At 44.7% G+C, this 144,179-nt stretch overlaps 1 protein-coding gene, 2 long non-coding RNA genes and 1 other non-coding gene across 5 annotated transcripts; 2 read left to right on the plus strand and 2 right to left on the minus strand.

Annotated features, from left to right (window-relative positions):
• The first annotated feature begins 1,586 nt into the window (after positions 1–1,586).
• Positions 1,587–99,485, plus strand: CACNG3 (calcium voltage-gated channel auxiliary subunit gamma 3). Its single transcript, XM_055561599.1, has 4 exons — positions 1,587–1,797; positions 85,995–86,078; positions 92,512–92,652; positions 98,442–99,485. Exons 1-4 carry the CDS (start codon positions 1,587–1,589, stop codon positions 98,951–98,953), a joined length of 948 nt encoding a protein of 315 aa, XP_055417574.1. The 3' UTR covers positions 98,954–99,485.
• On the plus strand, positions 84,073–84,145 carry TRNAG-CCC (transfer RNA glycine (anticodon CCC)). The gene has a single exon. It is a non-coding gene; the product is annotated as a tRNA-Gly (tRNA).
• LOC129637443 (uncharacterized) lies at positions 92,518–112,448 on the minus strand. Its single transcript, XR_008707469.1, has 3 exons — positions 112,328–112,448; positions 110,276–110,342; positions 92,518–92,771 (listed from the first exon to the last, which is right to left on the minus strand). It is a non-coding gene; the product is annotated as an uncharacterized LOC129637443 (long non-coding RNA).
• Positions 112,449–129,284: 16,836 nt separating this feature from the next.
• LOC129637211 (uncharacterized) lies at positions 129,285–133,894 on the minus strand. 2 transcript variants are annotated; one of them, XR_008707379.1, is made up of 3 exons: positions 133,880–133,894; positions 133,101–133,303; positions 129,285–131,476 (listed from the first exon to the last, which is right to left on the minus strand). It is a non-coding gene; the product is annotated as an uncharacterized LOC129637211 (long non-coding RNA). The 2 variants fall into 2 exon arrangements; XR_008707378.1 differs by lacking the exon at positions 133,880–133,894 and adding an exon at positions 133,525–133,540.
• Between the last annotated feature and the right edge of the window lie 10,285 nt (positions 133,895–144,179).

The following is a 144,179-nucleotide window of genomic DNA, read 5'->3' on the forward strand; positions in this document are numbered from 1 at the left end:
AAGCAGACCTAACTTCACTTGCTTCCTGTCTAACTTGTGTGGATGTTAACAAATGATCATCCAAGGGGCCTTTGAAGAGAATCTGACATTTTCAGCGACTCTCCCACCTTGACTCCATCACCACCACCATCCGCAAAATGTATGGTTGTTAAAATATATGTGTGTTCGGAGATCAATATCTCACACTCCATGGGCCCAAATCCCTAATATGTGCATAATAGAATCTGCATACTTCTGGCTCCTTCTGTCTTTTAGGAATATATGATCATATGTATATGAACAGTTCCGGGTCTGATCTGAGCACGTTGTCTCCGTTGTAAACCAGAGCTCCAGAGAAAGGAGGGTAGACATATTGGTTTCTTTTCTGGGGAACCAAATTGAGACAGACTATACACAGATGTTCCTGTGACAACACTTTTTGCCTGCCCAAGTGAGCCATAGAACCGTTGCCCCGAGTCGCCGGTCCCTTTAAGAAGACTCGGTCTTCCCCAATGGGCTCCAGCGGTGCCCGCAGCAAAAGGCAAACTTGCCTGGCTCATTGGTGGTGGGGGAAATGCCGCGTCGGGTGGGAGCTGAGAGAGCGCCAGAGTGCGCTGCAGGCTCCTTTCCCCTTCCCCTTTCCTTAACCCTTCCGGGAGCGGGGAGCGGGGGAACCGGGTCGTGCTGCAGCGCGCCTGAGGAGCTGGGGCGCTGACTGCCCTGGGCTCCCGAAACTTTGCGCGGAGCGTGGGTTGACTAGGTTGAGAAGAGCAGGTGGGCTGGCCTCGGAGGGGCGGGAGGAAGACCCACCCGTCGGTATCCCAGGTCTCTCGCCAGGGCGTTAGGAAGGCGGGGTTGCAGCAGCAGCAGAGGAGCTGTCCCTTCAGCACCACGGACCTAAAGCCTGGTCGTTAGGAAGGCGGAGGCGGGGCAACAGGCGGGGAGCTGTCCCTTCAGCACCGCGGACCTTTGCCCTCCGATGAAACCTCTCGGCCCCCGCCCCAGGACTGTCTTTTCTCCAGTTTGAGCGGGGGTGTCGGGAGCAGGCGGTGAGCTTTCCTGGGAGGCTGGGGAAGCAATGAACACTCTTCTCAGCGACTCGCCTCCCAGCAGTGCTATTTTTTGCCATCCGCCCTCACCCCCAGCACACGCGCTCGCACACACACGCACGCACGCACACACACACACACACACACATAGTCCTCTCTCGATTTCTTTGCCTTGAGTCTCCCAGGGCTGTGAGGAGCCAGGCGCATCTCAGATTGAGCTGGCAGCTCCAGGCTCCAGAGCCATGCCCTGCACGGACCCTCATCCTTACCAAGCTCCCGAGGAATGAAAGGAAACCAGGGACCCTCAGAAGGCAGCAGTGATGTGGACCAACCCCCTGGAGCCTGCACCCTTCCGAGGGCCATAGGCGACCCAGGGAACTGGAGAGAGCTCCAGACAGGAAAACCCAGCTTTCCCAAAGTCCCTGTGGATGCCGACAAAAGGAGACCCGAATTTTTGGAATAGCCTGTCCTAGGTTACCCAGCTGCAGAGTGATTTTCCCCCTCTGGCATTGAATCTCCCTCTCCAACGCCCAGCCGTCCAGAGTACCATGAAGAATTATGAGGATGTGTGACAGAGGAGTCCAGATGTTGATCACTACTGTGGGAGCCTTCGCAGCTTTTAGTTTAATGACCATTGCAGTGGGCACGGACTACTGGTTATATTCCAGAGGTGTGTGCAGGACTAAATCTACAAGTGATAATGAAACCAGCAGGAAGAATGAAGAAGTAATGACCCATTCCGGGCTGTGGAGGACCTGCTGCCTAGAAGGTATTTACTAATTCCTCTCAATGGCCCCAAACAATCCAGTTTCTGATTTTTTGCTATTCCAGTGTGTGGTTGGGGAGACAGAGGCAGTGATGGGGAAAGAGGATAGTTCGAATTATTGCCAAGAATTTGCAGATGTCCAGACTGTTCCAAGAAAGACTAATGCAGTGTGGGATGAAGGGTTGGGTCTTGTTCGTTGTTTTTGGTATGAGCTTCATGAGATGAGATTTTGTGGCTCTCCGGGAAGCTTCTGCAGTTGAGAAAAGTCTTCAAATCTAAGATCCCCAGGCATATTGTGAACTACTTTGCTTTGATCTCTGGCTTCAGATGGGGTCTCTGGCTCTGCTTAAATTGCATTTCAGTGGGGGAAGAGGTGACAAGAGAGGAAGGGAAGGAAGGGAAAGCGGCAGGGGGAGAGATAGATTGATTATGACCTAGCCTGGCATACTCTCAGCTATTTCCTGATTTCACAACATAGTCTTATCAGTTTAACTTCTGAGTTTGGTCTAACTAGATATTTTCATGAACTTCCATTGCCAATCAGTTCCAGACTAACCTATATGAACCTCTACATGCACACACACACACACACACACATTTTATGAAAACATTAATACATATTTCTCCATTTGGGATCAAAACAAAACTGAGGTCTAGGTATTTAGTGTCCACCTGTCTTCTTCCCTAAAGCATTTGCAAAGCCAACATATATTTCTATGACATTTGCATAAGACTGATTCTCAAGAATCACAGCATACCACTTCTCATTCAAAAAATCGAAGATTCATTCTAAATTACAATGAAGAGGACAAACTAATTTTAGAATGTCAAGCCTGTCTCGCTATAAACTTGCCTTCAGAACACCAGAAGTCACTCTCAGCATCATTGGGCAATGCCTGGATGTCAGTAGGAATAAATCAAAAAATAGAGAAGGAAATCAAAGCTCTTTAGAGACTGTGTGCCTGAGGGGAAGGAACTGGATTAGAGGGGCAGAAGGGAGTTTTTTCAGGCTTCTGAGGAATCTGTGAAGCTTGTCATAGTGATGAGCAAGGAAATCTGTGTTTCCTGTGTGCTTTCCTTCCCTACCTGCCATTGGTTCTCCATGCCTGCATTCCCACTGGTTGGCATTTGTCAGGGCTTCTTGAGAAGTTGCATTTACGTAAATTGCTTAGGAAATCGTGCTATGACATCACTTGCTAGTATAATATTGCATCATTCCCTGGCCTTCCTCCCATGATCTGACACTCTGAACAACTGCTCTCCTGATTGTAGCACTACTAGAGTTGATTCTGTCTCCACCACAAATTTGCAACTGGTGGGAAGCCCAGGTAGGAAAGGATGACTTTAAATGCAACAGGATTACTGCACTTGCTGGCTGAAGACCTTGGTAATGCTGCAAACTATCTATGTGACCTTGGCTAAGACATTTACCTATCCAACCCTGAGCATATTAATCTGGTAGATGATTAATTTGGGATAGGTGTTCATGAATTAGCACTATCCAGGGTCTTATTATAGCCAATGTACTGACAGAAATTCTTTCCTAAACTTTAACAAAAATCTGATATCTGTGATTATTTGTGGTCAGATATGGTGAAGTCATTTACCTTAGGGAAATGCCATAATTCTCTTTTCGATGTTAACAATAAGGAATTGAGCCATCTTTATAAAGCTGAAATTTGGTGGATGTTTTGGTGTCTATGTGATTCTAAGGATGACATAAAAAAATCTGAGGTGGCTTCCAAGCCAAAAATGGCATGTAGGTGGACCATGTTTCATTTATTTCCAAATTTTCTGCCTCTTTGATGTAAATCTGGGAATACACAATTAAACCCCAGTTTGGGCCTCCCTCATTAGGTCCTAAAATTCCTGAAGCCTTGTTAAGAATTTCTCAACTGATGGTTTCACTTTTCTCCAACATCATGTCCTACACCCACAGTTTGTACAAGGAATTGGAACCCCACCCAGGCATTCTGTGGGCTTAGTGGGAGAAGTGAGGATTTGAATCAAGAAGAAATTGGATTATTCTAAGATATGTTCTTGGTCAGGTGAATTCTTCTAAGAAAATTTTCTTGCAGTCTCCTTGCAATGTGACCCAGGTATTTTATTTTTTACATTTTTGAAGTATTAATACAGTGAGCTGCACAAACTTTAATGAATCACAATGAAATTTTAGCTATGTGCTCACCCATATAATCAACACCAAAATAGGCCTAGCTGAAATCTGAAGCTAAGGTTTTCCTTCATGCAATGAACATATCAAGTGTTCAAGGAATTTGCAGGAGCATCTGCTTTATGCACGGATGCAGTAGGCAGCATCCATCTTCTGCTGGAATGAAGGTGTACAGCCATCTCCTGCTCCATAATCTCTTCTCTTCCAAAGCCTCAGCATCTTCATTTTACTGGCCCTTTAAGTGTCAAAAGATAACTAGGTGGGAGAGGGCATCCATACTTTTTTAAGAGTCATGAGAGAATGTGGCTATTTCGTACAAGGAGAGAATGCTCCAGAGGGACATGACAGCTGTCTGCAAATATCTGAAGGGCTGTCATATGGAAAAGAGACTCAAAATGTTCTATGTGGTCTCAAGAGGATAGAATTAGGAGCTAGAGGAAAACAAGTTTTACCTCAGTATAAGTAACTCTCCAATATGTCATAAGAAGCTTTCAGAGGTTATGAGTTGTCTACTACCAAAAATATTCAAGTATAAGATAACTACATTAATTGTTTCCCGATTTAACTAGTCATCAGAATCACATAGAGAGCTTTAAAAAGTAGATAATAAGGCCCCACAACTAGGTTCTTGGCCTCCATGTGTCTGCGGTAGGTCACTTGGAATCTTAATTTTCTGAAAGTCTTCCAAGCAATATATGTTAATGCCAAACCACATTGAGTATTTACAATGGGTCTGGGAATAACCATGTGTGTTAAGAAGGATCACATCTCTCAAGTGAGAGAAGAGATGTTTCCAGTTTTCCTTTCTGTAACTCAGCAGAACATCATACATATTTAGCACTTATTATGTGCTAGGATTGTGCTAAGAACTTTGAAAAATTAACTCTTTCATCTTCAAAGGCTGTCAGGGTGGTGGGTATAAGTATTAGCCTCATTTTACAGATGAGAAAACTGAGGCCTGGAGAAGTTATAGAACTTGCCCAAGGTCTCATACCTAAACTCAGCAGACACTATTGCACCTAAGCCATGTGGCTCCACCTAGCCCTTGCTAGAGAACATTAATTCATGCTCCAGAGGATAAGTTGCTACTGGTACAAATATAAGCCTGTGAGAGAACCCAAACACATGGGTTTTTCCATTCAGAAGCCCCAGATCCCACCATGCTTGTGCAGCATCTGCAGGGGTGTAGGAGCCACCAGACAGGCAAAAACTCAGAGGCAGTAAAGGACACTGTTTGAATGAAAAACCAATCGACCTATGTAGAGACACCCACACTGAGAAGCCAGAACAAATGCCTGACTCATTAGCTGGAAAGCACGCTAGGCATTCACAAGGCAGTCAGTGCCCCGACCTGCTGTGCGCTTTCAATGGCGACATGTGAATTTGAATGAGAACATGTTCAGTATGTGATTCTCTCATTACGAAACCTCTTGAAGTTGTAGATATAATCAAAGGGATGTGTTTAGATAACAGAAAGACCACTGGCCTAGTAGGAAGGATGCTACCAGGTGCTAATCACATTCCTATCTCTAGCAGTTGTGTATGTTAGTACACGCAGCAATTGTATATGTAAATTGTGTATGTTATTTCCTCCTTTGGAACTTAGTTCACCCAGTTCTAAAGAGAGAGCTTCAGGTAAGATTAGTAAGTAAGTAAAGTAGCTCAGTCGTGTCCAACTCTTTGCGACCCCATGGACTCTAGCCTACCAGGCTCCTCTGTCCATGGGACTTTCCAGGCAAGAGTACTGGAGTGGGTTGCCATTTCCTTCTCCATCAGGTAAGATTAGGAAGAAACAAATCCAAACATCCCTGTGGACTAGGCAAGTAATGTAAAGTGTGAAGCAAGTATTTCACAGTCCTCTTAGCTCAGTTATCTTGTTGTGAGAAGAGGAGTAACAGTGCATACGAGCCGTCCATGGGATTCTCCAGGCAAGAATACTGCAGCAGGTTGCCATTTCCTTCTCCAGGGGATCTTCCCGACCCAGGGATTGAACCCGTGTCTCTTATGTCTCCTGCACTGGGAGTCGGGTTCTTTACCACTAGTGCCACCTGGGAAGCCCATGAGAAGATATCCAGTAACTGAAACTTGGTTTCAGTGTGGTGGCAACAGAGAGTGGTGGGGACTGTGGCCAACTGGGAACAATTGCTATGTGGCTTGAGTTGATTTTCACTCTGGGAAAATGGATCCCAAACTTGGCCCAATGCTCCAAATTTTAAAAAGCCAGATGTTGAATCGTCTGACTTTTAAAATGTGGGCAACTGGCTTAACTTTTTAAACACACAGTGCCAGCCAAACCAAGCTCACTTTATGGCTGAATTTGACCTGTGGGTTGCCTTTTGAGCCCTGAAAATGATCTAAAAGGCCCTTTAAATCCTAATTTCTGATATTTTCCTTAATGAAGTTGTCCTTCATTAAGTGAATTATCACTTTTTCAACTCATTAAAAAGTTGCTACTAAGAAAAAAAAAAAACACTTCGGATTTTAGAAGGGGGAACTTAAAATTATGAAAAAGAAGTTCAAGAAACTGATGTTTCTGCTACAGATGGGCCTGGATGATATCAAACATCTGGCTGAAAAACTGGAAAAAAAATTAGCCGGTCATTAGAAGTTCCCCCATATTTCCAAATCTCCAGATGGTTGACTTTTTCAGCCAGATGGGGTTCCAGCTTTATTTATGTGTTCAGAAGCCTTCGGGGAAGCTTCAAAGATGTGGTTGAGGACAGACATGGGAGAAGGACATGAGTACTTCCTATGTACCAAGCCCAATTCTAGGTGCTTTAACCTATACTAATTTACAATTTTCACATCTCCTATCTGCTCCCCAGTAGAATATAAACTCCATAAGGTGGAGATTCTTGTCTACGGGGGGCACTACTATATCCCTAGAACTTAGGAACAGTACCAAGTAGTCCCTTCTTCTCCTCTGCCCTAGATTAATGCTGCACCTCCCCTTAAATGTGGGTGCAGAATGCGTCCGAACTCTCTTTCCCACTCCTGACCTTCCTGTTCCTTTCTTTCCACTTTTCTTCCTTGATCTCAAAATCCAAGAGGCAGACAAAAGAGAAATGGGATGGAGGCTTAAGGCAGGATGGGAGATACTGACCATGACTGTGTTTGGGGGCAGGTTAGGATTTGGGGAAGTGGCAGAGGCTGAGGTGTGAGCATGACTGACATTCAGCCAGAAGATGTTTATATAGCCATACTAGATGTTAAAACATGGAAATACTTCCTTATCTGTTGATAAATAGTATCTGTTGGTTCCCCTTACTGATGAATTCAATAAAATTTTACATGAGCTCTCTGTGTATTTTAAGAGAATTATGTTTTTGACAATTTGAACAGTATACTCCAACATGTGAAAGTATCCCCAATAAAACCAGTCCTCACCAAAGCCCCACCACTAGCCCTTCCTCGAACCTCTCAAACATCCGTTAGATCCACCAAGTAAAAAGTAAAAACCTGGCCCAGCAGGGCCATCAGGATCGTGTTCCAGGCCTACAGAAGCATCAATTCTAATTGGCTCATCTTATGTCCTACTGAGTGTTAAATATTTTTGGATTTCACTCTTAGCTATGCCATTCTCGATGGAAAGAATTGCTCTTTTTTCTACCTCAAATCCAGACTTCTACCTTCTGACTGTAGCATTCTACCCATCTGAGAAAGTTGATAGCCCAGATATACTTTTTGCTTCATCATTTGAGATGTTATCTCTGGATTGGAATAAAGGCAAGTGACCTGCAATCCGAGGCTGGGTGATCAATGTGGGCTAGTAGCGTGGATGATTAGTGTGAGTTACCAGCACATATGGAGAAAAGCAACAACAACAAGAAATCAGGCAAAAAGATGGGTATGCCCTTTTAATGTTTAATATCACAGGGTAGTGTCTGACAAGCTTACTTAAGTGGTCATCTAATTCTCTGGAAATGTACCTTTGTTTGACTTAGCTTTCATTATAGATTCAGGCCTAGCTGTATAGTTAAATGTTTACTTGTAGAAAACTTAGGAAGAAGAACATTTATCTTTTTATTCAGTGGAGGTACAAATAGTTTCTGTTCATTAGAGGAGATAACTCCAAATGTTGTGGACAATTTGCCCATTCCCTAGGACATTAGTCAGTTTTATATATAACTTAACAATATTATTTCAGTTTTTTTCATCTAAAAAAAAAACATAACATCTTCCTTTGAGCCAGCTTTGTCATTCTGCTGGTTCCCTTCACTGATGAATTAAATAAAATTTGACATAAGCTCACTGTGTATTTTAGGAGAATTATGTTTTTAACAATTGAACATTCTACCCTAACATGTGAAAGTATTCCCAATAAAACCAATGTTTCTGAGATTGAAAAGAAGCCTACGAAAATTCCAAGATTGATTTTTCCCCCCTCATTCTATGACCCTGCCGAGAGCCCATTTTTCAATATAGAAACAAATGGGCCTTTAATAATTTATGGAAGATCCCAAAGAATATTAGATAATAGCAGGGGCTTTGGGGTCAGGTAGACCTGGTTTCTTACCTGAATCCTGCCATTTTCTGGCTATACAACTTCAGAGATTTCCAACCCTCTGAGCATGAGTTTCTTTATCTGTACAACAAGGAAGCGAAAGTAGCAAGCACTTTCACCTGTTTCTTTCTTAGTTCTTAATTTATGTCTTATGTCCTTCATGCCTCTAAATAATATGTTGACTAGTAGTCCTTGATTCATGCGTTTTAGACAAGATGCATTTTCTAAGACAAATGATTTTGCTTTCTTACACTACTACCCTTCCTTCAATACTTTTAGTTCCCCGATGAGTTACCTGTGGCTTCCAAGAAGAATCATTCATAAAGCCTGAGGGCAGCTGGCATCTCATTCCTGGATTGGATACTAGCTGAGGCAGCACGACTGCGCATCTGTTCATGTGCATATTTTAGCAAGGAAGTCAGAAGACAAGAGCAGGGCTGAGAGAGAGAATGGCAGTGGGGTGGCCTGTTCGGAAGGGAGAGGTCTTATGAGTTGAGTGGATCTATGGTGGATACCTGAGAGCTTATGCCATTTTGTCCACATCCCACCCAAGAGAATAGCCAGTTAGGCAAGTAGACCCTAGACAGGGCTACATGATATTCAGGAAGATTGCCCTGCAGTCCGTGGCCCTGCACAGGGCTGCCTGGCCAAGGGGTCAAGCAGAGATTAAGAGTCAGTCCATGCGCCACTCCCCAAACCACACCTGTTGATCCAGAACTGAGTCTATCCAAAGGGAGGCGGACCTTTAAAAGCATAAGGGTTCTGTATGGGGCAACTGCAGGTCCAGCAGCACAGGGCTATGCACTGCCAGTGATGGGAGCCAAGGTGGGATGGCAAAGACTGACCAGACTCAGGTATCTCACATCAGGGAAGGAAGTTGCAGTGGAAGGTCCACAGGGCCTCCAGTAACCAATGCACATGCTTCTGATGGGAAGTCACTGTGTTGACTCCTGCGTGCGGAGAATCTGACCATCAGTGTTAGCTGGAGGAACAGTAGAAATGAACAGTAATGCTTTGCAAATCCACCCACTAAATGAAGTGGCATTTTGGCCTTTTTTCCTTCCTGTTCTTGGCCACAGCATACCGAATTTACTCCCAAATGAAAGAGGGAAGAGTAGGGAAATAGCTTGCAACCAGGTATGCAGTTGCAAGTTTTAACAACCAACAGTGGCTGGAAAGGTATGAAATCTGCCCAAAATATCACTAAGAAAATGAGGGATTGGACATAACACAGTTGAAAGCCAAAATAAAACAGTTGCCTCATTATATGCCACTTAGTTGAGACTTATCAATAAATAGGAAATATGTCATCACGCTTTGTCTCTAAAATTCTAAAAGTTGAAAACTCAGTGATGTACTATGTAGGTACTATGATACATAATTATATTTCAGGAGTTGGGAAACTGCAGCCAGTGGGTCAGATTTGGCCCATGGTTTATTTTTGTGCAATCCAAAAGCTAAGACTATTTTGTACATTTTCAAATGGCAGAAAAAATTAAACAATATCCCCAAATATTTCACAATACATAAAAATGATAAGAAATTCAAATTTCAGCTTTATATAACTCTTAGTGTTGTATATTTTTAAATTATGGAAATTTGTTTTCTTTCCTGTTATGTTAATACCTATATAGTATCCTCAATTTTGCTGCTTGGCCTGCAGAGCCTAAAATATTTACTGTCCGGCCCCTTAAGAAAAAGTAGTTTGCCAATCCCTGCTACACCTCACTGCAGAGATATGTAGGAATCTACAATAACAATTTATTTCGAGAAGTACCCTTTGTATTCCCAAGAGTGTCAAATTTCTTTCTTTTTTCCTGGTACTACATTGCCTTTATCATAGACTGTTCATCTGATCAGGTATTCAGGTATTCTGTCCTCTCTTCTTTCCTGAAGAACTCTCATTTAGTTCTTTGCCCAGGCAGTCCTTGTCCTCTTTCTGAGCCATGAAAAGTTTGAAAGAAAGTCAATGAGATCTTCCCCTCTCTAATGGTATCTAAGGAAGACAGCCCCTGCCAAGGTATGTAAGGAAAAACATCTGTTGGAGCTGGCAAGAGAAGAAAACTTTGGTAACCTGTGTTCTGGCGGCTATGAAGAAATTTTAAAAAAAGATCCTAGAGGCAGACTGAAGTAGACTCAATCAGACATGGCTACTGGGTGAGTGAGGGTGAAGAAATTAAGTCCACAAGAGGCAGCTGGTATTGAAAATCTAGACAGAGCTACTCATCTGTATAGTTCCAAGAATAATGTTCATATGATTATGAAACTCCATGAAAAATATTATATGAATGGGCACTTTTTTAGAAGTAGTTTCATTCTCCCAAAGTGTTAAGAATCACTAATACAGAGTTTAGGGCAGAGAAGAAACCTGGGTTGATACTTAGGATCATCTAGGCATCGGTGGTAATTGAAGACACAAGAGTAAACAAGAAATGGCAGAGAAACCCCAGATGACTACAAAGAGGGAAACTGACAGAACCCCTCTAAGTAACATTAATACTATGGGGCAAGGATTAGGGAAAAAAAAAAGTGAAAGTGTTCATTGCTCAGTCGTCTGACTCTTTCTGATCCCATGAACTATAGCCCATCAGGCTCCTCTGTCTATGGGATTCTTCAGGAAAGAATACTAGGGTAGGTAGCCATTCCCTTCTCTAGGGGATCTTCCTAATCCAGGGATCAAACCCGGGTCTCCTGCATTGCAGGCAGATTATTTACCATCTGAGCCATCAGGGAAGCCCCATGGATCAGAGGAACTTGTGAAAATTTAAAAACAACAAGACCAACAACAACCAGAAAAAAAGAGAACTGAAGAGGAGAAAGAATTCAGGATTTAAATACCATTTTGAAGTCTACTAAGGCTTGCTCCAAAACGATGCAAATGAACAGAAACGTCTGGTGCTAGAAGCTATCTGGCTTAGATAGCTCCTAGCAAGATGGAGAGTCAACATCAGTAGGCTACTTCCTGGGTTTGTGGGTCCCACAAAAGGGCCTGCTTCCAGGATAGGTCTGCCCTTCCTTCTGGGATTGGTAAGCAGGTGAGATATCAAGGTGGACCCTGGAGGATGCTTCTAAGGAAGTTGCTGAAGGAGAGAATGGGTCATGAGAATCCCAGAAAGAAGTGCCAAGGAAATAGTAAAATAATAATTAGCTAACACTTAATGAACACCTTCTGTGCACGAAGCTATGATTACTGGAGCAGATTGAGCATTCATTTAGGGGCTAACTCCTGAGCATTTATTTATTTATTTAACAGACACATGCTTTACGCCAAGCACTGTTGTAAGTGAGCACTTGACAAACATTATTTAATCCTTATGCATTCTTCAGAAGGTAGCCATTACTATTCTCCCCATTTTACAAATGAAGGGATGTGGACCCAGAAGGGACATGGTTAATAAGAGGCAGAACTGGAATTCCAATCCCACCCTGTGTTGCCTTTCGTTACTGTACTCTACCTGCTTGACAGAGGATGAGATGATGGGATGGCATCATCGACTCAATGGACATGAGCTTAAGTAAGCTCTGGGAGTTGGTGATGGACAGGGATGCTGGCACACTGCAGTCCATGGGATCTCAAAGAGTCGGACATGACTGAGCAACTGAACTGAACTGCTTGGCTAAGCACTTAGTGTAAACAGAAGGGACTGATTCTCGTAATAGCCCTGGGGACAACCAGCAGGCCTCTCCCGCCAATGACGACACTGAGGCTTGGACAATTGAAGATCACCAGCGAGGTGGTGGCAGGGCTGGGACTTGAACCAGAAAATTCACCCTAATCTCCACACTGCACTGTCTTAATATAAGATTCAAGGCCTGGTGGGCTGGGCTTCTCTAACCTTCCCACTCCTGTATCCAGGAGAGTTTGATGTTCGTCATGGCTCTGAACCATTCAACAGATGGAACTGTGGTGAAAAATAATTAACCCAGCCTTTGCCAACTTTTATTACAAAGCCAGAAGCAAGATCAAGGGAAAGATGTGGCAGAGTTAGTGAGACTGAGATATGGTAGCAATAGGTTCTGAAGAAACACCACCTCTGAATCAAAGGTAAGTTGAAAAAAATAAAAAGGCAACACCAAGCATTTGGAATAAGAGCAATGTTTCTTTTCCAGAGTTTGACTAGAGGCAGATGAGCAAACTATTGGAGACTCTTGCATCCTCTACCTTGAATTTGTGGTGTTTGCAAACTTAAGAGAGCCATTAGATTCATGGGTGTCCCACTTCCTGAGGACTAGACTTGGGCACATCATTTATTTGACTTCTTTGAGCTTTACATTCTGTGTCAGGCAGGAGGAGTCAAGGTGTCTGACTTAGGTAACTCTGGTACTTAGGGTCTGCAGCCTGATTCTCACACAGTACCCAAGGCTAAAGACATCTTTGAAGAGCACCTGAGTCACATCAGACACGCCAAAGACTATTGTACCACCAGCTCTAGTTCTTAGTGACCTTGGGCGTGAGTGGGCTCACAATAGGCTGCTCAGGTGAGCCTGGGGCAGCAAGACTTAACACCGTCGATCCACCTTTTAATTTTCATGTTGTAAGAAATACTATCACATGTTATCTATCACATATGCTTTTTGGAGAATATGTAACATATAGCATATATGTAGCATATAACACATGGAGTATGTGTAACATATAACATATGTCTCCTCCTTTTAAAATATTTGCTAATTTATTTTTGGCTTCATCAAACCTTACTTGCAGCATGCAAGATCTGTGTTGTGGGAGGTAGGCTTCTCTCTAGCTGTGGCACACAGGCTCAGTAGTTGTGACTCATGGGTTTAGTTGGCATATGGGTTCTCAGTTCTCCAACCAGGGATCGAACCTGCATACCCTGCATTGCAAGGCAGATTCTTAACCACTGGACCATTAGGGAAGTCTCTCGGACACTTTATCCACCACATTTCCCTGAACCAGTGCCTAGAACAAAAGCCTGGCACACAGTTGATGCTTAATAAATATACATTGAATTTATTGCTTGTGAGTAAGTAATTTCATTACCTTGAGTTTCTCTGAGTGAATCCATGCTAATCCCTGACAATCATTGTTCTGCCATTAAGTGCTTACAAACTACTTTTAAAATAATGTATCCTATAATCCCTGCCACAATGAATGATAATTCAACAGTCTGTATTTTGAGCAAGTCTGACTTGAAGATCTCAATATTGTTTGTCCATAGCTCACTTTTCATTTTTTTTCCCCTCAAAGATGATCCATAATATTTTAACTGTCTCATTTAAAATTTCCCTCCATATCCTGGGTGCAAACTTGGGGAAGGGAAAAAGAAAATACATGTTGTGTGAGACATATTGTGTACAGATCCGGCAGGCACTGTTTCTACTCCTTGTGCTTCAGATTCTGTATATATTTGGTTACCTGCATATTTAGGAAATGGAATTTCCACCACTCTATATTCTGCAGCGTATGCTATTCAGCATCATGCATAGCTGCCTTGGAATACAATAATGCCTACCTGTTAAATTAAGGTGACTCTGAACCTCATGGGTAACAGCTGAAGTGTCTTCCATCACCTCATCTATTACAAAATTCTACTGTCACCTGTGGAAATTGATTTTGGCATTGAGCCATTAATACAGATGCATATTTACAACAAATCATTCTGACCCTTTGCAAATCACAGGACGGCAGAACCAATTAGCTGTTTATCAACTTAAAATGTCTTAAAATATGTACTACCAAGTAAGTCCCGGCTTTTCAAAATATTGCTTTTCACCAAAGATGAATCTGGCTTGCAATCAAAATGCCTTAAGTGTTTAGAGAAAAAGAAAAAGATCAAATCAACAGGCAATGATGTTAATCTGAGTCAAAGGCCTGCTGCACAGCATCATAATTGCTCTTTTCTGCTTTTTCACTCTGTGCTGAGTGATGGCTTAGCTCTGAGCAGTGGGGAAATGGCAGGGGTTGGGTTCTAAGAGATAATAAGGTCTGAACCAAGGAAAATTCATTCTGGGCCACCCCCAAAGATGATTTTCCAGTTGGAGTCCCTGGGGCTGAGCATAGGAAATGGAGAGTCTTAGCCCAAGACCGTGGACTTTCTCCAAACTCTCTTAAAGCAAGCAGAAGAATGGGGTGGGGGAGGAGGGTGAAATTGTAAACAGCATGGTCAAGGTCAGCTTCCCTGAGAAGGTGACATTTAGCCCCAAATTTGAAAAAGGTAAGGAACCAAGTCAGGTGGGAAGAACGTTCCTGCCAGGCAGAAGGAACAGCAGGTGCAAAGGCCCTGAGAGGGGAGGTGCCTTGGGTGTTTAAGGAGCAAGGAAGTCAGTGTGACTGGACAGGATGGGTGAGGAGGAAGAGAGAACAGGTGAGAGAGATGGAGGTCGGAAGGAAGTAGTAAGAACTTGGACTTTGAGTGAACTGGAAGCCTTTGGAAGAGTTTTTAATTAATTTACTTCTTTGGCTGTGTGGGGTCTTAGTTGTGGCACACAGGATCTTCCATTACAGCACATGGATTCTCTGGCTGTGGTCCTTGGGCTCAGTAGTTACACTGGGCAGGCTTAGTTGCTTCAAGGCATGTGGAATCTTAGTTCCCTGACCAGGGATCGAACCCACATCCCCTGCATTACAAAGCGGATTCTTAACCACTGGACCACCAGGGAAGTCCCTGAAAGAGTTGAATCCCAGGAATGATGTAGTCTTGGATTTGCCGTGTCTGGGTCTTCTCACCTGCATTATTTGCTGCTTGACAGAAGGAGAACTTTGAACTGTGACCTTTCTTGCTTCCACCAGGCAAGAACTTCAGCTCTAACCTTTAAAACTTTCACCCCACCCGGTCCTCATGCTTCTCTAAGACTGGGCACAGTGGAATAACATCTCTTCAGCCTCCTTTTCCTTCTTCTGAAAACAAGCTACGGTCCCTCACTGTTTTCAGCATTGTATTTCTCACTGTGAGGAAATGGGGTTTAAACTAAATGACAATGATGCGGAAGTTTCTAATGCTTTCCGGATCTTACAAAGCTCTTGGAGTCATCATTCCTGTTGGGTAACCCCTTCCTGACTCACAGATTATCCCCGTCAGGCTGGCATCTTCTCCTGTGCTCTGGTCCCTCTTCTCAGCCTGGAGAGACAATAAGACACTTCGAAGTAGGTGGTTTGCATTTGAGGGAACCTCCAGTCTGCCTCCTGCTCTGTGAGGGCTTATTTAACACCTACTATGTGCCAGACACTGTTCTGGGTGCCCAGGATTCAGCAGAAAATAGACAAGTTCACAATTGTGTAGGAAAGATGCTGAGTGCACCTAGATGAACAGTTCAGGATGCTCCCGGGACATAGACCAGGGGATCCTGGATTAGGCAGGGGGACTATTCACTGTCACGGCAATGTTCTCTTAGGGCTTGTGTGTCCCCAAGGTGCCTGGCCTACAATATGTGCTCAGAACACATTTGTCTAACGCACGAAGAAACTTGTGGAGGGCACACAGAGGAGAACTGACCTCTGCCAGGTGCTGGGGGCTGGAGTAGAAATGAATTCAGAGCCCATGGCTTTTTATTCTTCAGCAGAGAGGAAAGAGAACAGAAAAACAGTCTACCTAAAGGTCTATGGAGACTAATTGATGACACATCTGTCTCTTTTTCGAAATTCTTTGAACTTTTTAAAAAACAAATAATCTTGGATATTTGATTTTTGTCACGTTCTTTTGAGTGGCATATTTTTCCTATTGTATTTTCCTAATTAAAACACCTTGAATATAAAGGTCATAGAAAAACATATCCTCAATATCAACTTTTAAAATAAAATAGACAAGGTAAGTTTTCCCCTGGGCTCTTACAGCAATCTCATCCCCTTACCCCCAAACTATTGCTACTTCAGTTTGATGAATCTCTAATAAATATTATTTCCCTTTTTTTCTGGTCTACCATGTCAAGGAGATTAGAAAGCATATATTTTTCTCTTCCAGTTCAAATTATTCATAATTTACTCAAAAGCTTTAAAATGGTATCTTACAATCTATTAAGATATTTAATCATGCACACTATTTTTAAAAATCAAATCATACAGAAGGGCTTTTAATGACAAGCATGTACTTCAAGGGGCTTCACCCCTCCCCACTTCAAGTACTACTCCTTAGAGCAAGCTTTTTTTAAAAAAAAAACAAACATTTCTGATTCAGTTCCTCTGATGGTTACATCCACATCTCTAAATAGTATGTTTCTTCTTTGATAAACATATTATAAACATTTTTTGATTTATAATCTATTGACTTCCTGCCATAATAGGCAAGGATTTAGCTAACTCACTCTACCCTCTGTATTGATTATCTTTCTAATTTCTAAAAATAATATTAATCTTCATTTCTTTTTCCAGCCACCTTGGGAAGAACATCTTTGCTTCCCACTTTGCAGAATGAGGATGTACATATACCCTCCTTCCTACCCACCCATGTCTGTCAGTTATATTTGGACTTTTTCATGGTCAAGATTCACTCCATTTGCATTCTATTCTATAAATATGCTAATGTCTTCCATGCTGGGGCTATAGATTGATTCTGGAGTTTGAAAAACAAATGAACATTATTATGATTATGTAGACAATGTTTGATACAAAGCTAAGTTGTTTTCTAGGATTACATGTTTTTTTTTATGGTTTCAATGTCATTGCAGTCTGAGTCATTCAAAGATAAATGTCCTTATGGAGTCTCCTTTCTACAACTCAACTAGTTGTTCAAAATCATGCCATGTATTATTTGCTACAGTTTTTATTTTTCCTGGAGTTTCTGATTGACTCAAAGAGTTTTCTAACAGGTCATTTAAGAGCAAAATTAGGCTTTTTAAACAGAAGCCCTGTGGCAGGGAAAGGAACGTTTTGGAAAAATCACTCAGCCTTCTTTTTTTTTTTTTTTTTTTCCTGTTTCCTCAGTACAGGGTAGTGGTTAAGAACTCAGCTCCTACAGTTAGACTACTTGGGTTCAAATCCCAGGTCAACCGCATAGAGTTATATAACTTTGGATGTGTCCACTAATCTCTCTTTGTGTTTCCTCATCTGTAAAGTGGTGATTATTACTCATAAAGTTGTTTCAGGGATTTAATGAGCTAGTCCTTGTATAGCACTTAGAGCAGTGCCTGGCACACGGGAGTACTAACTTGGTGTTGGTTGTTACCACCCTCCTGTGATAAACAGATCAGACAAAATCTGCCCATTGGCACTGTTCTGCCAACAGCAAGGACTCACCCAGGTTATAGTTACCACTGTACTGTTAGTCCCCAAGAATTTTCAGTCTTGGCTTTCCTGAGGCAAAGCCAATGATATAGCTGATGCAGACCCTATCAAGAAACAAAATTCATGATTTTTGGTGATACATCATGGACCTGATTCCTTTCATACTTGTTGATGTACGTGGTCAAAATGTCAGGGAATATGTATTCTAGAATATCCCCCCACTGAGCCACAGTGAGGAACCATTAGCACTTAATACATAACAGTAGCAAGGGCATACTGAGTACCTGTATGCATTATCTCCCTTAGTCCTCTCAAGAGCACTGTGGGGTATTTATACCCACTTTACCAATGAGCAAATGGGCTCAGATGGCAAAGAAGCTGCCTGCAATGCAGGAGGCCCAGGTTCAATCCCTGGGTTGGGCAGATACCCTGGAGAAGGGAATGGCAACCCACTCCAGTATTCTTGCCTGGAGAATCCCATGGACAGAGGAGCCTGGCAGGCTACAGTCTGTGGCGTTGCAAAGAATTGGACACGATTGAAGCAATTCAGCACACACATGCCAATGAACAAATGGAACTCAGAGAAGTAATTGTTCAGATTCTCACAACTAGTGAGTGGTCGTAGAAGTGAGATTGAACTCCGGGTCTTTTAAATCTGAAAACTGATATCCTTAAGGCTGCTGCTGTCAAGAGTTCTCAAAATGTCTTTTGTTAACTACGGAGCCTCCCAACATCATTTCATGGGGTCTGCAAAGTCAAAACTATTTCATAGTGATAATAAAATGTGATTTGCCTTTTTCACTGTATTGACTTTTGCACAGATGATGCAGAAACAAAGGTGGAGAACACTCCTGGAGTCTGGAATAATGGCAATACGCCAAGTAGCTCCGGGTGTCACTGTGTTCACTACCACCACCCACTCACAGTGAAAGGAAGTGCTAGTTTCACTTTGTATGTAACAACACGGGAAGGACAGGTAAAGTACTTCCACCATAAACCAAAGGCCACCACTGGTCTCCAGCAAAGCCACTTGTGCCACTGAGGTGCGAGCTGAACTAGCTGCTTTTCCCCCACGAAACACCCTATTTACTTGAAAGGATGACTGACAGGCAAATTATGGTTATTCAGACTTGGGTGTTTGGCAGACATTTTCTTGAAAATGAGCTAAGTGAGCCTGTCACTTCAAGGAAAGCAACTGACAGTGTTTATTGCCAAGGAAAAAAATTCAAGGTTGCAAGTAAAATTACAATTTTGTTTCTATCTGCCCCCATAAGTGAATGCAATTTTTTTTCTATTTGTAATGAAATGTGCCAAATTTGGAAGGTTTGTATAACTCAGTGAGCTGATATTTCCCGAATGACCAATGCATGATGTTAAAAATGATCCCTGGATAAATGATTCATTCAAAATACAGGATTAGAAAGAACCATGGATTTTAATGTACTAGAGCATAAAAAGTTAAGGCATATGTTTTCAAACTCCACATTGCAACTGGCCGTTTAAAAGAAAAAAAAAAAAAAACTGCTTGATGAGTTTTGGCGTACTATCAAAGGAGATATCTGTGATCATCTTCAAAGGCTATTCAAATTCATTGATCTTTGCAGACCACATATTTGTATGAGGCTAGGTGTTCTTCATATATTTCAACAAAACATTTGACAACAGATCTAATGCAGAAGCATATATGAGAACCTACCTCTTTTTTTTTTATCAAGCCAGACAATAAAGAGATTTGCAAAAATGTAAAACCAAATGCCACTCTTCTCATGTTTTTTGTTTTAGAAAATAAAGCTATTTTCATATAAATATGCTATTTATGTTAGCATGCAATTGGGTCTATCATTGTTTTCAAATGAATATGAATTTTTCTGAGTTTGATTTTCTAATACAGGAAATACTGTTAGATTAAATGCACAGAAATATCTCAATAATGTGCACAAGTATAATAGGAGTCCTGAGACCAAAACACACCAGAATCTCTTTACAGATAAACTTTTACTCTTGTTGACAAACTTCAAGTGGTCGAGGAGAGAAACTAAAGAAGCCATGTTCACACTTTTGTCAGAAGCTTTCCTTCTAGTTCTGTCTTTTCTTTTCCACTGGGACCTAAACCATGGTCTCTTGGCACATTCTGGTCTCTCTGTTTTTGAGTCCTCTTTAGTTGCAGCTAAGCTCAGCCATTGTTCCCCCATCACTGGGATGTAAGAGGCAATGTGAGATTTCAGCAGGCGCTGAAAGAGGTGTCTTTGATTAAAATGCAACCCTGCTGGTATCAAGTTTGACAGGGCCTGAAGGATTCACCGGGTCTTGTGTCTTTGTTCACAAACACTGACAAAGCTTAGCCACGTCCTCACAAAGAAGGGAAAGCTCGGGATTTGTGGTGTGATTCCTTACATGTGAGACAAAGCAGAGGGCAGGAAAACTGAGCTGTGAGTCCTCAGGATTCTGTGGGTAAAGATTTAAATTGATAAATTGTCTGTCTTCTACCTCAAATTAAAGGAGACCATGTGTGAGGATGAAAAAATTCAGAAATGGAAGGGACTACTGGGACAGTCACTGAACACATATTTCTTGTGCCCAGTCCTAGTGCTAGGCACTGGGAAACAAAGAGAAAAATGGGAAATCAGAGGGAGGCTTGGGGATGCTTCCAGAAACGGCTGTTCTTGTTTGCATGTTGTTTTACCAGCCCCACATCCACCCCACTTCTTCTGGTAAAAGTACTCTGATTTTCTTTTTGGGGTTACCATGTCACCCTATCACTCTATCCTCTGTCCACATGATTTGAGAGGAACTGACTCCAGCCTGGCCCTCTGGATGAGCATGTGACTCAGGAATGACTTTGACAATTATAAAAAATTTAAGCTAAGTAGCGGTTCTCAATATGGTATAATTTTGCTCCCCATGGGACGGACATTTGGCAAAGTCTTGCGACATTTTTGGTCATCACGACTTGGTAGGAGTGTGGGGGAGTACTCCTGCATCTTGTGGCATCAGGGGATGTTGCTAAATGCTCTGCAATGCACAGGAAAGCCCCCACAGTGGAATTTTCTAGTTCTACGTGTCAACAGAGCGGGGGTTGATAGCCCTGATCGAAAGATAATAGGATGACATTGAAAGGTTTTAAGCAGAGGAGTAATGCGATGTAAACTGATGTTTTTAAAATTGTAGTCGGGTGTCATGCGGGAACAGATTTTACAGATGAAAGAGGGCAACAGGGAGCGGGTGCGGGAGTGCTATTGCAAAAACCCCGGTGAGAGACTAGAAGTTTGGAAAGAAGTTTGATTTGGAAATAAACATTTGCAAATCATCAGAGGCAAAGCGTAGAGACTTGGATGAGAATAATAGCCTCCCATAAGGCTGTGAAAAAGAATAGAATAGAACCAAAGACAGAACCTCTGGAGTCACCCATGTATGGCGCATAAAATAATGATAATATCTAACATCGTCTGACAGTTTATGAGCCAGCCACTATGCCAAGTCATTTACATGATCGCGTTTGATCCATTTATCAAAGCTTTCATTACCATTCTACAGATAAGAAAACTTAGGCACAGAGAGACTAAGTAACTGGCCCAAGGCCACACAGTTAGCTATTGTCAAAGACAGAATTAGAACTAAAAAGATATGATCATATCGCTTTCCCGCTTAACTACCAAGCTGCCTCCCTGGTCTAAGAATTTTCCAAGATAAAAACTACAACTCTCACAAGAACTGAAGGATGAATGTGAGTTAGAAAATGAAAGGATGAAGCAGTGCTCCAGGAAGAGGAAACAGCACGTATGGATGTCTGGAGGCTGGCACCACAGAGGAACTAAAACACTCAGTAATGGTTGCAGAGAGGTACACATTCATAGGTGGGCGAGTGCACAGAACGGCAGGGACCAAGTCATGCAAATCTGGGGAGAGTGTATTAGGTGCAACAGGAATCCTTTGGAAAATTTAAAGTGAGAGTTAGAAAAACTTATATGAGGTATGTTCCTGGTGGTCCAGTGGTTAAGACTTTGTGCTCCCAATGCAGGGGCCCTGGGTTTGATCCCTGGTCAGGGGAATAGATCCCACATGACACAGCTAAGTTCCTGCCTGCTGCAACTAAGACCTGGCACAGCCAAAAAATAAATAAATGGATGAATAGTAAGAAAAAAAAAATCTGAGATGATAAAGTTTTCATTTTTGAGGCCCGTTGCAGATGCAGTGTGGACAGTGGATGGGAGAATAGAAGGCCAGTTGAGAAGCTTTAATGCAATAATCCAGGAGCAATGATGGATTTCCCCTATTGGTGATGGGGAATCACATTACTTTGGGAGGTGTGTAAAAGCTGGAATCCACAGAAGTTCCTATTTGTTGCTTGTCAATTGTGAAGAAAAATAAAGTCAGGGGATTCTTGTGCTTCTGGCTTCACCTTTGGATGAGCAATGATACCTCTTACTGATGGAAATTTTGTACAGGAAGATGGTGTTAAAAACTAAACAGTTTTTAACAGGTTGAGTTTACAGCTTCTCATCTAACATTCAGCTGGGGGCGTTAAGAAGGTCATTGAATACACTCATCTTGATCTTGTAAGAGATGTCTTGTCTAATTACTTCTCCATGTATGTAGCTAGGCTTTTTGATCAGAAAACAAATGTGTGCCTTCCAACCTCTGCTAATTCTAATAGAGTCACCCTGGACAGGTCATTCAATGAGGTTCTGCGTGACAGATTAACTGATGTTAAAAGTCTGATTTCAACATCAGGAGGTCACTGCCAATCTAACTGGGGACAGATAGAGTTTACTGGGTCGTGGAAAGCAAGTAGTGTGAAACCATTGTTTCAACCCCATCTGCTTCCATTGCTTACTTATCATCTGATTTGGGGTGAACATTAAAGAATCTTTTCATAATGGTGACCTTTTGAAATTTGAAATGATGGTTTCCGGTTAATTTCCATTCCAGCCCTGGGGCTGCTGCTTGAAGGTCATGAGCTTGGAGCTCTTGACTTGTTTCAAGCCCCATGCTCTCAACCAGAATTGGAAAAGGGCAGTGTTGTTTTTATCCTTTACATGCCCATCATTTGGATAAAGGATTGTCATACATAATTGTGTGACCAGACACTGAGGATGAAAAACATACAAAGTGTTGAGTTTCTGTTACTAACATGACCAAATCTGTTCTTTTCTGGAGAACCTGGGAACATTTGGTTTGAGGTCATCACAGTCCAATAACACTGTTGTATCACTTAGAATTCATTCAATTGCAAGTGACAGAAAACCCAATTCTAACTGAGAGAGAGAGAGATTCTACCAGGTCACATGCTTGGACAGTAAAGGTATGGCTTGATGTACTGAATTCACAAGTAATGCTATTTTTCTTGCCATTCTTTCTTCTGCTTCTTCTCTGTTGACTCCATTTGAGAGTAATGGATTAGAGACTCAGAGACAGATACAGAACAGCAACTCTCAGGGCTGAATGTGTCTTTGCTTGAACTCAGCAAAAGAGTATGAGATTCTTGCCCAGCAAGTGTAAATCTCATTGCACTTCATTGGCTCTGATAAGCTCCATGTCTGTTACTGAGCCAATCACTGTAGAGAAGGTGTCCCAAAGGGCTGACTGATTTATGTGGTCAAACCTTGGAGTAGGAGAGGCATAGATCCCAGAGATAATTATGATGATGAACAACAAGCATCAGTTACTACATGTCAGGCACTGGTCTAAGCAGCATGCGTGCTTTTTAATTTGCTACTTGGAACAATCTTTGGGGTAGGTGCTATGGATATCACCCTTTTAATGATGAACAAAGCCAAAATACAGTAAGGTTAAGTAACTTGGGGCTTCCCTGGTGGCTCAGTGGTAAATAAGCTGCCTGCAATGCAGCAGACTCGGGTTCAATCTCTGGGTCAGGGAAAATCCTGTGGAGGAGGAAATGGCAACCCACTCCAGAATTCTTGTCTGGGAAATCCCATGGACAGAGGCGCCTGGCAGGCTACAGTTCATGGGGTCACAGAAGAGTCAGACACAGTTTAGCGACTAAACAACACCAACATAAATAACTTTATCAAGAACCCACAGCTGCTAAATGACAAAAGCAAGGTTCAGAAAGGTGAAGGAACTGTCTTCAAATCAGACAGGTGGTAGATGATGGAACCACAATGTAACAAACACAGGCAGCCTCTCACCACAGCATGGGCTCTTAACCCATTTTCTGTGACACCACCCTAAGTTAGAGTGGGGCTACTAGATGTCCACTGTCACCCAACACTTCACTGTTACAGAGGGCTTTCATATAGACTTCAGTTTCCCTCACCGCCTTACGAATGAGTCAGGACCTGGGTGCATTAGCCCCATTTTTGGATGAGAAAATTGATGTTCCGGTTAATTGAGTGATTTGCTCTAGGTCAAACATCAAGTAAATAGTGGAACAGGGTCTAAAATCCCACACCCACCCTTTCTTTTCTTACTTTACTTTATTTATGTATTTGGCTGTGCCAGGTCTTAGTTGAGGCACGTGGGATCTTTGATCTTTGTTGCAGCTTGTGGGATCTTTAGTTGAGGAATGTCAACTTCTAGTTGGGGCATGAGAACTGTTAATAGAAGCATGTGGGATCCAGTTCCCTGACCCGGAATCGACCCTGGGCCCCCTGCACTGGGAACATATAGTCTTAGCCATTGAATCACCAGGGAAGTTCCCACAGCCATCCTTTCTAACCCTGCAATTACATACCCTGAGAGTTTAGTGCATATTTTAAAAGCCTGCAGACTTTACTGGACTCATTGCAGGCTGGTCCTGAACCCTTGATTCCTGGAAGCTACCATCATGTTAATTTCTTTCTGGCTTTGTTGTTGGCAGATAAGAGAATCTCAAGAACTTGGACACAAAGTTTCCCTAGATATTTAAACTGCAAATTAAGCTATTTATAAAATAGTTCATCCACATTGAATTATGGCCTTTTTCTTCGATTCAGTTCACACACACACACACACAAACAAATCTGTATCTGCTTCTGGACTTTATATTCTTTACTTTGATACTTCTATTTCTGAGGTTCTATCATACTTTTGTTTGACTTAATACCACAGGTTTTTAAGATTCTTATTACCAGAAGGGCATGTGCTTCCTTATTATGCTGCCTTTTTTTCCCTAAGAGTGGCTTGATTACCTTTTTAAAAATATCTATTTAGGTGCAGGCTGGGTCTTAGTTGCAGCACTGGGAATCTTTTTTAGTTGCGGTGTACGGGACCTCTAGCTGCAGCATGTGAACTCAGTTGCAGCATGTGGGATCTAGTTCCTTGACCAGGAATCGAGCCCTGGCACCCTGAATTGGGAGTCTTAGCCACTGGACCACCTGCGAAGTTCTTCTCTGCTTCTTTTCCAGTACGTTTTCAGTTCTTCTGATTTTTCTCAGTGAATTTTCTGACCATTCTGTCAAGTTGCCAGAGATATGGAATATTAAGGAAAATTTAATTAATAGAGTTATTTGGGCACAATCGACATCTTCAGAACACTAAATCTTCCTCAACAAAAAGGTAATAAATTTCCCATGTATTAACATTTCCTGTAAGGTCTTTTAGAGAAGTTGTGCCAGTTTCCTCATTTAAGCTTGTGCATTGATTGGGTATATATTATTTTCAGGTAGCTTTTATATTCTTGGTTGCTAATGTTAACGGGTACCTTTTTCAGGATATATTCTAAGTAGTTTGTATGTGAGGAAGGTATTGATTTGCAATTAGAAGCTGCTTGAACTTTCTTATTGTTGCCAGTTGCACTGTAGTTAATTTCACTTGGTTTTCTAGGTAAACAATCATGACATCTGCAAATAATAGATAAAACTTATTTTCTTCCTGCTCGCTTCCCTTTGCCTGAGCCCCAAAGGATGATGGCCAGCAATGGTAGTGCTTAAAGACCACTTTGCCTTGCCCCTCACTATAAATGCCTTTGGACTGTAGTTCTCAAAGTGATTTGTCTAGGTATAAATCCCCAAGTTTATGCAAACTTGCTAATCTGCATTTTAGCAAGCTCCTAGGGTGATTTCTTCTCCCCTAATCCTGCTTCTCGCTGTTTCACCAAGAGGCATGGTTTTTGCTATTGGTTTAGAAAGGTTTTCTTTATCATGCTAGGGAGGCTTCTATCAATGTCTAGCTAACTAAGAATCTTAAACAGGTATGGAGGTTTACATTGTTATTTGGACGTTTACATTTTTTGATATCTACTGAGATTGCAAGCTTTTTCTCCCTTGACTTGTTAATAATATGTTTTTAAATTTAAATTTATTTATTTTTTAACTGGAGGAAAATTGCTTTACAACACAGTGTTGGTTTCTATATATCAACATAAATCAGCTGTAAGTACACACATGTCCCCTTTCTCTTGAACCTCCCTCCCACCTCCCACCCCGTTAATGCCTTTTGTAATAAATCCTTTTGGGCTTTATTTTACTTTTGATATATAATGCTGAAATAAATCTGCTAATAAATAATTTAGACCCCTGCTCTATATTGATCAGTAAAATTTATCTGTAGTCTGCCTTTTGTGTGCTGTGTTTAGATATCAGAGTTGTGATAGCTTGATAAAATGATTTGCTATGCTCTGAAATAGATTCAATAACATGGAGAATTTTCATGTAAAACCCTCTGGGCCTGGGGCCTTTTTGAAAGTAGTTCTTTGACAATATCTTTCATGTGTTACTTGCTTGTATCAGGCCTTTTTTTGGAGTCATTTCTGTTTCCTAGAAAATCATTCACTTCATAGAAACATACAAATGTTTTGGTATAGAGTTGAACACTGTGATTGCTTAAAGCTTGTGTTTTTCCAAGTCTATCTTTTCTCCTCTCTAGTTTATCATTTTGTCTCCAACTGCACGTACAGTTGGTTCTGTTTTTTCCAACACTGTGCCATTGAGTTGTCTTTCAGCCTTCAATTTTTCAGCTTTGAGGTTTCATCTCTTTCTGGGTTTTTATGTATTTTTTAAGAAGCTGGGAAAAACTGTTTGAAGGCAGCTAGCCAAATGCATTTTGAGCAACATGTTTTTTCTCTTGGGACTTTTTAACCCAGATTTAAAGTTTCATCTTGTTCAGGTTGGCAGGTTTTAATGGGAAGAAGTCCTTTTGGGGATCCCAACTCATCCAGCAAAGGCACTAGAGTTCCCAGCTAAGTGTCATCTGCCAATATGATTGACTAGCTTGCCACTCTGATTCTCACAGAGTCATTGATAAAATCACTGAAAAGGAAAAGTTCAAGAATGTAGCTCTGTGGTAAAGAATTAGTTAAGCATAATCATCATCAGAAGATTCATCTGAATATAAACTCACTTCAAGTTCAGTGAGTTCACTGAAAAGCCAGAGCCCCTAACGCTGGCTGAGTTAAGTGTTATTCACTTATATTATACACTCCTTGAGTATTTCCTCTGGGTAAGAAAGTCACCTTGCTGGTCTTAGACACACAAAGCTGAAAAGATGCAGCCCCTTTCTTCGGGCACTTAGGCTGTGAAGAAAATCCTTTCTTAAATTATGTGATCACACAAGCTTGCACACCACAAGTGATCACACCACTATTTTTTTCTTATGTAGGCAAACATTAAGTTTCCCCTTCAAAAACTACAAAAGTATCATATTTCCTGTAATCAGTGAAACTATCCAAACATAGAAAAGGTAGTAATAATATACCCTGCTCAATTCCAACTCTATTTCCACATTACCCTACTCCAAAGCAATCCATGTTAACAGCTAGATATGTTTCCTCAACATCTTCTTCACCCTCAAAACACACACATACGTGCACAAGCGGGGCAGGGGGGATTTTTTTTATTTTTAAAATTGAATGAGATATTAGCTGCTACTTGCTTTTCTCCTTGGATACATCATGGGTTTCTTTCCAGGGCAATAGACACAGATCTAACTCAATCCTTTTAATAGCTATATCATATTCCATAGAATGGAATCACTTCAGTGTATTCAACCATTTCCCCATGGGTGAGCATTCACCTTGCTTCCAGTTTTGTTTTGTTTATAGTCATTCTTACACATACGTCGCTATGTACCCTTGCTTTTATTTTTATAGGCTAGATTACCAAAAGTGAGATTGCCAGATACAGGCATGGGCTTATCATCCTAAAAGGTATTGACAGACTTGAAAATCTTGAAAGATTTTAGCAAGTAGGGGATGGTTACCAGGCAAATACTATAATTATTAAAATGCTGCCTGCCCACACAAATTCAAGACATTTGTTTGAAAGGAAGCTCTCTAGAATGGGTCTGTTGGATGCACAAAATCCAGGGGGCACTGCTCTGAGAACAGTAATTGTTGCTGTTGTTAGTCACTCAGTCGTGTCCAGCTCTTTGTGACTCCATGGACTGTAGCCTGCCAGGCTCCTCTGTCCACGGGATTCTCCAGGCAAGAATACTGGAGTGAGTTGCCAATTCCTTCTCCAGGGGATCTTCCTGACCCAGGGGTCGAACCGTGGTCTCCTGCATTGCAGGCAGATTCTTTACCATCTGAGCCACCAGGAAAGTCATTGAGAACAGTAAAAACAACAGCAAAGCCATTTACTGAGCCCTTCCCATGTAATCAGCCAGCACCTTAAGTGTGCATCTTTCATTTCACTCTCGCTGCCATAGAAAACAGATACTGTTTATTACCATCCTCACTTTCCAGAAACAGATACAGGCCTAGCAATTTGAAGTCACTTACTCAAGGTCACCCATCTAGTAGGTGGTGTAGCTAGATCTGGCTCCAGTTCTGTGTGGCTCCAGGACCTGTGCTCTCAACCACCATATGGGATTTCTTCCAAGGATGCCTTTGCTGACACTGTTTTACTTGAGCCCCAAAATGATGTGACCTTTGATGTTCACTTTGAACAGGCTAAGCTGTGCCTCCTGCTGGGAAGGAGGAACACAGCCATGAGCTTGATTGACCTCCACGTAGGACTTCCTCATTCAAGGGGAGCTGAGTGAGAAGTGAGCTCCCAGGTTGCTAGGTGGACATGTTTGTTTGCCCTGCACACAACTCCAAAGCCAGCTTTCTCCTCCTCTTCTCTCTCTCCTCTTCTCCTCTCCCTACTCTCTTTCTTTTTCTTTCTCAAAACAGAGAACGAAGCAACTAAGAGAAACTGGGAACTGTTTACCAACACACAATCATAGTTAAAAGTATAGACTCTGGAGTCGGAATGACCTGGGTTGGAAACCAACCTGCTATTCATCCTTGAGCAAGTTTCATGAGACTCTCCAAGCCTCCTGGTCTCCCTGGCAGCATAACCATCCCACTCAGTGTCTTGTCTTACCTATTAGTGCATCATCTCCTTGGGGACCAGTCAATACCCATGCCTCCCAGTTTACAGGTCCTGAGGGAACCTGCATCATGCTGGGCCAATATTGATTCTCAGCAATTAGATTTGATGATGTTTTTTAGTAAGACTCAAGGCTAGTCAGGGGAGAAGGGAAATGAATCCAGCTTTGAGAGCCTATGTATTGAGCACTGTCTTGGAACTTGATAAACATTGACTCAACTCTGTGACATAGGCATCATTATTTCCATCATACAGAGGAGAAAAATGACACTCGGCAGAGTCAAGATCATCTTCCTAGGACTGCAGAGTAGAAATGATGGTGATGGTTGTGATAACTACTGTTTATCAAGCATTGGCTGTGAGTCAGTACTATGTCAAGAATTTTGTTTGCACTCTCATTCAGTCCTAACAAAAATCCAACACGTGAACCCTATTATTAACCCCTTTTACAGATGAGAAAACTGAGGCCCTGAAAGGTTAAATGACTTTTCGAGAGCTCTCAGTAAGTGTGGGAGCTGGGATTTGAACTGAGGTCTTTCAGATTCCTTAGAAACTTACCTTGCCCTTCCTTTGGTAGTGAAGACCTTGGTGGCAGTTATTCAAATTTAAACATTCAGCTTCTTGGACCATATCTAAATGTCATGTCATGCAGCTGTTTAAAAGGCCAGGCCTTTAGAAGAAGGAACCAGATTGCATCCCACCCATCTTCATCCCTTCATCTTTTGAGGTGTGTGGGCATCACTTGCATGGCAAGATTCTGCATCCTGTCTCGTGGGCACACGTACCGTCTGTGCTTGGCACAGCCTGCTGCCTCCCTGGAACATCTGTGGCTCCCTACTACTGTGAGTGATTCTATTTTCCACACATCTCCAGCTCGTTAGAAAGCAAGGCTCCTATTTGTTGGTAGATGTTTGCAATCTGAAGCTGAAACACTGCAAAACGATGATTGAGCTGATTCACACCGGGGGAGAGTCTTTGACACATAAACACACACACACACACATGCACACGACACTTAATTAGTGAAGAATGAGTTGGCACCTGGTCCAGTGGGCGTGGTAACTGTCCACTGAGGGCCATCTGGCTCCTCAGTTGCAGAACCGGAAGCTTTTCACACAGCAATGGTGGTCTTCCCTGGCCATGGTTGCTATTCAAATGTCCTCTGGGTCACCCAACTCACTGAAGTATCAGTGTCCCAGGGATGCACTCTGTCACCCAAGGGAGTGAGAAAGCTGAGATAAACAGCATCACCCCAGCAGACCTTGGGTTATGCAGCAAGGAAAGAGCTTCCCCTCTGAACGTGTCTTAGAACTTCCTCAACGTTCCTCCCAGAGTCTCCACTTCTGGTCTTTGGCCAAATGCAATCTTTAAAAATACACATTTGGCAAGAATCTGAAAAAAAAAAAAAAAAAAAAAACCTTCAGATTGTTATGTGATGGTGGGGAAAAGACACATTTTTTTTAAACTCTAAAAAAAGCACCTTAGCATTTGTAGGCTTTTATAATTCTGAAACAGCTGAAATGCTAAAACTTTCAAGTTGGCAGGATTGAAACTGAAATCTGCAAAGCCCGTTCAATTTGACAAGAGTGGGAGCCTTGCATCTCAGAGGGATTTGATGAAGCCTGTGGGCCTGAGCCATCAACACAATGGGTGGCCACCCACTCACAGGGGGCCCTTTCCTTGCCTCCCTTCCGGCTTCCTGCAGACCTCATCTTCTGGGGCTCTGTCCACTCAGCCCACCAAGGCTGTCCCACTGCCCTCAGAGTGGCTGGGAGCACAGCATCTGGCTAAGGATTCGGGTTGTGAAGTCAGACCACTTGGGTTTGCAGTACTGATTCCATGACCTACAAATTCTGGGACCTTATTCAAGTTACTTGATTCTTCTGTGCCTTGGTTTCCTCATCTGTAAAATGGGAACAATATCTATCTCATGACATAACTCTAAGTGAGTTATGTCCTGAAAATGCATTAGAGCAGTACCGAGTACATGGGAAACATTTAATAATGCTGGCTATTATTTATTAGTGGAGACAATGCAACCATAAAAAAAGATGTGGGATTGTGGCTAAAAATGGTGGGAAGCCCAGGGCTGAGGGGTTAGAGAAGCTTAGACTCTAGCCAATCAGGGGTGAGGTTAGGACAAAAATCATCATAGGTATAATCAAGACCTACTATGTGACAAAAGCTCTATGGGGATTCAAAATTAATATTTAATATATTTGTTGATTTATAATCATCTTTTTGGGCTTCCCCGGTAGCTCAGCTGGGAAAGAATCTGCCTGCAATGGCGGGAGACCTGGTTTCAATCCCTGGGTTGGGAAGATCCCCTGGAGGAGGGTATGACAACCTACTTCAGTACTCTTGCCTGGACAATCCCCATGGACAGAGGAGCCTGGCAGGCTACAGTCCACGGGATCGCAAAGAGTTGGACACGACTGATCAACTAAGCACAGCACAGCACAATCATCTTCTTCTAGAAAGAATTTAAGGCAGTTTCTAGGTACATAACATAAGAAAAGATAGGTCCAATACTTTAACTAGATTAAGAAAAATTGGGGACAGGACTACGCCAAGAGTGAGAGTGAAATGCATCTCATAATGAAATATGTTCTTGGAAAAGTGGTTCCTAGGGCTGCCCATAAACCAGGCTTCCTTAAACAAGGGAAAGAAAAGAAAAGTGAAAGTGAAATCGCTCAGTCGTATCCGACTCTTTGCGATCCCGTGGACTGTAGCCCGCCAGGCTCCTCCATCCATGGGATTCTCCAGGCAAGAAAACTGGAGTGGAGTGCCATTTCCTTCTCCAGGGGATCATTCCCCACTCAGGGATTGAACCCAGGTCTCCCGCATTGCAGGCAGACGCTTTAACCTCTGAGCCACCAGGGAAGCCTGAACAAGGGGAAGCTTGGTCAAATGCACGGCTGCAGCACTCGAATGCAGGTAAACCTGATGGCTAAGCAAACCTTTGATCAGGCCCACCTGGGGTCCCAGACGTGCTTCGAGGTTTGTCCCTTTGCAAATTCCTTAACCTCTTGGGGTTCCTTCACCTGTCATGGGATACTATGTGTGGCCATGGGGTTATTTCAAGTGTAACTTGGAATCATAGATGAAACACATTTATCACAGGGCCAGCCACTTAGCAAAGTGTCCAATAAATCATTGTCAAAATAAATAAATTTCAGAATATATAGATACCTGCCACTCTCTTTGATACCAAGCTCAGAAAGGACTGTTTCCCTTCCTAAAAGAATGCTGTTTCACATAATAAAACATGATATCCTCATCGTGGGGACAATGGCAAAGTCCCCAAAGCCACAGTGCAAACCCCGGAGGAGCACAACAGAAGTACAGGTTCAAGTTCGAGGTCTACTGCCACTGGCAGTGAGACCTCGGATCCCTCGCTTCACTTTCCTGATACTTGGGTTCTATGTCTGTAAAAGGGCAAAATACTAGTATTAATGCTTTCCTTATAGGGATGTTACAGAAATTAAATGAGATAATGATTGATAAGATATTTGGCATCATTTGGGCATGTAGGCAGCACTCGGTGGCCCTGACGTTGTTTGTTGCTGATGTTGCCAACACTGATTCATCTGCGCTTGTCTGGCTTCATCCAGAGGGACCCCAGAATGCCTGGTAGGCGGGGGTGGTCTGCATGTCCCGCCGGCGTGGCGGGCTATCTCCTCTGCGTGAGGACACACTTACAGACCACATTTTTCGGGCAACCATTCAATTATTTTATCTTGTCAACTGAGGACAAACCATGTAGCTTAAATCAAGCGAGGGGTAGAAGGATCCTTTCGGAGAGGACGAAGTGCCCTTGAAGGGCCTGGACCTGAATAAATGGCCATTTCGGTGTCCTCCTTAGAATGGGTTGTGTTGGTGAAAGCCAGCAGGGCAGGGCTGAGGTATTATGGCTTCATGGTTAGGAGCAATGGTTTGGGAGCCACCCTGTTCAGGGTTCAAGATCTGCTTCTGCTACTTACTGGCTGTGTGACCTGGACCAAGTTACCTAACCCCTCTGGGTCTCAGTTTCCTCATTTCTTAAACAAAAGGGGACAGATGATAACAGCATCAACCTCATATGATTGTGATAGGATTAAGCAAGCCGAAAGATGCCGTTGAACAAGGGGCACACGGTAGGGTCAGGTTAAGTGTTAGCTGTTCTTATCACGGAGAGTACACAAGGTGAGAACCCGAAGACACTATGGTGGTGGAGGAAAGGGTTAAGGGGGTTGTACTTCGTCAAGGGAGGCAGAATGGAACTCAGGTGAGCCTTGGAGAGGGAGACTTGGGTAAACGAGGGGTGCTTATTGATGAGGTAAGGACCTGGGGGCGACAGACGAGCCCGGCTCCCGGGCACAGGTGGAGCAGATAATCGGGGCCCGCGGAGGTGGAAGGCATTCTGGATGAGCCAAGGTGGCAGCTAAGTTTAGCGCTGGAAGGGAGGGATTTGAATATGCATGAACTGCCCTCCCGTGGTGCCAAACGGCTGAGGTTTTCAATCGCTCCTCACAGGGAGTCATGCATGAATGGGGAAACAGAGTCAGCAGGAATCCCCCTCTAGGGGGCTGTGTGCCCATTTCTCCCGGGTTCGGGCCACTGGCTTCCCACCCCATGTCGGGGACCAGAGAGGGGGCCTTCCTTGCTTTTGTCCAATGAAACTAGGCGTTTGGGGCAGTGGATCGCCAGGGAGTGGATTCCTTTTTGACATCAAGGAGGCCTGGTTTGGGGTGATAGCTTGTACACAACCAGAAGTGGGAAAGGGTCCTGGCTCACTTCCTGGTACACTCCCTGAAACTCACATCCCCCGGTCCTGCCCTGCCTCCCCTCCCCTCCGCTGCCCAACCCTCCCCAGCTTCTCTCCTCTCCCCTTCCTCTCTACCCCTCTTCTCCGGTTCCCTCTATCTCTCTCCCACAAATCTATATTCAGTTTCTGTCTTCCAAAAAGAAAAACTGAGTAGGAGGACAAATTGTTTAAAAGCAATGCATCTATTTTAACAAAATGCTTTTTCCTTTGAGTCAGTCCTAAGAAATTTGGGTACCATCTAAGCCAGAATGAACCAGACAATAATCCTGAACGATGAAATGGATTTGGGAAGAGAGCCTCACCTGCTGGGACCGGGTGGAAAACAAGGGAAGACAGAGAGGATGTCACCCCAGTGTGTTAGAGAGGTAACCAAGCCAGGGTGTTTGATGAGAAGACCTGAAAGTCAGCAGAGAGAGAGTAAAGCATCTGTTCAGTCATTTGGATGTCAAGTCCATCCTGTGTCAAACATCCGGCTCTTGGAAATGTGTGGATGATTGCTTGTGTAGACCTGACCTTTCAGATCTTGGCCACCCTGGTTCTCATCCCAAGTCAAGAAGTCCTTCCTTAGTTGATGCATAGCGCAGGGAGTTCATCCTGGTGCTCTGTGACAACCTAGAGGGGCGCAATGGGGTGGGAGGTGGGAGGGAGGTTCAAGAGGGAGGGGACATGTGTGTACTGATGTCAGATTCATACTGATGTGTGGCAGAAACCAACACAGCATTGTAAAGCGATTATCCTTCAATTAAAAATAAATAAATTCTTAAAAAAAGAAGGGCAAACAGAAAAAAAAAAAGTCCTTCCTTGTCCTCTGGATTTAAAGATCCCAGAGCTGTCAGGAAAATATTGAAGTCTTTTCTGTTGGAAAAGCCAGAATCTTAGCTCTAGTCTCAGCTCTGCCCCTTAGCTCTGAGCTGTGGAATAAACCATTCCCTGTGGGGCCCCTGTTTCCTTCTCTACACAATAAGAGGATTAGACTAGGCGACCTCAAGAGGCCTCCAACTGTGATCTTCAGCCTCTGGTTCTCTTTGTCCTTGTCGCTCCACTTGACAGCCAGCTAAGAGTGTGATCTTTGGAACCACATCACCGGCAGTCATATATTGCCTCCATCCCTGGCAGCTGTGGATCTGCACACGTTACTTTTAACTCTCAGAGTCCTCAGTTTCCTCATCTGTAAAATGGATAACAGTACGGTTTTTCACTGCACTTGTTTTCCCCATTCCACTCAACAAAGCTTATCAGGAAGCCACTGAGTGAGAATAGAACCTACCCTGATTTATAAAAATAAAATGTATATCCCATGCATATTTCAGAACGTACACTGTAATTGGTAATAAGATTCTTGGGATGCCTTCTGCAATTGACAGGGAAATATTCTGCAGCTGAGATTTGCTGGCTCCTCCAATCTGGTTCCGTTTCAGCTTTGCTTGAGAAAACTGAGGATCAGACCGGCCCAACTATCTGCCCAGGATCATCCAACAGATGTTTTTGAGTGTCGCTGAAAATGCCAAGGGAGATCTAGAGAGGGGAAGTCCTCTCTCACTCCTATACCCTACATCTGGTTCTGGGATTCATACTGGAAGCATTATGGGTAGAGGGGGGAAAAAAATCAAACCCGTGAATCAAGAGCTTTCCAATCCTTCTGCCTCTTATCCCCATCCATCTGATCTACAGCCTCTTCTTCCACTGCAGGAATGTGTTCTCATAGAAAACTGCTTTTGCCTTATCTCCCTTCTGAGAAAATTTGCTGCTTCTGAAAAGATATATTTGTCCCACAAACTTTGTGTTTGTGCACCTGATTGTAGGTGCAGGAACAAGAAGGCAAATCTGGGTAGTAAAATTGCTTCCTTTTGCTTATCTGCAAACTCTTAACTTAGAGAGGACATCGGAAGAAGACACCAGAATATCTCCCCTCCAGGCAGCTGGGCCCACATCCTCTTGGCTTGGGTATGAGAAATCCCCTGAGTTATTCAGTGTGAAGGGACATAACAGCATCCCTACTGGCAGCAGAACTGCCTATGCCAAGGCCCCAGGGTGCCCAGTCTCTGTTCATTAATGCTGCCCACAGGCTGCAGGAGAAGTCCTTCTGCTTTGACAGGCAGAAGGTCCAGGTTCCAGGGCACTGGAGGAGATAATTGTCTTTATAGCCAGGGGATGCTTGGCAAAGAGGTCAACTGACTTTATACACTCCCCTAAAAGTCTAGGCAGATGATAGTGATGAAACCATATTGTTCTTAACTCCTGGCAAAACAAACAAATGAAAGATATTTTAGAAACAGCCTGCTCTAGTAGAAAGTACAATATGGGGTCGATATCTGGGGATCTTGCCAGTTATGAGTCCTGTGCTGGCTTCGCTGATGCGTTCTCAGTTGCTTCAGTCGTGTCCGACTCTTTGCAACCCACCAGGCCGCTCTGTCCATGGGATTCTCTAGGCAAGAATACGGAGTGGGTCGTCATGCCCTGCCCTAGGGGATCTTCCCAACCCAGGGACTGAACCCGCGACTCTTGCATGGCAGACAGATTCTTTAGCCAGTGAGCCACCTGGGAAGCCCGGCTTATCTGGCAAAATTAGATCAATGATTCTTGCTCTGTGTATTTCCTTGGGTTGTTATGAGAATTAAATGAGATGCTAGGTATTAAAAGATTTGGGAGAATATATTGCACTTCTTTATTTATTCAAATCATGGAGGCTGAGTGTTCTCTAGATGCCAGTAGTTGCAGATAGGGTGGTGCTAGGGGTACCTGCTCTTACATACAGGTGGGCGAAGGCAGGTGTGCCCTGAGCTGAGGAGTGGTTTCTCCAGAGCACCCTCCAGAGGCCACATCCTAGCCCTCCACCTGCCAGGTTAGCTGGAAGTACAAATTTTTTCCTTAAGTCTCTTAAGTCTCCAGATTGCTTCCTGGGGTCTGAATGGTCACTCAGCTTCCTCCAGACTTGCAGCCTGAACTCCAGCCCAGATGTGCTCCCAGGAGTAGGGTATGTCACAGCTGCCCCCTGAGATGCCAGCTTCAAAATGGGCCTCCATGCAGCCAAGTCCCCCAGCCTGCTGCTGGGAGGGGGAAATACCCAGTAGATTCTCAGCTTGCTACTCCTGGTACCAATGACAGCTAGATCTCAGTCCCCAGAGAGGGTGGGATTTCTACCAAGGCTTCTCTGATCCTTTAAGGTGTGAATAATAAAACAGCTGATTTCTACTGACTGATTTATCAATTGATAAACTGGGTATTATCCTGAGCATATTTCATACAGTAACTCTTTCAATCTCGAATTGAAAACAACTCTGTGAGGGCAGGATTAGGATTATCCCCATTTTACAGGCGAGGAAATCAAGGCTAGGAGTGACCCTCCTAAGTCACAGCTGTATGTGACAGAGCCAGGATCTGAACCAGAGCCATTGCCTCTAACTACTAACCACTCCTGGAAGAGCTAAGGAGGAGACTTTTCTATCATATACCAAAATAGGGCATATAGATTCAAGTTCAAGTCTGCCCTCAGGATGACAAGGTCAGGGGTGCTTCCAGTGTCTACCAGTTCCTGACTTAATGTCCTCAGTCCTGGTCCTGTCTCCTCCCATCCCGCCCTGCTCCTGCCCCACTCAGGTCACTTCCATCTAGGAGTCTGCTTGCCCTCCTGCACCGTCAGCTGGGCCAGTTTGCACTGAACAGCGTTCCACAACTTCACGTCTTGGTCTCCTTCTGTGAATTTGTCCTCTGAACGTGCAGCTCTTCCGGAACTACAGTTTGTCTTGCAGAAAACAAAATTAAACTGCTTCCTCACCAGACACCCAGCTGTGCACAAAAAATTAATCAATTACTTTTGAGATAAGAGCTGCAGAAGAGAAGCTCAGGGGGCTGCGGTGATACTGCTGTTATCTCTGAAGACACTCCTCAGCCATTCTATGCAAAGGGAGGCTGGGTTTGTTGAGGATGAGTGTTCATCCTGGTGGATGTTTCGAGGCCTACAGGTCCCCCCATAACCTCTCCTCCCGTCTCCTCTCTCCCTCCCTCCCTCCCTCTTAAGTAAAGGTATCAAATCTTTAACCCTGCTTAACTACTACTGTGTTATAGGGGCTTCCCTGGTGGCTCAAACGATAAAGAATCTACCTGCAATGTAGGAGACCTGGGTTAGATCCCTGACTCGGGAAGATCTCCTGGAGATGGAAATGGCTATCCACATCAGTATCTTGCCTGAAGAACTCCATGGACAGAGGAACCTGGTGGGCTACACAGTCCATGGGATCACAGAGAATCAGACATGACTGAGCAACTAACATTTTTTCACTTTATTATGTATAATGGCTCTTTTACTGTAGAAGCAATGCACTATTCACTGTAAAAAACTTAGATAATAAAAGTTAGCTTCAAAGTAACATTAATTATCCTTATATTCTCTTATCCCAGATATAACCTGGAGATATAACCTTTATTGAACGTATATGTTTAGATTATCTATATTTTCTAGTTAATCCCTTATTTTTAACTCAAATGGAATTATACCATACTTTATGTGTGTGTGTGTTAGTCGCTCAGTTGTGTCCAACTGTGTGCGATCTCATGAACTGTAGCCCACCAGGCTCCTCTGTCCATGGAATTCTCCAGGCCAGAACACTGGAGTGGGTAGCTATTCCCTTCTCCAGGGGATCTTCCTGACCCAGGGGTCAAACCTGGATCTCCTGCATTGCAGGCAGATTCTTTACCATCTCAGCCATCAGGGAAGCCCACCATACACTTTTTATAGTGTCCTGTTTCCCTTACTAAAGCATCATGATCATCTTTTCTATATCGACAAATGTTTTCCCTTATCATCTAATGACTGGATAATATTTCATTGTATGCTGTGTCATAACTAATTTAATCTCTTTGGGTTGGGTATTTAGTTTGCTTCCAGTTAAAAGCAATAGACACACATACATTGCAATGAATAAATTCTTGCACGCATTCATGATAATTCCTTATGAAGAATTTCTAAAACTGAAAATCACTGGATCAAAAGATGTACATATTTTAAAATATACTTTTTACTTAGGATAGTTTAGATTTGCAGCAAAGCTGCAAAGACACTAGAAATGGTTCCCACATTCATTTTCCCCTGTTAAGTTCTCAGACTGTGATGTATTTGTTCCAACTATAAATCAATATCGGGCTTCCCTGGTGGCTCGTATGGTAAAGAATCCACCTGCAATGCAGGAGACCGGGGTTCAATTCCTGGGTCGGGAAGATTCCTTGCAAAAGGGAATGGCTACCCACTCCAGTATTCTTGCCTGGAGAATTCCATGGACAGAGGAGTCTGGCGATCCCATCCACAGGATCACAAAGAGTTGGACATGACTGAGCATCCAACACCTAACATAAACCAGTATTGGTACATTATTAACCAAAGTGAAAGTGAATTAGCTCAGTCGTGTCCGACTCTTTTCGACCCCCATGGACTGTAGCCTACCAGGCTCCTCCGTCCATGGAATTTTCCAGGCAAGAGTACTGGAGTGGGTTGCCATTTCCTTCTCCAGGGATCTTCCTGACCCAGGGATCGAAGCCGGGTCTCCCGCATTGCAGGCAGACGCTTTACCGTCTGAGCCACCAGGGAAGCCCTTTTAAGTCACATGCTTTATTCTGATTTCCTTAGCTTTTGCCTAATGTCCTTTTTTCTGTTCCTGGATTCCATCCAGGATGTCATATTATGTTTAGTCATCACATCTCTTTAGGCTCCTCTAGGCTGTGACAGTTTTTCCTTGTTTTTGATTTTTTCCTTGTTTTTGATGACCTTCATGGTTTTGTGGAGTACTGACTAGGTATTCTGTAGCATGTCCCTCAGTCTGACTTTGTGTGATGTTTTTCTCATGATCACATCAGAGACTATGGGGTTTTGAGAGCAAAACCACAAAAAGTGCCATTCTCATCACATCATATCAAGGGTACGTGCTGTCCACATGACATCACTATTGGTGTTGACCTTGATCGCCAGACTGAGGTTGTGTTTATCAGGTTTCTCTGCTGTAGAGTTACTTCCCCCACTTCCTGTACTGTGTTATTTGGAAGGAAGTTACTCTGCACACAATTACTCTGATTCCCACACTTAATGAGTGGAGAGTCATGCTCCCCTTCCTGGAGGCGGCAGTATCTACATCAATTATTTAGAATCCTTCTGTACGAGAGAATTGTCCATGCTTCCTTATTCATTCGTTCATTCATTTATATCAATATGAATTTACAGACGTGTATTTTATACTGTGGATTATAATTCATTACTCCATTATTTATTTTGCTCCTTCAATTGTCCCAGCTCTAGCCATTGGGAGCTCTTTCACTTGGTTCCTTTGTCCTTTTGACATTCTCCCATCGGTTTGTGTCTGAGAGCCTCCTTATTTTTCTGGACTCCAGGATGTTCTGGGCTCATCTTGTACATTCTCTGCCCAGAAGAAGTCGTTTTCCCAAGAATTCTTGGTTCCTTTTACAGGAGAATGGGATTAGAAACCAAGACTGGGTGTTGGTTATGCACTTTGCTGTTTACTCCAGGCCCTCCTAGCAGACAGAGCTCGGAAACGTATGTGTACATTGAGCCATGTGTATGGATGTATCTATCATCATTTCTGTATTTATCTACCTGTATCTGTTTTAAGCTAAACATGAGTTCATATTCATGTCTTCAGTTCTAGTCCAGTATGACATGGTCTGCTTTAGCTTTCTTCTTTGCCATTAGCTATATATATTTTTTAATTGAACTATAATTGACATACAGTATGATGTTAGTTTCACGTGTACTGCATAGTGATTTTACATTTGCATACACTGTGAAATAATCACCCTAATATGTCTGGTCATCATCTGTCCTCCTACAAAATTATGACAGTATTATTCACCACCATATTCTTTAGGTAACATGTTAAAACCCTGTGGCTTCTTTTATAACAACTGGTTTGTATCCCTTTCACCTATTTTGCCCCCCCAACACCCCTTGCTCTCTGGCAAATACACATTTGTTCTCTGTATCTATAAGTCTGTTTTGATTTTGTTTTATTTGTTTGGTTTGTTTAGATTACACCTGTAAGTAAGGTGTAATCATATGGTATTTCTTTCTCTGTCTGACTCATTTCACTTAATATAATACTCTCTAGATCCATCCATGTTGTACAAATGGCAAGATTTCATTTTCTTTATGTCTGAGTAGTACTCCATTTCGGAGAAGGCAATGGCACCCCACTCCAGTACTCTTGCCTGGAAAATCCCATAGACGGAGGAGCCTGGTGGGCTGCAGTCCATGGGGTTGTGAAGAGTCCGACACGACTGAGCGACTTCCCTTTCACTTTTCACTTTCATGCATTGGAGAAGGAAATGGCAACCCACTCCAGTATTCCTGCCTTGAGAATCCCAGGGACGGGGGAGCCTGGTGGGCTGCCGTCTATGGGATCGCACAGAGTCGGACACGACTGAAGTGACTTAGCAGTAGCAGCAGCAGTACTCCATTTTATATATATGTGTGTGTGTGTGTGTGTGTGTGTATATATATATATATATATATATATATATATATATATATATATAAAATGTATCTTCTTTATTCTTTCATCCATAGATGCACAATTAGGTTGCTTCTATATCTGGACTATTTTAAATAATGTTGCAGTGAACATTGGTGTCCGTATAGCTTTTCAAATTAGTGTTTTTGCTTGGAAGATAGCTATATTTTAAAGGCTTTTGACTTATACTGCCATATTGCCTTCCATGAACTTCTTTTGAGGGGAGGACAGGAGTTAGAGAACTATGCCCTGAACCTCTTTGCTGACAATCAGGTTTGAATAAAATTGATCACACACACCACCTAGAATGACACATTCTAAGCTAACATTTCTCATGCTATATGAGAGATATGAAGTCCCTTTTTGCTTGAAGAGATCAAAATCTGAAAGTACTTGTGTGCACAACTCCCCCACTTTGAGAATCAGAGACCACTAATATCAGAGAAGAGCTCCAGGTGGAAATCTGTGGTTATTTCTTGCTTTGTCGAGTACTTTTTTGAGCCATGACTAAGATCTTTTGATCTGAGTGGCTTCCAAACTGCTTTTAAGTCCAGATAAAGAGTAGGTCTTTTATTCCCAACTTGTGGACCTGAGACCTCATGGGGTAAACAATGGACTATGGAATCTGTATAAAGGGTCACAAAACTCAGGTACCTACAGAACCAGGTGGGTTACACATGAGGGAAAGAGAGCTGGCAAACTGGGAAACTCAGGGCCTGGTTATAGAAATGTGGGCCCAGTGTCACCAGGGCCTCTGATTTCTTTTGAAGAAGCCAGAAATCTAGATTTTTGTGTGAACCCTTGCAGTTTTTAAATGGTGGTCATGATTGGCAATCTTTCCAAAACACTGTCAGAGCCAGCCAAAATATGTCCTCTGGCAAGATATGACCTTCAGAATTCCTGTTTGGGACTTTGGTATTGGCACTCACTTGTTCATAGGAAAACCGTTAAGTCAATTATGTGGGAATCCATGACCATTTTCTTATACTATAAAGGGATCCCACACAAAACAAGTTCAAATAACACTGGGTTACTGGGTTACAAGTTCAAATAATTTGTGTTCAAATAACACTGGGTTACTTTGTCTTGCAAAAGCATTCATTTTTTTAAACTTTTTATTTTGTATTGGGATATAGCCAGTTACAATGTTGTGATAGTTTCCGGTGGACAGAAAAGGGACTCAACCATACATATACATGTATCCATTTCCTCCCAAACTTCTCTCCCATCCTGCCTGCCACATAAAGTTGAGCAGAGTTCCATGTGCTACAGGCTTCCTAGGTGGCACCAAAACTGAAACTGTTAGTCACTCAGTCATGTCTGACTCTGCGATCTCATGGACTATAGCCCACCAGGCTCCTCTTCCATGGAACTCTCCAGGCAAGAATACTGGAGTGGATTCCCATTTCCTTCTCTAGTGGATCTTCCCAACCCAGGGATCGAACCCGGGTCTTCCACATTGTAGCCAGTTTCTTCACTGTCTGAGCCACCAGGGAAGCCCTGGTGGTGAAGAACTCACATGCCTACCAATGCAAGAGTCATAAGAGATGCAAGTTTGATCCCTGGGTTGGGAAGATCCGCCAGAGAAGGAAATGGCAACCCACTCCAGTATTCTTGCCTGGAGAATTCCATGGACAGAGGAGCCTGGTGGGCTACAGCCCATAGGGTCACAAAGAGTCGGACACGTCTGAAGCAACTTAGCACGCACATATGCACCATGTGCTATACAGTAAGTCCTTGTCATTTATCCGTTTTAAATATAATAGTGTGTACATGTCCTTTCCAAACTGCCTAACTATCCTTTCCCCCCATCCTTCCTCCTGGCAACCATAAGTTTGTTCTCTGTGAGTCTCTTTGTGCAAAACATTCACTTTTTTATTTTTATTTTTGAACAAGTGTTTTATTTATTTATTTATTTATTTTTACTTTACAATATTGTATTGGTTTTGCCATACATCAACATGAATCCACCACGGGTGTACATGTGTTCCCAATCCTGAACCCCTCTCCCACCTCCCTCCCCATACCATCCCTCTGGGTCATCCCAGTGCACCAGCCCCAAGCTTCCTGTATCCTGCATTGAACCTGGACTGGCGATTTGTTTCTTATATGATATTATACATGTTTAAATGCCATTCTCCCAAATCATCCCCCTCTCCCTCTCCCACAGAGTCCAAAAGACTGTTCTATACATCTGTGTCTCTTTTGCTGTCTTGCATACAGGGTTATCGTTACCTATTTATTTTTCAATTTGAGAATAATTGCTTTACAATATTGTGTTGGTTTCTGCAATACATCAGCATGAATCAGCCATAGATACACATATGTCTCCTCCCTCAACTCCCACCACTCTAGGTTGCCACAGAGCACCAGGCTGAGCTCCCTGTGTTATACAGCAGATAGCCAGTGGGAAAATATTCACTTTTATTTCTTTCCTGGGTCAGTGAGTTTCCAAACAAGTTAGAATTCAGACTCTCTGGAGGCTGAGGGATTAAGACCGGAACACAGTAAACCATTAGTGGCAGAATAAGCCAGGTCAACTTCATGGGGTGTTAGGGGAAATGTGACTCCCCTACCACCACCCAAAATAGTCACAAGAGGTGTGGGGACGGGGGGGACCTCTGCCCACCCTGCGAAGGCATGTGCCCCACACTCTATGGCCTTCATTGCTTCTTCTGCTTTTCTGACTCATGAGCCTTTCAGGGCTGTGGGGGATTGATTTAAAAGCATCCCGTAAGGCAGGGAATGGAGCCGAGGGAATTATTATCCATCCAGCAAGATTAAGCCTCCAAATGAAAACCATACTTCTTCGTTCATCTTGGCATGCAGACCATGTTCTTTCACCCAAGAGAACACTATTAGTTGGCAACCAAAGAGCTGCCATGTTCATGATCATTTTCTTAAGTTTTTAAACAACTGTATTTTTTCCAGTCCTCTGGACTTCCCTACATTGGCATCTCCTTTCTGCTTCCTAGATTTCTGTGTTTGGGGCATAGATCTGGGTTTGAAAGTCATTACTCAGATGAGTAATTCTTCATGGAATAGTTCTGAGTGTCTAGTGAGATGACATAGAAAGAGATTCTAATTTTTATTTATTTACTTTTGGCTGCACTGGGTCTTCGCTGCTGTGTGCAAGATTTCTCTAGAGGTGGCATGTGGGCTTCTCATCGTGGTGGCTTCTCTTGTGGCAGAGCATGGGCTCTAGGGCATGCAAGCTTCAGAAGTTGTGGTACAGGCTCAGTAGTTGAGGTATACGAGCTTAGTCGCCCCATGGCACCTGGGACCTACCCAGATCGGGGATGGAACCCATGTCCCTCGCACTGGCTCATGGACTCCAAACCACTGGACCACCAGGGAAGTCTTAGAGAGGGATTCTAAATTAAACACCGAGACACTGTAAATTCTGAATCTTTCTTCTGTTATCCTGATGCCAGGGATCCCTAGGACCCAGGCACGTGGAAAGCAAGAGCAGTCACTCAGCTTTTCCCTTTTACTCCCTCATCTCTTATCTTCTGGCTTCCACTGTTTTCTCCTTCTAATCCATTTTCCTCATTGTCTCCTGAGTAATCTTTTGAAAACACCCATAAGGTCGAGCTCTCCTTCTGCTTAATATTCTCCAAAGGCTTCCCAAGGTTCTTTTAAAAATAAGCCTTCTTATCATAGCCCCGTTAAACCTTGCTACTCGAAGTGTGGTCCTTGGACCTGGAGCATCAGCATCTTCTGGGAGCTTGTTAGAAATGCAGCTGCTGAAGGCAACCTACTGAACCAGAATCTGCATTTTCACAAGCTCCTCCAGTGACTGGGCTGCCCATCAAAACTGAAGAACCTATGGGCTTCCAGGCACACACTAGTAGTTCTCAGCCCAGGTTGCATACTGAGACACCTGGGAAGATTTTGAACACATCCTGCCCAGCCTGCCATCTGGATGTGGTAGATTCCAGACTCTGGTATATTTTTTTAAAATCTCCCCAGGTGGGACTTCCCTGGTGGTCCAGCGGTTAAGAATCCACCTGTCAGTGCAGGGGGCGTGAGTTCAACCCCCGGTGTGGGAAGATTCCACATTAGGCAGAGCAACCAAGCCAGTGAGCCACAAGTACTGACCCTCTTGCCTAGAACCCATGCTCTGAAACAAGAGAAACCACCGCACTCAGAAGCCCACACACCTCAACTAGAGAGTAGTCTGCAACAACTGCTGGCAATAACTAGAGAAAGTCTGGGCGTAGCAACGAAGACTCAGAGCTGCCCCCTCCCCCCAAAAAAAACTCCCCAGGTAGTTGTAAGATACAACTAGGGGTCAAAAAACTGCTTTACCTCTTGCTTGCCCCTCTGGCTTCATCCCTCCAGGGTCCCCACATCCATCTTTTTTTTTTCATACTCTAAAAATGCCTAGTGACATGAGTCTCTCACCCTCATGTTCCTGCTGCCTAAGAAGCACCTCTTGTGGTCTTCTTATCATTTAGAACGCTACTTCAACATCAATGTTTCAGGTCCTCTTCCCTGGCTAGTCCCACTGCCCACTGGATCTGTACCCCCACTGCCCTGTTCGATTGCCTTCAGAGCATTTATTGCTATCTGCAGGTAACGAACATGCTTCTGTATTTCTTGGCCTGTGAAATGGTTGCTTTTGTTCATTAGAATTTCAGTTTCAGGAAGACTGAGACCTTGCAGGTTTTATTTACCATTGGGGCTGGATTCATGGTAAACTAAGGCCGTGCTTTGCGCAAGGACATGTGGTGGGGGAAGAGTGACAGAAAGAAAAGCTTTTTTAAAACAAGATTTGATATTTCAAAAGATGACCGAAGTTAGTCATCATGGGAAAAAAATTAGAATCTGTTGTACTTCCTTATACATATTTTTAAATAGTTCTTAAAAAAAAATACAAGAGGGAAAAGGTACCAATCATCTTTTTAGTACTTAGAGATTTAAAATTTTAAACTTAAAAAAATTAAAGTGCAACCCACTCCAGCATTCTTGCTGGAGAATCCCATGGACAGAGGAGCCTTGTGGGTTCCAGTCCATACGGTTGCAGAGTTGGACATGACTGAAGTGACTTAGCACAAATGCACGAAAAGTGTAACATGCACGCAGAGAAATGCATCCTCAACTCAGTGAAATTTCATAAACTGAATACTCCTATGTATCCATCACCCGATCAGCTTCTAGAAGCTTCTCTCATGCTCCTTCTGACCACTGTCAGCCCTCATTCAGCATAGACTCAGTTTTTGGAAAGTTCTAATCCAACATTCAGAGAAGGCAATGGCAACCCACTCCAGTACTCTTGCCTGGAAAATCCCATGGACGGAGGAGCCTGGTGGGCTGCAGTCCATGGGGTTGCTAAGAGTTGGACACGACTGAGCGACTTCACCTTCACTTTTCACTTTCATGCATTGGAGAAGGAAATGGCAACCCACTCCAGTATTCTTGCCTGGAGAATCCCAGGGACGGGGGAGCCTGGTGGGCTGCCGTCTATGGGGCCGCACAGAGTCGGACACAACCGAAGTGACTTAGCAGCAGCAGCAATCCAACATTGACACCTCTATGGCCCCATGACTAGAGCAGTGCCTGGCAAATATTGGATGATCAATCAGTGTTTTCTGAATAAATGAATTGGTTCATTGATTAATTACTTCCTCCAATTATATCTATGCACATCTCCTGATGGGAAATCCAGAGAGGGCGGCTCTCAGAGGCTGGAATGTATAATTCGAACTACCAAAAATCATGTGATAGGCTCAGAGCTGACCTCAGTCTCCTTTAGGATGCCAGCAATTGATGGCACATTTTCCAGGTCCAGTTGGTCTGTGAGCCTTTTGATGGAAGCAGGGAGGTGGGTTTGCTTTGGTGCCTGCCCCCCGATGGTACCCATCCAGCTGTACCACCGCCCGTCAGCAGGAGTGGGAATTATCACACCAGTGGGCTGTTCTTGGCGTCACTGTGGTCACTGCCCTTTGGGTTTCTTTGCATTTAACTGGGGCTTATATTTCGCCCCATGGAAACTCAGGGCTCCTATTCTTCCTTCTGGGCTTTTCATTTTTTCCCTTCTAGTTGATGAAGCAACCGTGCTGAGCAAGGTAAAAAGGTTGAATTGCAGTTTCAGAAGCAGAGAGGTACTAAACCACGGTTTCCTGTGCAGCAGGCGTGTGGGACAAAGGGAGGAGGGCACTGGCACTGACCCCAAAAGACAGGGACACCTGGCAGTCCATGGCCTCTTGCTCACCATTGTGCTAGGAAGTATTCCTTCTGGCCATTGGCTGCGCTGCTGTGCTGTGCTGTGCTGTGCTTAGTCGCTCGGTCATATCCAACTCTTTGCGACCCCATGGACTGTAGCCCACCAGGCTTCTCTGTCCATGGGGATTCTCCAGGCAAGAATACTGGAGTGGGTTGCGTGCCCTCCTCCAGGGGGCTAGCCATTGGCTAACCACCCCCAACACATATGCATTTGCCTGCATGTCCAGGTACTACGATGCCTTCAGAATTCAATTGTCCCCAGCTGTGAGAAGATTTCCTGGACACAATTCTTCCCACCCCCAATTCCTGCCCCTACGCCCCCTGCCCCCCCACACACAAGTTCCACAGTTTGCGTTAGGTGTGATGTCTGGCTCTATCTCAGGCATAACCACAACTTCTCACAACACTGCCACGCCCTGTGCTGCAACTTCACTTGCAGCCCCTCTTTAGTCCCCATCCCAGCTCTATGAAGCCCCTCCTGGCCTCATCCCCATTTTACAGATGGGGAAAATGAGGCTCCTGGAGGTTGACTTACCCAAGGTCTCTCAGCTAGTAAGTGGCAGAGCCAAGACTGGCACCCCTGTCTGTTCGATCCGAGTGACAGATGCTGGACAGCATCTGACCAGCTACTGGACTACACGGCCCATTCATAGCTGAGCCCTCAGTATAAAGAGGATACAGTATAAAGAGCTCTCTGGAAATTGTCCTCAGTATAAAGAGCTGCCTCGGCCAAGGTCACACGCCTTTCACAAGGGGCATCCTACATCAAACAGCTGCTTAAGGTACAGGGTACAAAGACCCCACCCCCTTGCTTTCATTCAGGACATCTCTAAATATCAGCTCAGCTCCAGAGTCCCCATACCCATAGAGCAGACTGAGACCAAATAACAACCACATCACAGTTGCATATGCCCCCTGGCCTGCCCTTCTTCCCTTACTCCCCCACCACACAGGGAACACCCCCAGGAGCCCATCCCAAAAAACCTGACATGCAAATCTTCAGGATCTGTATCCTGAGAACACAAACTACGAAAACTCCAAGGCACACACTAGACTCTGAGGTCTGTAAACTTTACCTATGGTTTTCCCAGCCCAGTACCCGGCAGGCAGAGATGGGAAAACAACCCAAGGCTGCCTCTTCTCCATGCGCCTCTTGGAAAAATTGGATGTTCTCATTTATAATGAAGGGCTTCCCTGGTGGCTCAGACAGTAAAGAATCCGCCTGCAATGCAGGAGACCTGGGTTCAATCCCTGGGTCAGGAAGATCCCCTGGAGGAGGGCATGGCCACCCACTCCACTATTCTTGCCTGGAGAATCCCCATGGACAGAGGAGTCTGGCGGGCTACAGCCCATGGGGTCTCAAAGAGTCCCCAAACATGACTAAGCATAGCATAACTTATAACAAAATGATTGTAGGGGTCTTCCCTGGTGGTCCAGTGTCTAAGACTCCATGCATCCAATGCAGAGGGCCTGAGTTCAATCTCTGATTTTGGTTGCATGCTGCAACTGAAAAAAAAAAAAAAAAAAAAGATCCCTCATGCTGCAAGGAAGATCAAAGATCCTGCATCCTGCAACTAAGACCTGCTACAGTCAAATAAATAAAAATAAAAGTATTTTTTTTTAATGGTGTAGGACACTATGCGACCAGGGAAGAAATCTTTCCTGGGGTGTGATAGGCAGTGACTCTGATCCCCTGAGGACTTCACTGCATTGATATTCTTTCTGACTCGCAGCCCTACTTCTGGTGGCTGGTGGCATCTCCCCAAATAGGGGGTGGGGTGGAGAGGCCATGATCCCTCCAGCAGACCCAGACCTGCAAGAAAAGGATCTCCCTGTGCCCATCCAGGGGCGTGAGATCTGTGTTCCTGATGGGCATCTTGCTGCTGTGTCTGCCTCCCTGGCTCTGCGCTGAACTCTCCAGGGGGCCGTATTTGTATCTGAAACTCCTGGGCATCTGACAGGGCCTTTGACTCTGTGGACACTCCGAAAACCTTGAATGAACAGATGAGCCGGGGACCCAGGAGGAAGGTCGATAAAGGTGGAAGGACCCCACGTGCTAGGGGGTAGATGGTGGATCACCCCCAACGCCGTGTCCCCGTTCATTGGTGACCTTGGTCCCCACCCCCGAGGAAGAGGGTTCAGATCCACACCTCACAGCTTCGAGCCTGGGTGTGGCTGTTCCTGAAGCCATCTGCTCTACCAGTGTCTACAGCGGCCAGGGCAGAGGCGGCGCGCCCACTTCCTTCCTCTGCACGTCGGAATCTGCACAGCATGTAGGACTTCGCTGGCTGGGCCCTTGTCTCTTCCACGCCATCCATCGTCTCTGCAAGCTGTCCTTGCAGCCGGCCTGTGTCTTACTTATGTCTGGATTCCTACATCTTCTTGTCCAGGCCGGATCTCATTGTAAGCACCTAATCAATTAATATTATCAATGGTAAAAGCTAACAATAAGCATTTGAAACATTTACTATGTACCACTGGCCTAATTAGCACTTCGCCGATGGCTCAGCAGGTAAAGAATCTGTCGGCAATGCAGGAGACTAGGGTTTGATCCCTGGTTTGGGAAGATCCCCGGGAGGAGGACGTGGCAATCCATTCCAGTATCCTTGCTGGGATAATCCCATAGACAGAGAAGCCTGGTGGGGTTGAAAAGAGTTGGACGTGACTGAAGTGACTGAGCAAGTATGCACTGGCCTAATACTCTCTCCCGAATGGACTTATTTAACCTTCACAGCAGCTCTATGAATTGTTGTTCTCACGTTGCAGAGGTAGAAACTAAGGCACAGAGATGTCAAGCAACCTGCCTGAGGTCACACAGCTAGTCAAGTAGGACAGTCAGGCTCTGAGTGCAAGTGTTTCAGCAGCACTTTGTACCTCCCCAGTGTGCACAAAGTAAGGGTGATACGGACAAAGAAAAAAGGACTGATGAGTAGATAGGGTAGAAAAGGAAGGTAATAAACAAATGCTATTTAGTGCTTAATATGTGCTCAGATCAGATCAGTCACCCAGTCGTGTCCGACTCTTTGCGATCCCATGAATCGCAGCACGCCAGGCCTCCCTGTCCATCACCAACTCCCGGAGTCCACCCAAACCCATGTCCATTGAGTCGGTGATGCCATCCAACCATCTCATCCTCTGTCGTCCCCTTCTCCTACTGCCCTCAATCTTTCCCAGCATCAGGGTCTTTTCAAATGAGTCAGCTCTTCGCATCAGGTGGCCAAAGTACTGGAGTTTCAGCTTCAGCATCAGTCCTTCCAGTGAACACCCAGGACTGATCTCCTTTAGGATGGACTGATTGGATCTCCTTGCAGTCCAACACCACAGTTATCCAACGCCACAGTTCAAAAGCATCAATTCTTCGGCACTCAGCTTTCTTTATAGTCCAACTCTCACATCCATACATGACCACTGGAAAAATCATAGCCTTGACTAGATGGACCTTTGTTGACAAAGTAATGTCTCTGCTTTTTAATATGCTGTCTAGGTTGGTCATAACTTTCCTTCCAAGGAGTAAGCATCTTTTAATTTCATGGCTGCAATCACCATCTGCAGTGATTTTGGAGCTCCCAAAAACTAAAGTGTGAGGAAGAAGCATTCCTAACAGCAGCAAGCTTTGGTGATTGAGTGGACAGACACTGATAACAAATTGGATGTTTGAGAGTGAGGGGAAATCTATGAAAAACTCACCTGCCTGAGATAGGGAAGACCAAGAGTGAAAATAGCTATTGCTTAAACAGCGTTTGCTAGGTGCTGTTTTCATCACTTACTGTATGTTAATACTTCCTTTCAGCTTCACAGCAGCCCGAGGAGGAAGCTAATGTTATTCCCATTTACAGATGGGGAACTCTGAGATACAGAGAGGTTAAGCGATGTGCCCAAAGTCCCACAGCTAGTAGGTGAGAGCGCTGGGATTTGAACCTGGATTCAGGTTCCAAGCACGGGCATTTCACTGTGGATTCTCCCCCTTAGAGAAGAATGTTCACAAGGTAGGGGGCTTTCTGGACCCCCCCATCCTGCTGTGAGCTGTCAGTAGCAGAGATGAATAGCTATTCTCCTGAGGCTGTTAGAGTTCAAGTGGGTGCACGTACAGGCTTCCCAGGTGGCTCAGTGGTAAAGAATTTGCCTGAAATATAGGAGACGCAGGAGATGCAGTTTTGATCCCTGGGTTGAGAAGATCCCCTGGAGAAGGAAATGGTAACCCACTCCAGTATTCTTGCTGGAGAATTCCAAGGAGAGAAGTGCCTGGTGGACTATAGTCCATAGGATTACAAAGAGTCAGACACGACTGAAGCAACTTAGCGCACGTGCAAACACACACACACACACACACACACAGGCACACACACACACACACACACACACATGCATGGAGACACATATTCCTCCTAGATGTACTCCAGGTGATGACCCCTCAAGACCCCAAACCAGGGACTCCATTGGGTCCTGCTTCCTGGCCAGCTCCCCAGCGTGGACACAAAGGAACCAGTCCTTAGGGCGTTTTCAAGCTGTTTCCCTTTTCTGGGTGGAGACCCTATTGGGCTGTCTCATTCAGCCACAATATGGGGCAGAAGTTAAGAGTAAAAACTCTGCAAAGAGATGTGAGGCACATTACTTGACCTCTCTGTGTCTCAATTTTCCCATCTGTAAAATGGGAACAATGTTAGTGTCTCATGGGGTTATAATGAGTTAACATATATAAAGTATTATTAAAAAGTGCTTGGCACATTCTAAGAGCTTTTTTACATGGGTGCTAAGAAATAAAATGGTGATAGGTGAGGGCAAGGGGGAGATGCAATACTTCTCCAAGCCAAGATCATTATCCACAGAACAAAATGAGCACACATCATGTCTGTCCAGGGACCTGACCTGTTTGGGGGTTGATGTTGGGGAAAATATTAAAATCAGCCTTCAGTCAATCTGTTCTAAATATGAAATCAGAGTCAACAAGAAGGAGTAGGGCGCTAAATATTGGTGGCTGGGCTGGACTGAATTAGGCAGTAGGAGCAGACATTCACACAATGAACCGTGACCCCCTGGCTGGGAGGTTCCAGGACTAAAATGGATCGGAGTGTGAACCCAGGTCAGCGTCTCAGCCCATCAGAACAACCCACATCCCACTCCAGCTTTGGTGAGTTGTGTTAAGAGAGGAACACAGTGTAAAAGTGCAGAGCTAGACTGGTTCAATGGAGAAGGGAATGGCACCCCACCCCAGGATTCTTGCCTGGAGAATCCCATGGACAGAGGAGCCTGGCAGGCTACAGTCCATGGTGTCGCAAGAATCAGACACGACTTAGTGACTAAACCACCACCATCAGACTGGTTCAAAGCCCAGCTCTGCCACTTGTTAGCTGTGCTTCTTTACACAAGTCACTTACCTCCTCTGTGCCTCAGTTTTCCCATCTGTAAAAACTTGGGTGATAGTAATAATAATATGTATCTTATTGTGCTGTAGTGAGGAAAGAATGAAAGTATGATTCTAGCACCCAGTAAACACTGAATAAATAGCAATCTCAGTGTGTATAATGCTTTGTCCTTTTTAAAAACATTAATGTGCTATTATTTTAATTAATTAATAATTTTGGCCATGCCACACGGCATGTGGGATTTTAGTTCCCTGACCAGGGACTGAACCTGTGCTCCTAGCATTTGAAGCAGTCTTCACCATTGGACCACCAGGGAAGGCCCCATGATTTATCTTTTCTAAAATATTAAGTTAAAACTTCCACTATATTAAGAACTTTATATGAACTGATTTATTTCTCATAACAGCTCTCTGATATAAATCCTATTACTGTCTCTCATTTGCTGATGAAAAAAATGAGACTCAGAGAGGTTAAGCAATTTGCCCAAGGATACACAGCTTGAAGCGTCAGGACTGGGGTTTGAACCCAGGTAGCCTGGCTCCAGAGTCAAGGCTCAAAATATCACACTAAGAGGGTTTGGTTTTGTTTTTAATGCAGTGATATTTTTAAAAGCTTCATTTTCTACACTGTTCAGGATCAGTTTAAAAAAGATGAAACTGGCCAAAAAGATATACTTACTATGTCTTCACTATCTGAAAGCAGAGCTCCTGGGACTTCCCTGGCGGTCCAGTGGGTTAGGACTCTGCACCTCCAATGCAGAGGGCGTGGGTTCAATCCCTGGTTGGGGAACTTAGATTCTGCATACTGCGTGGTATGGCCCCCCCAAAAAAGAATGGATACCTGGTTACCACGGGGCAGAGCTTCTCTCCAGATGTAGGCTCCTGGTGAGCAGAAATAGATCCATACTTTAATAGACTCAGTACAAAATGAAATTTTTTTTCATCATTTCAAAAATATTAAAAATTTCAAGACGGTAAGAACAAAGCATTCAACCAAGGCCAGGATTCTTCTGAGCACGGGACGCTGTGAGGCTGCTCCGCTCCTCTGCCCTTGAAGCTGCCCTGATGCAGGGGCCTGGCTTCACTCCACCCGCAGGGCAGCCCCGTGGCCCTGGCTGAACCGTGTCACCTGAGAGGTTGTGAGTGGCCTTGACCTTTCACCCCAGGGCACCATGCTGTGAGAAAGGAAGGAAGCCCTGCCTTCCTGGATGAATCTAGAAAACACACTTCTCCTCGGTCTGAGCCAAAGCCCCATTCTTTCCCCAGGATTTATCAGCCTTCAGAATGCTTTGTATGTATGGGACGCCCCCCGTCCTTACAATATGGATGTTGCTATACACCTCTGTGTGCCCACAGACTCCCCAGCAACCCAGCTTCATTCTGAAACCCAGCAAACTCCCCAAGGATGCCCCGTCCCCTTCTCAGCCCCTCCTCTTCCTTCTTTTCCTTCTCCTCCTTCATCCCCTCACTCAACCTCCTTCATCTTTACACCATCCAGAAGCCTCCACAGTCAGGAAATCCAGGTAGGAAGAAAGTGGAAAATGGGAGCCGTGGGCTCTGAGTGTTACGTGATTGAGAAATCAGGGAGTCTGTAAGGGTGGGATCCCCCTGGGCTGCCGTATTAGGAAGCTGTGGGTGCGTGCGGGCTTTTTTTATTCTCTACCAGGTTCTTCGGGAAGTTCCTAGAACATGGGAGCGGCCTTGCCCACCTGAAGATCCTAAGGAGGTGGCTCCATCTGGGAGCTTCCAAAACAAACCCCCCACTCCCGCTGGTGCTTCCCTCACCCAGCAGCCCCAGCCTCTCCTCTGTGCCTCGCAGGATTATTTTTGGAACTCTACTAATTCAACAGGTATTCACTGAGCGCTTCCCCGAGGCCAGGCCACACTTGTCAGACTGCTGACTCGCTTTGTATCTTGGGTGGAGATTCACCTGCCTCTGTGTCTCTCCCAGCCCAAGAGAGGGCTCTTTGAATCCAAGGAAGGGACCCGTGTTCTTCTTCAGCTGTCAGAACACACACGCCACTTCACTGCTCCCTCCTCTGATCACCATCCTCACCATCAGCGGTATCATCGGATTGATGGCATTTACTGAGCACATACTATGCCCCAGACAGCATGGTGCACCTAATGAGGTGGTACTGTTATTATCCTTGTCTTACCAAGGAAGAAACAGAGGTTCAGAAAATGTAACGTGTCCAAGGCCCCATAGCCTGGGAGCCAGGCTGGACCTAAGGTCTTCGCCACCTGGAGGATCTCAGGGACCCTTTGAACTTCATCCATCCTGAGACATCAAGGGCAGACACAACCTCCCTTTTACCATCCCTGGCAGGAGCCCCTCCTGTTTGTCTGCCAGTGCCTGCCCTGCCACATGCCCCAGGCCCTCCCCCATCAGTGCCCTGGCTGAGCTCTGGTGTCAGCCTTTCCTTGAGCCTCTGCCTGAATGCCCAGCATGCTGCGAGTAACTCTGAACCCTGGGCTCTCACTCTGGCTTGTAAGCCTGTGCTTGTGAGCTCCCTGGGGAAGGTTCCGGCCCACTTCCCCGAGTCCCCATGGAGCCAGTGCGGAGCAGGCAGCCATGCCACTTCCAGGGGTGACAACGGATTGGCCCATCCGTGGCTTTGTTCTGCTCTGTCTTCCCAGACCTTCTCCCAGCAGTCCGACTGAGACACCCAAGACTCCACCCCACCCCCAGCAGCCCTGGAACCCCCCAGCTCGCTCCAAGCTGTGCCTGGTCTGCACTTGGATCCTCGGAGTGAGAGAGAGTTTGGCACCCCACCCCCCAAAGTCCTGATGTGGTGGCCCCATGGGGAGCAGAAATGAACAGATCTGGGTACAAATTCCAGCTTGGCTACTTGGCCAGGTCATCAAGCGTTCCTTGACTTCCCTGATCTGCAGTCCCCTCACTAATGAAATATGGATAAAAATGCACAAATAATAACATCAGTTCAGTTCAGTCACTCAGTCGTGTCCGACTCTTTGCAACCCCATGGATTGCAGCACAGCAGGCTTCCCTGTCCATCACCAACTCCCAGAGCTTACTCAAACTCATGCCCATTGAGTCAGTGATGCCATCCAGCCATCTCATCCTCTGTCGTCCCCTTCTTCTCCTGCCCTCAATCTTTCCCAGCATCAGGATCTTTCTTTTCTAATGAGTCAGTTCTTCATATCAGGTGGCCAGAGTTTGGGAGCTTCAGCTTCACCATCAGTCCTTCCAATGAATATGCAGGACTGATTTTCTTTAGGATTGACTGGTTTACAACATAGTAATAACACAGGGGAAATGTCTTCTGTAGTACCTAGGACACAGACATCACATGACAAGTAGGACCAGCTTCCAAAACTAGAGAATGAGTGAATGAATGTGAATGAAGGGATCTCACAAATGACCCACCAGGCTGCAGAGTAACCATCATCACCCTTATTGCCCACATAGCCTAGGTCCCACGGACATGCTCCATGCTTTATTTATATTATCTCATTTAATTGGCCATTCCAGCTTTCCAGTTAAGGAAACTGCAGCATGGAGATGCTGAAAAATTCAAGCAAGGCTGCATGGGCAAGAAGGGGCAGAGACAGGAGACAGGTTTCAGCTTGGGGTTGGCTATGCCTGAGCCTGAGCTCTTAACCACTGAGTTATGCCTCCAGGCTGGCTCTCTGTGAGACCATTGCGTGTGTGCAGGCTAAGTCTATTCAGTTGTGTCCGACTTTTCACAATCCCATGGACCAGGCCCCTCAGTCCATGGGATTCTCCAGGCAAGAATACTGAAGTGGATTGCCATGTGCTCCTCCAGGGGATCTTCCCAACCTGGGGATCAAACCTGTGTCTCCTGCACTGGCTGGCAGGTTCTTTACCACTAGCGCCACCTGGGAAGCCCTTCTCTGAGGCGGTTAGACTCCACCTAATCATGGAATCACATGGTGGAAGCGACATGGGTAGGGTGGAGGGGATGGGTGTATTCCTCAGCCTGTTCCAAAGACTACAGACAGAACGTGAAGGAGCCACTGTTCACAGGGATGGGTGAGCCCTGGGGGCTACCATGGAGCCCCCAGACCAGCAGCAGCAGCAGCAGCATCTCCTGGGATCTTGTTAAACGTGCAGAATCTCAGACCCATCCCAGATCTGCTGAGTCAGAATTTCTCGGGAATCTGCATTGTAACAAGCCCTGCAGGGGACCCTGTGCCCCTGAAGTTTGGGAAGCGCTGCTCTCAAGGGTTCCAGCCTTTGAGCCTTTGCACTTGTTAGTCACTCGGCCAGGATGCTCTCCTTCTTGCTCTTGGCATGGCTGGCTCATGTTCTGCATCCAACCTCAGCTCAGATGCCCCTTCCAGAAGCTTCCTTCTCCTCCCGCTGTGACTGGCTGTGTTACACTTTGTTGATTTCCTTCATAGCACGGTCCCCCTCGTGCTATGTTGTTTGAACAAGAAAGGCTTGTTCTTTCTCTCTCTTTCTCCCCCACATCCACAAGGGCAGAGATTTTGTTCATCTAATGTTTCGCTGCATTCCTGGAGCCAGGTGTTATGCTTAGCACCCAGTAGGCCCTCCATAGACATTTTTATGGATGAGTGAATGAACAAACACCAGCTTCCTGCCTGGCATCAGCTCATAGGCTTGCTACCGTCTGGTTATTATATGATAGCCCTTTCAACACGAAGTCTCAGCAACACAGGCCCAAGGGGCCTTGTATATTAGGCGGAAATGGCCTGTTACAGGGTGGTTAGGGTGGCTTAGGGAAAATTTTGGCTCAGACGGTAAAACATCTGCCTGCCAAGCAGGAGACACGGGTTTGATCCCTGGGCTGGGAAGATCCCCTGGAGAAGGAAACAGCAACCCAGTCCAGTATTCTAGCCTGGGAAATGCCATGGACAGAGGAGCCTGGTGGGCTACAGTCCATGAGGTCACGAAAGAGTTGGACACAACTTAGCAACTAAGCAACAACAGCAAATCACATAAGGGGCCCTTATTAAGGCTGTTCCTTGAGGCACTGAAAATCAGTGCCACCCAGCCTAGATGAAATGAGGTTACCTGGCCCTCCCTTCTACCTGGGGGTTACCTGACAGCCCACCCGCAGAGGCTCCCATGCCTCAGAGGGTACCTACCATGGCTGATGCCTAGAATCTGGACATGGCATTAAGTAGCATCTTACCACATGGCGAGAAAGCTATTTGCTTTTCAATTCACAGTGTCTAGCTGGAATTTAATAACATCATTTTGTTTTCATTGTGTTTATTTTCGAGGTGGCCTTCTATTTATGGCCAGCAATACTAGTTCTCCATTTACAGTCAGGTTATAAAGCCTCCTTTTAAATAAAATTGGGTTTTAAAAAAAGTAAGTTGATTTAAAGAGACGTATCAGACAAATACTAAAAGGTGGTGTAAATATATGGAGACGGCCATAAAGGCTGGGGAACACGTAGTTTGCGAACCCGGGTACATTTCATGCATCAGAGTGTTTAGAATTTTAGAGAGACTAGGGTACATTTACCATAGATGGCTTTATGACCGGAGAAGGCAATGGCACCCCACTCCAGTACTCTTGCCTGGAAAATCCCATGGACGGAGGAGCCTGGTAGGCTGCAGTCCATGCTAAGGGTCGGACACAACTGAGCAACTTCACTTTCACTTTTCACTTTCACGCATTGGAGAAGGAAATGGCAACCCACTCCAGTGTTCTTGCCTGGAGAATCCCAGGGATGGGGGAGCCTGGTGGGCTGCCATCTATGGGGTCGCACAGAGTCGGACACAACTGATGCGACTTAGCAGCAGCAGCAGCACCCTGCCATCAGATGCATTAGTTACTCTGTGGCAAAACTTCAAAATAGTTCTAACAAGTGAGATCTGTAAAGATGACAGTTACTTTCTCAAGTTAGATTGTTAGGTCAGGTTTTATCAGCAACTGAGTCCATGTCATGACCTCACAGTTTTGTTACCAAATACATAGCAAGGAACTTTCTTTTTTTTTCCGAGCTTTTTGGATTTCAGAATTTTGGATAAGGACTTGTAGACCTTGGAAATAATACTCACACAAATCCTAAATGGGAGTTCATGAGCATTTCACCCTGTGACATGCTTCCCCTTATGTGATCTCATTTAATCCTCATGACAACCCCAAGAGTCAAGGACTATGTTTATACCCATTTTCCAGATGAGGAAACTGAGGCCTCAAGCAGTTAATTCACCTGCCAAAGTTACACAGATAGTGGGACTTCCTTGGTGGTCCAGTAGCCAAGACTCCGAGCTCTCAATGCAGAGGGCCCAGGGCTCAATCCTGAGGGCCCGGGGTTCAATTCCTGGTTGGGGAACTAGATTTCACATGTTGCAACTAAAAAAAAAAGATCCCACATGCTGCAACTAAGACCCAGTGCAGCCAAATACAGAAATAAAATATTTGTTTAAAAAACACAAAGGGAAACAAAGTTACACAGCTAATATGATAGTGGGACCTGAATTGGAAGCCAGACAGACTGGAGGAGAAGGGCAGAATGACCTGGAACTCAGATGTATCCACCCCCATGGCCACTCCATGACCTATTGATGATTCCCACTCTCCTAGCACTGAAATTCTCACATCAGCATCACTCCTTAGCTAGGTGAGAAAAAAGAGCCACCGTCTCCAGATGCCCAAGAGAAACAAGCCCAGCCAGTGCCTGAGAACAGCTCTATGATTTCATTAGCACCTCAAGGGAGCCCTGATCACCCCTGGGTACCCGCCAGAAACTGCCAAGACAAGCTGTGAACTTCATGGCCACAGTTTCTTTTAGCCTTCAGACCCGCCCCTCCCCACCAGGCACACATTGCTTCTTTTCCTCTCTGGTTGCCATTTTTATTGAACATAAAAGCCCTTTGCCAGACACTGATCAGCTAAACATTTTCTTAAACGCTACCTCTGTTTCTGGAGGGGAGCTTCCTTGGTGGCTCTGTGGTAAAGAATCCACCCGCTAAGGCAGGAGACATGGGAGATCCAGGTTTGATCCCTGGGTTGGGAAGATCCCCTGGAGAGGGAAATGGCAACCCACTCCAGTATTCTTGCCTGGGAAATCCCAGGGATAGAGAAGCCTGGTGGGCTAAAGTCCATTGGGTCGCAAGAGTTGGACATGACTTAGCAACTAAAACCATCACCACCTCTGTTTTTAGAAGAGTTTTTAATTTGAAAAATATAGGGAAATGAAACCAAAAATATAAAACTCATTCATGATCCACTTTAAAAGGTAGAGTAAGAGGGGAAAATTCCCCCCAACCCATTCTGCCGCTCAAATTCTATCCCCTCCACACCCCACAAAGGTAAAGGAAACCTGACCTCTGCCTAGAAAGGCAAAAGGAAGAAAGCTAAAGCTGACTTTTATTTAGCACCTAGTATATGGGCTTCCGGAAAAGGCAATGGAACCTGACTCCAGTACTCTTGCCTGGAAAATCCCATGGACAGAAGAGCCTGGTAGGCCGCAGTCCATGGGGTTGCTAAGAGTCCGACATGACTGAGCGACTTCACTTTCACTTTTCACTTTCACGCATTGGAGAAGGAAATGGCAACCCACTCCAGTGTTCTTGCCTGGAGAATCCCAGGGATGGGGGAGCCTGGTGGGCTGCCGTCTATGGGGTCGCACAGAGTTGGGCACGAATGAAGTAACTTAGCAGCAGCAGCAACAGTGTATGGGCTTCTGTGGTGGCTCAGAGGTTAAAGCATCTGCCTGCAATGCAGGAGACCTGGGTTCAATCCCTGGGTCAGGAAGATCCCCTGGAGAAGGAAATGGAAACCCACTCCAGTACTCTTGCCTGGAAAATCCCATGGAGAGAGGAGCCTGGTAGACTACAGTCCATGGGATCGCAAAGAGTCGGACATGACTGAGTGACTTCGCTTTATATGCCTAGCATCTTGCTGGATGCTTTGTAACACATTATTTCATTGAATGCCCCCAAAGACAAGCAATAACAGTAAAGCCTTTAGAAAAGATAATAGTGTCCTTGTTTATAGAAAACTGAAATTCAAGGGCAATGAAAACTGCCCAAGATCACACAGGAAGTGGTGGAGCTGGGGTTCCAATCCCCTTCTTCTTTGCTTCTATTTCTAAATGGATACAGATCTCAGCCTAAAAACCCAAGTCTGCATGACACAACTGTATTTTTCTGCGGGTGAATTTAGTGTCTAAATTTCCTTCTGAAACATGCTCCTTGTCCAGTTTTCCCATCTCGTTTCCTGGGACCACTATTTACAGCACTCTCACAGGCCAAAAATGTAGAGAACCTCAATGTCTCTTTTCTCCCCCGTCATCCAATGACCAAATCTTTTCAGCTCTGCCTTCAAAATACAGAATTAACCAAGCGCTTCTCCCGCCTCCTGTCTTCTTAGTCCTAGCTGTCATCATCCATCGCTCCCGCCCCAGAACCACATGGCCCCAGCTTTTAGGCTTCTCTCTGTCAAGACCACCCTCCACCCGGCAGCCTGAAAATGAAAGTCACTCAGTTGTGACCGACTCTTTGTGATCCCATGGACTCCATGGAATTCTCCAGGCCAGAATACTGGAGTGGGTAGCCGTTCCCTTCTCCAGGGGATCTTCCCAACCCAGGGATTGAACCCAGGTCTCCCTCATTGCAGGCAGATTCTTTACCAGCTGAGCCACCAGGAAAGCCCAGCAGCCTGAGGTGTCATTAAAATGTCCATCTAGTCACATCACTTTCCCACTTACTCTCCCTCCCCAAGCCTCCACCATACTTGGAATAAGACCCCAGTGCTGTTCTGTAGCCCACAACTCTTCTCCCCTCCTCCATAGGCTCAGTCTCCATCTCCTCCCCACTCGACTCTCCCGTTCCCTACTGGGTCTGCCCTGTCTCTCCACAGCCCAGCTCACTCCCACCTCAGGGCCCAGTGCTTCCTCTTCCCGCCACCTGAGGTGGGACTCTTTCATTCCCCATTCAGTCTTCAGGCCACACATGCCCCTCAGAGACACCCCGATGGATCGTCACCCTCAGTGACTCCCGAGCCCCTTGTCCTGCTTGAGATTCCTCACAGCTCTGATCACTGAAGTCACTTGTTCATTCGTCCTCCCCACCCTCCAGAAGGACCTGGTAGCTTCTGAGAACACCAGAAGGGGTGCTTTCTGAGTCACAGAACAGTAGTTGCAATGCAGTAGTTGGAGTCCTGGAAACTAGGAGGTGGCTCATAGTTATTTCTTTTCTAACATTTATTTATTTGGCTGCCCCCGGTCTTAGTTGCAGCATGTGGGATCTAGTTCCCTGTGCTCAGTCACTCAGTCATGTCCGATTCTTTGTGACCTCATGGACTATAGCCTGCCAGGCTCCTCTGTCCATAGGGATTCTCCAGGCAAGAATACTGGACTGGGTTTCCATGTCCTCCTCCAGGGAATCTTCGCAACCCGGGCATCGAAGCCAGGTCTCCTGAATTGCAGGCAGATTCTTTACCATCTGGGTCACCAGGGAAGCCCAAGAATACTGGAGTGAGTAGCTTATCCCTTCTCCAGGGGATCTTCCAAACCCAGGAATTGAATTGGGGTCTCTTGCATTGCAGGAGGATTCTATACCAGCTGAGCTACCAGGGAAGCCTGACCAGGGATCAAACCCAGGCATCCTGCATTGGGAAAGTGGAGACTTAGCCACTGGACCACCAGGGAAGTCCCCTAATAGCTATTTCTTGAGTGACACGAATGAATTTCTGTTATGAGCTCTGCTCCATTGGAGGAAGGATTTAAACTCAGCCAATCCCTTTCCTTGAAGGGCATCTAAGCTCAGAGGGTGGAAACATCTGGTCTGGGTCATCTTGCCTGCATGTGCCATCTGCTGAGGCTTTCTCATTTCTTTTACCTCATTGGAGTGAAAGGAAGGATGATGGAAAAAAAAACGATTGGGGAACATCACTTAATTTATAGCAGGAGTCAATGACCACACAGCTTTGTCCCACTTTATTCCTTCATACACTTCAGATCCAGCACACTCAGTAGCCTGAGTCCCAGAGATACACAAGCCTCGCCCAAGCCAGCAAGCTCTGCTCCTGGGGGACCATGCTCAGCACTGTTCCTGGGCCACGGCCTCACTGATTCTCACAGAAAACCTGAGAAGCAGGACAGGTAGGACTGGTGATCCTCATTTCACAAATGTGAACACCAAGACCAGAAATGGTTATATGAGTTACCTGGGTTTGCAACATGGGTTTGGGGCAAACCTGAAGTTGGGAGACAGATGTGCTTTGCTCTGGGTTCACCAATTTTCTTCAGTGGATAGCTTTTCAGACAGCTGCTGGAAGTTGAAAACAGGAGGAGTGATGAGAAATCAAATCCTGATGACCTCATTTGAGATTCTGGATCCAGCCATGCCTGAATCAGGATCACCTCTTGGACGTATCAGTAACTGCTGATGGTCAAGCCAGCCCTTCCAGCAGGAGGCACACTCATTCATTTACGAAAGAAATATTTACTGAGTAAAGAAACAGAATCTGGATTCCTTGGGGTGAGACTTATACTTTGGTGAAACAAAAGTCTGTGTGGGGGGAGGGTTGGAGGGAGAGGCACAGGCTTAGACTGTGACATGATTGAGAACTCTCACAGCCAGGGAAAGCCCTGTGGAGGAATTAGAGTCAGTGAGAACCTAGAAAAGGGCTGGGTATTGAAATGTTCTTTGGTTAGTCATGAGGAAGCACACTGAGATTCTGGAGTCAGAAGAACCTGGATTTAAGTTGTCAATCTGCCCCTCTTGGGCTGTGTTAATTGGGTAAGATACTTACCCTCACTGAGCTTCAATTTACAAATTGTAATGTGTCCATGACAAGAGCTGATCCATTTCAAGTGATGTGGTGTAAGGATGAAATACTGTGTGGCCAACACTGAGTAGAGTCAGTACAAGAAAGAGACAGGCAGGGCAGGAGAGTGGTACATGCATGGTCTCTGGAATGAGTCTCTGGGTTTGAATCCTGAGTTTGCCACAGGTTGCCTGTGTCATCTTGGACAAGTTACATATTTCTCTATGACCAGTTTCCTTATCAATAAGATGAGTACCTATCTCATCGGGTTAGACCGAAAGTGCTTAAAACTGGACTTGGCAGATAACAGGATTTTTACTGTTCCAAGAAGGTGATCCTATATTTGTGAATACTCTCATTCGTAAATGACAGAAATCCATCTCAAATAATTATAAACTGCCTGAGGAGCTGGCATTAGTGGAAAAGAACCCGCCTACCAATGCAAAACATGTTAAGAGACGTGGGCTCGATTCCTGGGTTAGGAAGATCCCCTGAGGAGGGCATGGCAACCCACTCCAGTATTCTTGCCTGGAGAATCCCATGGACAGAGGAGCCTGGTGGGCTACAGTCCATAGGGTCACAAAGAGTCGTACACGACTGAAGTGAGTTAGCATGCATACATGAGGAGCTACTGGCTTATGTAGCTGAAACACTCAACGGTTTACTTAATTAAGACATGGCTGCATCCAGGGGTTCAAATGATGTCAACAAGATTCAGACCTTCAACACCTCTGAGCTGTACGTTCTTGTCTCTGTTTCATCCTCAGGCTTGCCCTCTCCAAGAGGGGTCCTTGGCAAACTCCAGTTCCAGCTTACTACCTTAGCAACCCAGTGGGAAAGAGCACTTTTCTTCCTTAACAGTTTGAGCCTAGGCTCCAGGACCATTCCTCACCAGACCAACTTGGTCACTGGCCCATCCCTGAACCAGTCACTCTGATCAGAGAGATGGAATGTGTTGACTGGTCAAACTTAAGTCACGTGCTCCCCACTTATAGTCAACCACAATGGCCAGACCTATTTGGAATTTTGATGGGTCATTGCACGTCCACCTCTAAGCTAATAACGTCGTCACTCTTCTCATCCCACCCCTGACACACAGGCTGAAGTGAGGCAGAAATTATTTCCTACAGTGGAATCAGGGTGCTGATACCAAAAGACAAGAGTGTAGACCCTCCTCAGGCAGATAGAACACATGTGCCCTCCAGAGTCCTGGTACTGACCTCAGCCTCCCTGATCATCAGAGAGACCCACCTGATCTCTTCCCACCATGCCCTGATCCTGAGCCAGTCTAGTTAATGACAGCTGGCTGTAGGCTCCAGGCTTGAGGCTGACTGACCATGCCCGGGGACAGCACTGCCAGGAGCCCAGTGAGTGTGCTGTGAACCTCAGCATCCCTCCTGGGAAAAGATGCACATCTCTAAGGAGTGGGCTGGGCTTCAGGACTCCAGGAGAAAAAGCCACAGTCCTGGAGGAGGAAAAGGCAAGGGGGCAATTCCAGGGCCCAGATTTTGCAAGACTCTGGAATTAAGAGGGTCTCAAGCAGTGAAGAGACAGTAACACAAGAAACTTAGGGAAGAATTCAGACTTGGAGGAAATGCTCCATACTCATCCCTTCACTGACTTATTTGTTGATTTGATGACCTACTGTGTGCCAGGAACTGGGAAGACAGGAGCAAACAAGAAGGAGTGTGTTCTTGGAATTTATGGTAGCACAGAATAAACAGACATATAATTAAACCCATAATTAATTATTTATAATATGTTCCCCCAAAAGAGAAACATGGGGTGCTGTGAGAGCAAATAATTAGATGGCATCAGCCTGAGTACATGTGGATGGTAAGATCTTAAGGGCAGGAGGAATTAATCTAACAGGGAATGGGTAGAGAAGGATATATGAGGCAGAGAGAGTGCAGGTGCAAAGGTCCTGAGGCAGGAGCAAGAGGAGTATGGGAAGAAGAATCTGGAGCTGGGAAGAGGCCAGATGACACAGGACTGTGCAGAACTTCTGTCCTTATCCAACAGGAAGCCACCTTGTCTAAAATTCCCTCAGGTACAATACACAACAAACAGACATTTGATAAATACTGATGAAGCACCTACTATGTACCAGACTTTGTACAAGGTGTCTGAGATACAGCAGTGCTTATATTTTAGTGAAGAAGTCAGAAATTAAACGAGGCAAGAAGGGCTTCCCTGGTGGCTCAGTGGTAAACCATCCACCTGCAATGCAGGAGACCTGGGTTTGATCCCTGGGTCAAGAAGATCCCCTGAAGGAGGAAATGGCAACCCGCTGTAGTATTCTTGCCTGGGAAATCCCATGGACAGAGGAGCTATAGTCCGCGGGTTGTAAAAAGAGTCAGACGTAACTGAGTGACTAAATAACAACAGTAAATATAAACAAGATAATAAACAACTTACATATAATCATAAATGATGTGAAGGAAGCAACTAGAGGCAGGAGGAGACCTAAACGTTGAGAACAAGACAGCTCCAAAAAGGGCCAGGAGAGAGCGGGGCAGGCAGAAAGCTGTGTTCCTCAACCTCCTGCACATTAGAATCACCTGTGCATGCTCAGTCTCTAAGTCATGTCCAACTCTTTGCAATCCCACGGTCTGTAGCCCACCAAGCTCCTCTGTCCATGGAATTTCTCAGGCAAAAATACTGGAATGGGTTGCCATTGTTCATCAGGGGATCTTCCCAACCCAGGAATCAAACCTGAGTATCCTGCTTTGCAGGCTGATTCCTTACCACTGTGCCACCTGGGAAGATGCAGCATTTTAGAATCACCCGGAATAGCTAAAAAAGGCCAACCCCCACATCCAGAAATGTGGGGTGTGGATACCAATACTGTTTAAGAACTTCTAGGATGGTTCTGGGGTCAGCCGGGACTGAGAATCCCTGGGTCAGACCCGGCTACTCAAAGTAAGGTCCACGGACCAGCAGCAGCCACACCACCTACGAGCTGGTTAGAAATCCCAGAAGAGACAGAACCTCAAGCCCTTTCCCAGACCTACCAGTTTCAAATCTTCATTTTTAACAACGTGCCCATGTTAAAGTTTGAGAATGGTTGACCTAGAGTATAGTGAAAGAGAGAGGTGTAGGTAGGACCAGGTGGGAATGGAGAGATGAGAGGAGGTCAGATGGGCTTTACTCTAGGGACCTCGCTTCATTCTGAGTACAGCACAGGTACACATACCACACCCCAACACACACACACACAGCACACGGGCATGCAGCCATACCCACACGTGGGCACCAGGCCCGTTTACATTCTATGCTTTTCTAAAATATATTTGCACCCACCTCTGATAACTTCAGGCTTCCCTGGTGGCTCAGACGGTAAAGAATCTGCCTGCACTGCGGGAGACATGGGTTTGATCCCTGAGTTGGGAAGATCCCCCAGAGGAGGGCATGGGAACCCACTCCAGTATTCTTGCCTGGAGAATCCCCATGGACAGAGGAGCCTGGAGGGCTACAGACCAGGAGGTTGCAAAGAGTCGGATACGACTGAAGGACTAAACACTGATAACTTCAGATGCCCTCCTCAGGGTAGGTAGGGGCATCCCTATCCCATCTCTCTCTCTCTCACACACACACACACAAACACACACACACACACACACACACACACACACACACACACACACACCTGCCCTTAGACTCACCCCACCCAGAGACACCCCTGCCTCACCCCCATCATACTGCAACTTAGACTCCAGTGGGTGAATGTGCAGGGAGAATGGAGGATCTAGAGAAAGAGGCCACACCTTCTTTCTCCTGCCCAGATGGGGTAGAAACCATCACATCCACACAGGTTACAGGGAGGCAGCCAGGCTCTGTACTTTGCAGAACTAAATCCCAGGATGGAGTTTGCTCCAAACGCCAGAACTATTCCTGGATGTCAGGTGCAGTTAATGGTTGCTGTGGCAACCACCCATGCTTAATGACTAGAAGAGAGTTAAAGATGCTGGATAAATGTCAGGGCCCAGGATGGATTTGCTGGGAGCAGATCTGCTCGCGCTGGGCAGAGTTGCCCAGTGAAGGTTGAAATGAGCAGTTCAGGGTAGCTGGAAACAGATGCAGAAGACTCTCTCTCCCCCTTCTCAGGTTAGTGGAGTCAGAATGCCACAAAATGTCAAAAAGTGTAGATTTCTACATGGACGGTTTCTACATAGACTCCAGGTTTGGGTTTGATCCTGCAAAATATTCTCAGAGATTGCAGGGGGTGGAAATCTAAGTCCAGGTCCCTCAAGAATTAAAAGATGTCACTTTATATATATATATATATATATATATATATATATATATATAAACTTTTCTGGAGGGCTTCCCAGGTGGCACTAGTGGTAAAGAATCTGCCTGCCAATGCAGGAGATGTAAGAGACCTGGGTTCCATCCCTGGGTCAGGAAGATACCCTGGAGGAGGGCATGGCAACCCACTCCAGTATTCTTGCCTGGAGAATCCCAGGGACAGAGGAGTCTGCAGGGCTACAGTCCATAGGGTCGTAAAGAGTCGGACAAGACTAAAGCAACTTAGCACACATGCACGTAAACTTTTCTGGATTATTTTTTTAATGAAGAAAATGCCAAATTAGTGCTGAAAAAACAGCCTTTTGTAAAGATGATGTCAGGAAAATGAGATGATAAGCCACAGACTGGGAGAAAGTATCTGCCAAAGACACATCTGACAAAAGGCTGTTACCCAAAATATATGAAGAACTCTTGAAACATGTATATTACCATATGTTAAATAGATAACCAGTACAAGTTCGATGCATGAAGCAGGCCACTCGAAGCTGGTGCTCTGGGACAACCCAGAGAGATAGGGTGGAGAAGGAGGTGGGAGAGGGGTTCAGGATGGGAGGGACACGTGTGCGCCCATGACTGATTGATGTCAATATTTGGCAAAAACCACCACAATATTGTAAAGTAATTATCCTCCAATTAATTAATTAAAAAAAGAACTCTTAAAGACCACCATTAAGAAAACAAGGAGCCTGATTTTAAAATGGGCCAAAAACTATAACAAACGTGTCACTAAATTCAAATTAAAACCATGAGATACCACCAAGCCCCTAGTAAAACGGCTGAAACCCAGAACGCTGACCCCACCAAAAGCGGGTGAGCAGCAGAAACTCTCACGCATTGCTTCTGTGCTGTGCTAAGTCGCTTCAGTGTCCAACTCTCTGCGGCCCTATGGACTATTTCCCTCCAGGCTCCTCTGCCCATGGGATTAGTGGGTTGCCATGCCCTCCTCCAGCGGATCTTCCCAACCCAGGAATCGAACTTGTGTCTCTTTATGTTTACCTGCATTGGCAGGTGAGTTCCATACCAGTAGCACCACCTGGGAAACATTGCTGGTGAGAATGCAAAATGGAACAGCTGCTTTGGAGGACAGTTTGGTGCTTTCTTACAGAGTAAATATACACTTAACCATACAATCCAGCAATCATATACCTTGGTATTTGTCCAAATACTCCTTGGTATTTATATCTACACAGCAACCTACACATGGATATTTATAGCAACCGTGTTCACAATTGCCAAAAACCTGGATGCAATCAAGATGTCCTTCAGTATGCATGCGTGCATGCGTGTCGTGTCCGACTCCGTGCCATGCATGGACTGTAGCCCACCAGGTTCTCCTGCCCGTGGGATCCTCCAGGCAAGAATACTGGAGTGGATTGCCATGCTGTCTTCCAGGGGATCTTCTCGACCTAGGGATAGAATCCATGTCTCCTACATCTCCTGCACTGGGAGGTGGGTTCTTTACCTCTAGTGCCACCTAGGAAACCCGTCCTTCAGTATGTGACTGGATAAATAAACTGTCGCACATCCGAACAATGGAATATTGCTCAGTATAGAGAAAAAAGCTATGAAGCCATGAAAAGGCATGAAGGAATCTTTAAAAAAATATATTTTTTATTGTGGTAAAAGTCACATAATATAAAACACACTGTTTTGACTATGTGACTGTACAGTTCAGCAGCACGAAGTACATTCACGTTGCTGGACCTCTTTCACCATCATCCATCTCCTGAATTTTTCACCTTCCTAAGCTGAAACTCTGTCCCCATTAAACACTGACTCCCCATTCCCCCTTCCCCATTCCCCATCCCCTGGTCCCTGGCATCTACCAATGTGCTTTCTCTTTTTAACTTTTTATTTTGTATTAGAGTATAACTGATTAACAATGCTGTGATATTTTCAGGTACGCAGCAGAGTGACTCGGTCATACGTATATACCAATGTACTTTCCGACTCCACTAATTTGACTGTTCTAGGTACCTCATTGGAGAAGGCAATGGCACCCCATTCCAGTACTCTTGCCTGGAAAATCCCATGGGCAGAGGAGCCTGGTAGGCTACAGTCCATGGGGTCGCTAAGGGTCAGACACGACTGAGCAACCTCACTTTCACTTTTCACTTTCATGCATTGGAGAAGGAAAATGGCAACCCACTCCAGTGTTCTTGCCTGGAGAATCCCAGGGACGGCGGGGGAGCCTGGTGGGCTGCCGTCTATGGGGTCGCACAGAGTCAGACATGACTGAAGTGACTTAGCAGTAGGTACCTCCTACAAGTGGAATCAAGCAGTATTTGTCCACACCTAAAGTATATTGGAATGTACTTTTCAGGTTAACTTAACATATGTCCTACAAACAGACTGTATCTTCTTTTTATTTCCCCCTGTGCTATACAGTAGGTTATCATTAGTTATCTGTTTTATACATAGTAATGTAGGGGGTGGGATAAATTGGGAGATTGCGACTGACATGGAGGAATCTTAAATGCATATGGCTACGTGACAGAAACGGTATGACATTCCAAGTATACGACACTGGAAAAGGCACAACAAAAGGAGACAGTAAAAGGAATGGTGGTCGGCAGGGGTCAGGAGAGAGGTGGATAGATAGGTGAAGCACAGAGCATTTTTAAAAATTAATTAATTTATTTTAATTGGAGGATACTTTCTTTACAACACTGTGGTGGTTTCTGCCTTACATCGACATGAATCACCCACGGTGCATATGTGTCCCCCCATCCTGAACCCCCGTCCCACTTGCTTCCCCACCCCATCCCTCTGGGTTGTCCCAGAGGACCAGCTTTGAGTGCCCTGCTTCATGCATCGAACTTGCACTGGTCTTCTATTTCACATATGGCAAAATACGTGTTTCAATGCTATTCTCTCAAGTCATCCCACCCTCGCCTTCTCCCACATAGTCCAAAAGTCTGTTCTTTGCATCTGTGTCTCCTTTGATGCCTTGCATATAGAATCGTCGTTACTGTCTTTCTAAATTTCATACGTATGCGTTAATAAATTGTATTGGTGTTTCTGCTTCTGACTTACTTCACTGGCACAGAGGATTTTTTAAGGCAGTGAAAACTATTTTGTGTGATACTATAATGATAGATACGTACTGTTAGATATTTGTCCGAACCCAAAGAATATACAACATCAAGAATGAAATAGAATATAAACTATGAATTTGAGTAATAACCATGTGTCAGTGGGGGTTACACAGTGTAAACCATGTGTCATCAGTTATAACAAAGGTACCATTCTGGTGGGGATGCAGATAAAGGTAAAGTAATGAGTGTGTGGGGCAGGAGAGTATCAGAAATCTCTGGACCTTCCCCTCAAGTTTGCTCGGAACCTAATACTGCTCTAAAAAGGTACAATCTATTGAAAAAATAACAATAACTTGAAACCCCACACCTCCACCTGTTACACTGTAAGTGTGCCATTCACATGCTGCTTACTCGTGTTAAAGAACACAGGCAGGGAGCCAGGAGTCGGTTCCAAGTTGCACAATGGATGTCTCTCAGGTCTGCCAGGGTGTCTCTGTGATGCTGTGTGGCGCTGCCCTTGGGAACTGCTAGCACCTGGGAGTGTGGAGGCCAAGTTCAAGGGATCGGCTGCTCTGAGATCCCTGCTCAGGGCAGGGACTCAGGGCTGTGTGATGCTCCCTTGTTGAAAAAAAAAAAAACAACAAACACTTGTATGGCCTCAACCTCAACCTTGTAAGAGGGAATTGCTTTCCACAAACCCTTTCAAACCCTATCTGGACCTGTTCCACGGTCAAGGTCTCACAAACTCACAGAGGTCAAGTCCTTTGTGTGTGTGACAATGATCTTGTGTCTGTCTGGCTGCAGAATTTGGCTCTCAGACTCGGTGAACCTCGGAATCCTGCAAGAGCCTGCTAACTAACAGTTTCTCAGACTCTCCCTAACTCACTGCCTTGTGTAGAGAGCCCAAGAATACATCTCTTTTTTCCTAACAAGAGCCCAGGTGATTCTCATGTGGATGCACCCAGCTTTTCCAGGAAGCCAGAGAAAAAGGGTTTTCCCCAGAACCTCTGCCATGGCCATTTGTTTGGTCTGGAAACTGATGGGTTCTTTGACTACTGCCAATGCTTGCCAAGGTGAGATTAAGATGATTTTTCACTAAAATGATTATGGGGATCACCCCCACCCTCATAGATAATCTGATATTAAAATAATAATACTAAGCTGTTAAATAAGGAAGGACAACACGTTTCAGGATTTTTTCCATGCTATTTTAATTTTGTTGTTGTTCAGTCACTAAGTCGTGTCTGACTCTGCGACCCCGTGAACTGCAGCATGCCAGCTTCCCTGTCCTTCACTATCTCCCAGAGTTTGCTCGAACTCATGTCCATTGAGTCGGTGATATCATCCAACCATGTCATGCTCTGTCACCCCCATCTCCTCTTGCTCTCAATCTTTCCCAGCATCAGGGTCTTTTCCAATGAGTCATCTCTTCAGCTGGCCAAAGTACTAAAGCTTCCTCAGCATCAATCCTTCCAATGAATATTCAGGATTAATTTCCTTTAGGATTGACCGGTTTGATCTGTGTTGTCCAAGGAACTCTCAAGAGCCTTCTCCAGCACCACAATTCAAAAACATCAATTCTTTAGCTATTTTAATGATATTTTGTAAAAGTCAAATATCGATTAATTTCCCATTCTCATTTTTTTCTTTCTGTTTTTACCCCTGCTTTCCTGGTACCCCCAAACACATGGCTTATTCTGCCTAGTTGGCAGAAGTAGGCGTTCTACACCAGTGCCTATGAAGTTTCAGGTGCCAAACTGGGCATCCAAAACACAGAAGTGGAGAGAACTGCTGTCTTGGCTAGGATGGGCCAGGCTCTTGACTCTGCACTTCAGAACCAGCTAGGACCCAGGCTTTGGGTTAGAATGGAGTTCCAGTTGGGCCTGCAATTAACCAGATAATTAAAGACCACACAAAATTTTTACCCCAAACCCAGCAAAGGCGCTAATCAAGCAAAATGCCCAATGTCAGGCTCTGCAGAAATAAATCAGACCTAGAACTGGTGCAGAGAAGGACAGACAGCACCACAGGCCCCTGCTCTGAGCTCAACTTTCTGTACTTGGTTCTAAGGCAGGACACTCACTTGATCAGGCATCTCTCTCCAGGTGGATGTGGCTGGACTCTGGCTGGATCATTGTTCCTCCCCCATCACCAGTTACTTCTTCAGAAGGTTCATGATAGCTTTCAATGACTCCTCTGATGATGCTCTTCCCTTCCTGTGCCTATGCAAGCCCCTGCCACTGTCTAAGAGATCTTCTAAAACTGTAAAACAGATTGTGTTTCTCACCTATATAAAGCCCTCCAGAAGCATGGACCACACACCTCTCCAGGTCCCAGCCCTGACCTCAAAGGGACTCCATCCCCTGGCTCCTTTGTGGACCTGGTTTTATCCTGTCTCCCCCTTAATCTGCTCCCTGCACTTCCCTCGATTCCAGAAACAAGCTCCATATTACCCTGCCTTGGGGCCTTTGCACTTGGGGCGCCCTCTTCCTAGAAAGTTCTTCCCTCACATCTTCAAATCTTGTCACTCAGGTAACCTTTGCAGAGAAGACTTCCCTGTCCACCCAATCTTACAATTCTCTCCCTCTCCTCCCAAGACACTCTCTGTCTCTGGGAATTATTATTTTCATGGCATTTATCACTATTTGAAATCGCCTTTTCCATTTTTACAGAAACCTTTGTTTCATTTATTTATTCATTCACTGTTGGTCCCTCTGCACTAGGCTATAACAGCCTTGAGCTCCAGAACCTAGTCTGTTTCATTCACTGATGAATCCCGTGTGCCCAGGACACAGCTTAATGCAAACCAGGCTCCTTGGCAAACATCTGTTGAACAAAAGACTGAATTCGGATGTGCACCGACAGCAGTTCAGGAGCCTCAGAAGAGCCTGTTTATTTCTCCTTAATTCACTCATTCCTATTAGGAGCCATGAGCCATAATTGCTGTGCCCCCAAGTGCTGCGTCTTGCTCAAAGACACCTAGTTCAGGGTCCTCATTATTGGTGAATTCATTATCCAAATCCTGCACATGCGAGGCTGCACAGATGAGCCAGCAAACTCCATCTTACTGTGACTATGTGACCTGACCTTTCATAAAATCAATCTCTGCTCAAACACACCCTCAGCCCCGTCCCACCGCACCCCTGTTGAATACCCTGTGGTTCATGGTCATGGCCAGGCAGCCTCTCTCTGATTGCCAGCTCATGTCAACATGTGACCAAACAATGCAAATAGGAGGCAAAAATGACTGCAAAGTGAGAATGGGTATCTTGCAGCATAGTCAGGACTTCACGAGATGGATGTGAGGGTTGTTGGGAATTTGGTGGCGTGGGGTGACATGCCAGCCAAGGGTGACCAAGAGCCCGCGCAGAAGGGTGCTGGTTAACAATGGGAGAAGAGAAAACCGACAAGAGTGATGATGTGATAGGCGCATCCCAGCCATTTGAATATCAAAGGATTAAGAGGAACCCTTGAGAAAATGATGACATGCTCAAACATTTTTCGCAAAAGTGACCCACTTTATGATCCGGCTCTGAAAGTCAGACTTTATAATCCAGCTGGGAAAGCAAAGGATTTTGTATTGCATCATCATGCGATTGTATCAGACAAAGGTTGCCCCCTCCCACCAAAAATCCACATAACTGACTTTTGGGTTCATCCTAGTATGTACTTAGAAAAGATAAGACAAAATACACATAGTCTCACAAGTGATGATTCTGTTTTCAAGATAAGGCTGGAAGAACAACCTTGAATTTTATTATTTGCTATGAAATGATGGTCCCTATTTTTATTTATTTATTTTTGGCAGCTCTGGGTCTTCACTGCTTCTCGCAGGCAGGTTTTCTCTAGTTGCGGCAATTGTCATGGTGCGCGGGCTTCTCATTGTGGTGACTTCTTTTGTTACAGAGCACGGGCTCTCAGGTCCACGGGCTTCAGTAGTTGTGGCCCACAGGTTTGGTTGCCCCAAGGCACGTGGGATCGTCCTGGACTAGGAGTGAACTTGCATCCCTTGCATTGCAAGTCAGATTCTTAACCACTGGACCACCAGGAAAGTCCTGGTCCCTATTCTTAAATGAGCTCCCCTGAAGACTATGAGTCTCAACCTTAGTTGATCAGTTATACTCATCTGGGCAGCTGTACAAACTCCAGATGTCCAGGCTAATTAAGTAAGAATCTTCAGAGGTGGAACTGAGATCAGCATTTTCCAGCTGTTCCCTCAGCCCCTGAAATCCCCATGTGCATCCCATGTTGGGAAGCACTGTTTCAAGGTACCCTTATCCTCTGTAATAAAGATCTGCTTTAACACCAGGAACCCAGGCATCCTTACCATTAGGTGGTGGTTTTTGCTTTCTTAACACAAGTACTTTCAGGGCACAGACCTGATGTTTGTTCTTCTTTCCTGATTTCTCAAGGCAGGTTCATCACAATGAGCATTTAACAAAAGACCTATATCACTGGACCCAGATCCCTCCTCTCAAGTGAGCCTTGGTTTTCATTCTGAGCTCAAGTTTGGGGGCCTGACGTTTGTCTGCAGCAGCCAAATGGAATGGGTGGCAAGGTCCAGGCACTGGCTTGGCTGTGTTTCTGGGCTGGACCAGGTTCTGGGCACTGATGCTGGGCTGGGTGGGGCTGGCTAGGAGCGTCCACCCTCAACCTGAGCACATGGTCACTGTCCAGAGACTGCTCAGAAGTAATCCTTTGTCAGGTCGGAAGGTGCCACAGCCACCAAATTCTGCCCCAGGACTATCAACATGGGCTGCTCACAGTCCGCAGAAGGTGGATGGTGGGGGACCCGCCTGAAGACCACTGAGGGGCTCTGCCAGTCTGATCTCCTCCTTTCAGAGGATGGACATCCTGTGGACAACTGCCCTCCATTCAGGGTCTCCCTTCAGGACTGCAAACTTGAAAAAAGGATGGTTGATTTGAATGACTCTCTCACTTCCCCTGGTCTTTCTGCTCTGGGTCTGGTATTTCCCATCCTGAAGCCAAAACCACTGAAATCAGAGCTGTCTTTAGCTGACCCAGAAAAGCTCTGTCGGGCCCTTGCCCAAACGTGGTACAGCCGGCAGTCTAGGCCTGTTCCTGCTGGGGTGTGGCAGCTCCCCAGGCTTCCTTCCTGGCTCATCTCTATGTGGGATCACACGTGTGCACACGCCCACACACAGGTCTGTGCATGTATAGACACGTCCATGTGAGGGTGGCAGGGAGAAGACACGATCTCCAGCTTCCCCATGGCTTCCTTTCCCCCTGTGCCCCAAATAGTTAGTAACAACATTAATAGCTGTCCCTTGGTTTGGGGTTTTTTTTGTTTTTGTTTTTTTTTTGGCAGGGGGTGGGATGCAATAGGAGTCACACCATGTGGCATGCAGGATCTTAGTTCCCCAACCAGGGATTGAACCTGCGTCTCCTGCATTGCAAGCTTCGAGCCGGAACCACTGGACTGCCAAGGAAGTCCCAGAAGCTGTCGTTTGTTAATGCTGTTCTTGGGGCTCAGCACCATGTTAGTACCATTTAGCGGATTTTGCTAAGACCTCAGGCTCTAAAGTTAGACAGACCTTGGTTTTAGGCCTCAGGTTTCCTGTCTATAAATGGAGTGATTGGATTAACACACACATAATAGTAACCATCGATCTAAAGCTCTAGACAAATATTAACTCTTTTAATCCTCATTAAACCCCACAAGCTATATACCACCAGTATTCTCAGATTACAGACAGGAAACTGAGATACACGTAAGTTCAGTAACTTGCAACACAGCCAGCTCTCACAGTCAGGCAGTTTGGCTCCAGAATCCACGCTCCTCACTCCAGTCTACAACCAGCAGGAGTGCCCGCTTCATGGGGTTGCAAGCACTACACAAAGATCCCTTAGCTTGACACGTGGCACAGGGCACATCTAAACAAACAGCAGGTAACATACTTCTTTCTTTGAGAAGTTATTTGCAGATTATTGTTTTCTTACAGGAGACCGAGGCTCAGTGGAATAAATAACTCATCCAAGGTCGCTCAACCAATGAGTTAGTAAGTGGTGGAACAGAGATTTGAACTCAGGCCTGAGGGCTCCAAAGCTTTGTTCCTATGCCTGTGTCACTGGACAACCTCTTTCTAAGTCAAATATGTACCTGCTGAAGAGGTGCTGTTCAGTTGCTCAGTCGTGCCTGACTCTTTGTGACCCCATGGGATGCCAGGCTTTCCGGTCCTTCACTATCTCCTGGGGTTTGCTCAAACTCACGTCCATCGGTGATGCCATCCAACTATCTCATTTTCTGTCGCCCTCTTCTCCTCCTGCCCCCAACCTTTCCCAGCATCAGGGTCTTTTCCAGTGAGTTGGCTCTTCATATTAGGTGATCCAAAGTATTGGAGCTTTAACATCAATCCTTTCAACAAATATTCAGGATTGATTTCCTTTAGGATTGACTGGTTGGATCTCCTTGCAGTCCAAGGGACTCTCAAGAGGCTTCTCCAGCACCACCATTATTTGAAAGCATCATTTCTTTGGTGCTCAGCCTTCTTTATGGTCCAACTCTCACATCATACACGACTATTGGAAAACCGTAACTTTGACTATGTGGACCTTTGTTGGCAAAGTGATGTCTCCGCTTTTTAATATGCTAAGTTCATCATAATTTTTTTTCCTAAGGAGCAAGCGTCTTTTAATTTCATGGCTGCAGTCACCATCCATAGTGATTTTGGAGTGCAAGAACATAAAGTCTGTCACTGTTTTCATTGTTTCCCCATCTGTTTGCCATGAAGTGATGAGATCAGATGCTATGATCTTTGTTTTTTGAATGTTGCGTTTTAAGCCAACTTTTTCACTCTTTTCTTTCACTTTCATCAAGAGGTTCTTTAGTTTCTCTTCACTTTGTGCCAATCTCATCTGCATAGCTGAGATTATTGATATTTCTCCCAGCAATCTTGATTCCAGCTTGTGTTTCATCCAACCCAGCATTTCACATGATGTACACTGCATATAAGTTAAATAAGCAGAGTGACAATATAGAGCCTTGATGTACTGACATCAAGGGAGTACTGGGAACTAGTCCATTTTCCATGTCCGGTTCTAACTGTTGCTTCTTGACCTGCATACAGGTTTCTCAGGAGGAAGGTAAGGTGGTCTGGTATTCCCATCTCTTAGAGGGTACAGCCTTTATTTCTCCAAATTACAAGAAGCTGACTTGTTTGTAAAAATTCCAGAAAAGTATACTCAATATTTTGTAATAACCTATAAGGGAAAAGAAGCTGAGAAAAATGGGTATGTGTGTGTGTGTGTGTAAACTAACACAGCATTGTAAATCAACCATGCTTCAGTTTAAAAAAACCTGAAGAAAAAAAAAAGAAATTCCAAGCAAAACAGCCTAATCCCCACTTCATGATTGTTGATGGCCATTTCCCAAGATCAGGCTGGGTGCCCACAGTACTTAGATCTGAAAGGAAATACTCAGGATGGAGACTGAGCCAGGGAACGTGGAAACACCACTTTCCCTGGAGATATGTGACAAGGGCTTTATGAGTTAAAAACACAAACATCCCATTTTCTGGGCTCCCTCCCCAGCCTGGCTGCCTCCCTTGCATGTCTGGAAGCCCCTCAAGGCCATGTAGATCCTTTAGGTTACCCCAACCCTAAGGAAGAGATGGAGGTGACCTTGGTCCTTGTGCAACCCAACCTCCGAGATATTCCATAGACCTCAGTGCTGAAGGGACAGCTTGAAGGGCAGCTGATGGACCCGGTAACACCCCCACAAGAAGCCCTCTTCCACCCACTGGTCTCCTTTCTGTTCCCCAAGCTCATTCCCAACCCCAGAGCCACTTGCACTGCGCTTGGCCTGGAAAGCCCTTTCTCGGGCTCTTCACACCACTGACTCCTTCTCTGTACTCAGGTCTGAGCTCATATGTTCCCCTGGACCACCCTGCCCCAAGTTGCCAACCATCTCCCCCACCATCACATCATCCTGTAGGGTCTCTTTACAACAAAGTTATCTTATTCTTCTATTGAATAGTCTATAGACTCTCTTTTCCAGCGAGGATATAAATTCTGAGGACCAGAATCTTCTTTGTCTTGGCCACTAGTCAATTCCTAGGACTTAAAACAGCTCTGGTACACTGTGGGTGTTTGATAAATTTGGGGGAAGGATGGAAAGAAGGAAAGGAAGGAGGGAGGGAGGGAGGGAGCAGGAGGTTGAAGCAATCAATCTTCACAGCCCAGTTCTCATGCCTGCCCTACCCCAGGTATCCATCACCTTATCACCTGTCACCAGTGGCTACTGGATCTGTCTCCCAGACCAGCCACCATCGATCCTCTTAACACCCTGAATCACTCAGAGGACCCAAATGAGTTTTTCTTTCACTCACTCCCTCTCATCATCTCACAAGTTATTCCACTCTGCCTGGAGCCACACACCTCCCTTACTCTGATTAACTTTTAATTAACCTTCAGATCTCAGTTTAGACATGATTTCATTCAACATTCAGTTAACAGAAATCACTCTACAAAGTTATCAAGTGAGAGAATTTTGGGTGATGAAGGAAGCGCTTTTACTTTAATCTTATCCCTTTTCTATATATACTGTTTGAATTTTCTAACTACGTACATATATTCTTTTAGTTTAACAAGGGTTATCTGAATACGGAATAATGGATTGCTCCTTATTTTCTTTCTAACATTTCTCTGCTTTGAAAAAATATCCTAATAAATGTACTTTGTCAACGTCAGTACCACAATGACTTAATTATTACAGCTTTGTTTTATGGTTTAATATCTTGCCAGGAGCCACCTTCCTGACTTCTTTCATTCATTCTACTATTTTTTTCATAGTGAATTGCCTCCAGCTTCCATTACCAAATAGACTATTCGATCACCTGGAAAGAAATGATAATTTTACCCTATTTTTTATCGTGTATAACTCTTAATTCTGTTTTATTTCTTCTTGTACTGGAGCTTGTAGAACCATGGTACATAATAGAGGCAATTGCGGGCATTCATATCTCATTCTTGATTGTAATGGGACTATTTCTAGGGTTTGACCTTTGAAAAGGATTGTTGGTTTAAAGGAGGTGCCTTCCTCATAGGAAAGAAGTATTCTTCTATTGTCAGAGCCAGAGATAAGCCATTACTGTAAAGTTCTCTGCAGGATGAGTCTTGTTGCCACCCCAAATCCAGTCCCTGTAATTACACTTCAGCACTTCAGGAAATCTCTCTTGGGTCTCCCTGTCATTCCAAAGCTCTTTTTGGGGTCCTGAGGTCTGTGAGTTCTCACAGCCTAGCTCCCTATGTGCTCTACTTGGGGTTCCCATCCCCTCTCACCTGTAACCGCTGGTCTGTCTCCTAGACCAACCACCACCGAGCCCTCTCCTGGTGTCCCACATTCCTGGTTTCTGCGTCTCTCAGCCCCAGTGTCTTAGCCTCAGCTGTACTAGGACAGTGCTTATCTCTGTATCCTGACTTCATCCTCACAGGGTACCTGTTTTCAGCATCTCTCTTGATTCCATCCTCTGCAGTTCATGGGCAAGTCCAATCCCATCCTTTGTTTTCCTTAGATTTTACTGATGTGGGGAAATACTGATGAGAAAATATAAGTGAGAATAAGAACAGCAAAATCTTGATTTTTAAAAAAAAACTACTTGTGTGTTACAGCCTGGGGGGTGTGGGGAGAAGGCTGGAAGGAAACATACAGAAATGCTAAACAGTGGTTATTTCTGGGAGCTGGCAATATGCTATTTGTACGAATGGCCAAGTTCACTTTTTGATGAGTGTATGACTTACGGTGCCAGCAGCTTCATTTTCAGTGTGGAGTCTTCCTCAGGGAAATTCTTGATTCCCTTTCCTTTTGTATTGCTTTTTAAAATCTCATCATGGCACCAATGTGTCTCTTCTGGTCCTAAAATACCTCCCCAAGCCAATGGTAGGAATAGTTATAATTTATTGAGTTCTTACTATGTGCCAGGAACTATACTAAGTGCCTTTCGTCATTGCCTGATTAAAAGAGCTCTGTAGAAACTGCTGAGTGCAGCACTACTATTACAGCCTCGATTAATTCTCATGACAGCCTCATGAAGTTATTATTGTTATTATCTTCATCCTGTAGAAGAAGAAGAAATGGAGATTTGGAGCGGTAATTCGCCACAGGTAGCTCAAGTGAAGTAGAGCCGGGTGGGGACTTTGGCCAACTAGAGAAACTTACATCCAGTCCAAATCGGGGGAGGGGTTACTGATGCCCAGCTGCTGGGGATTGTTTTCACATGGACACGTGGGACAGAGCGCCCCATTGTTCACGAGAAGCTGCAAATCAGATTTTCCTGGGACATATCCTGAATTTTAAATTGCAGCGATATACTTAACTTATAAAAATATACAGGACTTCGCTGGTGGTCCAATGATAAAGAATCCACCTGCCAGTGCAGGGGACATGGGTTCGATCCCTGGTCTGGGAAGATTCCACATGTTCAGGAGCAACTAAGCCCATGAGTCACAACTATTGAACCTGCACTCTAGAGCCCGGGAGCCACAACTACTGAAGCCCACGTGCCCTAGAGCCCATACGCTGCAACAAGAGAAGCTACTGCAAAGAGAATAGCCACCTACCCCCAAGTCTCCCCAACTAGAGAAAGCCCTTGAGCAAGCCCACATGCAGCAAATATGACCCAACACAGCCAAAAATAATTGATTAATTTAAAAATATTAATACAATTTAAAATCAAAATACAATAAAATACAAGTGAAAAACAAAACATAAACAAACACACCAAACAGAACATTCTTCAGTCCAAATTTGCCCTAGATGAACATTATCTGCTTCAGAAGCTCCAGCTTGGATTAAGCTCCCCAGCCCCAAGAAGGCCCATTTGTTTCCCACTTTTGCTCCCACCGCAGTTTGTACACAGTCTGTGTCTGACTCTTTGCAACCTCATGGACTGTAACATACCAGGCTCCTCTGTCCTTGGGATTCTTCAGGCGAGAATACTAGAGTGGGTTGCCATGCCTTCCTCTCGGGGATCTTCCCAACTCAGGGATCAAGCGCACATCTCTCACGCCCCTCGCCTTGGCAGGTGGCTTCTTTACCACTAGAGCCACCTGGGAAGCCTCCTTAGGCAAACAGTCAATAATTTTGGCTTTGCTGTCTCTACCACAACTACTCAGCTCTGCCATTTTGGCACAAAAATTGTAAACAAACAGGCATGGCTGGATTTCAATACGATTTTATTTACAGACTCTGAAAGTTGAATTTCGTCTAGTTTTTTTTTTTTTAATGTGTCATGAAACAACATTCTTCTTTTGATTTTTCCAACCATCTACATATGCAAAAACCAGCCTCAGCTCGTAGGCTGTACAAAACAGGTGGTGCGACGCTTTAGACCACTTAAAATTCTTGACCGTGTCTCCAGGAGCCACTGGTGTTTGCTGGCTCTGCATCCTAGTTTCAAGCTGCCTTAAGCCCCCTCAGGTAAGGCGCGTTTCACAAGCAGATGCGGGCATGTGTGTAGCCCTCTAGTCCCGTGTGGTTCTGACTGGTCTGTTTCAGTAGCTTTCACATTTAGTCTTCAGCTGAACTTCTCCTTCCTATGAAATCTCTTGCTGGGAATGTGAAATAGCTATTGATAGGTGGGTCCCACAACCAGTCTTCTTTCCCTGCCCAGTGGCCCCTGACGTAAACCCTGGAAAAACATAGTGGATGGAAAAACCACCATCCTATGGTCTGGTTTATAACAATGGATGGACCGTGAAATGGTCATACAGCCATCTGGCAAAGGACTTTGCTTACAACCCTAAAATGTGTTGAAGAGAGTGCAGTTCTGAGTAGTGATTATGAACTTGGCTTTGGAGTCTGAAACACTTACATTTGAGTGTGCCGCTTGTAGCTGTATCCTTGGGAAAATCACCTACTTTATAGATTTCCTCATCTGTGAAATAGGACTCATAAAACCAGGTACCTCAACAGGCTGTCTTGAGTGCTAGAGAGGATTTAGAATGGCATGTGGTGTACGGTAAGTGCTTCACATGTGTGACTTATTCTGATTTGTTATCCAGCCAGGTGGAAGGGGATGGGGCTTAAAAACAAACAGGAATCTGGCTGAAACTCTCAAATCCAAACAAGAAAAAGGAAGGCCTTTTCTCAATATCAGGGAAGGAGTTCTGAGTTTGTCCTTCTTCCAATAATTTCTCTGAGTCTTCAAGCCTTCTCTCCAAGACTCCCCTTCTTGGTTCTGAGTCCCTTCTCTGCCTGGTAAGTGGAGAATCAGAACCGAGAGAATGGGCTCATATCGCATGCCATTTTCTGTGAAATGCCTCTGGTTTGCAGCATACTTGCAGTGCAGGTTAAATACATGGCTCTCCTCGAGACAAGGAAGCAACCTAAATGTCCATCAACAGAGGAATGGATAAAGAGGATGTAGTACGTATACACAATGGGATGTTGCTGCTGCTGCTGCTGAGTCACTTCAGTCGTCTCCAACTCTGTGTGACCCCATAGACAGCAGCCCACCAGGCTCCCTTGTCCCCGGGATTCTCCAGGCAAGAACACTGGAGTGGGTTGCCATTTCCTTCTCCAATGCATGAAAGTGAAAAGTGAAAGTGAAGTCGCTCAGTCGTGTCCAACCCTCAGCGACCCCATGGACTGCAGCCTTCCAGGCTCCTCCGTCCATGGGATTTTCCAGGCAAGAGTACTGGAGTGGGGTGACAATGGGATGTTACTTAGCCATTAAAAAGGATGAAATAATGCTGTTTGCAGCAACACGGATGAACCTAGAGATTATCATACTAAGTGAAGTAAGTCAGAAAGAGAAAGGCAAATACCATATGATACTACTTATATGTGGAATCTAAAATATGACGTAAATGAATTTCCACAAAGCAGAAATAGATGCACAGACATACAGAATAGACTTGTGGTTGCCAAGGGTCGGGGTCGGGGGATGGTAGGGAGAGGGATGGATTGGGAGCTTGGGATTAGCAGACGCAAACTGAGACATATAGAATGGATAAACAACAAGGTCCTACTGTATAGCAAAGGGAACTATATTTAATATTCTGTAATAAGATATCATGGAAAGAATATGAAAATTATATATATATATATATATACGTATAATTGAATCATTTTGGTGAACAGCAGAAACTAACAGGACATTGTAAATCAACTACACTTCATTAAAATTTTAAGAATATACATGGCACGGGACTTCCCTGGTGGTCCAGTGGCTAAGACTTTGTGCTCCCAATGCAGGGGGCCCAGGTTCGATCCCTGGTTGGGGAACTAGATCCTGCATGCCACAACTAAGATCCAAATAAAGAAATAAAATGTTTTTAAAAATGCATTGCACTCCTATTATTATCAGATAATAATAGACATGTGTAATGGTAAAGCCAGATGCAAATATTGACTCTTCCCTTCACCAGCTGTGACAACTCTCTCTCCTCTGCCATCCTGCATTGGCTCATCATCGAATGTCAGTGTGAATAGTCCCTACCTCCTAGGGTGGTGGATGAGAGTAAATGAGAAGAATGTAGGTTTCAGCTCTGTGCCTTGCCCACTGGAAGCACTTCAAAGGTGCTAGCCATTATAATGATGCGCCTAGAGCTTTGCAAAAATTATCTTACTTCATATATGATCTTATTTCTTACAGTAACTACTCTGAAAATATAAGCCCAGCTGTGTGTGAATATAAGCCTTGTCTGCGGTCCTCGACACCACCTGGCCCCTCACCTCCATGCCATCTCTACGGGCAGAGACAAGAACAATAAGGCATAATTTCACACTGTGTTGTGGTGAGAGGTTCTGAAATTGTTTGTCATTTATGAGAACTGGCAGAGCCATTAACTGCCCTGGAGACTGGCTAATTGGCTAGTTAACAAACACCCACAACGATTATCAAACACCCGCAATGAGTTAACTCAGGCTGATGGCGAAGGAAGAAAAGGAAAGAGAATGCTGACTGTCGTTTCCCCAGGATATACCCATGCAATTCTGTCCTCCTGAAGGAGTGAGCTGCACAGCAGAGCCCAGAAAGCTGTGGTTCCAGGCAAGGGGATCGTTAAAGGGGACTATCCTGTGTTATCTATCAGAGAGAGTGGGTTACTCCGAATCCGTGCCTGGAATCCACACCGAGGAGCCAGCAGACCTTGATTGTGTTCTGGCTCACCTCTTACACATTTGAGCGCAAGCACAGTTTTGTTTTGTGTTTTAATTGGAAGATTATTGCTTTACAAGGTTGTGTTGGTTTCTGCCATACAACAACTCGAATCAGTCATAACTATATATTAATATATATCCCTTCCCTCACGAGCCTCTCTCCCATTCCCCCCAAAAATATTTATTTGGCTCCTCGGGGCTTTGTTGCAGCATGAGGGGGTCTTAGTTCCCCTGACCAGGGATCAAACCCAAGTCTGCTGCATTGCAAGGTGGATCCTTAACCACTGGACCACCAGGGAAGTCCCTAAGCACAATGCTATTGGCCAGTTGCTTCATCTGTAAAATGGGACGATAAGTTTTTATATATAAATATATATATATACACACATATATGTCTACCCACTGGGTTTTCCCCGGTGGCTTAGCAGTAAAGAATCTACCTACAATGCAAGAGCCACAGGAGACACATGTTCGATCCCTGAGTCGGGAAGATCCCCTGGAGAAGGAAATGGCAACCGACTCCAGTATTCTTGCCTGGAGAATCCCATGGGCAGAGGAGCCTGGCGGGCTACAGTCCATGGGATTGCAAAGAGTCGGACACGATGAAGCAACTCAGCACGCACATGCACACACACACGTGTATATTCCACTTTCTTTTCCCCTTTCCCCTCATTGACTGGGGAAAAAATAACAGCTCTCATGATGAATGCTTATGCTTCCTAGCTCTTTGCCCTTCTAAATAGATCCCAGGATCATGCAAAAATCTAAGCAGAAAGTTTCCATCCCCAGCTTTATTTATTTTTTTCCCCTACTAATCTCCTTTTTGTGCCCCAAGAAAGACGCTGATTGACCCACAAAGGCAGAACCACCAAGTCTGAACGATCTTCACTGTGGGAGAGGAGAAGCCCCAGGCTGGACCCAGGTGCTCTTTCTGCCCCCCTCCCCCGACTCAGGGCCACACTTGTTTCCACAGGGGCTTTCCGAGGCGTGTGCAAGAAAATTGATCACTTCCCCGAAGATGCTGACTACGAACAGGATACAGCTGAGTATCTCCTGCGTAAGTTTCCCCGACTTCCAGGGTCCCCCTGGCGGGAGGATGGTGAGGAGGGGTGCCCTGCAGTCACCCAGCTGCCTCTGAGTTTGAGGCTCCCCAATACCTAGCCTCAGAAATGGATATGTGCAATGAAGCTTCAGGAAAATCTTTGCTAGTAGACAGAGACATTCAGGCAGTTCTGATATCTGAGTCTCTTTCATTTCAATGAACTAGAAACAGGAAAAGAAAAAAAAAAGGTGAATCAAACCTCAAAAGTTCTTTTTAGTCCACTTACAAGAAAATCTAAGGGTTTTCTTTAACTTGAATACAAGTTTTCACCTGCCCCAGAGGGTGGATTTGAGGTGCTAATGGGTGAGGTGCTAATGGATGAAGTGCTAATGGGCGAGGTCCTGAGGGGCAAGGCCTGGGAGAATAAATGTAAACCAAGGTTCACCCTTCTTCAGTTTCAATAGCATTGGGGCAGGGCCAGTGTCTCCCCATAGATTGTCCCAAGGTCAGTGACCCTGATATGATGGGGAACTGTCATGAATACAGAATGTAGGAGGCAGTAGGGTATGCTGAGCAAGGGCTCTGGATTCTAGTCGACCAGGGCTTTTACTCCGCTGACGCCCTCCGAGCTGGGTTAGATCTGGGCCAAGTTGCTTTACCTCTCATTGTAAGACCAAACTCTATAAAACTCTTAGAGGAAAACAGAGGCAGAACACTCTTTGTCATAAATCGCAGCAAGATCTTTTTTGACCACCTCCTAGAATAATGAAAATAAGAATAAACAAATGGGACATACTTAAACTTAAAAGCTTTTGTGCAGCAAAGGAAACCATAAACAAAACAAAAAGACCATCCCCAGAGTGTGAGAAAATATTTGCAAACAGAGCAATTGACAAGGAATTAATCTCCAAAACATACACAGAGCTCATGTAGCTCAATATCAAAAAACAAAAACAAATTACACAATCAAAAAATGGGTGGAAGACCTAAAATAAACCTCTCTCTAAAGAAGACACACAGATAGCCAACCAACACATGAAAAGATGCTCAACATCACTAATAATTAGAGAAATGCAAATCAAAACTGCATCATCAAATAGTCTCTCACCTTTTTTTATAGTCAGGAATGAAGACTATAAAGTCATCCATTTAACAGGGTCATGAAAATTACATAAGCTGATGCACATTACACGCCGCCTGAAACCATACGTGTTGGCTCTTTTTTGTGGCATGGGATGAACAACAGCCAAGGCCAACAGCAGCCAAGGGTCTGACATTGATCCTGGCACAGAGGGAATTGGAAACAATGTAATTTAAATAGAATTTCTTCAACAGGGAGCCTGAGTTTCCTCAAAAGGGAAATTTTAAGGCACTGACTAATTTACTATTAGAGAGTGTTAAATGTAACATTTTTTTAAAAACTACTACAGTAATATCAATAAAAACTTCAAGAAATTGTGGTATTCTGACTATGCCTGTAACTCATAACTCAAGCAGAGTGTTTTACAATTAAAATCAGTTTTCACTCTACTCATGCTTGCTAGTCTGCAGAGGGGCTGTGGGTATTCATATGAGCCTTTAATCACATAACAATCTAAGTGGTGCTGGGGGATCAGTTTGAAAGAAACAGACACTTCTAAGCTAAATTTTAAAACGTAAACATATTATTTCTCTTTTTTCAGCTACTTGGATTTGTCCAATGCTGCCTAGGGTTTATATGAGCAGCTCAAAAAGATCTGATGTGGGAATAGAAGCCACATTTAGAGAGGGAGCTTGACCAGAGTTTGGGGGATGACATAGATTATTATTACTTGGACTTCCTCAAAAAAAGGATTATTCTAAAGCCATCACAAGTGGGGTTTTATCAGAGTGCCTAAGTTTTTACTTTTCTTCCCCATTTTGATGTTTGCCCTGCTGGGGATAAAACAGAACTGTGAGTTCTATTTCACAACTTGCAAAACTGATTTTAAATTCTTCCAAGAGATGCACCTCTTTTCCAACAAAATATATCTCTCCCCTCTTGGAAGGTGAAGGTCCTCACCATCAGCCACCGAACCCAGTTAAGGAGGGACTGTCCCAAGCACACGAATTTCCTGCTGGGAATGTTGGAATCCCTGACCCAGTCACGTGGGGCCAGGGTCCCGTTCCTGCAGGGGTCTCCAGCCCGTCCAATCCACACACTGCTAGTTCCTGCTGTGACCACACCCCAGGAGGATGGGATTCTCCACACTAATTTGTTTGCTTTTTCTTCTTCCTTATATGTGGTTGGGGAGGTTACAGTTTAAATCTGTAGCAGAAGGTTTAAGAGTCCACAGGTCCTGTTGACCTGAGCAGTGGTCCCCAACCTTTTTGGCACCAGGGACTGGTTCCATGGAAGACAATTTTTCCATGGACAGCAGGGGTCGGGCGGTTGAGGGGATGGTTTCAGGAAGATTGAAGCAATAGGGTTCTGGCTCCTATGAGAATCTAATGACCCTGATCTGACAGGAGGCTGAGTTTAGGCAGTAACGTGAGTGATGGGGAATGGCTGTAAATACAGATGAAGCTTCACCCACTGGCCCGCCACTCACCTCCTGCTGTGCAGCCTGGTTCTTAACAGACCACAGATGGGAAGCAGTCCAGAGCCTGTAGGTTGGGGATCCCTAGACTAGAGAAATCCCTAACATAGCACTGGACCTGGCCAAGCCCTGCTCAGACAACGAAGATGAAATTACCCTGGAACAAGCTTCCCTCCCCACTCCTAGGACCACAGCTTAGCCCCATATAGATTAGGGAGGAGAAACAGGGAAAGAAGACAGCAAGACGTCTTTAATTGTCCTGAAGCCAGACAAAAACCTTCTTGTTCATCTAGATAAACCAAATCCAAGGTTGGGAATTCCCTGGCGGTTCATTGGTTAGGACTTGGTGCTTTCACTGTTGAAGCTGGGGTTTGATCCCTAGTGAGGGAACTAAGATCCCACAAGCCATGCATCACAGCCAAAAAAAAAAACAGTGAATGAATCGAGGGTAGACTCCACCTGACTTAGGAGAAAGTGGCAGCAGAGCACATCCTGTGTGAGGCTGGCACCTGTAGCCAGAGTCTTCAGAACCTGCTCTGATCCCGCCCGTGGGGCAGAAATGGGGCAGAAATGGGATCTGGCCACCGCCTGGTTTCCAGATGGTTCTCACACCACATAGGAAGCAACCACGTTCCCACGTCTCACAGCCACACATCGCAAATACACACAACCAACGCAATTCAGTAGCTTCCAACGTTCAGATCATCTCCTTCAGGCATAATCACACTGTAATCTTACTTTGAAATTTTTTTTAAAAAAATTGTTTTTAAGGTGCTCTCCTTTAATCAGTTGAACTCATCACATTGAATATTCCAGCAATTCCCATCAAGGATACAATGCAAACGATTGCTTCAGAGATCTGCACAAGAGTTCCTAACAAGTCCTTGATATCACTGGGGGTAGACCCACTCCTAATATTTGTGGGGCCCAGGGCCAAGGTTCATATGGAAACTCATAGGCCATATGGGTAAATATTTAGATGCTATAGATAAGCTATGCCCACCAAAGACCCCAGAGCTTACTTCCCAGGATACCCCTTGACATGGGCACTAGAGGAACCAGGGGGCCCGCCCTGCCCCCTGCAAGCCTGTGTGGGGCCCAGATGTGCAGGGCAAGCCAGGCCTAGGCCAGGACTCCTGGACAGTGACTGACTGGCCTGAAGCCAGGATGGGGACTGATCTAATCACCCTCCCAGGGGTCAGGACATCCAGTACCCCTCCCATCATGCTTCAGGTCTCCTATTGAGGTTTCTAGTTAGTTTGAAGCCCCTCCCAAAACTTTCCCATCACAATGAGGACAGTTACTGGGATCCTGGTCTGCCCAGACCCCAACACTGGGTGACTTGGGGTGGTCATCCCTAAACAAAAGCTAGAATTTTTTTCATTTTCTTCTTTTCATGAAGAGAATCTCACCCCAGTTCTCCTCCATCGGCCCTCCCAGGCAGATCCCAAACCAGCTACCAAACTTGCAGAAAACTTTTTCCGTGAAAAAGACAAAACAAAACACCAGCAACAACAAAAGCAGAGCCCAGCCCTGTGCCCTTGGAGCGTGAGTACTGCCACGCTGCAGCAGTAGGAAGGGCTGCAGCTGCATCCGTGAGAAAACCCACAGGGCCGTGAAGTTCTGAGCACTGAGCTTGAACTTCAACGCCAAGAATGCACTGACCACCTTTTCCCGCTGCCCTACTGCTCCTGCACATGCGCCGTGATTGTAAAGATGCTACCATCTGCTCAGCGGCTAAGCACCAGGCCCTCGAGTCATTGTCAACCCCTCTTTCTCTCACATCCCACTGCCAGTTCTTTAGGATTTACCTTCAAAATGCATCCTGAGTCTCTCACCACCCATCTACAACCGAGTCCATGCCATGGTCAGCTCAAGTCTGGGTTCTTACAGCCCTTTCAGCCACACCAGCCCCACCCTTCAAGGGCCCACACCTGGGTCCATGCTCTCTGCTCTCACTATCTTGGAAGTCTTCTTTTTTTATATATGCCTTTGACAGTCACCTTTATTTCATCTTTTCTTCCAGTTTTATTGATATATAACTGATATACAGTGCTGTATAGATTTAAGGTGTACAGCATCATGGTTTGACTTACATACATCATGAAATGATGACCACAGAATGTTTAGTGAACATTCACCATCTCATACAGACACAAAATTAAAGAAGCAGAAAAAGTTTGTTTCCTTGTGTTGAGAACTCTCAGGAGTTACTCTCTCAGTTTTTATGTATAATGTCCAGCTGTGTTAATTTTATTTACCATGCTGCACATTAAATCCCTAGTACTTATTTTCCTTATAACCTGGAAGTCTGTACCTTTTGACCACCTTCATTTCATTCCCCTCCCCCTAGTCCCCACCTCTAGTAACCGCAAATCTGGTCTCTTTTTCTATGAGTTTGTTTTTGAAGTAGATCTGACCTACAATTGGAGCTTCCCTGGTAGCTCAGCTGGTTAAGAATCTGCCTGCAATGCAGGAGACTCCAGTTAGATCCCTGCTTCAGGAAGATCTGCTAGAGAAGGGAACAGCTACCTACTCCAGTATTCTGGCCTGGAGAATTCTATGGACTGGGGTCCATGGGGTCACAAAGAGTTGGATATGACTGGGTGACTTTCACTTTCTAACCTACAACAGTATGTTGGTTCCTGTTACACAACAAAATGATTTGATATTTCTATACATTTCAAAATGATTGCCATGATAAGTCTAGTCACCATACCATCTTGAAATTCTTAATAATTTTATAACAAGAGGCCTTGCATTTTCATCCTGCATAGGGCCCTAAAAATTAGGTAGCAGCTCCTACCTGTCATCTCTGTTAGAATGTAAGCCCCGTAAGGGTGGGACCTTAGCTCTTTTGTACCTCAATGAAGGCAGAATTTATCCAACTGATACTCTGGCCCAAGTATTCCAGGAAATAACTCTAATACTGGGTGGGTAAATACTGGGATCCCCACCTAAAGGCCCCTTCCCCCAAAACCTTAGGGCCTCTCTATGATCCAGTAACAAGAGTTAACACACTTGTTTCGAAGACTTGCCCTGGGCCTCAACTAGCCTCCCCTTTTTCCCCTTTGAAGGGCCACACCTGTGCCCCTTGGGGTGTTTAAACATTTCTGTCAGTATGCCAAGACCCAGAAGAGCCCCTGGCATTTTGTAGGTGCCCCAGAAGCCTTGATGAATGAATAACTAAATTCATGTGTTTATCCAGTGACTAAATAGATATTGCATGGTCATTGCCAGACTCAGTACTAAACGAATGTTCGTGTGTTTTGGGAAAGAGAGCTTGTGATCTAATGGGAATCCCAGGATGCCCCACCAGCTACCTACATTGCAGGGCCCAGGGCAAAATGAAATGTGTTTCTGGTTCAAAACGCAGGCCAAAAATACTGTTTCCCTTCTTCTGCCTTCTCTCTCTCCACCTGTCATGGTGTCTTTTACTTGCTATGTAATGTCACACTCCCTCCGGCATAAGGACACTCAAGGGTGCCCAGGGCTTGCACCCAATCCTGATTCTCCCTGTGTCCATGCCCAGGAGCCAAGGGTGGCAGCAGTCAGTAGTTGGGGTTGGGGAGGGGGCAGCTAGGAACCACCCCACGGAGAACGGGAGGTAGCAATGTGGTGGGGAGTGGGATGCCACATGAGTTGAGGTTCGAAGCCCATGGTGCATGCTCCATTGGCCCATCAGACTTATTTGAAAAACACACATTCAAAGATAAAGCTATTATGCATTTCAGGATGATGACTACAGACCGTTAACCCCAAACCCAGTGTGTTAGATGTAGACTCCTCCTGCTCACGTGCTGTCCTCCAACCAGGCACCCCCATGTCTGTGGAGGGGGATCTCAGGGCTGGCTGGGTGCAGGCAGAACCCTCTCTCCTTCTCTCCGCAGGGGCTGTGAGGGCCTCCAGCGTCTTCCCCATCCTCAGCGTCACGCTGCTCTTCTTCGGCGGGCTCTGCGTGGCAGCCAGCGAGTTCCATCGCAGCAGACACAACGTCATCCTCAGCGCGGGCATCTTTTTTGTCTCTGCAGGTGAGCATCTTGGCCTCTGCCCAGAGAGCATCACAGACACCAAACCTAAGCCAGGGCCGGAAGGACAAAGCCATGCTATTCAGGGTTCCCTCCAGGGAAGGAGCAAAAAAATGTTCGACCTGTGTGTTAAGAATGAGAACCAAAGGCTTTAATAAGAAGCAAAGATGCTGACAATCTAGCTGGAGAATGGACAGAGGGAAGATGAGGAGGAGATGGGGTACTTAGGTCGGCTTAGAGATGGGAGAATGATTAATAAGAGTGTGCCTGTGTATGTCTGCTCAGAGTGGGCAGGGAGCGTGTATGGTGTGTATAAGGTGTGACCCGAGAGAAGAGTCCAGTGTGTTTTAAAGAGGTCCAACTTCTGGATATGATCATACACTATTTCTGGCCCCGTGAGACCTGGATTTACTGGTGAACTACTTGTCACAGCTCTTCAAGAACTCAAATCCTCAGGCTGTCCAGAGCATCTCTGGGAACAACAGAAAACCCAGCAGCCTCAGATGCTCTCAGGGAAGATCTTATCAATAGCAGCCCTGACCGGAAGGTGGCAGAGGGTGGTACGGAGGATGAGACAGTCTCGAGAAGGGTTCCTGTTTCTGCCTCCTCTCTCCTCCTTTATCTCCATCCCTCCTCTCCCCTCCTCATCTTCCTCCCTTTTGGGTTTCCACACCTTCATTGCTTTGCAGTCTCTTTCCACCCCACCCTTCAGTCGATGCCATCTGAATGAAATGCTTTAGAGATGATAAGAGGGAAGAGAGCTTGACTCTTTGATGATGACCTCCAAACTTTAACCCATAATGGCAGAATATTTACTAGGGTAGAAACAGAGGGGCAGCTTCCCCGGTGGCGATAGTGCTAAAGAATCCGCCCGCCATTGCAGGAGATGTGAGAGATGTGGGTTTCTATCCCTGGGTGGGGAAGATCCCCTGAAGGAGGAAATGGCAACCCACTCCAGTATTCTTGCCTGGGAAATCCCATGGACAGAGGAGACTGGCAGGCTACAGCCTATGGAGTTGCAAAAGGGACAGATACGACTTAGCGATGAAACAACAACCACAAAAAAAGAATAGCTTACCTGCCTGGATTTGAATTTTGGCTAAACTTATGGGACCCTGGAAATGTTACCAAATCCCTGTAACTTGATTTCCTCAACTATAAGATGGGGGGAAAAGTACAAGTGCTTATTTCATAGGGTTGTTGGAAGGAGGTTGAACGTAAAAAGCACAATATTATTTTCTAGCAAGTTAAAAGCAACACAATAGTTCTGAAGTTGGAAGCCCAGCTTCCCAGCCCCCTCTAAGATCTTTCTCAGTATCCTCCCTATTCTTTTCCCTTCTTGGAAAAGGGGAAGGTGGACGGAATCCAGCGCTGAGTGTCTGGGAACCAACTCGAGCCACAGACCATCTTGTCAGGAGGATAAGATCAGCCTATGATTTTATTAAAGGCGACACTCGGTGTGGACAGACGCTAACAGCTGGCAGACCCAGGGACCTGCATTGCTTTGAGGCACGTTCTAGTTGTTGGGGGCCCCTCCAGACCTCGCGGTCTCTGACTGACCCAGGGGATGCTGTGTTGTGCTGACATGAGGGTTTCCTAAGCAGGAGAAGATCATTATTTTGTCCCCTAAGGGGATTGTGAAGGGAGAGTGTGTAACCAGCAAATGTCCTGTTACAAGGGGTGTTGTGAGAGACAGCAGGTAGAATAGACTCACGGGAACCGGGGAACACAAGGAGCAGCGACAAGGCCCTGAGGGGGAACCAGAAGCAGGGGGTCTAGTCCTAGCTCTCCCCCCACCACTGACCTCCCTGAGGGCCCTAAAGAGCCTCAGTTTTTCCACCTACAAAATGAAAGTAGGATTCAGCACTCCCGAAGGCTCTTTTTGCTCAGTTATTCTAAGGTCCTATGATTTCTGGCAAGCAGTCAACAACCCTTTATTGAGTACCTACTATGTGCCAGGAACTGGGCATTATGCTCAAGACCATGGGCTCTGAAGTCAGGCTGCCTGGGGCAAATCGTGGCTCTACCACTCCCCTGTGTGGTAACCTCAGGCAAGTCTCTTAACCAATCAGTGCCTCTGTTTCCTAATCTGAAAAATGGGGGTAATAATGGCTCTACCTCTTAAGCCTGCTCAGAGGATTAGATAGTTGGTATATGGAAAATGCCTAGAACTGCATCTAGGTGGCAGTAACTGTGGGATGTATAGTGCTAAGTCACTTCAGTCATGTCCAACTCTGTGACCACGTGGACTGTAGCCCGCCAGGCTCCTCTGTCCTTGGGATTCTCTAGGCAAGAATACTGGAGTGGGTCACCATGTCCTTCTCCAAGGGATCTTCCCAACCCAGGCATAAACCTGCATTTCTTATGTCTCCTGCATTGGCAGGCGGGTTCTTTACCACTAGGACCACCTAGGATGCATAATAGCTGGTATTATATATGTTGTACCATTTAATTCTCATGTTGATTCAATTTAACAAATATGCACTGTGCTCTTGCTTTGGGTCAGGCTCTGGGCAAGGAGATGAGACCATAGTGGTGAACAAACCTAGCTAGATCTGAGCTCAGGGAGCTTTTAGGAGACAATCTTAGGTTCAAACCCCACCTTTGCCATTTCCCAGGGCTTCCCAGGTGGACAGAATGCACCTGTCCATGGAGGAGATTTAAGAGACACCAGCTCAATCCTTGGGTCAGGAAGATCTCCTGGAGGAGGGCATGGCAACCCACTCCAGTATTTCTGCCTGGAGAATCCCATGGACAGAGGAGCCCGGTGGGTTACAGTCCATGGGGTCACAAAGAGTTGGACACGACTGCAGCAGCTTAGCAGGAGCACACAGGCCATTTCCCAGCTGTGTTGACTTGGGAAGTTATTTTCTCTGTGTCCCAGTTTCCTCATCTGTAAAAAAAAAAAAAAAGGTTTTTTGTTTTTTTGTTTTTTTAAAGCAGGACTGTTGCAATGATTAATTGAGATCATGCACGTAAAGACTTTGCACAGTGCCTGGCGTATCGTCAATGCCCTAGAAACAAGTGGCAACTCACTTGGCTTGTCACCTCCTTTAACCTGCGCTGACATCCGAGTATCTCTTTGAGTTTCTTTTTTTTTTTTTTTAGCAAGACTTCTTTCCAGGGCTTCTCAAACTTTGCCACCAAAATTTCCCTGCAGGCAGAGGAGAGTGAAATATGTGACCCTGGGGAGTCAGGGGGCATCACCAGAAGCTGCCTTCCATGAGCTGAAATGTCTTTGAAGTCTGTCTCCCATTTATACTTAAAAATTCATGTGAATTCTGCTCTCTTCTCCTTATTATATCCATGTTCACTTTAATATAAAAGAATGTGTCTTCCCTACTCATCTTCAAGCCAAACTGACACTCCAGAAACAGGGGCCGTTTTTTTCACCCTGTGGTTTTCTGCAGCTTGACACAGGGCTGGCCGTGTCAACCCCCATATGAAGAAATAGCTCCGTGATTAGAACCCGCTGCCTACCTGCTGAGTGCCTGTGCTGGGTAAAACCAAGAGGAGACAGGAAAGAAGCAGACCCTGGCCCTGCCTTCTAGGGGAGAGTCCTAGATGGAGTGTGGCCAGAGATCATATTCAAAACATGAATCCCTTTAATGCATGAGCACCAGTCAATCAGAACGGTAGCACTGGAGTAGAATGGAGTGGCCCTTGCTATGCCAAGCTTTAACCCTTTGTACAGATGAACCTATTTGCAGGGCAGAAGTAGAGATGCAGATGTAGGGAATGGACATGTGGATCTGAGGTGGGGGGATGAATTGGGAAATTGGGACTGACATATGGGCACTGCCATGCATAAAACAGATAGCTAGCAGGAACCTACTGTAGGTTCCTACTAGCTCAGTTCGGTGCTCGATGGTGACCTAGATGGGTGGTAGGGATAGGGGGTGGAGAGGTCCAAGAGGGAGGGGATATATGTATGCCTATCAGTGATTCATGTTGTTGTACAGCAGAAACTAATACAACATTGTAAAGCAACCATGTTGCTCAGTCACTCAGTCATGTCCGACTCTTTGCAACCCCATAGACTGTAGTCCGCCAGGCTCCTCTGTCCATGGAATTTTCCAGGCAGGAATACTGGACTGGGTTGCCACTTCCTACTCCAGGGGATCAAACCCATGTCTCTTGGGTCTCCTGCATTGGCAGCCAGATTCTTTACCACTAGTGGGAAGTTCCAAAGCAACTATACCCCAATTAAAAAGAACAACAACAACAACAAAAAAAAAAACTTGGTTGCTGGACTCTGGGGAAATCCTGAGGATCAGGATTTCCTGATACAGGAAGAGTATGAGGTGTTCAATGGTGGGGATACTCAGCAGGCCAATGGAAATCGTTATTTACCAACTAGTACTGGGAACTGTGGGCTTCCCAGGTGGCGCTAGTGGTAAAGAAGCAGCCTGCCAATTCAGGAGACGTAAGAGACCTGGTTTGGATCCCTAGGTCCAGAAGATCCCCTGGAGGAGGGCACAGCAACCCACTCCAGTATTCCTGCCTGGAGAATCCCATGAACAGAGGAGCTTTGTGGGCTACGGTCCATAGGGTTACAAAGAGTCAGATATGATGGAAGTGACTTAGCACGTACGCACTGGGAACTGTAAGAAGGGACAACTTCCATTTAGAGGCAGCCTGGGTTTGTAGGCTAGGAGACTCCAGCTGATGTACAAGCCTCCCTGAGTCATTACTGGTATAAGGCTCAGATGAGGCCCTTAAAGCAAAGAGACACAAAGAGATATTGTTAGCTTTGGACAATCATGTGAGAGAAGCAGCCACAGACCCTCAGGTTCTTTCATTCCTTCTTACTACTCCCTAGAGAATCAATTTCTCTCCAAGCGACTGGGCAGCTCTTTCCAGAACTATTCTGTTGGCTCTTGGGGACACCAAGTCTGCAGACCTTGCCTACTGGGGACAACAGCTTCACATTCCCCAATTCCTGATGTTTGAACAATAGCTAATTTAAAACATTATTGTATCCCCCATGCAGATAAAAAGATATAGTTAGTTACTGTCCCTTACCCATGGGTCATTCTTTCTCCAAACTTCGTTCCAGACCCAGAAATATCCACTGGGCAGCCATATCTGGACTCTCAATAAGCACTTCTAACCCCGTTCTTCTTCTCTAAGCCTCCTCTCTCTGCTGCCTCTTATTGAGGTTCAAGATGCCATCAGCCTTCCCACCATCCAGGCGAGACCGCTACTATAAGTTATTCTCAACTCTGTTGTCAACAGCCTTTCATCTCCTGGTGAGCCAGGAGCTGTTCAGGACCTGCTCAAACGTCACCTTGTCTTCAGGACAAAGTGGCTTAGTCATCCTCTCTTTTTGCTCCTGAACCATTTTATATATGTCTCTGGTGGAGCCCTGACTGTATTTTGCTGTAATTGCATTTACATGTCAGTTTCTCCTACTAATGGTGACGAACTCAAGAGCAAGGATCTGTATCTCGTTCATTTTACCATTCTCATGACTTAGTGCTGAAGACTAAGTTTTGATGGAATGAATTGTTTCTAAGGGAAAATACATGCACTTTGATTTCTGCCGCACTTGCTGGAGGAGTAAGGTGTATTCTTTAGCTGAATGCTTCCCTCCAGGGATGGATCAGCAGAATTTTTCATTTCCCGAGAGACAGACCCTGCAGGAAGAGTTCAGCAGTTGGATTTCCGGCCATAAATCCATTCTCCTCTCTCCCTGTCATCTCCACATTTTCAAAATAAATAGTTCAAGCCTGAGTCACAGTTACCTCTGAGGTTTATAAAGGATGTATTTTTCTTTCCCTTTCTTTTAGGGTTAAGCAACATCATCGGCATCATAGTTTATATATCAGCCAATGCTGGAGACCCTGGGCAGCGTGACTCCAAAAAGAGCTACTCCTATGGCTGGTCCTTTTACTTCGGAGCCTTCTCTTTCATCATCGCGGAAATTGTGGGTGTCGTCGCCGTGCACATCTATATAGAAAAGCATCAGCAGTTACGTGCCAAATCCCACTCGGAGCTCCTGAAGAAATCGACCTTCGCTCGCCTTCCACCCTACAGGTATAGATTTCGGAGGCGGTCGAGTTCCCGCTCCACGGAACCCAGATCCCGAGACCTGTCCCCCATCAGCAAAGGCTTCCACACCATCCCTTCCACTGACATCTCAATGTTCACCCTGTCCCGGGACCCCTCAAAGATCACCATGGGGACCCTCCTCAACTCCGACCGGGACCACGCTTTTCTACAGTTCCACAACTCCACGCCCAAAGAGTTCAAAGAGTCGTTGCATAATAATCCGGCCAACAGGCGCACCACGCCCGTCTGAACTGACCTCGGCCCTCTGCCCTCCGCCCCAGCACAGCGCGGGGGGAAGTGGACAGAGGAGTCTCTGAGGTTGCATGGCATGGTCCTCGTGATGGTATTACTTTTTACAAAGAATGAAACCAAATGGACTCAGCCCTCTCCCACATTTCGCCCCTCCCCCTCCAGGTCCTAACCGGTCCATCCCTTCCCCCACTTTTCAAGCCAATCCCATGATGTCGTTTCTCTCTGTGTGTATCTGTGACAGATGTTTTCCTCTCTTCCTTCTTTACTGGAAGGACCTCCTCATTCTTCCCTCCTTGGAAGAGGACTTTACTCAAAGTCACAGGTGGTGGCTGGGTGGGGGGTGGTGGGGTCTCCAAATCCCCAGGTGTGTGCACAGGTGTCCCCATTGTCCACTCATGCAAATCCTCAAGCCACTTAACCGCCCAGGTGGCCCAGAGGGAGGCATTCACCTTTCCGTGTTAGAATAACATGACCAGAAATCAAAGATGTCAGAGCCCCGAAGCAGCTAATGTAATAAGCACTCATGTATTAAAGGTTTTGCCTTGTTGTAACTCACAGAGCGGGGGTGCTTTGTTTCTTCTGGGTAATTCCTGCACAAATTCACTGCCCTGCCCTCAAGCTGACTCATGTCCACGTTGAAAGCTGAACTTTGCTCATCCACACTCCAGTCACTAGGAAGGATCCGCCTTCCCCTCTTGAGGACAGCAAGGTGCTGTCACCAATGGCAGAGTCTGTAACCCTTGCCTGAATCCCCAGAAGCTACTGGGGGCAAACATGTGTTCAGAAATCTAGCTCTGGTACCCAGTAGCTCTAGGAACTGGGGAAAGTCCACCTGATCTTCAAGCCTCAGCCTTCTCATCTGTAAAATGGAGCATGGTACAGTATTCTCCTCAACAGAGTTGTGAGGCTTAAATAGAACGTCTTGTGTAAAATGATTCAGTTCAGTTCAGTCGCTCAGTCGTGTCCAACTCTTTGCGACCCCATGAATCACAGCACGCCAGGCCTCCCTATCCATCACCAACTCCTGAAGTTCACCCAAACTCATGTCCATCGAGTCTCTGATGCCATCCAGCCATCTCATCCTCTGTCTTTCCCTTCTCCTCCTGCCCCCAATCCTTCCAGCATCAGAGTCTTTTCCAATGAGTCAACTCTTCACACAAGGTGGCCAAAGTATTGGAGTTTCAGCTTCAACATCAGTCTTTCCAGTGAACATCCAGGAATGATCTCCTTTAGGATGGACTGGTTGGATCTTCTTGCAGTCCAAAGGACTCTTAAGAGTCTTCTCCAACAGCACAGTTCAAAAGCATCAATTCTTTGGCGCTCAGCTTTCTTCACAGTCCAACTCTCACATCCATACATGACCACTGGAAAAACCATAGCCTTGACAAGAAGGACCTTTGTTGGCAAAGTAATGTCTCTGCTTTTGAATATACTATCTATGTTGGTCATAACTTTCCTTCCAAGGAGTAAGCGTCTTTTAATTTCATGGCTACAATCACCATCTACAGTGATTTTGGAGCCCCAAAAAACAAAGTCTGACACTGTTTCCCCACCTATTTCCCATGAAGTTATGGGACCAGATGCCATGATCTTCGTTTTCTGAATGCTGAGCTTTAAGCCAACTTTTTCACTCTCCTCTTTCACTTTCATCAAGAGGCTTTTGAGTTCCTCTTCACTTTCTGCCATTTAAGGGTGGTGTCATCTTCATATCTGAGGTTATTGATATTTCTCCCAGCAATCTTGATTCCAGCTTGTGCTTCTTCCAGCCCAGCGTTTCTCATGATGTACTCTGCATAGAAGTTAAATAAGCAGGGTGACAATATACAGCCTTGACCTACTCCTTTTCCTATTTGGAACCAGTCTGTTGTTCCATGTCCAGTTCTAACTGTTGCTTCCTGACCTGCATACAGATTTCTCAAGAGGCAGGTCAGGTGGTCTGGTATTCCCATCTCTTGCAGAATTTCCCACAGTTTATTGTGATCCACACAGTCAAAGGCTTTGGCATAGTCAATAAAGCAGAAATAGATGTTTTTCTGGAACTCTCTTGCTTTTTCCATGATCCAGAGGATGTTGGCAACTTGATCTGTGGTTCCTCTGCCTTTTCTAAAACCAGCTTGAACATCAGGAAGTTCATGGTTCACGTATTGCTGAAGCCTGGCTAGGAGAATTTTGAGCATTACTTTACTAGCATGTGAGATGAGGGCAATTGTGCAGTAGTTCAAGCATTCTTTGGCATTGCCTTTCTTTGGGCTTGGAATGAAAACTGACCTTTTCCAGTCCTGTGGCCACTGCTGAGTTTTCCAAATTTGCTGACATATTGAGTGCAGCACTTTCACAGCATCATCTTATGCTTTTTACCTTATGGATGACATCTGGGTAGACTGAGCATTATCTGAGTTTTGACTTCCATAACAAATACTATAGATCAGGTGGCTGGGCAGTTCCAGATCAGGATGACAGCAGATTTTGTTCTTGGTGAGGGCTCTCCTCCTAGCTTGAAGACAGCCACATTCTCACTGTGTCCTAACATGACAGAGCCACTAACTCCATCACAAGGGCCCACCCTCATTAAGGGTTTTCCCGATTTCTTAGTGGTAAAAAACATCTGCCTGCAAAGAAGGAGATGCAGGAGGTGCGAGTTCGATCCCTGGATCAGGAAGATCCCCTGGAGAGAACCCACTCCAGTATTCTTGCCTAGACAATCCCACAGACAGAGGAGCCTGACGGGCTACAATCCATGGGGTGACAAAGAGTCAGGCATGACTGAGCATGCACTCTTGAGCTTGAGCTTGATCCCTAATTACCTCCCAAATGCCTCATCTCCAAATGTCATCATTTTGAAGCTTAGGGCTTCAGTGTGTGGATTTAGATGGTGGGGAGGGATCCCATTCAGTCCGCAGCAAGCATGACTGTAGGAAAACTGAAGCCAAATGGAAGCTAGTCTCTTTGGGGGGTAAGGGTGTACTTTGCACAGTCCCTGAGGGGCTCAGGGGAGTGAAAGTGGAAGGACATTTGAATATTTTGAATATTGATACCAGAAAGCATGAGAGACAGATAGCATCTCTGCCTGCAGTGATTCCTGGGGTGAGTGTGGCACACACCAACTTGTCACGCCTCCATCCCACTTCCAGCTCCAGCCACTCAAGGGGGCAGAGTTATGGTCATAGGAGCTTACACTTACCTAACTCTGCTAGGTACCAGGCTGTGTTGTGGAAACTTACACGTATTGCATCATTTAATCCTCCCAGAAATATACGCATTTTACCAAGGAGGAAACTGAGGCCAGAGAGGGTGTGTGATTGTCCAGACTTCATTCCCACTGCAGGCTCCAAATCCTGGGAAGCCAGTCACGTGCCCACACTCACACCCACAGTGAATTTTATTGTAGAGCGCAGACTAGTAACAATTTGTTTTGTTTGACACTTGAGAGACATTGCTTGCAAATTACACACATACATCAAATTATCTCACTGAATCCTTAAGACAACCCACGTGTAGGAAGAATTATTATCTGCATTTCAGCAGGTGAGGAAATAGAGGCTCGAGGAGAGTGTCTTAGGTACCGATAACAGAGCCAGCATTGAGAGCCAAGACTCTGTTTCCTAATTTGACCAATTTCCTCCCTCTGCCCGCATTTCCCAAACCTCAGTCATTTGAATTCAACCCTCGCAAAAATGTTTCATACCCACGTACCACACTGGCCATTATTTATTTAATGTTTCTCTTTAAATTGACTTGCTTTTTACTTTAATAAATATATCTTGAAAATGAACTTTATATCACTACTGTAAAAAAGAAAATTGGAATTGCTTACCATAAGCAAATGGTAACTAGGAGAATAACTACAGAAAAAAGCAACACAGTCCTGCCATATTCTAGCTGCTGCCTATTGTAAGCCAAAGGCTGGCTGCCTGCTCTTTGTAAAAATGGACATAATCAAAATGTTAGAAAGATGTTAAGATACTCTAGCAACAAAGAAAATGCTTCCCTTGGCTTAATCAGGAAAAACGGCAAGGGGAAAACCTCCTCACTAACACTGCTCTCTAATACTGCGGCCATGTGTCAGGTCAAATTATCTCATCCAACACTTCGGGAGGAGTGGCTCCAGGCACTCTTGGAGAGGGAAATATCTAAGAGATGGAGCAGGTAGGTGATGGATACTGTGAAGGGAAGACTCAGCAGCCTGCAGCCCTGAGAACCAGGAGTTTGCCAAAAACAGGGCATCTGGGGAGCTGATCAGGGATGGAGAGAAAAAACCCAGTGGCTTAACTAACTGGACATCTGCTCAGGAGACCCAGTACGAAGTCCTCTGCAAAGGCCAGAGAGCTGGAGGAGAGGAGCAGGCACCTGACCCCTGGAAGGACCCCCTTGCTCCCTGCAAGGTTTCAGTGTGTGAGACCTCAGAGTGCCTTTGCGTGAAGGCCGCTCAGATGCACCCGGCTGGCTGGCATCAAGTACATATTCATATCAACACTTCCAGTTCACAGCCAGGACCCTGGGCAATCCTGGTCATCCAAAGTCCTGTGAAGAGTATTCACATTCACTAGGCGCCTACTGCGTGTGCCAAGCAATGTGTCAGGAACTTCTCTTAATTTGTGTTTTTCCATCCTAACATTTGGGTATGTACTATCATTAAATCCATTGGATAGATGTTAAAACTTGCAAAGAAACAGCAAAGGAGGTGCTCGGACTGGCATCTACCTGACTCTAAACTCTATGCAATAGCCACTCACTAAGCCTTCTGGGTCACACTTCTCAAATCTCTTGCTCCACTGCTGAGTTCCCCTCCATTTCCTTCACCACAATGCAGCTCCTTTCCCAGTCCTCTCATTTATGGACCAGCAACATCCTACGGCCAATTTCAAGAGCAGAACACTGGGGCTTCTCTGTCTTGTATCTCTATTCTGCAGCCCTCAGGGCCAAGTTTTGTCTCTACCTTTCAAGAGGGCATAACATTCAAGCAAGCAGACGCTGTAGCTGCACTGCCCAGATTTGAATCCCAGCTCTGCATTCATCAGCCATGATGACCTTAACAAGATGATCTCCCTGTGCCTCAGCATTCCCTGCTGTAAAAGGGACGCAAAAGTAGTCCTTACTTCATAGGTTTGTGGTGAGGATTCAATGAGCTTATTTTCATAAAGCACTTAGAAATATACTTGAAAGAAAATATGTACCGTATAAATGTTGCTATTTTGTGTTAGTTGCTCAGTCATGTCCGTCTCTTTCTGACCCTATGCACTGTAGCCCACCAGGCTCCTTTGTCCATGGGGATTCTCCAGGCAAAAATACTAGAGTGGGTTGCCACGCGCTCCTCCAGGGGATCTTCCCAACCCAGGAATCAAACCAGGGTCTCCTGCATTGTAGGCAGATTCTTTACCAGCTGAGCTATCAGGTTAGCTAATATTTTATATTGTTCTCAGATTTACATTGTTCCTACTGGATCATTTCCCACCAATCCAATCTTATTTTCCAGATTGTGTAACACACACCTCTAATCAAGCCAGCATCTACATGCATGCCTGCATGCTAAGTCGCTTCAGTTGTGTCCGACTCTGTGTGACCCCATGGACTATAGCCCCCCCAGGCTCCTCTGTTTACGGGGATTCTTCAGGCAAGACTACTCGAGTGGGTTGCCATGCCCTCCTCCAGGGGATCTTCCCGAGTCAAAGATCAAACCTCTTATGTCTCCTGCACGGGCAGGTGGGTTCTTTACCACTAGCGCCAGCTGGGAAGCCCCCACATCTACATACCTATTCCCAGCTCTCTGCTGTTGCTGATGAGTGTTATTCCTGCCTACAATGTTTCCCCTTGCCCTCTCCATGTTTTGTCCATTCTTCAAGAGCAAAAATCAAGCCTCGTCCACCTCCATGAAGTCTTTAGTGGCTTCTTGGGCTACATAACCTCTCACTTCATAACATTCATTCCTTCATTCATTCATCTAGCACTTATTACCAAGTACCTACTATGCTACTATGTGTCAGAAACAACTACAATCCCCACAGATACAACCACTGTCAGTCCAGTGTGGGAGACAAGTACTAAACAACTAGACACACGAATCAGCATCGTTTACAATTGTGTCATAAGGGGAAAACAGAGAGCAAAAAGTACATAGGCCTGTAAACAGGGAGCTCTAATTTTGTTGCAGGGTCAAGTCTCAGGAGTTGGCATTTACAATTATACCTAAAAGTAGAGTTTGTGTTATCCAAGTGAAAGAAGGACACGGGGAGGGAAAAAAACCTCAGCATATGCAAAGGCCCTGAGACTGGAGAGACCCCCCCACCTCCAACTCCTAAAAAGTCAGTAAAACTGGAATGCATACAGGTTACAGGAAGGGCGGCATCAGACAAAACCAAGGGAAAAGCTGGATCCAGAGGATAGAGAATTACAACCATGTAAAAGATTTGGAATTTTGACCCTGAGTACATTCAGAGGCCACTTATCAGCCATATAAAAAAAAAAAAAAATGAAATAAGGCCATTTGCAGCAACATGGATGCAACTAGAGATTATCATACTAAGTGAAGGAAGTCAGAAAAAGAAAGACAAATACCATATGATACCACTTATATGTGGAATCTAAAATATGGCACAAACGAACCTATTTACAAAACAGAAACAGATTCTCAGACATAGAGAACAGATTTGTGGTTGCCAAGGGGAAGGGGAGTGGGGTGGGGAAGGGCTGGGAGTTTGGGATTCCTAGATGTAAACTATTATATCTAGGATGGACAAACAAAAGGTCCTGCTGTACAACAGAGGGAATTATATTCAGTATCCTGTGATTAAACCATAATGGAAAAGAATATGAAAAAAATAATGTCTATATGTGTACAACTGAGTCACTTTGCTGTATAGCAACAGGCATAATGTTATAAATCAACTATACTTCAATTTAAAAACAAAAAAATGTTCAGAAAAATTTTTAAAGACTTTGAAACATAAAAAAAAAGGAATTTTAATTTTAGGTATACGTTCAGTTCAGTTGAGTTCAGTCATTCAGTCGTGTCTGACTCTTTGCAACTCCATGAATTGCAGCACATCAGGCCTCCCTGTCCATCACCAACTCCTGGAGTTCACCCAAACTCATGTCCATCGAGTCAGTGATGCCATCCAGCCATCTCATCCTCTGTCATCCCCTCTCCTCCTGCCCCCAATCCCTCCCAGCATCAGAGTCTTTTCCAATGAGTCAACTCTTCGCATTAGGTGGCCAAAGTACTAGAGTTTCAGCTTTAGCATCAGTCCTTCCAATGAACACCCAGGACTGATCTCCTTTAGAATGGACTGGTTGGATCTCCTTGCAGTCCAAGGGACTAGCTAGAGTCTTCTCCAACACCACAGTTCAAAAGCATCAATTCTTCGGCGCTCAGCTTTCTTCACAGTCCAACTTTCACATCCATATATGGCCACTGGAAAAACCATAGCCTTGACTAGACGGACCTTTGTTGGCAAAGTAATGTCTCTGCTTTTGAATATGCTATCTAGGTTGGCCATAACTTTGCCTCCAAGGAGTAAGCGTCTGTTAATTTCATGGCTGCAGTCACCATCTGCAGTGATTTTGGAGCCCAAAAAAATAAAGTCTGACACTGTTTCCCCATCTATTTCCCATGAAGTGATGGGACCAGATGCCATGATTATTTTCTGAATGTTGAGCTTTAAGCCAACTATTTCACTCTCCTCTTTCACTTTCATCAAGAGGCTTTTGAGTTCCTCTTCACTTTCTGCCATAAGGGTGGTGGTGTCCGCATTATCTGAGGTTACTGATATTTCTCCCAGCAATCTTGATTCCAGCTTGTGTTTCTTCCAGCCCAGCGTTTCTCATGATGTACTCTGCATAGAAGTTAAATAAGCAGAGTGACAATATACAGCCTTGACATACTCCTTTTCCTATTTGGAACCAGTCTGTTGTTCCATGCCCAGTTCTAACTGTTGCTTCCTGACCTGCATATAGGTTTCTCAAGAGGCAGGTCAGGTATATGTTAGAGACAATCTATTTGTCTTTTCAGAAATTTTATGTTAGGCACCTAGGGAAATATTAGTTTCCTAAATCTCATCTTTTGAAATAAATATTTCTTTAATAGTTTTTGTATTACGTGCTTTATCCACAGTCTCTGGTGGATGGGGGCTTCCCAGGTGGTGTAGTTAATAAAGAATCCACCCGCCATTGCAGGAGATGCAGAGGAGCTTGGCAGGCTACAGTCCATGGGGTGGCGAAGAGTTAGACACGACTGAGTGACTCACACAAACATACACACACTTACACACACACACACACACACACACACACTCTTACACACTTGCTGCCAGACACAGCTGATTGGATCACAGTTTGTATCTGATTGAAGGCTAGCCGACTCATTCATAGGGAGGCCGGTAACCTGGAACTTGTGACTTGACTTTAAAAGGTAAACTGAGCCAATCAGATGATCTCTGCTGGAAATTTTAACTAACAGCCACAGAAATCAGTTGCTAGTTGGCTAGGGACAGCGAAACAGAAAAGATACAAGGAAGCCTTGGGACTAGGGTGGCAACAATGGGGCAAAGGCAAGCTGAAGTTATTTTTAAAAATAAGAAAAAACTGGTCATGAGGAGACAACCCTGCAAAGCCTTCCCATTACACTTAAATAAAATCCAAAATTTTGCCATGATCTCCAAAGTCTTGCATTATTAAGACCATACTAACCTATCCATCTTTTATTCCATGCCACCTTTCATGTTGCGGCCTACACTCCAGTCACATGTCCTCCCTTTTCAGTCCCTTGATCCAGCCAAACATATTTCTGCCTCAGGGCCTTCACATCCAATGCTCCCACTGCTTGAAATCTCTCTCTTTATATGGTTGTCTTCTTCCCGTTCTTCAGGTCTGAGCTGACAAGTCACCTCTTTGTTTGCCAATTCTCAAAAGCAGATCCCCTGTTATTCTCTATTATAGTCCATACTTATTCCCTTGATCATTCAGAAGGGTGTAATATTTTATCTTTTGTGTATCTGTTTACTTACTAGAAGATAAGTTCTGTGAGACCAGTGTCCTTGACTGTCTTGTTCTAGCTTTTCATCTGGTAAGTGCTCAACTATGTAAAGGGAAGAAAGAGAACGCATGGAGTATTATTTAGGGGAAAACAAGTAGCACAGGGAGAGGAAAAGCGTGGCTTTCTTGGATTCTAATGGCTTCTCTGTCCCATTTCCTTCTGGCCCAGTCGTATTTCAGGGGATCTCTGGGAGACTTTTTCTGAATTCCTTCAACAATCTCCTCTTTCCTCGAGCAAGCTTGAGTGGGTCTCTGTTCCTAGTCACCAAGTGAACACTGACAAGAACTTCTGAAGCTTCCAGAGCTGGAGAACACCCAGCCATATGGGAGCAGCTGAGAGTCCCTCTTGGGGACAGCGGGATAGCTGGACCAGAGTAGTATTTAGCCAGGATGTTTCTAGAAGGGGGGTCAGAACTTCAAAGCCAGTTTAGTTCAGAAAGAGCCAAGACTGAGACAGAACCGGGGACCGAAAACCAAGGGGCAGTGTCTGAGGGCCAGTAAATCGTGAGCCGAAAATCAAAGCCAGCATAAAGGCAATGGCAAGGCCATGTTATTGGCTGAAAGCAAGCACCTCCTGGGTGTTAGGTAAAATTTATGGACTGCTGATTCCTTCTTTGCAAATAATAGCAAAACCAACCAAACAAAAACCAGTTTTAAGATGGTGGTCTGTGGGGACTTCCCCTGTGCTCCCTCGGTTAGGACCCAGCACATTCACTGCCACAGGTTTGCTCCCTGGTTGGGGAACTAAGAACCTGCAAGCCTCAAGACACAGCAAAAAAAAAAAAAAAAGATGGTGATCTGGACTTCAGAGGGCCTTCTCTGATGCTTTAAGTAAAAACCTCTTGGCTGCAAGTAATACTCAGTTCTAACTTAACTAGACTGTGTTGATCAGGTAAACTAAGTTATCATAACAACCTCCCAAGTTTCTAGGGTTTAACCAAATAAACCTTTACTTCTTGCTCACACAAAGTCCAATGCAGGTGTTTTTGGCTGAGTCACGCTCCTGGATGACTCTACTCAAGTTGTAACTCAGGGGACAAAGCTGCTTCTGTCCTGCAGTTGTGCCATCTTGTGGCTTCAGGGTGGCCTGATCTCATCCACCTGGGTAGATGGGGGAGGGGAGAGTGGTAGTGGTAAGAAAGCAAAGGATCATGCCCCTAAACTCAATCACCTTGACCCAGAAGCAACCCATTCATTTCATTAGTAAGAAGAGTCACATGGCTCCAGATTCCAGGGGAAGTGATGTTGAAAATATCATCCACAGCTGGAGAGTTGGTTCCTAGTAATAACTCTACATGACGTAAGGTAGGCATTGATCTTTAGCAAGTGACTGCTCATTTCTGTCGTTCAACTTAAGTAAGAAAAAATGTTGCCTTTGTAAAAAGAAATCTCAAGTTTAGGTTAGTTAATGGTTTCCCTGGTGGTTCAGCAGTAAAGAATTCACTTGCAACACAGGAGACACAGGAGACGTGGATTGCATCCCTGGGTCAGAAAGATCCCCTGGAGGAGGGCATGGCAACCCGCTCCAGTATTCTTGCTAGGAAAATCCCATGGTCAGAGGAGCCTAGCAGGCCACAGTCCAAGTGGTCACAAAAAGGAAAAGATGACTGCAGCTGTTGAGCACACACACACAGGTTAGTTAACTCAGCAGCTCAAAGATAAATCCAAGGACCCAAAGATGTTCCATCTTTCCACAGTTCCATCCTTGGGCCAGTATCCATCATACCCAGGTACAATATCCCATCATAGACAGATGCAACATCTGTGCGAGATGCTGCCTCTTTACTGTGCGTCTTTAAGAAGGAAGAAATCTTTATTAGAAGCTACTCCATTACATTTCCCCCTATTTGGCCAGAATTGGGCCGCATGTCCACCCATAAGCCAGTCACCAATAAAGGGAATAACATTACCATGAGGGACCCAGACCAGTGGTTCTTAGCCTTGGATGTCCATTAGCACCATCTGCAGGACGTTTTTTAAAATACAAGTGTTCAGACACTCGCAGCTGACTCTCAACTTAACTGATCAAAAGGGGGCCTGAGCTTCATGAGTCGCCAATGACAGATTAAGGAACAAAGTCTATTTACATTCTTGTTTAGCTTAATCCATGAGATGCTCGTAAAATTTGGGAACTTGAAGTGATAAAGCAAATGGGGAAAATGATAGCAACCGGTGCATCTGGATAAAGGATAGGGGAAGAAGCTCTTTCTTCATTCTTGTGATTTTTTTTTCTATAGGCTTGAGATTATATCAAAATTTAAAGTTACAAAAGAGGGGGGTGATGGGAACTTACATATAAAAGCCAGGATTTTGAAATTCTTTTGAAAATCAGAGAATCTGGAGAAGTGGAGTCTGTGTTCCTGCAGAAAATAAAAAGTAGATCTGATAATAGAGCCCAGAACTCTGAGCAAATACATCCAAGCCAAGGGCCTTGGCATCAGTATCATTATCTGAAGCTCAGGTGAGTCTTAGAATCAGTCTTGGGACTCAGTGTCTGGAATCCTTTCCATTTCTATTCATTCTCTTCTATCCTGCTCCATTCTCTTCCAGCCTCTAAGTATAGCTTGGATTATTTTCTGCCAAATGCAGCACCTTGCACTTGCCCACACTGAAAGCTCATCCCTGGCAACTCCTCTGCCCACTTGCACAGCCTGGTGAGCTCTTCCTGCGACGACGTGTCGCCAGTGGCTTGGCATTTCACTCCCTGGCACAGGGATGTGTCACCGGCGCATGTGGCGCTCTCACCACTCACTCCTCCGGATCAGTCAGGCAAATGTCAGCGAAGACCCAGCCCAGCACTGACACCCTGCTGTTTTCAATTAATTGATTAACTAACTCATCACAACCCAACCAAGCCTCTGGAGGCAAGCAAAAGTGGCCAGCTGTGGTTAATGTAAACAACAGAGGAATTTTGTGTAAGGCAGAACTTCTCAAAGGTGGTGCAAGCGACATTGGGGTCTGGATAACTCTGCTCTGGGGCTGTGCTGAGCATTGTAGGATGTTTAGCAGCAGCCCTGGCTTCCACCCACCAGATGCCAGGAGCACAACTGCCCTGCCCAACCCCCAACGTTGTGACAACCAAAAATGTCTCCAGACAATGGCAGAAGTTTTTGGTGGAGATGGGGGAATTAAAACCTGCTCCCAACAGAAAGGATTAAGGATTAAACCTAAGAAAAGATGGCAATCTTGAAACAGAGCAGGACCCTGTGGGGCTCCTGGGCCTGGAAGCACTTCTGTGTCCCCCATTCTTTCCTTGTTTATAGGGAGTAGACTCCAGTCTCCATGATCTTCCTTGAGTCCCAGAGGGCAGATTCAAGTTGTTGCTACTCAGGGAATGGAGAGGGGCTGCAGAGATAAGGAAGGAAGAGTGTGGAAACAGTGGTGAAGCCTTGGAGCAGGGTCCTGGTTCCCCCTCAAGGGTACCCATAAAGAGCTCATCTTTGAGCTCTTTATAGAACTCAGTCATTTAAGGGCATATAAAGGGTATATAAAATCATTTAAGGGTACCCATAAAGAGCTCATCTTTGAGCTCTTTATAGAACTAAAGCCCCCAACAAATGGAAGATGTTAGCATTTGTCATTCCAGAGAAGACCACCTGAAGCCAGATTAAAGGAGTTCCAGCCCCGCACACAATTCTTATCAGCAACCCCAGGCTTGAATCATTGCTATAAAACTCCTCACCAAATCCTCCCAGGTTGGGATACACAGTTCCTTAGGACACAAGCCCACTGGGTTCCCCTTTGCCTGGCAAAGAAATAAAGCTCTTCTTTTCTACTTCACACAAAGCTTTGTCTCTATTCTATTCAGCACCAGTGCGTAGGGGCTGAGTTTTTGGCATCATATGAGACATTGTAGGGTTCTAGACAGCAGGGACTGTTAGATGGTTGGATGTGAATCCTGGCTCCATCATTTTTATTTGTGTGACTTAATCTCTCCATGCCTCAGTTCCCTTATCTTTAAAGGGAGACAATCAGGATAAATTAGGTTATATCATGGAAACAAATAAGCCCCAAATATTAGTAGTTTAAAATACAGGCTATGTGTCCACTGGGGGTCAGCTGGGGTTTTGTTCATCTTGCTCAGTAGAGGGTCCACCATCTGGATATTGCTGGTCAAAATGACAAGGAGAAAACAGAGATGCTAAACTGGCCCTTAAAAGTTTCTGCCTGGAAATGATACATATCATTCCTGTTCATAATTCATTGATCAAATAAGTTATGTGGCTATACTGAATTTAAAGGGGATAACAAAGTGAAAACCTACCACAAGCCCAGAGAAAGAAGAAGGGGAAATACTGATTGACAAACAGCACTAAAGTCGAATATGAGTAATAACAATACTGACCTTATAAGTTTGCTGGGAATAGTAAACAAATTAATCGTACAAAGTTCTCAGAACAGTGCCTGGCATCTATTAACTACTCTATAAATTTTGGCTTCTTATTACTGGTCAATTCGCCCAGCGTTTATTGAGCACTGTGATGGTCCACTTTATGTGAATATCCCAGTAGTCTCATCAAACACTCATCTTGGTGTTGCTTTGAAGGATTTTACAGATGTGATTAACATCTGTAGTTGACATTACGTAAAAGGAATTATTTTCAACAATCTGGGCCACCCGATGCAATCAGTTGAAGGGCCTTAAGAGCAGAGCCAAGGTTACCCTAAAGAAGAAGAAATTCTGGGGAATTTCCTGGTGGTCCAGTGGTTAGGACTCAGTGATTTCACTGCCAGGGACTGGGTTCACTGGGTTCACTCCCCGATCAGGGAACTAAGATAATGCAGGATGTGTGGCATGGCCAAAATAAATAAATAAATAAATTCTTCCTGAGGACAGTAGCATCAGCTCCTGCCCAGGTTTCCAGGCTGCCCTTCCTAACAGCCTGTGCTACAGATTTCAGATTTGCCCAGCCTGCCCCACAATCACATAAGCCAACTCCAGGCAATAAATCTGTTTACAAGAACTTTCCTAGTGGTCCAGTGGTTAAGACTCTGCACTTTCAATGCAGGGATCTCAGGTTTGATCCCTGCTTGGGAAACTAAGATCCCATATGCTGTGCTGTGTGGCCAAGAACAAAATAATAATAATAATAATAATAAATTTTTAAAGGAATAATAAAAGTAATAACTGATAATAAAAACACTTTACAGCCTTACCTGTCAATATCTTCCCCCTCCCTGCTTTCCCTCTTCTTCCTGCTGCTGCTGCTGCTAAGTCGCTTCAGTCGTGTCCGACTCTGTGCGACCCCAGAGACGGCAGCCCGCCAGCCTCCCGCGTCCCTGGGATTCTCCAGGCAAGAACACTGGAGTGGGTTGCCATTTCCTTCTCCAATGCGTGAAAGTGAAAAGTGAAAGTGAAGTCGCTCAGTCATGTCTGACTCTTAGCGACCCCATGGACTGCAGCCCACCAGGCTCCTCCGTCCATGGGATTTTCCAGGCAAGAGTACTGGAGTGGGGTGCCATTGCCTTCTCCGCTCTTCTTCCTACCTCTTGTTAAAGACATAAGTTCTAGGTTTTATTCCCCACGCCTGTGATGACTCATTTCTGATTTCTGACCCTTTAGTACTGACCCCCCCTCCCCGCACCTCACCCCCCTGGCGGACGTTTCCTGGTTTGGCCCCATCCCCCTGGATCTTTCTGTTACCAGCCACCACCTACCTCCTTAGATGTCTAGCAGTTTCTTCCCCCGTGTTGGGCATTCTTAAGGCTAAAGAGCTTGGGAGAGCAGAAATTTTGAGCCACATGACTTCGGGACCAACTGCCCCCAAAGTAGGCCTCAATTATATACTGATTATGCTGAATTAAAGTTAAGAAACAATTGATGTAACAGGACACTTTGACCCTCCTCTGTGTTTCTCTGGAAGCAGGAAATAAACTTCCCATGTGATACATATAGCTATATATGAAATAAATAACCAACAAGGGCCTACTGTAGAGAACAGGGAACTATACTCAGTATTATGTAATAACCAGTAAGGGAAAAGAATCTGGAAAAAATGGATATTTATGTATATATGTATAGCTGAATTACTTTGCTACACACTTGAAACTAACGTAACATTGTAGATCAACTATACTTCATTAAAAATAAATAAATGAATCTTTTTTAAAAAGAAAGAAGAGGGCAGAGAATCCCCAAGTCAAAGAAAATCAGTCAATCAATAAGTAATCAATCATTAAACTTCTCATGGGAAAGGTCCATTCTCTGCATCTGGAGGTAAAGAGGACACCCTTATCTGAGGTGAGAAAACTGTATAAACAAGTCTTGTTACCTCTTTACTTTCCCCAAGCCCAAACTCCGTTTAGGTAATTCACTAATTAAGAAAAGTGAAAGTGTTAGCCGCTCAGTCGTGTCTGACTGTTTGCAACCCCATGGACTGTGGTCCACCAGGCTCCTCTGTCCATGGGATTCTCCAGGCAAGAATACTGGAGTGGGTTGCCATTCCCTTCTCCAGGGGACTTTCCCAACCCAGGGATTGAAGCCGGGTCTTCCCCATTGCAGACAGATTCTTTACCACTGAGCCACCAGGGAAGCCCCCACAGCCTAATTTTCTTTGTCTCATCAATTCCTCATACCTTTATTTCTTTGTCTAAAAAGTATACAAGCTGCCTGATTTGGCCACTTCTTAGATTCCATTTCTTTTTTTTTTTTTTTTTTTTTTTTTAGGCATATAGTTCATGTTTATTGGATTGAATTGAAGGCTCACCTTTCTTTAGGATTTCTCCTAACTTCGGGGCCAGTGGTGGATGGTGTCCTTCTATCATCCTTGAAGTTCTCCATTTTCAGGCTTCACCCTCACACTCCCCTGAACCCTGCTGTGGAGGAGGCAACCAGGTCAACTTCCTGTCCCTCAGAATCCGGTTCAAAGGCAAAAACGAAACATCAAGACCGCTTCACGCATCTCTGACCATGACTTGATGTAACCCTGGACATGAAACACTCGCACAAGAGGCATTCTAGAATAACATTTCTCTTGGAGTGTGTGGTGCTATTTCCATATTCAGTTCAATTCAGATCAGTTGCTCAGTCATGTCCGACTCCTTGCGACCCCATGAATTGCAGCACGGCAGGCCTCCCTATCCATCACCAGCTCCTGGAGCTCACCCAAACTCATGTCCATGAAGTCAGTGATGCCATCCAGCCATCTCATCCTCTGTCATCCCCTTCTCCTCCTGCCCCCAATCTCTCCCAGTATCAGGGTTTTTTCCAATGAGTCAACTCTTCGCATGAGGTGGCCAAAGTATTGGAGTTTCAGCTTTAGCATCATTCCTTCCAAAGAAATCCCAGGGCTGATCTCCTTCAGAATGGACTGGTTGGACTCTTTGCAGTCGAAGGGACTCTCAAGAGTCTTCTCCAACACCACAGTTCAAAAGCATCAATTCTTCGGCACTCAGCCTTCTTCACAGTCCAACTCTCACATCCATACATGACCACTGGAAAAACCATAGCCTTGACTAGACGGACCTTTTTTGGCAAAGTAATGTCTCTGCTTTTGAATATGCTATCTAGGTTGGTCATTGGAGAAGGCAATGGCACCCCACTCCAGTACTCTTGCCTGGAAAATCCCATGGACAGAGGAGCCTGGTGGGCTGCAGTCCATGGGGTCGCTAAGAGTCGGACACGACTGAGCGACTTCACTTTCACTTTTTCACTTTCATGCATTGGAGAAGGAAATGGCAACCCACTCCAGTGTTCTTGCCTGGAGAATCCCAGGGATGGGGGAGCCTGGTGGGCTGATGTCTATGGGATCGCACAGAGTTGGACACGACTGAAGTGACTTAGCAGCAGCAGCAGGTTGGTCATAACTATCCTTCCAGTGAGTAAGCATCTTTTAATTTCATGGCTGCAATCACCATCTACAGTGATTTTGGAGTCCCCTAAAATAAAGTCTGTCACTCTTTCCACTGTTTCCCCATATATTTGCCATGAAGTGATGGGACCAGATGCCATGATGTTAGTTTTCTGAATGGTGAGCTTTAAACCAACTTTTTCACTCTCCTCTTTCACTTTCATCAAGAGGATTTTTAGTTCCTCTTCACTTTCTGCCATCAGATCAGTCACTCAGTCGTGTCTGACTCCTTGCGACCCCATGAATCGCAGCACGCCAGGCCTCCCTGTCCATCACCAACTCCCAGAGTTCACTGAGACCCACGTGCATTGAGTCAGTGATGCCATCCAGCCATCTCATCCTCTGTCATCCCCTTCTCCTCATGCCCCCAATCCCTCCCAGCATCAGAGTCTTTTCCAGTGAGTCAACTCTTAGCATGAGGTGGCCAAAGTACTTGAGTTTCAGCTTTAGCATCATTCCTTCCAAAGAAATCCCAGGGCTGATCTCCTTCAGAATGGACTGGTTGGACTCTTTGCAGTCGAAGGGACTCTCAAGCGTCTTCTCCAACACCACAGTTCAAAAGCATCAATTCTTCAGCGCTCAGCCTTCTTCACAGTCCAACTCTCACATCCATACATGACCACAGGAAAAACCATAGCCTTGTCTAGATGAACCTTTGTTGGCAAAGTACTGTCTCTGCTTTTGAATATGCTATCTAGGTTGGTCATAACTTTCCTTCCAAGGAGTAAGCGTCTTTTAATTTCATGGCTGCAGTCACCATCTGTAGTGATTTTGGAGCCCAGAAAAATAAAGTCTGACACTGTTTCCACTGTTTCCCCATCTATTTCCCATGAAGTGATGGGACCAGATGCCATGATCTTCGTTTTCTGAATGTTGAGCTTTAAGCCAACTTTTTCACTCTCCACTTTCACTTTCATCAAGAGGCTCTTTAGTTCTTCTTCACTTTCTGCCATAAGGGTGGTGTCATCTGCATATCTGAGGTTATTGGTATTTCTCCCGGCAATCTTGATTCCAGCTTGTGTTTCTTCCAGCCCAGCATTTCTCATGATGTACTCTGCATATAAGTTAAATAAACAGGGTGACAATATACAGCCTTGACGAACTCCTTTTCCTATTTGGAACCAGTCTTTTGTTCCATGTCCAGTTCTAACTGTTGCTTCCTGACCTGCATACAGATTTCTCAAGAGGCAGATCAGGTGGTCTGGTATTCCCATCTCTTGCAGAATTTCCCACAGTTTATTGTGATCCACACAGTCAAAGGCTTTGGCATAGTCAATAAAGCAGAAATAGATGTTTTTCTGGAACTCTCTTGCTTTTTCCATGATCCAGCAGATGTTGGCAATTTGATCTCTGGTTCCTCTGCCTTTTCTAAAACCAGCTTGAACATCTGGAAGTTCACAGTTCACGTATTGCTAAAGCCTGGCTTGGAGAATTTTGAGCATTACTTTACTAGCGTGTGAGGTGAGTGCGATTGTGTGGTAGTTTGAGCATTCTTTGGCATTGCCTTTCTTTGGGATTGGAATGAAAACTGACCTTTTCCAGTCCTGTGGCCACTGCTGAGTTTTCCAAATTTGCTGGCATATTGAGTGCAGCACTTTCACAGCATCATCTTTTTTTTTTATGTGTGTTTAAATTTTATTTTATTTTTAAACTTTACATAACTGTATTAGTTTTGCCAAATATCAAAATGAATCTGCCACAGGTATACAAGTGTTCCCCATCCTGAACCCTCCTCCCTCCTCCCTCCCCATTCCATCCCTCTGGGTCGTCCCAGTGCACCAGCCCCAAGCATCCAGTATCGTGCATCGAACCTGGACTGGCAACTCATTTCATACATGATATTTTACATGTTTCAATGCCATTCCCCCAAATCTTCCCACCGTCTCCCTCTCCCACAGAGTCCATAAGACTGTTCTATACATCAGTGTCTCTTTTGCTGTCTCATACACAGGGTTATTGTTACCATCTTTCTAAATTCCATATATATGCGTTAGTATACTGTATTGGTGTTTTTCTTTCTGGCTTACTTCACTCTGTATAATAGGCTCCAGTTTCATCCACCTCATTAGAACTAATTCAAATGTATTCTTTTTAATGGCTGAGTAATACTCCATTGTGTATATGTACCACAGCTTTCTTATCCATTCATCTGCTGATGGACATCTAGGTTGCTTCCATGTCCTGGCTATTATAAACAGTGCTGCGATGGACATTGGGGTACTCGTGTCTCTTTCCCTTCTGGTTTCCTCAGTGTGTATGCCCAGCAGTGGGATTGCTGGATCAGAAGGCAGGTCTATTTCCAGTTTTTTAAGGAATCTCCACACTGTTCTCCATAGTGGCTGTACTAGTTTGCATTCCCACCAACAGTGTAAGAGGGTTCCCTTTTCTCCACACCCTCTCCAGCATTTATTACTTGTAGACTTTTGGATTGCAGCCATTCTGACTGGTGTGAAATGGTACCTCATAGTGGTTTTGATTTGCATTTCTCTGATAATGAGTGATGTTGAGCATCTTTTCATGTGTTTGTTAGCCATCTGTATGTCTTCTTTGGAGAAATGTCTATTTAGTTCTTTGGCCCATTTTTCAATTGGGTCATTTATTTTTCTGGAGTTGAGCTGTAGGAGTTGCTTGTATATTCTCGAGATTAGTTGTTTGTCAGTTGCTTCGTTTGCTATTATCTTCTCCCATTCTGAAGGCTGTCTTTTCACCTTGCTAATAGTTTCCTTTGATGTGCAGAAGCTTTTAAGGTTAATTAGGTCCCATTTGTTTATTTTTGCTTTTATTTCCAATATTCTTGGAGGTGGGTCATAGAGGATCCTGCTGTGATGTATGTCAGAGAGTGTTTTGCCTATGTTCTCCTCTAGGAGTTTTATAGTTTCTGGTCTTACGTTTAGATCTTTAATCCATTTTGAGTTTATTTTTGTGTATGGTGTTAGAAAGTGTTCTAGTTTCATTCTTTTACAAGTGGTTGACCAGAGTTCCCAGCACCACTTGTTAAAGAGATTGTCTTTAATCCATTGTATATTCTTGCCTCCTTTGTCAAAGATAAGGTGTCCATATGTGCGTGGATTTATCTCTGGGCTTTCTATTTTGTTCCATTGATCTATATTTCTGTCTTTGTGCCAGTACCATACTGTCTTGATAACTGTGGCTTTGTAGTAGAGCCTGAAGTCAGGTAGGTTGATTCCTCCAGTTCCATTCTTCTTTCTCAAGATCGCTTTGGCTATTCGAGGTTTTTTGTTTTTCCATACAAATTGTGAAATTATTTGTTCTAGCTCTGTGAAGAATGCTGTTGGTAGCTTGATAGGGATTGCATTGAATCTATAGATTGCTTTGGGTAGTATACTCACTTTCACTATATTGATTCTTCCAATCCATGAACATGGTATATTTCTCCATCTGTTAGTGTCCTCTTTGATTTCTTTCACCAGTGTTTTATAGTTTTCTATATATAGGTCTTTAGATTCTTTAGGTAGATATATTCCTAAGTATTTTATTCTTTCCGTTGCAATGGTGAATGGAATTGTTTCCTTAATTTCCCTTTCTGTTTTCTCATTATTAGTGTATAGGAATGCAAGGGATTTCTGTGTGTTGATTTTATATCCTGCAACTTTACTATAGTCATTGATTAGTTCTAGTAATTTTCTGGTGGAGTCTTTAGGGTTTTCTATGTAGAGGATCATGTCATCTGCAAACAGTGAGAGCTTTACTTCTTCTTTTCCAATTTGGATTCCTTTTATTTCTTTTTCTGTTCTGATTGCTGTGGCCAAAACTTCCAAAACTATGTTGAATAGTAATGGTGAAAGTGGGCACCCTTGTCTTGTTCCTGACTTTAGAGGAAATGCTTTCAATTTTTCACCATTGAGGATAATGTTTGCTGTGGGTTTGTCATATATAGCTTTTATTATGTTGAGGTATGTTCCTTCTATTCCTGCTTTCTGGAGAGTTTTTATCATAAATGGATGTTGAATTTTGTCAAAGGCTTTCTCTGCATCTATTGAGATAATCATATGGTTTTTATTTTTCAATTTGTTAATGTGGTGTATTACATTGATTGATTTGCAGATATTGAAGAATCCTTGCATCCCTGGGATAAAGCCCACTTGGTCATGGTGTATGATCTTTTTAATGTGTTGTTGGATTCTGATTGCTAGAATTTTGTTAAGGATTTTTGCATCTATGTTCATCAGTGATATTGGCCTGTAGTTTTCTTTTTTTGCGGGATCTTTGTCAGGTTTTGGTATTAGGGTGATGGTGGCCTCATAGAATGAGTTTGGAAGTTTACCATCCTCTGCAATTTTCTGGAAGAGTTTGAGCAGGATAGGTGTTAGCTCTTCTCTAAATTTTTGGTAGAATTCAGCTGTGAAGCCGTCTGGACCTGGGCTTTTGTTTGCGGGAAGATTTTTTATTACAGTTTCAATTTCCGTGCTTGTGATGGGTCTGTTAAGATTTTCTATTTCTTCCTGATCGATTTTTGGAAAGTTGTACTTTTCTAAGAATTTGTCCATTTCTTCCTCATTGTCCATTTTATTGGCATATAATTGTTGATAGTAGTCTCTTATGATCCTTTGTATTTCTGTCTTTTCTGTTGTGATCTCTCCATTTTCATTTCTAATTTTATTGATTTGATTTTTCTCCCTTTGTTTCTTGATGAGTCTGGCTAATGGTTTGTCAATTTTATTTATCCTTTCAAAGAACCAGCTTTTGGTTTTGTTGATTTTTGCTATGGTCTCTTTTGTTTCTTTTGCATTTATTTCTGCTCTAATTTTTAAGATTTCTTTCCTTCTACTAACCCTGGGGTTCTTCATTTCTTCCTTTTCTAGTTGCTTTAGGTGTAGAGTTAGGTTATTTATTTGACTTTTTTCTTGTTTCTTGAGGTGTGCCTGTATTGCTATGAACTTTCCCCTTAGGACTGCTTTTACCGTGTCCCACAGGTTTTGGGTTGTTGTGTTTTCATTTTCATTCGTTTCTATGCAAATTTTGATTTCTTTTTTGATTTCTTCTGTGATTTGTTGGTTATTCAGCAGCGTGTTGTTCAGCCTCCATATGTTGGATTTTTTAATAGTTTTTCTCCTGTAATTGAGATCTAATCTTACTGCATTGTGATCAGAAAAGATGCTTGGAATGATTTCTATTTTTTTGAATTTACCAAGGCTAGCTTTATGGCCCAGGATGTGATCTATCCTGGAGAAGGTTCCATGTGCACTTGAGAAGAAGGTGAAATTCATTGATTTGGGATGAAATGTCCTATAGATATCAATTAGGTCTAACTGGTCTATTGTATCGTTTAAAGTTTGTGTTTCCTTGTTAATTTTCTGTTTAGTTGATCTATCCATAGGTGTGAGTGGGGTATTAAAGTCTCCCACTATTATTGTGTTATTGTTAATTTCTCCTTTCATACTTGTTAGCATTTGTCTTACATACTGCGGTGCTCCCGTGTTGAGTGCATATATATTTATAATTGTTATATCTTCTTCTTGGATTGATCCTTTGATCATTATGTAGTGACCATCTTTGTCTCTTTTCACAGTCTTTGTTTTAAAGTCTATTTTATCTGATATGAGTATTGCTACTCCTGCTTTCTTTTGGTCCCTATTTGCATGGAAAATCTTTTTCCAGCCCTTCACTTTCAGTCTGTATGTGTCCCCTGTTTTGAGGTGGGTCTCTTGTAGACAACATATGTAGGGGTCTTGTTTTTGTATCCATTCAGCCTTAGATTCCATTTCTATAAGACCTCTGTCCATACAAATTAAAATTTGTCTCTTTTTCTCCAGTTAATCTGTCTTGTGTCCATTTTATTATGAGTCCAGCTGCAAGAACTCAAGAGGGGAAGGAGGTAAATTTGCCCCTCCTCAACAATGACCATGACCGCTGTGCCTTGGGAAGCTCCATCTGCTGCCCCGACCCCACCTTCACTATCAAGTTCAAGTCTGTGCTCTGTGACTTTAGGTACGTGACTTTCTGCGCTTCAGTTTAACTCAGCTGCTGGAGGGGATCAGGATATACCATCTTGAAATATGCCACTTCGGCAGAGGATTATTTTGAGCTGAAGGCAAGCAAGAAACAGCAAATGCAGAGAAAGCTCTTTATCCTCCTCTTTACTGCCTCAAGGCAAGGCATAAATTTCCCTCCGTGAAGGTGTGCCCCCTCCTCAATCCTGTTCCAAAAAGAAGAAACAACTCTTGTCACACTGGCGATGGCACCAGCTTGAATTTGCACAAAGAAATTGAATTGAAATAACCCTTATCGTGCATCATTTCTCCCATATATTTGCCTTCTCACAATCTACTGCCCCTAGAAGCCCAAACCCTTTTCCTTCCTCTTGTCACCTCTCTAACTAAATGTATTGCACTTTGTTAAAATGGTATATAACCTCTCAGACTAAACCATGCAATTCAGATTGGGACTTGAACCCATGGTCTTTTAGCTGAGACCACACACTTGGTCTCAGGATTTAATGACGCTCAGGTTCTTGCAGTCTCTTCCCAGAAAGAATTCAGTGAGAGACAAAGTGATAGGTAAGAAGTAGATTTATTTAGGGAGAAATACACTCCACAGACAGAGTATAGGCCATCTTAGAAAGCAAGAGGCCCCAAAATATGGGATATTAGTTTTAATGTCCTGGGGAATTTCATAGGCTAATGAGTGGGAGGGTTATCCAACTGTTTTGAGGAAGTGGTAGGGATTTTCAGGCATTGGGCCACCAGTCACTTTTGGCCTTTTATGATTAGCCTCAGAACTGTCATGGTGTCTCATTTGGCTAATGTATTACAATGAGGAATTAGACACATGAGTGTCTAATGAGGCTCAAGGTCTACTGGAAGTTGAATCTTCTGCCATCTTGGGCTTGGTTAGTTCTAACCAGTTTTTGTTGTAACTTGTGGCTATGTCATTCTTTTAAAGGTTATGTCCTGTCCCCTTCCTTCCCATTTCAGAAACACTTCTTTGAGCTTTCACTTCCTCTTCCATGAGATCCCCTTGTTTGTATAAAAAAAATAAATAAAATATCAATGTCATATATAATTTGTATACCTTATAGGGGAACAAAATTTGCCACTCCAAAATCTGTCTTTGGGGCATGAGGATCATGATTGATTATTTAGGTTGGTTATTTTTAAGAAACAGAAGATTCAGCAAGAAACTTTGACCTCCTCCTTAGCTGCCTAAAGAATGTAGATAGAGGACATGTTATATCAAAGGAACATCACCAAAGACTATAGTAAGACATTAGGTGTGTAGACCCGGAGGAGCCTAGCAAGGCCTGTTTGTTAAAACTCCTCTGTGTCCCACTGCCTCTGCCTGGACCAGCAAACATTTATTTACCAAATATTTGCTTTTCCATATCCATGTGAGTTGCCTACCTTACCTTTGAAGTCCCAGATGCCTACCCCTAACATCTTCTTCTATCTTAAGCTGAAGATGGTATTTAAGGTGAAGGTTTCAGTCATTTTAGTAAATTACTCCATTTTCCTGGGCTCTCCCATATATGCTTGTTATTAAACTTTTGTTTGATTTTCTCCTCTTAATCTGTCTCGTGTCAGTTTAATTCTTAGGCCAGCCAGAAGAACCTACAAGGGAAGAAGAAAATGTCTTCCTCCCCGACAGCCTCTTTTTCTGTTAACTAGCTTTTCTTAGTTTAGTTTGCATGGCCCCATCCACTCAGTTAAACAGTGTAAGAGGAAAAGTATTCTCCTCCCCTGTACAGCAAAGTGGGAATCACAAGAGAACCCATCTTCTATTTGTGCAGTGAGGACTAAATGAGGCAAATGCTTGTGTAGTACTTAACATATGACCAGCTCATAGTCAGTGCTTAGTAACTGAGAACTTGTTAGGTAATTACCAATACTACTATTGATGAAAAATTAATCAATCTAGGAAAGAAATGGAATATTTTATTCAAGGCAAATGGAGAATTTAAGCATGGCCACATAATCTTTTGAGACAGAGGGAGGGCTGTACATTAAATGATGTGTTTTTGACAGTTTACAGACTCCAGATCTACAAGTACAGAGTGAGTAGTGGGGGTCAGGAGTCATTATGGCCCCTTACAAGATTAAGAAAAGTTATCTCCTAAGAAGTAATGAATCTTGATGAGATTCAGTTCAGTTCAGTCACTCAGTCGTGTCCGACTCTTTGCGATCCCATGAATTGCAGCACGCCAGGCCTCCCTGTCCATCACCAACTCCCGAAGTTCACCCAGACTCATGTCCATCGAGTCAGTGATGCCATCCTGCCATCTCATCCTCTGTCATCCCCTTCTCCTCCTGCCCCCAATCCCTCCCAGCATCAGAGTCTTTTCCAATGAGTCAACTCTTCGCGTGAGGTGGCCAAAGTACGGGAGTTTCAGCTTCAGCATCACTCCTTCCAAAGAAATCCCAGGGCTGATCTCCTTCAGAATGGACTGGTTGGATCTCCTTGCAGCCCAAGGGACTCTCAAGAGTCTTCTCCAACACCACAGTTCAAAAGCATCAATTCTTCGGCGCTCAGCCTTCTTCACAGTCCAACTCTCACATCCATACATGACCACAGGAAAAACCATAGCCTTGACTAGACGAACCTTTGTTGGCAAAGTAATGTCTCTGCTTTTGAATATGCTATCTAGGTTGGTCATAACTTTCCTTCCAAGGAGTAAGAGTCTTTTAATTTCATGGCTGCAGTCACCATCTACAGTGATTTTGGAGCCCCCCAAAAAATAAAGTCTGCCACTGTTTCCACTGTTTCCCCATCTATTTCCCATGAAGTGGTGGGACCAGATGCCGTGATCTTTGTTTTCTGAATGTTGAGCTTTAAGCCAACTCTTTCACTCTCCTTTTTCACTCTCATCAAGAGGCTTTTGAGTTCCTCTTCACTTTCTGCCATTTAAGGGTGGTGTCATCTGCATATCTGAGGTTATTGATATTTCTCCTGGCAATCTTGATTCCAGCTTGTGTTTCTTCCAGCCCAGCGTTTCTCATGATGTACTCTGCATATAAGTTAAATAAGCAGGGTGACAATATACAGCCTTGACCTACTCCTTTTCCTATTTGGAACCAGTCTGTTGTTCCATGTCCAGTTCTAACTGTTGCTCCTGACCTGCATACAGATTTCTCAAGAGGCAGGTCAGGTGGTCTGGTATTCCCATCTCTTGCAGAATTTCCCACAGTTTATTGTGATCCACACAGTCAAAGGCTTTGGCATAGTCAATAAAGCAGAAATAGATGTTTTTCTGGAACTCGCTTGCTTTTTCCATGATCCAGCGGATGTTGGCAACTTGATCTGTGGTTCCTCTGCCTTTTTTAAAACCAGCTTGAACATCAGGAAGTTCATGGTTCACGTATTGCTGAAGCCTGGCTTGGAGAATTTTGAGCATTACTTTACTAGTGTGTGAGATGAGTGCAATTGTGTGGTAGTTTGAGCATTCTTTGGCATTGCCTTTCTTTGGGATTGGAATGAAAACTGACCTTTTCCAGTCCTGTGGCCACTGCTGAGTTTTCCAAATTTGCTGACATATTGAGTGCAGCACTTTCACAGCATCATCTTTCAGGATTTGAAAGAGCTCAACTGGAATTCCATCACCTCCACTAGCTTTGTTCATAGTGATGCTTTCTAAGGCCCACTTGACTTCCCATTCCAGGATGTCTGGCTCTAGGTGAGTGATCACACCATCGTGATTATCTGGGTTGTGAAGATCTTTTTTGTACAGTTCTTCTGTGTATTCTTGCCACCTCTTCTTAATATCTTCTGCTTCTGTTAGGTCCATACCATTTCTGTCCTTTATCGAGCCCATCTTTGCATGAAATGTCCCCTTGGTATCTCTAATTTTCTTGAAGAGATCTCTAGTCTTTCCCATTCTGTTATTTTCCTCTATTTCTGTGCATTGATCACTGAGGAAGGCTTTCTTATCTCTCCTTGCTATTCTTTGGAACTCTGCATTCAGATGTTTATATCTTTCCTTTTCTCCTTTGCTTTTTGCTTCTTCTTTTCACAGCTATTTGTTAGGCCTCCCCAGACAGCCTTTTTGCTTTTTTGCATTTCTTTTCCATGGGGATGGTCTTGATGAGATTAAGTAGGATTAATCAGATCTCCTAAGGGGGTCTGATTAATATAGATACACTTGCCTGCTAAGTCACTTCAGTTATGTCTGACTCTTTGCAACTCTGTGGACTATAGCCCACCAGGCTCCTCTGTCCATGGGATTCTCCAGGCAAGAATACTGGAGTAGGTTGCCATGCCCTTCTCCAGGGGATCTTCTCAACCCAGGGATCAAAGCCACATTTCTTATGTCTTCTGCACTGGCAGGTGGGTTCTTTACCACTTGCACCACCTGGGAAGTCCCCATGCAGATGCAGAAAACACACTCAAGGGACTTCCCTGGTAGTCCAGTGGTTAAGACTCTGTACTTTCACTGCAGGGAGCATGGGTTCGATCCCTGGTTGGGGAACTAAGATCCCACAAGCTACATGGTCAAAAAACAAAACAAAGAAACAAAAGATACAATAAATGCTAAATGGGGAGGGAGGAAGCCCAAACAGGCAAAGAAACACTTTATCAAAATTTTTCCCATCTTGCCATAAATTATGAATTTTATTTCATCACTAGCCCTCTCCATCTTCATCCCCAGCCCTAGTATTTTTGCCCCTTGTGGTCTCAGGACAATTTTGAGAAAGGTGAACAGCTGAGTCACAGAAACATAACCGGTTTTATTAACCACAACCAAGCTGGTGTTGACAAAATTAATCGGTCCATGTAAGAAAGCAATGGAAAATTTTATTTGAGCCAAACCAAGAATTATAACCTGGGAAAAGCATCTCAGAAAACTCCAAGAACTGTTTCACCCATTAGAAGTCAAGGCATAGTTTTATAAGTTTTTTGAGATAGAGGCCTGTACGTTAAATGACATATTATTGACAGTTTATACAATCCAGATCTGTAGGTACAAGGTGGTGGATCATCATGACCCCTTACAAGATAAAGAAGGAATGTTAGTTACCTTTTAAGGTGTTGTGTTCTTGGTGCTAGGAGAATGCTGCTGTTTTTGCTGATGGAGAAGTTTGGTCGATGCATAATACAGGCACACAATGCACAGTGAGGGGAGAGAGGGGACCAAAGGGCAGAGGACATGCTCTAGTTTACTTTTTTCTAATCTTTCCATAAAATATGAATTTTATATTACACTGGCATCCCCACTGTAAGTCTCTCTTGAGAAGGGAAACTTCTACAATCTAAATCTATTCATCTTTTCTTCAAACCCACCCTCTCCCATAACATAAAGAGCTGCTTCCTTTTATCAGGGAGCCCCAGGGAGCTGGCTTCTGTCTCCCTACTTCGATCCATGCTCAGGCACCCCATGGTCAATGTGTCCATATTGCCATCTCAGCTGTAGGGGACTCACAAGAAGTCTTGTGCTTTGAAGTATCGCACTTACCTACATTTTACATATCAAGAGGGAAGAGGATGGCAAATCATTATTGGCAAGAAAGATAGGGGAAATAGCAGAGGTCGTGTATTCAAAAGCAATTAGTTGGGACAACAGAAGGAACAAAAGGAAAGACATTATGCAAATGGAGGCCATTCCATCCCTCAGAAGATAATGTCCTCTTTGAACACAAAAGGAAGGCTTTTAAAGCAGCCCAGTTCTTTCCAGTTCTGTTCAAATATTAAGCTTCCTCATGATTAATATTAGGCCTGGGTAGCATCAGGGCTCTGAAACATTAACACTTTCATATTCCTCAGTAATGATGTTAGTATTCACTGTATTAGATTTTAAATATTTCACAACATTGGGCAGGAGTCAGTACAGTCATAAATCTTTAATTTCTACCAAATAACTCAAAACTGGCATGAGCCCATACTGCTCTTCCTTTTTTAACATTTCCTCTATGTGGTCTTTTGAGGGCTACTAAATTGGGGATGGTCTTCAATAGGAAGTCCATTCTCTGGGAAGCAAGTAGTGTCTGATTTCAGTTACTTTAGGAGAAGAAAGCAAAGTGTTAGCAAACTCTGAGTGCCATTCAAAGGCCAAATTCAAATATTGAGAGTCGATTGGAAAGGAAAAGCTACTTTTTTTTTTCAGGAGGCTAGCAACCTGGGGAGAAGGCTGACTTGTGTCCAAAAACCAATTCCGAAGATTCTGCTCAACCATGAAGTCTTCCCAGGTGTCTCAGATGATAAAGAATTTGCCCTCAGTGCTGGAGACCCAGGTTTGACTCCTAGGTCAGAAAGATACCCTGGAGAAGGGGATGAAAACCCACTCCAGTATGCTTGCCTGGAGAATTCCATGGACAGAGGAGCCTGGTGGGCTACAGTCCATGGGGGTCGCAAAGGGTCAGATATGGCTGAGTGACTAAGGCAACACACACAAGCTTTTAAAGGGAGAATCATTTGGGGAGCAGGTCAAAGTCTTCATATCTTCTACTGTGTGCTGGCTTTCTTCTGATTGGTTGGTGGTGAGGTAACAGGGCAGTGCTCCAGGAATCTCGTGCTCAGCCTGAAGTCACCATCCTCCACCTTGGTGGGGGCCTTAGTTCCAGCAGAAGAACTAAAAGGTATTTTGCTGTGCATATTCCGTGAGGAGGAACCAGGGCCCTGAAATGTTGTTTCTTTTCCCTTTGGCCACACTTCATGACCTGCGGGATTTTAGTTCCCTGACCAGGGGAACCCGGGCAGTGGAAGTGTAGAGTCAACCAGTGAACTGCCAGGGAAGCCCCTGCCCTATTGCTTCTTTTTTTTCTCTCTCTTTTTATTTTATTTTTTTAAATTAAATTTATTTGTTTTAATTAGAGGCTAATTACTTTACAATATTGTATTGCACTATTGCTTCTTGACTCTTCCTCATAAGTTTCTGCATTCCCTCCCTTCCCTGGTAAGCAACTGTTTAAATATGCCCTTTGGAACTCAGGGAAGTTCAAGGAGGCTGAATGAAGTTTATTTCCTACAAACAGAAATGGGGAAACACTGAAAGGATCTGTACCCAGAAGAACCCCACAGCGTCCTGCTCTGCTTCAAAGGTAAGCAGAATTGGAAAATATCCCCTTTACCTTTCACCCCTTCTTCATGGAACCCGGATTCTTCTTTCTCTCCACATGGAGAAACTGTGACCAAGTCCAAGCTTGCTCTGCTCACCTCACAATGAATCTGAGAGACAAAGTGTTGAGGCAAGGAGTATAACTTTATTCAGAAAGCCGGCTGATCAAGAAGATGGCAGACTAATGTCTCAGAGTAACCATCTCATCAGAGTCTGGATGCCAGGTCAGGGAGAGAAGCAATGAGAAGCTAAAATCAAAAGGCAGAATAGAGAGGGTCAGGCAGTGGGGAAATAAATGAAAGAGAGGAAGAGGTGATGGGGGAGTAAAGTGAAAGGGTCTTCAGCCTTCCAAAACATCTCTGGGAACAGCCAGATTTTGAAAGGGGTGTGTTAATGTCTTCCTTTTGTTGTAGCTATTCACAAGTGGCAGGGTCAGATTATGTCTCTATGAGCTGAAAAAAGGTAGTTTAGTTTACAGTCAGGCAGATAGGCAGGGTCCTCTGAGGCAGGCTATTATGTGTGATTATAATAACAAAAGTAATGAAAAGCAAGTCAAAGAAACAGTTTCCAACATGGAGTCAGAATTAGCTCCTTCTCTGCAACAAAACCAGGAGAAATGGAGATTCAAGTTCATCCTTCCCATGAGCAAAAGAGAGCAAGAAGACAGTAGAGGTATTATCAGAAGGGGGACCCCTTCCAGGGCCCGAGATTGGGTTCCTGTCTAACACTCAGAAATGAATTGTCCAAGGAGACATACATGCTGACAAAGTAAGGGAATTTATTGGGATGGGGTGCTCAGGCAGAGGGCAGTATGGTAAAGGAACCCAAGAGAACTTCTCTGCCACGTGGCTTGTAGTCTCAGAGTTTATGGTGGTGGAGTTCATCCTTCAGGTTTTCTCTGGCCAGTCATCTTGCATGAAACTGAGCAGGACACTGTGGGGCTCTGGGCATGGAAGCCTTTCTTTGCCCCCCACTTTTTGTTTGTAGGAAACAGGTTTCAGCCCCCATGACCTTCACTGAGTTCCAAAGGGAAGGTTCAAATCATTGCTAATCAAGGAAGGAGGAGATGCATGACAAGGGAAGAGCGGTCAAGAAATAATAGTGCAGCTCGGGGACAGTGTCCTGGTTCTGCCTCAAGGAATACACAGAACAATCTTTGAGCTCTTCTGCAGAACTAAAACCCACCACAAACGGAAGATGTTAACTACTTATGAAACATTCTTCATTCCAGAGAACCACAGTTTGATAACCCTGAGAACCTCATCAGGAGAAGCTCATTAGGAGATACCACCTGAGGCCAGATTAAAGGAATGCAGGCCCTGGACACACCCTGGTCCTTATCAACAACCCTGCCCTTTGGACCATTGCTATAAAACTCCTCACCCAACCTCCCCCAGGTTGGAACACACAGTTCTGAGGGCATTGGCCCTCTGTGTTCCCCTTTCCTGGCAAAGCAATAAAACTACTGTGCCCAAAGCTCTGTCTTTGAGATTCAGTTCAGCACGAGGGTAGGCCAAGTTTCAGAACTACCTGTGCCTGTATTTGATCTGATTCAAGGTCTGTCCTAACAGTATGTGTATCTCAAGATGTGTGTAGTCAAGATGTTTTCCAGCATGAGAGTTTCTGGGAGTTTGACAGGACATATTATATCTTGGCATCTCCCTCCCTCCTTTTGGCCCCTCCCAAATTCTTCTGGCTGACAGTAGCTTGTCAGTTGCATATTCTTTATCAGAACCTCCTGTTGTGAGATAATTCAGGCAAACGGTTATTATCCTGCATGGCCAGAGCAGGTCATTTTAGTCAATGGTTCCCTAATGGACGGATAGCAAATTTAAATAAAAGGATACTTGATGACATTACCAGTCTTCAGAGTGGGGAGGAAAATAGGAGAAATTTAGGGGACAGAAAACGTCCACGTCTTGGTGTACCACCCATCCATTGTTGACACGCCTCCTTGAAAGCCCACATTGCTATCCATTCAGTGTAGAATTCATTGTGACCTCAGTTGTCACAATGCAAAGTCAAGGCAGCCCTTCAAGCAGTGACAGCTTCAAGGGAGTGCTTCCAGTTAGAGACCCACCAACCATCCCAAGGAACCAAGCACCTGAGAAGTTCTGCTTTTATCCATCCCAGGGATTTACCCAAGAGTTGTTTTCCTCCTTTGAGCCCATGAGAGCTCTTCTTTCACTTTTCCAGGAAGATGGGGTGATTCACCCTTTAAAGGTACTTGGATTGTTCCTAGGAGATCCCGCAGTCACCTGGAAGCTTCTCCTTAAAGATTGTGAGTCCTTCCACTTCCCACAGAATAGAGCTTGATTTCCCCCAGAGGGGCCCAGAGCATCACAACACAAAGACTCATGAGAGATAGCATGACCTTCTAGGGCATGTTAGGGCAGAGAAAATGACCTTAATTTCTGGCATGGCCCCATATGCTGCATGCATCAAAGCTGGGTTCTCATCAGAGACAGTCATGGTGTGTTAGGATTTCAGTTAGGGCTTCCGGGGTGATCCAGTGGTTAAAAAATCCACCTGTCAATGCATTGGACTTGAGTTTGATCCCTGGTCCAGGAAGACCTCACGTGCCATGGAGCACTAAGCCCATGCACCACAACTGCTGAGCCGGTTCCTTAGAGCCCATCCTCTGCAACAAGAGAAGCCACCGCAGTAAGAAAACCAAGCATTGCAACAAAGAGTAGTCCCCACCTGCTCCAACTAGACAAAGCCCAGTAGTAGTTCAGTCCCCCAGTCGTGTCCAACTCCTTGCGACCCCATGGACTGCAGCCAAAATGAATAAATAAATAAAACTAAAAAGAAAAGATTTCAGTTGCCTGGCAGGGACTTTCCCTCACAGAATCCATCCTCTCTGCCCTTCTAATAGTATGGAAATTGTTTCATTTGCCAACAGGAGATAAACAACTAATACAGAAACCAGACTGGGAGAGGGCAACAGATGTAATTTTTTTTTAAGTCCAAACACAAATGCTTAAATCTCCAGAAAGTATTCCTCTCCTTTGTCCATGAATACTCCCTTTATTTTATTATTATATTATGTATTATTACTCTAAAGCCTTCAACTGTGTGGATCACAACAACCTGTGGAAAATTCTTAAACACATGGGAATACCAGACCACTTTACCTGTCTTCTGAAAAACCTGTATGCAGACCAAGAAGCAATAGTTAGAACCGGACATGGTACAACAGACTGGTTCAAAATTGGGTCAAGGCTGTATATTGCCACCTTGCTTTTTTAACTTCTATGCAGAGTACATCATGTGAAATGCTGGGCTAGATGAAGCACAAGCTGGAATCAAGATTGCTGGGAGAAATATCAATAACCTCAGATATGTAGATGCATTGCCCTTATGGCAGAAAGTGAAGAACTAAAGAGCCTCTTGATGAGGGTGAAAGAGGAGTGAAAGGCTGACTTAAAACTCAACATTCAAAAAACTAAGATCATGGCATCCAGTCCCGTCACTTCATGGCAAACAGATGGGAAGAATGTAGAAACAGTGACACACTTTATTTTCTTGGGCTTCAAAATCACGGTGGATGGTGACAGCAGCCATGAAATTAAAAGACACTTGCTCCTTGGAAGAAAAGCTATGACCAAACTAGACAGCATATTAAAAAGCAGAGACATCATTTTGCTGACAAAGGTCCACATAGTCAAAGCTATGGTTTTTCCAGTAGTCTTGTACAAATGTGAGAGTTGGACAATAAAGAAGGCTGAGCACCAAAGAATTGATGTTTTTGAACTGTGGTGTTGGAGAAGACTCTTGAGAGTCCCTTGGACGGCAAGAAGATCAAACCAGTCAATCCTAGAGGAAATCAGTCCTGAATATTCATTGGAAGGACTGAGGCTGAAGCTGTGGCTCCAACACTTTGGTGACCTGATGCAAAGAGCCAACTCACTGGAAAAGACGCTAATGCTGGGAAAGATTGAAAGCAAAAGAAGAGTGCGACAGAAAATAAGATGGTTGAATAACATCACTGACTCAATGGGCATGAGTTTGAGCATACTCTGGGAGACAGTGAAGCACAGAGAAGCCTGGCATGATGCCGTCCATGGGGTTGCAAAGAATTGGACATGACTTAGCAAATGAACAATAACAATCATTATACATTAATTATATTAGTTACAATTACATTAGGTTTTAACTATAACATTATATAGTATTTTTCACATGCCCCTTCCTCAAGCCAAGCTACCCCTCTCCCAGCCCCTCATAATAATAAAACCCCATGAGATCCAGGCTGGTCTCACATGTTACAAAATGAGCCATCTCAAACGTCTCCTGAATATGAAGAGATGTCTCCTTGGCACTTTCTGCTGGTGGAGAAGGTAAGCTTTGATACTTTCTTCTAGTTTTCCAAGTGGTAAGAAGGAAGAGTCCTGGTCCACGGATGAGAGGTGCAGGGAAAGGAGGCTTGTGGGTATCTCCACCTCAGGCAATGGCTTATTATCTCCTAAGGTTATTGAAATCAGATGTGAGGTTAATTTCTCTTTTGTAAACCACTCCCATTTAGGCTAACTGAGAAATGTACTTGTCTCTTAAGAATTGACCTTGACCTTATCCCATGAGAAGTAACAAACCTGGCCTTATTATGTTAAAGGCATAGCAAACCCTCTTTTGTCTTAGGTTTTATTACAACGAAGACCCATGTTTACTGAAAATGCTTCTACTTACCCTCCAGAACAGTTATTCTTAATCCTGGCTAAGCATTAGGCCCAGTTTAAGAGCTTAAAAAAAAAGAAAAAAAAAAAAACCCTATTCCCTATGTATAAATTCTAAACATACACCTGCCCTATGTCCCAGCAATTCTACTCCTAATTATATGCTTAAGAAAAATGAGTGCACTGATGGAAATTTTTGGTGTGTATACCAAAAATATGTATAAAATTCATCATATTTCATTATGTTAGCCAAGAATTGAAAACAACCAAATTTCTATTGGAAATAGGATGGATGTACATGTTGTGGCATAGTCATTCGATGGAATAAATAACTGCTGACCCTCACAACATGGATGAATCTCACAGACCTGTTAAGGGAAAGAAGCTAAGCTCCAAAAGACTGCATGCTACATGGCCCCATTTCTATGAAGTTCAAGAACAGGCAGAATGGACCTCAGGTGTTAGAAGTCAGGATAGTAGTGCCCTATCCTAGGACAGGGAGCTTTCCAGGTGGCTCAGTGGTAAAGAATCTGCCAGCCAACGCAGGAGGCGCAAGAGATGCTGGTTCAACCCCTTGGTCAGGAAGATCCCTTGGAGTAGGACATGGCAAACCACTCCAGTATTCTTGCCTGGAGAATCCTACAACTGAGCGCACACACAGACATCCTGGGGTGGTGGGAGGAGTTACTGCCTGGAAGAAGCATGATGGAGTTTTCAGCAGTAGCCGGAAAGTTCTACGGCTTCATCGAGGTGTTAGTATAATACATGGGTATATATTTATGTAAAAATTCATTGGGCTGAAAACAAGATTTGTAAATTCTACTGTAATATTCTATATGTATATATGTTAGTCACTCAGTCATGTCTGATTCTTTGCAATCCCATGGACTATAGCCCACCAGGCTCCTCTCTGTCCATGAAATTTTCCAGGCAAGAATACTAGAGTGGTTTAAAAATAAAATAAAATTTAAAAAAATAAAAAGAAAGAAAGAAACAAACAAACAAAAAAGAATACTAGAGTGGGTTGCCATTCCATTTTCCAGGAGATGGATCTTCCTGACCCAAGAATGGAACCTGGGTGCATTTTGGGCAGATTCTTTACCATCTGAGCTACCAGGGGAAGCCTTGTGATATACCATAACTCAACAGAATTTTTTATAAAATAAGCAAATTTACATAAAATACAAAATACCTAAGCCAGTACCCACTTTCCCTGAGAGTCTGATTCAGTTGAATTTTTGAGTAGGACCAAGACAAGGGGATATTTTAAGAGTCCCATGGGGATTATTTTTCTAGCTTTATTAGGATATAACCAGCATAGAACATTGTATAAGTTTAAGGCTTACACCCTTATAGCAGAAAGTGAAGAGGAACTAAAAAGCCTCTTGATGAAAGTGAAAGAGGAGAATGAAAAAGTTGGCTTAAAGCTCAACATTCAGAAAACGAAGATCATGGCATCTGGTCCCATCACTTCATGGGAAATAGATGGGGAAACAGTGGAAACAGTGTCAGACTTTATTTTGGGGGGGGCTCCAAAATCACTGCAGATGGTGATTGCAGCCATGAAATTAAAAGACGCTTACTCCTTGGAAGGAAAGTTATGACCAACCTAGATAGCATATTCAAAAGAAAGACATTACTTTGCCAACAAAGGTCCATCTAGTCAAGGCTATGGCTTTTCCAGTAGTCATGTATAGATGTGAGAGTTGGACTGTAAAGAAAGCTGAGCACCAAAGAGTTGATGCTTTTGAACTGTGGTGTTGGAGAAGACTCTTGAGAGTCCCTTGGACTGCAAGGAGATCCAACCAGTCCATCCTAAAGGAGATCAGTCCTGGGTGTTCATTGGAAGAACTGATGCTGAGTCTGAAACTCCAATACTTTGGCTACTTCATGCAAAGAGTTGACTCATTGGAAAAGACTCTGATGCTGGGAGGGATTGGGGGCATGAGGAGAAGGGGATGACAGAGGATGAGATGGCTGGATGGCATCACCGACTTGATGCATATGAATTTGGGTGAACTCCGGGAGTTGGTGATGGTCAGGGAGGCCTGGCGTGCTGTGATTCATGGAGTTGCAAAGAGTCGGACACGACTGAGCGACTGAACTGAACTGAACTAAAGGCTTACATAATGTTTATATATATTTATATATGCATATATATGTTGCAAAATGATTGCCTCAATAAGGTTAATGAACACATCCATCACCTTGTGAAATAAAATTCCTATTTTATAGCAAGACAAGAAAAATTTGAACATAAAAAATGTTCTCTGCCCTTTGATTTCCTCTCTACTGCCCTACTGGGCACTGTGCGCCTGCATTACACATCGATCAAAACTTGCCATCAACAGAAATACCTGCTCAACCATAAAGAGCAGCATTCTTCCAGCACCAACAAGACAACTCCTTAAAAGATAGCATGCCTTCCCAATCTTGTAAGGAGTCACATGATGCTTAGATTGTGTAAACTGCCAATAATATGTCATTTAACACACAGCCTTCTGTCTCAAAAAACTTATATAACTGTGCTTTGACTTCTAACAGGGAGAATAAAACTTCCTGAGAGGCTCTTCCTAGGTTATAATCCTCAGTTTGACTTGAATAAGATTTCCCATTTCTTTCTTAGTTTGATTAATTTTTCACCAACAACCTCATGCAGTTACGATTGTGTAATAGGGAACAACCTTTGTATTCTATTACAAGGTAATCACTAACTTGTTGCCCATAAGCTTAAATTATACACAATAGCCCAACTCTGGGAACCCTGCATCCCAGACAATGAGCATTAAGCTAAAATACCTTTATTTACCTCACAGGAAATATCCTGGCAAGGTTCACCTGTGAATGACTGCAGGAAGGAGGAAATTAACACATTCCCTCTGAAGGCTGGTTGGAACCAGGAAAAGCTTGACTTTACTCCCTCCCCTTTTGAGGCAGGAGTTAGATGCTCCTCCCCGCCCCCCCACCCCCCTCCCTCACCCACCCCAACACAGTAGATACTCCAAGAGGAGAAGAGCAGGACAATCAAGGAGGAGGTAGGGTCCTGCCCAGATAGAAAATAAAAGACCACATATTTCTCATTCTCAAAGTTAGGAAACCTCCCCAACTACACATGCAGAGGAAGACTCCTTGGAAGTAAAAAGGGAGAGTGATGCTAAGTGATGCTAACTTCCCATAGGCCTCTTCAGTAGAATTCATCTTGGCTAAGAGGTGTGTGCTACATGCATGGGAGCATCCTGAGATATACCAAATACGGACTCTGAACCAGGCAAATCAAAACGATTGGCCAAAGGAAACCAGGAAGAAATGCCCTATATGCGTGATTTAAACTGCCATGAAAGCATGACTCTACCTCTCTGAGTATGCCCATGTGTCTGTCCACGCTACTGTACTCTTTTTTCCTCCTAATAAACACTTTACTTATTTCTCTACTTTCTGTCATCGTGGAAATTCTTTTTTTGCAAAGCTGAAGAGCAGGGGCCTTGTCACTGACCATGTCTAGTGGCTAGGATTCAGTGGTCTCTCTGCTGTGACCTGGCCTCATTCTCTGGTCAGGAATCAAAGCCCTGCTTCAAGCTGCTGCCAGCCAAGGCCACCTGAGATCAACTTTTAGAATAAAAGAAACCTAAATTCTAACTTAGGCAAGATGGTTCTTTGGGACACCAGTCTACCATCTTCTCAGTCTGCTGGCTTTCTGAATAAAGTTGCTATTCTTCACCCCAGCAACTCGAATTTCAATTCACTGGCCTGTTCTTCATTGAGCAGTATGAACTTGGACTCAGTAAGACGGGCGTGTGTGTGTTTGAGAATTATTAAGATCTCGCTTAGCATCTTTCAAATAGACAATACAGCATTGTTAACCATAGCGACATACTGAACATTATGCCAGTCTTTTATACAAAGACTGCTTTGAGAATACTGTCCCAGAAGAGTGGACCTATGCTCCTCTAGCTTCTCTCTGACCCTGTGGATAACCCTCACAATTATGGGGAAAAGGGGAGAATATACTGGCACAAGAAATCTGGTTTACTGGACTGAAGCAGACGACAAGGCCGTAAGGCCTAAGGAGAGCCTCTTACTCCTCCATGTTCCAAATCTAATTATTTAGGCAATGCAATGCATGAGGAGGAAACCTATCCCAGGAGGCCAACCCCAGAGCTGAAATCTTGTGTCTCAGATTGAACCCAGACAAAGCCCATGTTGGGTCTGGAACCCACGGTCTTTTAGCTGAGATCACATACCTGGTCTCAGGACTTAATGAAGCTCAGGTTCTTGATGTTGCATCACAAAAAGATATCAGTGAGACACACAGTGGTAGGTAAGAAGTGGATTTATTTAAAGAGAAACACCTTCCACAGACAGTAGGCCATTTTAGAAGGCAAGAACAGCCTTGAAATATGGCATGGTTTGTTTTTATGGGCTAGGTAATTTCATAGGCTAATAAAGGGAGGATTATTCCAATGATTTGGGGGCAGAAACAGAGATTTCCAGGAATTGGACCACTGCCTATCTTTTGGTCTTTGATGGTCAGCCTTGTAACCATCGTGGTGGGTGTGTCACTTAGATTATGCTAATATATTACAGTGAGTGTATAATGAGGCTTGAAGTCCACTGGAAGTTGAATATTTCACCATCTTGGACCTAGTTGATTCTAACCAGTTTTTGTCATGTCCTATGCCTACCGGGATCCAGCCCCGGTTGGATCCAGGGGTTCCCTTGGGAGGATGGCGTTGGTGAAAAGGATAGATAAAAGGAGAAAGAGACAGGGAAAGAATTTTGCAGTTAAGAAAATAGAGGAGAGAAAAGAGGCTGATATTCCTTGGTTTACGCAGAAAGCCAATAAAGCCCCAGCACAGGACTTGCTCTGTTCACATAGGCCGCAGACGCCCTCTCGAATAGCTGAAGGTGCCCCACCCTGGGCACCTTCTCGAGTGGGTCTTAGAAGCCCAGGCAGGAAAGTGAACGCAGAGGGCCCCTGCGCTCCATGGAATCAGCCTGAATAGGAAAAGGAAAGAGAAAGAACGACATGGGGAGACCAAGCTTTGGTGAGCAAGGCCCGCACTTTATTTTCCAAAGTAGTTTTTATACCTTAAGTTGTGCATAGAGGATAATGGGGCGGGGAGGGTGTGGAGTCATGCAAGGTCAGCAGTCCTTGATCCTTATCGAAGCCAGGCTTTCTTTCTGCAAACCTATCATATGCAAAAGTTTTAGGTGATTTACATCATCTTCTGGCCAGGAGGCCTGTTAACATTTTATGACCCTTTCTTCAGAAAACTTATTTTTCTCTAAAGGTGATTATTCTAAAGTCAGGCGCCACCCTCCAAAAGCATTAGACAAAGTTGCATTCCTATAGGGCAAAAGTGTGCTGGGCTATAACAAGAAAAGAATTAGCTCAAGGGTCCAAGGTTACAAACATTAAAGCTACTACTTACATTTCTATACACTAACTATATTAATCAATACACTCCCAGGGACACAGTAGGTAAGGGATATGGAAATTTGGCAGCAAGCATTAGCTCAACAAAGAAATCCTCTACTAGTTCTATTTTTAACAATTTTAACTCTCTGAGAAGCTCTGCATTGTTAGAATATCTTAAGCTTCCTGTGCCTCTCGTGGTTGGGAGGCTGTGAATCTGAACAAACCTGTCAGGCAAGCTAGAAAGTCATCAGAGGGGTTTGAATTGAAACACTCCTATTATGCCCAGGAGACTTATTAACTAGAGTTTTAAGTTGATTTTCTTCAGAGAAAGGTGGTCGGGGATAGCCCCCGTTAATGTCAGAAGAGTTGGTGAAAGTCGTAAAATAGTAAAACAGACAGATTCTGGTTTTAGGGTAGAGGCTCAGGCAGGCTCAGAGGGGCACCCCTTGAGTTCTGGCTCGCCTTGCCCACCAGAACTCTCCCACATGACCTTGTCATGGGTGGGGACTCCCGTGCTGGCTCCCGGCATATGCCTATGTTGAAGATGGTGAAGGACAGGGAAGCCTGGCATGCTGCAGTCCATGGGGTTGCAAAGGGTCAGATACAACTGAGCGACTGAACAACAAGATGGCTATGTTGGGCTTCTCAGGTGACGCTAGCAGTAAAGAACCCGCCTGCCAATGCAGGAGACATAAGAGACTCAGGCTCAATCCTTGGGTCGGGATGATCCCTGGAGAAGGGCAAGGCAACCCACTCCAGTATTCTTGCCTGAAGAATCCCATGGACACAGGAGCTTGGCAGGCTACAGTCCACAGGGTCGCAAAGAGCCGGACAGGACTGAAACGACTTGGCACGCATGCACACTTGGCTATGTCATTCTTATAAATAAGACTGTGCTGTGCCCCCTTCCCTTGTTTTGGAGTTATTTAATCTTATTGTTGCATGGGAAAGTAGAAAGGCCCTGAAAGAGAAGAACCAGCCTACCAAGCTGTAGTTCTTGCTTCTCCAGCGGTTCCCAACCTTGACTGTCCAATCAAATCATGTGGGGAGCTTTTTAAAATCCCCATGCCAATGCTGCATTCCAGATTCTCTGGGGGTAGCCCAGGCATCAGTATTTTATAAGGCTTCCCAGATGATTCCATTGGGAAGCCAAGGTTGAGAACCACTATTCATAGCCATAGGCCACACCCAGGCACTGAAGCACAGTGATCTTGGCCACTATCCGAGAATCTGACTCAATTCCGTTAGCACTGCCTTCTCCTAAAGGGAGATGGGGGCTGGAATAAGGAGGGATTGGAGACCTCCTCCCCTCACTGGCTCTGGGGAAGGCACTATACTGGGTGTCCTGCAGCTTGAATATAAAGACTTTGTCAAGGACCTGCAGTCTCTCAGCTGGAGGACACAAACCCCACCAGCCACTTAGTGGACACGAAACTTCTTCCTCTGTGCCTGACTGTTCTAACAGTCAGCCTGGTTGTGCTGGGATCCACGTTTTCCAGAATCGCCCTCCCTGAATGGTTCCAAGTTAGAGTTGACCATTTTATTGAATGTTCACCGTGGTGAGAGAGAGATGTTGCCAGGTTTCAGTTTGCCCCGGCTCTGCTCTGTATGCTGCATCCAGCCCTTCTCCTGAATGCCCCCCGGACCTGCTGACCCACAGTGACCCCATCACTGCCACATGCTTCACTGAGCACGCGCAGAGGCAGCAGCTAAAGAACCAACAGCTTCCCTCGGGTTTCTGCACCAGCTCTTCTGTGGTCTCACTACTACAGCCGGATGTGGCCAGCTTCCGGGCTTTCTGACAATCTCTGACTCATTCACCCGTGTCCTTGCTCCGAGTGAGTGCCTTTGCTGATTCCCCCATGCCCTGTTTTGAACTCTTAATTCCCCAGTTCCTCCCACAGTTGGCTAAAGTCAAATTCTTTTAATCCCTGGTAACCTAACATTCATCATGGTTCTGCTTTTCTGATTCGACCCTGATGGATACAGCACAGAAGGGCAGGGGGCACTGTCCAGGATGTTGGAAATGTTCTAAATCTTGATCTGGGCAGTGATTACACGAATACTGTACGTATACATGTTTTTAATTAATTAAACCTTATTCTTAAGACATTCACATTTTACCATTCAAATGTGCAGCTAAATGCGTGCGTGCATACATGCTCAGTCGAGTCCAACTCTTTTTGACTCCTTGGACTGTAGCCTGCCAGGCTCCTCTGTCCATGGGATTTCCCAAGCAAGAATTTCGGAGTGGGTTGCCATTTCCTCCTCCAGGGGATCTTCCTGGCCCAGCGATCAAACCCAAGTCTCCTGCATCTTCTGCATTGACAGGCAGATTCTTCACCACTGAGCCACTTTGGGGAAGCTATGCATCTCAATAATTTTTTTTAAAGCGTGGCTTAAGACAGTAGTCCCCAACCTTCTGGGGCACCAGAGACAAGTTTCATGAAAGATAATTTTCCCATGGACCAGTGGAGGAGGGATGGTTTCAAGATGATTTGAGCACATTACATTTATTATGCCTTTGTTTCTATCTTTATGACAATAGCTCCACCTGAGGTCATCAGGCATTTGATCCTGGAGGCTGGGGACCCTTGGCTTAAGAGACTTTATCAGCCAAATAAAGCAATTAAAGCAGAAAGGTAGATTGAGGGCAAACCCATTCAGACACCCGCCTGGGCCACAGACGCCCAGCCCCAAGCTTGCCTGCTCACCTCCTCCCAGGCCCCAGCCCATCTCCCTCTCTGCTGCCACTGCTGAATATGCATCAGTCCTTCTAAGGACTCCTCTGCCTGCTGGCTTTGACAATAGCAGATCGTGATTACAAATGGCTTTAGACTGAAGAAAGAGCTTTGGTCTTCATTAAGGTTTATTTGTGACTGTTCCAATGCTGGTTTCTGAGGCAGAGAAAGAATGCCGATGTAATTAGGCCTCCTAATTGCAGCCATCGCTGATTGCCTGTATTAAAAACATTTGAGGAAGTGTAGCAATTAGAGCTTCGGGAAATATTGTAAAACAAAGTGAAAAGAGGCCTCCAAGTGAAAGGATGCAGAGAGGCAGCCATGAGCCCCCTGCCCGGCTGGAGTGGACCCCGAGTGACCCTGGATGGCTGAGCCTGTCACCCCCAGGCAATGACCGCAAGAGTCTAGGGAGATAAAGGCATGTTTCCTCCAGTCACCCTCTACACGTGGCTGAATTAACCTGTGGAGAGATAGTTTGCAAACAGGATAACAATGCCAGGCACATATTAATATACATATATAGGCATTTGCTGGCTAAATCCACACAAGAAGCTACAGCATTGTTTCCATTGAAGTTGAAGAAACTGAGGTCCCAGGGACTTGCCTGGTGATCCAGTGGTTAAGGACTTCCCAGGTGGCTCTGTAAAGAATCTGCTGCTAATGTAGTAGACACAGGAGACACAGTTTGGATCTCTGGGTCAGGAAGATCCCCTCGAGAAGGAAACAGCAATCCACTCCAGTATTCTTGCCTGGGAAACCGCATGGACAGAGGCGCCTGGCAGGCTACACGCACATCAGTGGTTAAGACTCTATGCTTCCACGGCCAGGGCTGTGAGTTCAATCCTTGCTCAAGGAATTAAGATCCTGCATGCTGCTCGATACAGCCAAAAGAAAAAACACCACCAAAAACAAACAAAAAAACGCTCCTGAGGTCGTCACTGAAGAGGAAAATAGAAAACTTTTCAAGGTCATGTACACAGGTGTCAGATCCCAATTCAATGCACATGCCCATAGCTAATACATAATTCTGTGTCTTTCTCATTCCCAATGAACTGGTTCCTCTCACCATCGGCACCCCAGCAAGGCAGGCTTGCTTATGAGTTCACACCATCCCCTCCCAACAACCCTTTATCACGTCTCCTTCAAGAATCTCTTCCAACCATCAAACCAGTTAACAAGTCCTCTTGCTCTGCTAGACCTCCTTCATGCTCCCTGAGAATGAGCTCTTGGAATTTTCTAAACTCCTCTTCCCAGGAAGATGAGAGATCCAAGGTCTTTCATCTGTCCCTGAATTTCTACCTCAGAGAATTCAAATCGTGCTCGTAGATCATCTCCAAAAGTCTCCAATCACCAACTAAAGTTTCCTTTTGCTCTGTCCCCAGGGTGCTCCACTATGCTTTAACGGGAATGTAAGTAACATGAGAGAAGAGATTTGGGGCCTGTTTTCTTTCCTGCTGTAAACCTGGCACTTAGAAGAGTAACTAGTACATAGTAGGTGCTCAATACATGTATGCATGCCTGCTGAGTCGCTGCAGTGGTGTCTTACTCTTTCCAACCCTATGGACTGTAGCCTACCAGGGTCCTCTGTCTATGGGATTCTCCAGGCAAGAATACTGGCATGGTTTACCATGCCCTCTTCCAGGGGTTCTTCCCAACCCAGGGATCAAACCCACATCTCTTAGCATCTCCTGCATTGGCAGATAGATTCTTTACCACTAGGGAAGCCCAATAAACAATCACCAAATGAATGGACACTTTCTTTTATCCAACCAGAAATACATCCTCTACATGTCTAAGCATCCCTTGGTACGTGGTACTGTCTCAATTGCCAGAAATGCCTTCTCTGTGTTCCTTTGTATCCAACACTTTTCCTAGAATCATACCTTCATGCCTTTCAGCCTAGCCCAGATGGATTCATATGGCCGCTCCTTTAGCCCAGAAAGCATTTTTATTTCTCAAGCCTGACGTATAAGAAGATTACCTCTATGTCACAGGTCCAGTGCCACCCTAGACAAAGTTGTTCTCAAGCTCACTTGTGTGGACCCTTTAAGAGGAGGCATTTCACCTCACCTTGTACTATGTCCATCAGGAAACAAGATTAAAGCTTTACATCTATCTCCTAACTGGTACTGTCACCGCCCCTCACCCCCGCAAGAAATACTGGTCCATTAAGTAAGGAATGCTAATTGCTTACTCATCTCCTACTCACACTGATGACAGACTTAGTTAAGGGTTCTTCTTAAGGCCCATTAAAGGGAAGCCTGTGTGGCAGGCTTCTGCGTTGCTTGGAGAGACTGCACATAGATGCTTAGGGGGTGGAATAGGGTGAAAAGCAGGAGGTGCAGGTGAATGAGGACAGATGATTCGGGGAGGAGGGTGGGCTGCTGATAAAAGTGCAAGTAACAGAGACCAAGTGACTCAGAGATAGCTTTGCTTTTTAAATCTCCCACTAATTATTTATGTATTTATTTAAAGATTTTTTTCACATGGGCCATTTTTAAAGCCTTT

Source organism: Bubalus kerabau, chromosome 23 (genome assembly GCF_029407905.1).
Source record: "Bubalus kerabau isolate K-KA32 ecotype Philippines breed swamp buffalo chromosome 23, PCC_UOA_SB_1v2, whole genome shotgun sequence".
In the NCBI taxonomy this organism is placed as follows: domain Eukaryota; kingdom Metazoa; phylum Chordata; class Mammalia; order Artiodactyla; family Bovidae; genus Bubalus; species Bubalus kerabau.

What these genes read in the sequence shown, in the direction of transcription:
- CACNG3 (XM_055561599.1), top strand. Translation starts at nt 1,587, where the DNA reads ATGAGGATGTGTGACAGAGGAGTCCAGATGTTGATCACTACTGTGGGA. An exon ending in TACAGCTGAGTATCTCCTGC is followed by an intron (nt 86,079 to 92,511) that starts GTAAGTTTCCCC and finishes TTCTCTCCGCAG; the next exon opens with GGGCTGTGAGGGCCTCCAGC. An exon ending in CATCTTTTTTGTCTCTGCAG is followed by an intron (nt 92,653 to 98,441) that starts GTGAGCATCTTG and finishes CCTTTCTTTTAG; the next exon opens with GGTTAAGCAACATCATCGGC.